This window comes from Nycticebus coucang, chromosome 15 (assembly GCF_027406575.1).
Source record: "Nycticebus coucang isolate mNycCou1 chromosome 15, mNycCou1.pri, whole genome shotgun sequence".
In the NCBI taxonomy this organism is placed as follows: Eukaryota; Metazoa; Chordata; class Mammalia; order Primates; family Lorisidae; genus Nycticebus; species Nycticebus coucang.
In genome coordinates this window covers 63501868-63646046 of record NC_069794.1, presented here as the reverse complement: position 1 = coordinate 63646046, position 144179 = coordinate 63501868, and the positions used below count along the sequence as shown (strand labels likewise).

Below are 144179 nucleotides of genomic sequence, written 5' to 3'. Positions count from 1 at the left end.
TTTTTTCCTATTTCAAAGGCAGCTGTTAACGATATTCTTGTATATGTCTAAAATTGCACATAAGTAAATAATTTTAGGGCTTATTACTGAGAGTGGAATTGCTGACTTGGAGGTTATATAAATGTTCGATGTTAAAAGATAATGTCAAATTATTTTCTGAAGTCATAATAGTTGACATTCCTTTCATCATTAACCGTCAATAATAATTAATACTTATGGAACATGTGTCATGTGCCAGGTAGCCACCCACTGATAGAGTTTAATATTATCCCACCCTTGCATTCCTACAATAAATGCTACTTGAGCATGGTGTACTTTATTTGTAATTATACTGTTGGATTCAGATGGTTAATATTTTATATAGATTTGTACATCCTTGCTCATAAGTGCAAAAAGCCCATAATTCCCTTTTTCTTGTTCTTATTCCTTGTCTGGGTTAGATATCTGAGTCCTACCAGCCTAAAGAAATGGAGCTATCCTTCACTTTTTATTTTCTGGAATGATTTGCACATGAAATAGTTAGAGTCTTTTCCTTGAAAATTGTCAAGGGCGGTGCCTGTGGCTCAGTGGGTAGGGCGCCGGCCCCATATACGGAGGGTGGTGAGTTTGAACCCTGCTCCGGCCAAACTGCAGCAAAAAAATAACTGGGTGTTCTGGTGGGCGCCTGTAGTCCCAGCTACTTGGGAGGCTGAGGCAAGAGAATCGCTTAAGCCCAGGAATTGGAGGTTGCTGTGAGCTGTGATACCATGGCACTCTACCAAGGGTGACAAAGTGATACTCTGTCTCTAAAAAAAAGAAAGAAAGAAAGAAAGAAAATTGTCAAAACTCAACATTAAAAAAAAACCCAAAACAAAACAAAACAAAAAAACCCACTTGGAGCAGAGCCCCTCTTTTGTTGGTGGCAAGTTGGGGATGACTTGATAATCATGTCAAGTGTTTTTTTTTTTTTTTTTTTGAGATAGAGTCTCACTATGTCACCCTCAGTAGAGTGCTATGGCGTCACAGTTCATAGCAACCTCAAACTCTTGGGCTTAAGCGATTCTCTTGCTTCAGCCTCCCAAGTAGCTGGGACTATAGGGCGCCTCCACAATGCCTGGCTATTTTTTGTTGTTGCTATTGTTGCAGTTGTCATTGTTGTTTAGCTGGCCTGGGTGGGGTTTGAACTTGCCACCCTCAGTGCATGTGGCTGGCACTGTAACCACTGTGCTACGGGGGCAAAGCCTCATGTCAAATTTTTAAAAGATGATTAGTCTTTTCCTTCTTGTATTAATTTTGGCATTTTATGGGGTTATTCTCCAGAAATTTACTTCTTTTGTGTAGGTTGTCAAATAGTTACTCATTTTATTATTTTATTGTCTTAAACTCTTGTGTTGGTATGGTTGTTTTCTTTATTTCTATGATTTAATTGCTTGTTCCCTATTTTCTTGATTAGTTTTGTGAGTTTTTTTATCTTTATTATTTACTTATTTATTTTTTTGAGACAGAGTCTCACTCTGTCACCTTGGATAGAGCGCTATGGTGTCATAGCTCACAGCAACCTCAAACTCTTAGGCTCAAGTGATATCCCTGCCTCAGCCTCCCAACTAGCTGGGACTATAGGTGCTCGTCACAATGCCCTGCTAGTCTGTATTTATTAGAGATGGAGTCTCACTCCTGCTCAGGCTGGCCTCAGATCTTCTGAGCTCAGGCAATCCACCTGCCTTGCCTTGGCCTTCCAGAGTGCTAGGATTACATGTGTGAGCCACTGAGCCTGGCCTAGTTTTTTTTTTATGTTAAGAAACAGCTTTAGTGTCATTAATGTTCTCTATTGTGTAATTATTATTGACATTCTCCCTAATTTTTGCCTATTTCTTCTTTCTTCTGGTTTATTTGGGTGTGATCTGTTCCTTGTTTTTTATTTAAATTCATTTGTTTTTAGCATCTGATTTTTGCTTCTTTCTTTGTTTTCTTACTTTTCTGCTTGGAATTATTTTCTCCCAAACAGCTCCACAAAGCTTCTTCTCCTCCTTCCAGATGTCATTTAAATGATACTTTCTCAGTCCAGCTCTCCCTGACCAGTTTGTTTGTTTGTTTGTTTGTTTATTTTTGAGACAGAGTCTCACTATGTCACCCTGGGTAGAGTACTGTGGCATCACAGCTCACAGCAACCTCAAACTCTTGGGCTTAAGCAATTCTCTTGCCTTAACCTCCCAAGTAGCTGGGACTACAGGCACCTACCACAATGCCTGGCTGTTTTTTTTTTTGTTGTAGTTGTCATTGTTGTTTTTAGTAGGCCTGGGCCCGGGTTTGAACCCGCTAGTCCCAGTGCATGTGGCCGGTGCCCTAACCACTGAGCTTACAGGTGCCAAGCCATCCCAGACCAGGTTAAACTTGCCGCTCCTCCTTCCTCTCCATGCCTTTCTCCTGCTTTATTTTCACTGTAGCATTTATGACCAGCAAACATACTATGCATTTTACATCTTTATTATTACCTGTGCCTCCCTAGCAATGTAGAATATAGAATATACAATATACTTCTATTAGAATGTAGGCTTTTTAAAATTTTAGTAAGTTCATAGAGTTATTCAATTATGATCTGATTTTCTCTGGGGAAGTTTGGGCTAGGAGATGGAGCCACCTTTTATTTATTTATTTATTTTTTCTTTATTGTTGGGGATACACCGAGGGTACAATAAGCCAGGTTACACTGATTGCAATTGTTAGGTAAAGTCCCTCTTGCAATCATGTCTTGCCCCCAGAAAGTGTGACACGATGGAGCCACCTTTTAAATGTCCATCTCTTTGCTTCAGCTAGAGCCTGCATGTTCATGTCCTCCCAAATCCACATCTTGAAACTCTATTCCCAACATGATGGTATTTGGAGATGAAGTCTGTGAGAGGTGATTTTTAGGTCATGACATTGGAGCCATCAGGATGGTTTTAGTACCTTCTGAGAAAAGATACAGGAGAGCTTGTCACTCTCTCTCTACTCTCCACCACAGGAGGAGTCAGCGAGAAGACGGTCACGGGCAGGTCAGCAAGCGAGCCCTCCTGAGACACTGGACCTGCTAATCCCTTGATCTTGGACTTCCCACCCTCCTGAACAGTGAGAAATAAATATTTGCTGTTTAAGCCATCTAGTCTGTGGTATTTTTGTTATAGCAGCCCAAAGTAAACCAGCTAGCTTGAGTTGGGTTCTTGTTATTTTCAGCCACAGAGTCTAAGATAACATGTCAATAATTATCCTATGATGATTAAATTGTGTATTTCACGAGGATAAACTGTGGGTTTTTTTTTTTGTTTGTTTTTAGTTTTTGGCCGGGGCTGGGTTTGAACCCGCCACCTCCGGCATATGGGGCTGGTGTCTTACTCCGTTGAGCCACAGGCACCGCCCAATAAACTGTGTTTTTTTTTTTTTTTTTGATAAACTGTGTTTTTTAGAAAAGGATCCTCTTTAGAAATGCATAAAATACCATAATGAGGATGCAGTCATCAAATCTGTAAGGTGGGAGACTGTATAGGACAAATGTTCCAGTTAAAAAAAAAAAATTGCATAAAAAGAGGGAGAAGGAACCTGCAGATTAAAAGAGACTTAGGGTGGCGCCTGTGCCTCAGTGGGTAGGTGCCAGCCCCATATACTGAGGGTGGCAGTTTCGAACCCGGCCCCGGCCAAACTGCAACAACAACAACAAAAAGAGAGAGACTTAGAAGCTATACGTGTATGGACCAAATACTATAATTTAAAAAAACTAAAAATGTTTGTGAACCAATAGAGGAAATTTGAACATTGACTAGATAGTTGATGATGTTAAGGAATTAATATTTATTTATTCATTTATCTTTTTGGCTAGATGAACACAATTTGCAAAGGAACTAATTTTTAAAACATGTGTCAATGGCATTATGGTTATATATTTAAAAAGAGAATTATCTTTTAGAAACGAAAATTTCAGATGAAATGATCTTGTGTCTGCCATATGTATGCTTGAAAGGCGTCAGGGTGGGGGAGTAGGTGGGCGTACAGATGAGGGAAGGATGGCCATGAATTGATAAGTGTTGAATCTGGGTGATAAGTACACAGATATTTATTACACTATTCCTCCTGCTTCATGTTTAAATTTTTCCACAATAAAAATCTCCCCAACATATTTCTTCTTTATAATTACTGGCTTGGAGATTTAAGAAAAACAAGGAAGAAAAGAAAGCTGCAAAAATCTGTTCATGTAAAGATTATACTAATTACTGTCATTGTCTAGTAGGGGAGAAAAGTAAGTAAATATGCAATTATAGCACAATGCAATGAACAGGGTAGTATGTGTGTAGGCAAGGGTTACCCAGCCCAGTCGGGATTATTTGGGAAGGAGAAAGGCTTTTGAGGATAGCATTCTGCCAATGTTGAAATGAAATACAGCTCTATTTGGGTTCCATGGTGGCTGAGACCCAAGAATATCTCCTCCTAGTATTGTTAGCCTCTGTTTTTTTGTTTTTTTCTAAATACAGTGTCTCACTGTTGCCCTAGGTAGAGTTCCGTGGCATCATTATAGCTCACAGCAACCTCAATCTCTTGAGTTCAGGAGATTCTCTGACCTCAGCCTCCTGAGCAGCTGAGACTATAGGTGCCCACTATAATGCCCAGTTATTTATTTATTTTTTTGTAGAGACAGAGTCTCACTTTATGGCCATCGGTAGAGTGCCATGGCATCACACAGCTCACAGCAACCTCCAACTCCTGGGCTTAAGCGATTCTCTTGCTTCAGCCTCCCGAGTAGCTGGGACTACAGGCACCCGCCACAACGCCCAGCTATTTTTTGGTTGCAGTTCAGCCGGGGCTGGGTTTGAACCCACCACCCTTGGTATATTGGGCCGGCGCCCTACCGACTGAGCCACAGGCACTGCCCCATTTATTTATTTATTTATTTATTTTGAGACAGAGTCTCACTATGTCATCCTCGCTAGAGTGCCATGGCATCACAGCTTACGGCAACCTCAAACTCTTGGGCTTAAGCGAGTCTCTTGCCTCAGCCTCCCAAGTAGCTGGTACTACAGGCGCCCACCACAATGCCCAGCTATTTTTTTGTTGCAGTTGTCATTGTCATTTAGCTGGCCCGTTTAGCTGTTTCGAACCCACCAGCCTTGGTGTAGATGGCTGGCGCCATAGCCACTGTGCTACGGGAGCCATGCCTAGTTTTTTTATTTTTAGTTGAGATGGGGTCTCACTCTTGTTCAGGCTTGTCTGGAACTCAAGCAATTCACCTGCCTCAGCCTCCCAGAGTGCTAGGATTACAGGTGTGAGCCCCCGCCCCTGCCCCTGCCCCTGTTAGCCATCATTTTAATCTTTCTTTTTATGTCCCCCAAGATGCCTGTTCATTGGAAAACATAGTCTCTTAGTCTATACCCTCTGTCCCTCCTTGCCTCCTCTGGAGATACACCTCCCTGATGGCCCTCCCCTGTACAGGCTGTGCAGTCCCCACACCTAACTCCATGTGGCACGCAGGAGGTAGGCTTTCTCCTTCCTCTAGATGCTACCCCTTCCTGGCTCCTTAGACACCCTGCTCCTCTTTCTCCTCTTATGCCCTCAGCCTCTCCTCTCTGTTAGTGCTTTCTTGTATAAAGTTCAAGTTTTTCATTTTTTTTTAATTTTTTTGCGGTTTTTGGCCAGGGCTGGTTTTGAACCTGCCACCTCCGGCATATGGGGCCGGCGCCCTACCCCTTTGAGCCACAGGTGCCGCCCCAAGTTTTTCATTTTAAAAACAGGTGCCCTGACTCTTTGTGGGGTATACCTTGATTTAGTGATCACCTGTTTCTTTTCTTTCATAGCCCATCTTCTTCAAAGAATGTAACATGGATGAAATGGACAATGAAGTATGCTCGCCTCTATTCCTTCTTGAGTCAGTTTCTGTAGTTCCCATGTTTCTAGGAATTTGTCCATTTCATCTAAATCATTTAATTGGTTGACACAGAATTGTTCACAGTATACTCTTATAATCCTTTTAGAAATCTAGATGGTCAGGACATTGCTACTTTTTCACTTCTGATTCTACTAATTTGAATATTCTCTTTTATTCTTGATCAGTTAGCTAAAGGTTTGTCCATTTTACGGATCTTTTTAAAGATTCAACTCTTGGTTTCATTGATTTCTCTCTTTCTCCCTCTTTTTTTTTGAGGCAGAGTCTCACTGTGTCGCCCTTGGTAGAGTGCCATGGCATCACAGCTCACAGCAATCTCAAAATCTTGGGCTTAAGCGATTCTCTTGCCTCAGCTTCCCAAGCAACTGGGACTACAGGTGCCCGCCACAACTCCCAACTATTTTTAGAGATAGGGTCTTGTTCTGGCTCAGGCTTGTCTCAAACTCATGAGCTCGGGCAATCCACCCACCTCAACCTCTCAGAGTGCTAGGATTACAGGTGTGAGCCCCCACGCCAGCTGCTTCTTTATTGTTTTCTATTTTATCATTTCTGTATAATCTTTGTTAAAGTTGACCTTTGAACAACATGGGTTTGAAATGCATAGGTACACTTATAGGTGAACTTTTTTCATTTTATATATTAAATTTTTTTTTTAGAGATTTGCAACATTAAAAAAACTTTCAGACAAACTGCATAGCCTAGAATATGGAAATAAATAAGAAAAATGTAGGTGTGTCATGAATGCATAAGATGTATGTGGACACTAGTCTGGGTATAAACTATGTTATTGGTAAGGCTTCTAGGCAACAGCAGGTTATGAGTAGTCAACTTTTTTGTAGGTCATAAGTTATATGTGGACTTGTGACTGCTGAATGGGGGTGCGTGGAATCAGTGCACTTAAACTCTGGATTGTTTAAGGGTCCACTGTATTTCCTCTTTCTGTTTGCTTTAGGTTTATTTTCTCCTTGTTTTCCTCACATCATGAGGTGAAATCTTAGGTTATCAGGTTTCTTCTTTTAAAAAGTGTTTACAGCTATAAATTTCCCTCTGAGCAAAGCTCAAATTTGTGTTTTTGTTTTCATTTGTCTCAAAGATTTTCCTCATTTCTCTGTGATTTCTTTGTGCTAAAAGTCATGCTGCAATTTCCAAATACCGTGGACCTATATGTTCCAGAAACTCAGTATAGCCTTTGATGCCGTGATCACTTTCTCCTTAAAAGTCTCTTTCCTCCCAAAGCTTAAAAAAAAATTTTAACGGCTCGGCGCCCATAGCTCAGCAGTCAGGGCACCAGCCACATACACTGAGGCTGGTGGGTTTGAACCTGGCCCGGGCCTGCCAAACAACTACAACCAAAAAATAGCCAGGCATTGCGGCAGGCGCCTGTAGTCCCAGCTACTTGGGAGGCTGAGGGAGGAGAATCTCTTGGGCCAGGAGTTTGAGGTTGCTGTGAGCCGTGACCGCACAGCACTCTACCGAGTGCAACACAGTGTGACTCTGTCTCAAAAAAAAAAAAAAAAAATAGGGTGGCACCTGTGGCTCAGTTGGTAAGGCGCCGGCCCCACATACCGAGGGTGGCGGCTTCAAACCCGGCCCCGGCTGAACTGCAACCAAAAAATAGCCGGGCGTTGTGGCGGGCGCCTGTGGTCCCAGCTACTTGGGAGGCTGAGGCGAGAGAATCGCTTAAGCCCAGGAGTTGGAGGTTGCTGTGAGATGTGTGATGCCACGGCACTCTAACCAAGGGCCATAAAGTGAGACTCTGTCTCTACAAAAAAAAAAAAAATAATAATAATAAAATAAAATAATTTTGACTGCTTTCCTCTAGCTGTTTTTGCTTATTTCATGGTTTTATGAGCTCCTCTTCTTTCACTTACTCGCTGAACGTTAATGTTCTCTGTCATTCCTCTGCAGGACACAAACAGAGCCGAGTCCCAGGAATCAGGTGAAATTGAAGATGTCCACCTTGGTTTCACTCTGCTGTGAAGGGATGTGGATGTGGTCCAGACACAGTCTAGGCTCGCGGCAAGGCAATGACCCTCGTGGCAAGCAGGGAGGCGGAGACCCAGGTCCAGGCCCAGCTGGACCTCTAGCCTCTGTGGGGAAGCGTAAGGGGCTTCCAGTGCCGCGCTTCTTCCAGAAAGAGGTGGAACAGGTCAGCATGACAAGGGGTGAGGGCGTAATGAGGAGAGGAAGGAGTGTGAGAGAGTGGAGACCAAAATCACTTGTTTGGTTCAAAATAGCAACTAAACTTTACGAGGACTTGGGATCTACTGTTGTCAGAACCACATGAGGCTCTTGGCCTGGGCCCAGTTGCTCATCACACAAAGATCCAATTGTCAAGGTAATGAGGACTGCCAAGGAGGAAAGGAAATTTTAATGCCATAGACATCTTCTCAGGAGATAGTAGAAGCTGCCTCAAATTCACCTATGACCAAGGGAGATTGTGGGCTTTTAAAGGAAGGGCCATGTGGCTTGGGGTGGGTCATGGTATAACTGACAAGGGGCTACTGCACTGGGGACAGGTAGTGGGAACAGTGAATATTGGTATCAGAAAGTCTGCCTGACAGTCTGCAGACTCTCACCTCCTTTGTCTTGCAGAAAATCCACCATTTCTAGGAAACAACTCAAAAGCTCAAATAGTTAAGGATTTTAGAGGGGCCATTGAAATTAGTTTAGTGGGGGCTGGTTGCACAACACAGATGTAATTCACATTTGTGACAACAACTGCAGGGACTTTTTTGGCTCTTCCTACTTCTTTATCTGCCTAGTCATTTCAACTTAGTCACCACTGAAAACTCCTGTGGTTTCTTGCCTCCATTTTTTCTCTTAATTTCCATAGTGAAGAGAAGTGGCTGGCCATGGTCTGCAGACTCAAGATGTAAGTGATACCGGAGTTTCAATCGAGGGACCACAGGATCAGTGGTAAGTCAGGATTTATTTACAGAAACCAAAAATTACAACAACTACAAAAAACAAACCCCCTGGCAGAGAGAACCCAGGAGGGGAACAAGTTCTACTGCTCCCTCTTCAGAGGTCTCTCCTCCCATATAGTGGCAGGGGAGTTGTTCTGCTAGGGCATGGGTCTTGCCAGTTACAGCCAGCTGTCCAGTGAACTCTCAGGCCTTAGAAACTGACATGAAATCCACAAGTCAGAAGTGCAGGTGGAGGAGACAGCAAGCCCCGCAGGTGTCCGGCCCTTCCAGTAAGCTGGTTCCTCCTTCCCCAGGAGCGTCAACACCTCCAGGGCTAAGGCAGCAGGTCCTGGTGCTGCCCTGTCCTGCATCACAAGTATGAAAATTTGGCAGTTTCCACAGGGAGTCTTTTAGGATATTTGGATGCAAATTTTTAAAAAAATTTAAAAAAATCGTCTCACATTTCCAAAACTCATTTGGAGGGTCTGACTCCCAACATCAGATATTGATGGTCACTTATGCGTCAGATAGAAATGTTATTATTGACACTGCCTCTTGTCCTAGAAAGTTCTCTTGAGAAAAGAGAGGTGTCAGGAATATGAGTCACCTGATCACAACAGTGCAGCATCTGTCAGTCATGTTGTAAGCACCAGGTTCATGGGCAGGAAGGCATTCTGAAAGTACATGGGGTGCCCTTCTTTCTACTTGGCACATATTCATTGGTGTTAGCCTCTGTGTTGGCATATTTGACCTACACACCAAGGGAAATTTGTAATGAATACACCCAAGATTACTAGTACACTCCCTTCTCTGTTACTTTTATTCTAAAATAGCCAAGGGAAGACATTATAGAATTCTCTAGATCTTGGTTCACTGCTACCTTCTGTAGTATCTGTCAAATTTTGAAACTTTCTTCCCAATTTCCTTGAGTATTGACACTAAAGTTCCCCATAATTACTGAAAAAATAGTGAATTGGGGTCTTACGACTCGACTTTTCTAGTCATTGTGAGAGAGGATACCTAGAAAAAGTAAGGTCTATGGTGGCACCCGTGGCTCAGTGGGTAGGGCACTGGCCCCATATACCGAGGGTGGCGGGTTCAAACCCGGCCCCGGCCAAACTGCAACAAAAAAATAGCTGGACGTTGTGGCAGGCACCTATAGTCTGGCTACTCAGGAGGCTGAGGCAAGAGAATCACCTAAGCCCGGGAGTTGGAGGTTGCTTTGAGCTGTGTGAGGCCACAGCATTCTACCGAGGGCGATACAGTGAACTGCTGTCTCTACAAAAAAAAAAAAAAAAAAAAAAGGTCTAAAAAGCTAAAGTTTTCATGAGCACAAGGACACTCCTCCAACGTCCTTCTCCTGGAAAGAACAGAGGTAGATGGGGAGCTTAGGCCATTCTTGGACTTTATCTGCTGTGGCTCTGCCAGATGAAATACAGCCCTTCCTCTTTTTTTTTTTTTTTTTTTGAGACAGAGCCTCAAGCTGTTGCCCTGGGTAGAGTGCTGTAGCATCACAGCTTACAGGAACCTCCGACTCCTGGGCTCAAGCGATTCTCCTGCCTCTGCCTCCCAAGTAGCTGGGACTACAGGTGCCTGCCACAATTCCCAGCTATTTTTTGGTTGCAGCCATCATTGTTGTTTTTTGGCAGGCCTGGGCTGGATTCAAACCCGCCAGCTCAGGTGTATGTGGCTGGTGCCTTAGCCACTTGAGCCACAGGTGCCAAGCCAGAGCCCTTCCTCTTTAAACACAGATGTTCAGGTGCTTTTTTTTCCTCCATTGGGCCTTCTTTTCCTGCAACATTTTTTTTTTAAATATCACAGCAGGCCGGGCTCGGTGGCTCATGCCTGTAATTCTAGCACTCTGGGAGTCTGAGGTGGGTGGATTGCTTCAGCTCACAAGTTCAACGAGACCAGCTGGAGCAAAAGTGAGACCCTGTCTCTACTAAAAATAGAAAAACTGAGGCAAGAGGATCGCTTGAGCCTGATTTGGAGGTTTCTGTGACCTATGATGCCATAGCACTCTACCCAGGGCAATAGCTTGAGACTCTGTCGCAAAAAAAAGAAGGAAAAGAAAAGAGGCTCCGAGCCCATAGCACAGTGGTTCCGGTTCCAGCCGCATACACTGAGGCTGGCAGGTTTGAACCCAGCCCAGGCCAGCTAAACAACAATGACAACTGCAACAAAAAAGTAGCTGGGCATTGTGGTGGGGGCCTATAGTCCCAGCTACTTGGGAGGCTGAGGCAGGAGAATCGCTTAAGCCCAAGAGTTTGAGGTTGCTGTGAGCTGTGATGCCACGGCACTCTACCGAGGGTGACATAGTGAGACTCTCTCTCAAAGAAAGAAAGAAAGGAAGGAAGGAAGGAAGGAAGGAAGGAAGGAAGGAAGGAAGGAAGGAAGGAAGGAAGGAAGGAAGGAAGGAAGGAAGGAAGGAAGGAAGAAAGAAAGAAAGAAAGAAATCACAGCAAAATAAATTGATAAACGCTTGAGGACAAAAAATTACGATGAGAAGCCTATGCATGAAAGTGGCTGGGCGTCAATAACCAACCATCTAGAAATATTGAGTGAGTGCCTATGTCCCAAGTTCTGACAGAAAAGATGCCCCATGCACAGAGCATAGCCCCTGCTTTTGGATGGCATATGACCCAGAGACGAAAGAGCACACGTGCCTGTGGGAAGAAGTATGTAAGATAGTTCCCGAGCTACCCAGCCCCTGTTGGATACACACCTTCTCCCAGTTAGTAAACCACACAATAATCTAGGCACTGCGGAGAAAGGATTTTGAAGGTGTAATCAGGGTCCTAAATTAGTTGACTTTAGGATAGAAGAGATTTTATCCAGATCTCTTAGGGTCGGACATAATCACATGAGCCCTTTAAATTTGAATCAAGAGATCAGAGACAGGAGAAGTCAAAGCTTGAAAATGTGAGTAGGATTTAATGTGAGGAAAATTCTTCACTGAAGCTAGAGAGCCCACGTGGCCAGATTGGCAGAAAGCAGATTTAAAGAAAAAGATCAATAATTCAGTTTTAGATGTAAATATCTGGATATGCCCATGAAATATTTAAAAGGAGATATCAGCTGGAAATTAGGTTTCTGATTTTGGAACTCAGAAAATAGATTTAGGCTAAATAGTTACATTTTAATCTGCTTGTATTTCAATAACAATTTACTAAAATTATAGCTGTGTAGAAACTGAAAAAAATCACTGGTTGGTATTGACAAATTAATCACCAAATTTTGAGCCCATTCTAACCAGGGGAAAAATACCTGAGTGTGCCTTTAATTTAGTCCTATTTTCCTTAAAAAGAAAGAAAGCTTATTCTTGTGATTAGTGCTTCTTAAAGCTCCTGGGAGTCCCAGCTGGCAGCATGTGGTAGCTGTTCTAAAGCCAAAGAGGAAAAGTGTTTGTGTCTGCTTAAAAACGGAGTAATTAATGTTGTGGGAAAATATTTTTCCATTATTTCCTTCTCAGGGTGAAGGAATGTTAGAGTTGAACATGAATACTATACATGAAGCTTACAATGTCTGTGTTGTATAAAGAATGTCCAGATGTTTAGCAGGCGCGCTGCAAAAATCAAGATGGCATTTAGGAAATGACATCCACAAGGAGCTTTGGGCATCCAAGAGTTGGCAAACTGAGGTTGTTGCAAAAGAATGTAGTTGGACAAGTTCTTCTGGTAACAAAATGCAAGTGGGACTATTTTTTTTGACGGATGTTAGCGCTAGCAATACTGGAAATGAGTACTGAAGAGAGACGTGACTTCTTGGTCCACGTTATTCAAAAGGTTACTTCATAATCATCCTTGAGACCTCAGCTTAAACGCCAGGAAGCCTAACCTGACTACCTGCCATTTTCTTTTCTCCCAAGTTTGGGTCCTCATTATAGGATCTCATGAACACACATCACTTTCCCAGTGTATACCATTGCAATGAAATCATTACCTATGTATTGGAATAGGGATCTCCATCCACACTTTGGGTGAGTAAGACATATCATAATTTATATACTTCAAGATTTCATTCAACCTTTGTGGCAGAAACACAGGTTAGTCAGTTTGGGATTCCAAAGCGACTGAAGCTCCATGGCTGAGGGGAGGAAGGAAGAATGGGAGGCAGTGGGAGCGCTCACCATCTCTTCACTGTTTTTGTCTGTTGAGATAACCCAAAGTCCCACTGGGGTTCGGCATCTGTAACTCAGTGGTTAGGGCGCTGGCCACATGCACCCAGGATGGCAGGTTCCAAGCTGACCCAGGCCTGCTAAACAACAATGACAAGTACAACAAAAAAATAGCCGGGCATTGTGGTGGGCGCTTGTGGTCCCAGCTCCTTGGGAGGCTCAGCCAAGAGAATCTCTAAGGCAAGAGAAACCCCAAGAGTTTGAGGTTACTGTGATGCTATAGCACTATAGAGGGCGACATAGTGAGACTCTGTCTCAAAAAAAAATAAAAAAAAGTCCCACTTGGTTCTATTTCCTTAAGTACTTAGGGTATTGGATGACCATTGGGTGGTGTGTGTGTGTGTGTGTGTGAACATGTCCTCATTATTTAAATGAGGAGAGGCCAGGGAGAGAAAAGGAAATAGATGAGAGAAAAAACACTGGTTAATATTTTTAACATAATCGTTCAAACATACATTTACCCTATCTGAGAATGTACGCTTAAAGCTATGTGAAGAGAATAATATGCCAGTCTTTACTGGCTCTGTAAGTCTAGTGTGGAAGTTTAAACGCCTTAAAAAGAACAAATAATTTAAAAGTATTATCCAAAATGTGGAAGCAACCAAAGTGTCCATTGAATGGATAAACAAAATATGATACACACACACACAAAATGGGATATTACTCAGTCTTAAAGAGGAAGGATCTTGGGACACAAGGTAGACGTACAACACGGATGAACCTTGAGGATATTATGTTAAAGTGAAACAAGCCAGCTGCAAAAAGACAAATACCATTTGATTCCTCTTACATGAGGTACCTGTCAAAATCGTAGACAGCAAAGAATGATGGTTGCTGGTGGGTGGAGGGAGAGGGAAATGAAGACTTATTTTTTTAGTGGACATAGGGTTTCAGTTTTGCAGGATGAAAAGAGTTCTGTAGATGGATAGTGGTGATAGTAGCACAGTGCTATGAATCACTTAAGGCCACTGAACCATACCCTTAAAAATGGTTAAGGTGATAAATTTTACATGTGTATTTTGCCACAACCCAAACAGTATTATCCCAAAACACATGTAATTAGTTGTTTAATGTGTTTCTCTTCTGCTAGTTAAGTTCTGTGAGAATAGGGTCTTGTCCATCTTGTTCACTACCATATGCCAACATCTATATGGTGCCTCGCACACACAGTCACACAGCGATCCCTCCACAGATGTGTGTCAAATGAATACATAGTCCTAGGAGTGGGAGTGGGGGCAGAGTCTGCTCCAGGAAGGCAGTATCTCATGTCATGAATCACCTGGGAAACACTGGCAGGGGATTGCAGTTTTCTACTGACAATAGTCAGTTGCCATAGTGCTTTGAAGTATATCTTGAGTAAACATAGAAAGGAGAAAAGTGGTGTCAAGTTACACAGATAGTCACATTCTTAATTATAGAAGAAAGTTTCTTTGTTTTAGCCTTTTAGAATAATGGAGATTTTTTAATTTTCTGGTATGTATTGTAACTTCTCATATTAGCATAATAACTTATATTTTAACCTATGAGATTAGATTTAAAAGGAACATTTCAGCCTTTTAATTACTGAAAATAGAAGAGAGAAAGGATATGGCAGGAAAGTGGGGAAGGAGTAGAATTATAGGGAACTAGGGAGAAAAAAGGATGACCAAAGGAAGTAAGCAATTGTTATTGAAGATAATATTTGTTAAAATTAAAAATTCATATGCCTCTTGACTCAGCAAGCTTATGCCTGGGAATCTGTCCTGCAGAGATAAAACCACTAGTTCACACAGGCATTTGTATATGGATGCTATTGCAACATTATTCATTGTCATAAAAAGCAGAAAGCAAAGCCCATGGCTGAAGAATTTATGGCATATGTGTGTATCAGCATCATGCATTATTATTTTGTCATTAAAAAGAATGAATTAAATCTAAATCAGATGATTTGGAGAGATGGCCGCATGGTATTGCGAAGTGAGAAGAGAAGGATGCAGAAAACTATATGTATGTTCTCACTTTTACAAAGCAAAAATGACACCCTCCCCCAAATCTCTATACGTGGTTTGTAAACACAGAGAAACATGTGGGAGAATGCATAGTTGGTTGGTGATCTGGCTTGGGTGTGTTGGTGGAGCAATGGCTGGTATTAGAGGGGAGGAAGATGAGGAAAGTAAGGAGGGAAAAAAGAAAAGAAAAATGAAAAGGGTTGCATGGAAATAGCAAAAGCATATATGATATGCCTTTATGCAAAATTATATGTGAAACAGAAAAACATGCAAGTAAAAATTATGTAAACAAGTTAACTATTTGTTTCCTCAGATTAAAGGGCTATTCTTTGGCTTTGAGTCTATCATCTCTAAAAGATTAACAGCAGACAGATGGGACAGCCTTAAGTGATATTAAGTCTTGGGAAATTAGGACTCTTGATCATGGTCAGCTTTCTCCCGATGTCCTGGGGTGGGATGGGGGGCTGCTGACTGGCATGTCGGTAACCAAATTACTTATTCACCATAATAAGAAATAAAGCCGGGCATGGTGGCTCATGTCTGTAATCCTAGTACTCTGGGGGCTGAGGTGGGTGGATTGCTTGAGTTCACAAGTTTGAAACCAACCTGAGCAAGAGCAAGGCCCTGTCTCTTAAAAAAAAAAAAAAAGAAAGAGGGCGGCGCCTGTGGCTCAGTGAGTAGGGCGCTGGCCCCCTATACTGAGGGTGGCGGGTTCAAACACAGCCCCGGCCAAACTGCAACAAAAAAATAGCTGGGCGTTGTGGCGGGCGCCTATAGTCCCAGCTGCTCAGGAGGCTGAGGCAGGAGAATCGCGTAAGCCCAAGAGCTGGAGGTTGCTGTGAGCCATGTGACGCCACGGCACTCTACCAAGGGCAGTAAAGTGAGACTCTGTCTCTACAAAAAAAAAAAAAAGGAAGAAAATAGCCAGGTGTTGTGGTAGATGCCTGTAGTCCCAGCTACTAGGGAGGCTGAAGCAAGAGAAGCCCTTGAGCCCAAGAATTTGAGGTTGCTATGAGCTATGATGTCATGGCACTCTACTTAGGGTGACAGAGTCAGACTCTGTCTTCAATAAATAAATAAATATGGGCAGCACCTGTGGCTCAGTGGGTAAGGCGCTAGCCCCATATACTGAGGGTGGTGGGTTCGAACCTGACCTTGGCCAAACTGAAACAAAAAATAGCCAGGCGTTGTGGCAGGCATCTGTTGTCTCAGCTACTCAGGAGACTGAGGCAAGAGAATCACCTAAACCCAGGAGTTGGAGGTTGCTGTGAGCTGTGATCCTACGGCACTCTACTGAGGGTGATAAAATGAGACTCTGTCTCTAAAAATAAATAAAGAAAGAAAGAAAAATAAAATGTCTGCTGGGCGCCTGTGGCTCAAGCAGCTAAGGCGCTAGCCACATACACCTGAGTTGGCGGGTTTGAATCCAGCCTGGGCCCGCCAAACAACAATGACAGCTGCAACCAAAAAAATAGCCAGGCATTGTGGCAGGTGCCTGTGGTCCCAGCTACTTGGCAGGCAGAGGCAGGAGAATCTCTTGAGCCCAGGAGTTGGAGATTGCTGTGAGCTGTGATGCCATGGCACTCTACCCAGGACAACAGCTTGAGGCTCTGTCTCAAAATAAATGAATAAATAAATAAATAAATAAAAATAAATAAAATGTCTATGGGGGCTATAAAAAAAATTAAAGTGGTCTTGATGACCTAAATGAGAGACTTTCAAAGGCAAAAACATATATGACAATTTAGTGTAAAAGGAAAAGTATAGAGAAAAGTTCTTGGAGGGTATCATATTTACTCACTCTAGGATCTAGTTCAGATCCAGGAAGTGAGCCTCACCTTCATCAAAGTGGTCTACCCTATGATGTGTGACACATAAGATGTATGACAGAGTGTGTTACTGCCCATGTGGGTCCCTTATCCACTGCCTGGAGAAAAGCCAATATACTGAGACAGCAGGAGTTGCAGCAGAGAAAGAGTTTAATATCACAAGGCATCAGGTAAGAAGATGGAAGTCATTTCTCAAATCCATCTCCTTGAGAATTTGAGGCCAAGATTTCTAAAGGAGAATTGATTAATGAAGGGCTAGGGGGTGGTGCCTGTGGCTCAAAGGAGTTGGGCACCAGCCTCATATACTGGAGGTGTCGGGTTCAAACCCAGCCCCAACCAAAAAGTGCAAAAAAAAAAAAGGGCTAGGGAATTGGGTCTGCTGATTGGCTGGGATAAACTTATAGGATTGAGAAACAGAAATTATCTTCTTGGTAAACAGGAGCTCCTGGGGCACAGGACTTGTTGGGATCAATTTACTGGTCTGGTTGATGTCAGTTGGTCCCCCTCAACACCCACAAAAGCAGAGTCTGGAAGACATCTCAAAGACCAGTCTTAGGCTTTACAACAGCATTGTTATCTATAGAAGCAGTTGGGAAAGTCACAAATCTTGCATCTGTCTAGGATATGTGACACTAAGCATTGAGCATTTATAGTAGTTGGGAAGTTAGGGAACAATGGCTGGTTAACTTCTAGCTATAGCTATATGTCTATAGAAATGAGACTTTTATCACTATTTGGGTCTTTTAGCCTTACATTATTTTAATATATGCAATTTCAAGAACTGGTAATGGAGTGGAAAATAGTGTTGATTCAGGCTTTGAAGTGGTCCTGGGATCCAATCCGCATTTGCTGGGTATAGGTTGCTTTCATAAGAGACTCAACACAATGGCTGAAACAGAAAAGCAGTGTAATTCTTTCTCAGGTTAACAATCCAAATAATGAGTGGGAAACTATTCTGGTGGCTAAATGGTGGTGGACACCCAGGCTCCTATTGTTCCTCCACTGTCCCTTCTCTTCACGGAGTCAACATTATTTGCCTTCAGGCTGTTGGAGGAAGAAAGAGAAAAGAGGAGGGCATGCTCCTCCAGTTGGCCGACTCCAGTCATGAGGCCACAGCCTTTGTGCAAGGCAGGCTGGGAAATGGGGTTTCTGGCAGGCAAGTATCCAGGCAAAACTTATTACTACAGAAGATGGGGAGTTAGACATTAACCCCGAAATGACACAAAAATCACACACGGTCATCCTTATGCAACTAAGAAGGAATGGTAGAATGAAGCCTGAACACATGTAACAGACCTGGGGTGGGCAGGGGAGGTTCAGAGAATTGACTTTTTCCTGAGGAAATAATTTTAAGCAGAGATCTGAAAGAGTTAATGAGATGAAACAAGGAAGAGGGTTCTAGGAGAGGGAACAGTGTGCTAAACCCCCCAAATGGGAGGGACAAGGCATGTTTGAGGAATTGAAAAAAGGTTTAATTTAAGGAAAAAAATCCATAAATCAGTTCTCTTCCCTAGGAACTGAAGCTGGTTAGTGAAAGATGTGCATAAACTCTAAAAGACACGGTTTATTTTCTGTGGCTTAGAAATATCCCCAGTGGTTTATCTGTAGTCCAGAGAAAGTTGACATTGGCTTGAGAAGGTCTGATGATTTGGGACGTCTCTTGCAAGACCTGGGTAAATGAGTAAAGTCTTTGTGTGAGTGGCTGCTTAGACAAATTTGGTAAAGTTGTATGTTACTTTTGATTTTATGTAGCCTCCAGAAAGAGTCCTATCATTTTTGTCTATAGCTTACTGAAATAAGGTGGCTTTGGAAATCATTTGCTGTTTGGCATTAAGGGAACAGATTGGCACTAGGGTAACGGATCTGCCCTGAGATGTGGGAGGGCAACAGTAATTGTTGACTCACGGAGACTCATTTCCATATGTGTGGTAACACGTGGAAATCGGTTTCGTTACTTTATAGTTTCACTTCTTATTAAAGCCCTGTGAGGTGTGAGTCATAGGAAACTGGAGGTACTAGAATTCGAGGGAGCCCACTATAAGGAATTCATGAAATTTTTCTGCGCCACTGACTCTACTTTTTCTTATTGCAACTGGGTAATCGGTTTTTAAATTTTAATGTGCTTCTTTCCTTTGCTTTCCCAAGGACACAACCTTTACCTTAGTTGCTCAAGGCGTCCGTCTGTTTGCAAGAGATGAAAATTTGTTATGGAAGGAAAGTCGAGGAAGAGATTGGGTAATTTCCAATTTTTGGCACTCAGAACCAACCCCAGGCAGCCAGTCCTCCGTCTGATTGCAAGAGATAAAAATTTGTTATGGAAGGAAAGTCGAGGAAAAGATTGGGTAATTTCCAGTTTTTGGCACTCAGAACCAACCCCAGGCAGCCAATTATCATTATGTTTCGGCATCTTCAGGCTATGAAAACCCAGGTCCTAGCCCTGCACAGACCTTACGCCGTGTGGTGCTGAGTAGCATAGGACAGGATGCCTTGTTAAATTTGAATTTCAGATAAGCAATGAATAATTTTTGAGTATAAGTATGTTCCAAATATTCCATAGGACATACTTAATACTTGAAAAACTTGCTGTTTGTCTGTGATTGAAGTGTGACTGGGCATCTTGTATTTTTATTGTTTTATCTGCCAATCCCACTCCAGGTCTAGGACAGATAGGCAAATACCACTTTATAGTGAGAGACTAAGACAGGAGGGAAGTGTAGACACTTTGAAATCCCTTTTCGCTATTTTTTTTTTGAATTTCAGGTAAATGTGAAGGTACAAACAACAATATTTGCATTTGTTAGGTAGAGTCCCTCTTGCAGGTGTGCCATATACTCTTACCTTAAGTGGGAGCGCACCAACCCCCTTCCTCTCCTCCTCTCCCTTCTCCCTTATTCCCCCTTCCCCCACCTTGAATTGAATTGAGTTTTTGAAAATATGGAATGTTTATAGCCAGGCGTTGTGGCGGGCGCCTGTAGTCCCAGCTACTTGGGAGGCTGAGGCAGGAGAATCGCCTAAGCCCAGGAGTTGGAGGTTGCTGTGAGCTGTGTGATGCCATGGCACTCTACCGAGGGCAATAAAGTGGAACTCTGTCTCTACAAAAAAAAAGGAAATATGGAATGTTTCACGAATTTGCATGCCATTCTTGCACAGAGGCCATGCTAATCTTTTTTTCTATGTGAATAGAGACTGCCCCCACTATGGAGTCAGAAAGTACCAGATCCTTTCTCTGCCTCCCTTGAACAAAAGTGAGGGCACACGTCTGTCAGATTCATCTTCCACAGCCTGGACTAAAAAATAGGTGTTTGGAAGAAGCAGGTGCAGTGTAGCGCCCATTCTTGTGACAGCAGTGACCTTGGCTGCCTCCAGAGTCTGGTGTTGTCCTTGGCAGAACCTGTGGGTTCCGGAGCCCATAGCAACAGCAGAGATTCTAAGGCTTTCTTGTGAACAATGTTCCTGGCTGCAGAGCCTGGCTCTGACCCTCTCAGGGTCTCTGCAAGCCATCTGATACCCTTCTGATGAATTCCTCTGCTGCTTAACTCCAACAGAATCAGTTCTGTTCCTTGCACCTAAAATTGCGAGTGATAAATGAAATATAAGCCTTCTCAGGTGTGAGAAATTGTGGAAAGAAGAACAAGAGGAGTGAAGTAGGGGAACAGAATGGGCAGAGGGTGGAGGTGACCTACAGCGAGCAGGCGGACTTTGGAGGCCTTCTTGGAGGACATTCTGGGAGGCTGCAGCAGTTTTGATTACCTGATGGGGTTCCTAAGGACCAGTTTGCACCCTGGTAGCATGATGCTGTGGCCTGCTGGCTTTTAAGCATTTTGACTCATTCCTGGGTGCACCCATTTCCTCTTGGTTTGGAAGAAGGAGACTCTGAGGGTTAGCTCTCCAAAGCCCCCCTTGACTTTGGTGTGGTACAGGCAAAATTTAGAGTTTAGCAGTGGAGCTTGACATGCTGGGGGAGTGGGAGTTCCACTGCAAAGATCTGTGTGGGGAAGAGCACCCAAGCCAGGGCAGATGAGGAGGCACAGACATACCTCACAGCGTTAAGGGGCCTAGTGAAGCTTCATGGCCTGAATAGCGCCACTGGGCCATGTCAGACAAAGCTAGACTAGGCCCATGGATTTTGGGCCCCCAATGTTGGTGTGGGTAGCAGCACCCCAAAGGAAAGAGATGCTGGCCCAGATTCTTGAAATCTCAACCTGGTCATCATGAGGCTGTAAAACCCATAATCCTTACTGTTCCCTCAGGGAGAGAAGCAGGGAGCAAGATGGGCTACCTGAGAGATACCTCGTGGATGAAGATTACCTACATGGTAGTCAGATTGCTGTATTAGATACTTAGACACGGCTATTACTGGTAAAGGTGTGGGCAGGGGCAGAGAAGGAAGGCTAGACAGCAACTGATAGGCTAAATGCAATAATCGGTTTCCTTGGTGCCTGTAGTTCAGTCGGCAGGGCGCCGGCAACCTAGGGTGGTGGATTCGGCCCTGGCATGCTAAGCAACAATGACAACTGCAACCAAAAAATAGCTGGGCATTGTGGTGGGCACCTGTAGTCTCAGCTACTTGGGAGGCTGAGGCAAGAGAATCACGTAAGCCCAACAGTTTGAGGTTGAGGTTGCTGTGAGCTGTGATGCCACAGCACTCTACCAAGGATGACAGCTTGAGACTCTGTCTCAATAAATAACTGGTTTCGTCCTGCACACAATGGGAGTTAACTTCTGTGACCTTGCCCTCTTTCTCCACTTTCTAGCCCACAATCTTGTGCTCCAGCCACATAGAGCTTCTCACCACTCCCCAGCCCCTGCACACAGCACCTCTCAGGCTCCAGAATCCCATGCTCTCATGGGGAGTCCTGAGCAATGGCTCAGCTGTTGCTGCTCATGTCCTGGAGAAATCAATGGTTTCCAAGGTAGCTATGTGCTGTTCGTTCTGTTCCCTCAGTCTGGAACTCTCCCTTCTACACTTGAAAAAAAACACTAGCCCCTCAAGAGCTAGACAGAATGTCATGACTAGGAAATTTCTTGAGACCTGTGCTTCATTCTGCATTCTGTCTCGGCAGAATTAATCACAGTGCTCTTCCCTGGACCTTTGTGTTTGAAGGTCGTATGTCTGTCTGTCTGCCTTGCTGGGTCAGGAGCATACAGAAGATGCAGGCTGCATGGTTTTCATTGTCATTCTCTAGCTCCCGACATAGACCTTGGCAAAGAACCCTAACAAATGTTATTTATCTGTCCCAGTCTCACATCTAACTGGTCTTTAATTGTATTTATCTTTGATCTAAGTGTTAGTAATTATTCATTCCTATCTGTTCTTTACAGCATTTAGTGCAATGGTTTGCATATCAAACGTGTGCACATGGAGGTTAATTTGATTGGTTTAATGCCTCCACTCACAGCAAATCAGAGTTTGAAGAGAACTCAGAGGCATCTTATGCAACTCCTCACCTGGTGTATATGTTAGTGAGGTCTGTATATTAGGGGGGTTACATCACACACGCAGGATGTCTCTAAGTTACTACCTGTTCAATTCTAAGGGGTTCTTCCAGCCCACTGGCTCTAAGTTACTACTTGGCCAGTTCTCTTTACTCAGTTACCAGCAGCATCTGGTATGTGGATTTTTTTTTTTTTTTTTTGAGACAGAGTGTCCCAGGTAGAGTGCTGGGACGTCATTGCTCATAGCAACCTCAAACTTTTGGGCTCAGGCTCAAGCAATCCTCTTGCCTCAGCCTCCCGAGTAGCTGGGACTATAGGCGCCTGCTTGGCTGTTCCCCCTCCCCACCCTTTTATTTTTAGTAAAGACAGTGTCTGGCTCTTGCTCAGGCTGGTCTCAAACTCCTGAGCTCAAGTAACCCACCTGCCTCAGCCTCCCAGAGTTCTGGACTTACAGGTGTGAGCCACCTTAGTATATGCTGTCTGATGTTGATGGTGGTGAGGGTGATGGAAGGTATTAGTTGCTGAGGCATTTATCTGCTATCCCCTTGATAACAGTATTAATACCTAACACTTAGTAAATACCTGCTGTTGTTGAGACTTTTGCTGGGCACTGGAGGGACAAAAATATAAGAACAATAAGTGAATAGTGTTTGTGTTCAAAGGAACTAGAAAGTCTAAGAGGGGAAATCAACCAGTCCAATGACTATATGGTACAGAAAGAAAATTGCGGGATAAGAGTATGTAGAAAACACGAGGAAAGCCAGGCCTGTGATGGGTGGTGGCAAAGAGGAAGTGGAGACCATGGATGGGGAATCTGTTTACCTAATGAGTACACTGGGAAAGCAGTTCCAGAAAGAAGGAATGGGAGATGCCAAGTAGGGAGGTGTGAGAGGAACCATACTTGGGGCCATCCCATTGGCCCAGTATTGTCACCACAGCTTGAGGGAGGCAGAGGTTAGGGAGGTGGGGAGAAAATGGATGCAGCTAGAGATGGAGGTGCTGGAGACAGGTCATAAGGGGCCTTTCTTGTTATGCAAAGGAACTGGTTTGCATTGTGTTAGCCTTCATGATGTGTGGGATCTGTGTGATAGATTGGTTTGCACACTAGAAAGACCTCACTGGTATCATTACAGTTGAGGCTCAAGGAGGATGGAGACTGGAAAGAAGGTGGTTTTCATATTTTAAGAGAGAAAGGATGGCTAGGGTTATGGTGGAGGGGATAGAGGAAACGAGATGAGGAACAGGAAGAGGAGATGCTCAGATGTCCACATGACGGGTAGTGGGCACGTGGGTCAGAGAGATGAAAGGCCAGAAAGATGGCTTCCAGTGCTGTGGCTGGAACTCCAGGTGGGTGCAGGGGAGCAGCTGAGAATGAGGAGCCTCAGGGCCATCTGGGTTGAGAAGGTTAATTGCCGTTTTTTATCCATTGCTGTGGTGTCCAGAGGGAAAGTTTGGTTAAAGATACAGACATGCCACTGACAGTCCCCAGAGCCATGAGGAGCAGGTTAAGGACCTACAGGGACACCCAGAGGTAAGGAACAGGCAATGAGGGAAGGCCAGCCAAGGAGACAGAGAGGAAAAGCTGGAGAATGGAAGAACAGGAGAAAGTCGTGGGGGAGGAATTTTAAAAGGGAGAAAGTGATCAAGAGTGTTAGATGCTCCTGAGAGAAGAAGGACTGGGACCTTGGAAAGGCCACTTATTTTAGCAATTTTGGGGGCCACCAGGAGAGCAACTGCAGTGGAGGGAGGAAGGCGGACTCCTCTGTGAGGGGCCCACACAGGGGTAAGTGTCAGGTACAAGTGATTTGACTTTGTGCTCTGCCTTTTAACCACACAGGTGTCTGAAACACACCACAAAGCAGCTCCCAAGCCAAACAGGCACGAACGCCTTTGAAACTGGCTGCCCAGGGGATGTGATGCACACAAGGAAAAAAGAAAAAAAGTGGGATAAAGAGAATGACCCGAATTTGCAGAACACTTGTATGACATTGGCATAGAGAAAATGTCCTTCAAAATGAAAAAAAGGCTAGTTCACATCTCACTTACTGGAAGCACAAATCCAAATTCTGACGGGTTCTGGTAAAGGAGACGATTGATAAATGGGCCCTTTATTCAAGGACTTGCCTGAGCATTAAAGCTGGTGGGGCAGATAACGTATTATGTATTGTCTAGGACACACACACAGACATACATATAGCAGACTGCCCTGCATGCCAAGGTGATTAGCTTGTGGTTGCTGAATGAATGACTGATTAGGTGATGACCATGGTGGTATGGTTAAGAAGGTAAGGGAGAAAGATTTGGGGGATTCCTTAGAAATTAGTCTAACAGAGGAAGTCCCATGAGAAAGCATTTTCCTAACATTTCAAAGCATTGCCAGTAACCAGAATTTACTTAAATTTGTGTGTAAAGCAATTGACATCACTTGACCATATTAACTAAGCTAACTGTCCTTCTAATAGCTATAGCTCCACCAGCTTCTAGATGGAGATGGCCCAGCTGGTTTAAATGGGTCTCCATGGTTACACTCATGCTCTGGTTTCCATGGTTACATTTCCTAGTCCCTCAGAGGAGTTAGATATATATTTGAAATTTAAAAGGATTTTTTTTCTTTCTTGCCCACCTACATAGGAATCTAGGTTTAGAGGTCCGGGATAAAAGTTTTAGTGACCTCTTGGAGATTTTCAAGGGGAAAACAATAATGATATTAGTGACAGTTGTAATCTACCACAGAATGTGGAAGAGAAGGCCCAGTTGGGAAATATCCTGGCAGTAGAATAATAACCCAATATTTTGCTTAATTAGAGGAGGGGAGACTAGGAGCGATAGGAAGCAATGTGCTACCATTTGGGTGCATGGCTGCTGGGGCAGGGGTGGGATGCTGTCCAGGAGGGACAGGGGGAATTCTTCTATATTGGAGTCCCTTTAAAATGATCATTCTTTTCTTTGCTATAACAGAGCGTGGCCTCCTTGCGTTAATGTCTCCCACAGTCCTCATTTCAAATCATCTTTCTTGGCTTGCTCTGCTCACCCAAGCATCTGTTACAAGGTACCAGCCCCGGTCAAGACTCTTAATTGGATTTGGCTTGTCTTGGCAGAGGGAACCATGTGGAATTCTAGCACCTCCTTGTGGTATCTCTAACATTCCAGCTCTGCATCTTTTAGAAAAGAACTAAAGTTCCTGCTGCTAGTATTTAAGAAGCAAAATAATCTTTCCCCATTTATTAATGTATCTCTCCCTCCCACAGACTTTATTGAATATCTATTATATTACATCTGGTCCCTATAAACAATACTAATTAAAAAGGTTAACATATATCCATCACAAACTTCATAATATGTTGTAAAACAAGTAAACATCTTATAATGGTCCCAGAGCTAATGGGAAAATAACAAAGTGGGTGACCCACTGGCTGAGGAAGCTATGTAAGCTATTGAGCTAGAGGAAGTTTTTAAGCTGGGTGTTCAAAGATTCTATCCCTCAAGGTTGAAAGACGAAATAATGACAGTGTTTTGGCTCGGCTCCCATAGCTCACTGGTTAGGGTGCTGGCCACATACACTGGGGCTGGTGGGTTTGAACCCAGCCCGGGCCTGCTAAACAACATGACAACTGTTACAAAAATTTAGCCAGGCGTTGTGGCAGGTGCCTGTCCTCTCAGCTACTTGGGAGGCTGAGGCAAGAGAATCACTTAAATCCAAGAGCTGGAGGTTGCTGGAGCTGTGATGCCACGGCACTCTACAGAGGGCGACATAGTGAGACTGTCTCAAAAAAAAAAAAAAGAAAAAGAAATAATGACAGCGTTTCATCAATAATGGATTCTGTCATCAAAACGAAAAAGAGGATAAAATGTGGCAATGCCTGTATTTGCTTAGGCTCACATCCTCGCTACCTTCAAAATAGCTCTGTAGTCAGAAGCAGGTGCAAGGACTGTGTTGCTGGTGAAACACCAGAGAAGCAGCTATCATCACCAGACTAAAGGGAGCACAGCGTCTTCGGCTGACGTTTGTGGGCATGTGGAGCAGAGATGGAAGGCATCTCCTAGAAGGAACAGGCACCCTGGGCAGAGGGAGGGGAGGAGTGTGAGAATAGTAGAAATAGAGGCTAGGATGGGGGCAGAGAGGCAGAGACACCCACCTCCCCAGTTGGGAGGGTTTTGTGAGCTAGTTGGAAGAGATGGCACTTTAATCTGAGGGATAGGGAGTCCTTAAAAGATTTCAAGTAGGGTATTAGGTCAATCTCCTATGTAATCAAATTTGCATTTTACAAAGGTCTTTTGTATGGCATTGCATTCATAACCAAGTTTAAGAATGAGTCCCGGGCTCCAAGAGACTTCATTGTTTGGGGTTCCCATTCAAAGGGAATATTGTGAGGGGATATTGGAATGTGGAAGCTACTCTTACCAGTTTCTTGTGCTCTCCTCTAGAAGTATTCAAAATACTTGTGCCTCTATGGGCACATTTTGATTTAAAACAAATATTGAATTCTCTCTCTCTTTTTTTTTCTTTGAGACAAAGTCTCACTTTATAGCCTTCAGTAGAGTGCTGTGGCATCACAGTTCGCAGCAACCTCAAATTCTTGGGCTTAAGCGATTATCTTGCCTCAGCTTCCCAAGTAGCTGGAATGACAGGCACCCATCACAATGCCTGGCTATTTTTAGAGATGAGGTCTCGCTCTGGCTCAGGCTGGTCTCGAACCTGTGAGCTCAGGCAATCCACCCACCTCGGCCTCCCAAGTGCTGAGATTACAGGTGTGAGCCACTGCGCCCGGCTGAATTCTCTTTTGGTTATGTTGTGTTTGAAGTACCTGGGGAACACCCGAGTGGAGAGGGCAGGAAGCAGGACCTCCTTCGCTTTATTTATTTATCTTGGTAATACATTTTCCTGCACGTCAGTGTTCTCGCTGTATGTTGGAGGTGCATATAGAGAATGGACTCTTCCTTTTAAACAGTAGTGTAGTATTCCACAGAAAGAAATGATAGGCTGTTTAACTAGTCGCTCACTGATGGAAAGAGAGGCCAGGCCAATGTGCTTCATACTCTACCATACTCCTACCAGCACCTTCATACTCCTTCATACGCCTACCAGCACCGTGTGACAGAACCTATTCCCATTCACCCTTTCCAGCACAGGGTGTTCCAACATTTTTTTTTGTTTTTGTTTCTGCTAATCTACTAGGTAAACAATGATTTCTCATTGTAGTTTTAATTTGCATTTCTTTTTTATGAGTAAGATTGAGGTCCTTTTCATAATATGAATAAAGAACCCTTTTGCTTCTGTGAATTGTATGTTCATATCCTGTTTATCTATTGGCTTGCTAGCATCTTTCTTGTTGAATTTTTCTTGACTTTCATCAGCTATTCAAATGCTAAACAAATTAGGTTTTGTCTGTGATGTGAGTTGCTAATAATCATTTGTCTTTTGACTATGCTTTCTATGCAGATTTTTTTTTCTTTTTTGACATTGGGTCTCACTCTGTTGCCCAGGATAGAGTGCAGAGGTATGATCATAGCTCATAACAACCTCCAACTCCTGGCCTTAAGGAATCCTCCCACCCCAGGCTCCAGTGCGAGGCACTGTGCCTGGCCCTAAAATTTCAGGTGTGAGGCATTGTTCCAGGCCCTGTTGTTGTGTGAATTGGTGCCGCAGAGGAAAAGTCTGTACTGAAATGTCTGTAAGAGGGAAGACTGCTGCTCGCTCAGGCAGACAGCCCCTAATTTTATTTCTTGCAGGCTTATATACTCTTAACAACACTAAAGTTCTGCACATATACATTCTTTTTTTTTTTTGAGACAGAGCCTCAAGCTGTCACTCTGGGTAGAGTGCTGTGGTATCACAGCTCACAGCAACCTCCAACTCCTGGGCTCAAATGATTCTTTTGCCTCCGCCTCCCAAGTAGCTGGGACTACAGGTGCCTGCCACAGTGCCTGGCTATTGTTTGGTTGCAGCCGTCATTGTTGTTTGGTGGGTCCCGGCTGGATTCGAACCCGCCAGCTCAGGTATATGTGGCTGGAGCCTCAGCCTCTTGAGCCACAGGCACCGATTCGTACACATTCTAATAATAAAACTTATTGGCAGCCAATGGTTTATATGATAAGAGTACAAAGAAATCATACAGAACAACCACAAAAGCTTATTCAGCCATTTGAGAAAACAGGTGTAAATGTAACTGAGATGCACATTAACTTATCTTGTTTTTCACTTCCGAGGTCCCTTCCACGAAGTCTGTGATATTCCACAGACAGCCAGACTGCCTGCAGAGTCTGCCTTCTGTATGACTAGCTTGCTAATAAGTTCAGAGGGTTTTAAAGGAACACCCCTTCATATGGACTCTGAGAAAGCTTCTTTAAACATAAATCAATGGCACTTGAAGTTACATTGAGGCTACACCCTGTTCCAGTAGCTCATAGCAACCTCAAACTCTTGGACTTGCAAGCGATTCTCTTGCCTCAGTCTCCCAAGTAGCTGGGACTACAGGCACCTGCCACAATGCCCTGCTATTTTTTTGTTGCAGTTGTCATTGTTGTTTAGTTGGCCTGGGCTGGGTTTGAACCCACCACCCTCGGTGTATGTGGCTGGTGCTGTAACCATTGTGCTACGGGTGCCAAGCCTAGAATTTTTCTTTAGTAAAGACCAAGTTACCGGTTTTTTTTAGGGCTTCTGGGTGTTACATTATCCTTAGAAAGTCCTTGAGCATTTTAATATGACAAAGATAATTTCATTTTATATTAAAACATATAAAAATAAATAAAAAATCAGTTCTTCCATGTTTTCTTCCAAAACTTTTATGTTTTTCACTTTTTACATTTAAAAATATTTAATCTCTCTGGAATTTATTTATTTATTTATATTTTTGAGACAGAGTCTCACTCCGTCACCCTGGAATTGAGTGGCATGGTATCATAGTAACTCACAGCAACCTCAAACTCTTGGGGTCAAGTCCTCCTGCCTCAGCTTCCTGAGGAGCTGGGACTACAGGTGCCTGCCAAAATGCCCAGCTAATTTCTTTCTTCTTCTTCTTCTTCTTTTTTTTTTTTTTTTTTTAGTAGTGATGGTGTCTCAATCTTGCTCAGGCTTGTTCAGGCTATTCTCAAATTCCTGAGCTCAAACAATTCACCGGCCTTGGCCTCCCAGAGGGTCAGGATTACAGCCTGCGCCACCCCTCCAGGTCTCTGGAAATTATTTTGATCTACTCTGAGTATTAGAGTAGCAACCAATTTTTTTCCCCACATCTACCTGGTTGTCTTGATACCATTTGGTGAGCAATCTATTTTTCTTCCCACTGATTTGAAATGTCACCGTTGTATTTGTGCCTGTTTCAAAACTTTCTATGACAGATGAACTTCGATTCCATCTCCGACCTTGTCCTTGGAGGAAGGTTCATTGTGACTGTTGTTTTGGTTTTGAACAGGAGAGAGACATGAGTATATTTGTATGTGGAGGGGAAAGAGTAAATGTCCAAGGAGAGGCTCAGAGAAGGCGGTGAAGGACAGATGGCTGATGGCAGTTAGTGACAGCTCCGCAGAGCGAGTGAGCTGGTGTGCCTACTTCAGCAAGGAAGTGTGCACTCTGCATTTTTCAAGTGGCTTTTGCATAGTATCTCTCTCCCAGTTTGTTAGTTCCCTCCTGGCCTGTTTCCCTACCTTTCCAGTCTGGAAATATCCTATTAATCACTTACATGTTTCCTCGTGGGAATTCTACTACTCTTACCGCCCAGCTTGGATCAATACTGCAATTCACCGTGGTTCATTTGTGCCCCTGGATGTCTCACACTGTGGTTTCCAACCTAGGCGGCACCGTTAGCCCTGCATGCTGCTTGTCTGGGTTAAGGCCCCTCTCAGTTGGCCTTCGGTGTCTGTCTCAAACCTTCAAGCCCCTGATCCCTTTCTTCACTGTCAGCAAATGACTGGTCTTAGCTGGGTAGAATGTAGGTTTTCTACTTGGTGTCTGTAGTTAGGGTCCAGCTGGTAGGGAAAATGAAACTAGGTGTAAAAACTTGAAGGCTGGGCATTATGGCTCACACCTGTAATCCCAGCCTCTAGGAGGCCGAGGCGGTTGGATTGCCTGAGCTTACAGGATCAAGACTAGCCTGAGCCAGAGCAAGACCCCTGGCTTTAAAACTAGCTGGGGATTGTGGCAGGCACCTGTAGTCCCAGCTACTTGGGAGGCTAAGGCAAGAGAATTTCTTGACCCCAAGAGTTTGAGATTGCTGTGAGCTATGAGGCAATGGCACTCTATTGAGGGAGACAAAGTAAGACTCTGTCTCAAGGACAGAGTTTTCCCTGCACTTTCTTCGAGTATTTTTATAGTTTCATGTCTTAAGTTTAAATTTTTTATCCAGTGAGAGTCTATCTTAGTTAATGGTGAAAGGTGTGGGTCCAGTATCAGTCTTTTACAGATCACCAGCCAGTTCACCCAGCACCATTTGTTAAATAGGGAATCTTTTCCCCACTGAATGTTTTTACTTGTCTTGTCAAATATCAAGTAACGGTAAGTAGCTGAATTCATCTCTTGGTTCTCTATTCTGTTCCAGACATCTACTTCTCTGTTTTTGTGCCAGTATCATGCTGTTTTGATCACTATCGATTTATAGTACAGTCTCAGGTCTGGTAGTATGATTCCTCCTGCTTTGTTTTTATTGCTGAGTAATGTTTTGGCTATTCAAGGTTTTTTTCTGATTTCATATAAAATGAAGTATTATTTTTTTAAGATCTTTAAAGTATGACAATGGAGCTTTGATAGGAATTGCATTAAAATTATATATTGCTTTGGGTAGTATAGACATTTTAACAATGTTGATTCTTCCCAGCCATGAGCATGGTATGTTTTTCCATCTGTTAACATCTTCAGCTATTTCTTTTCTTAAAATTTCATAGTTCTCTTTATAGAGATCTTTCATGTCCTTTGTTAGATAAACTCCCAAATATTTAATCTTCTTTGGCACTACTGTGAATGGAATAGAGTACTGGACTGTTTGTTTGGCTTGGTTATTGTTGGTATATATAAAGGCTACAGATTTATGGGTGTTGATTTTGTAGCCTGAGACATTGCTGTATTCCTTCATCACTTCTAAAAGTTTTGTAGTAGAATCACTAGTGTTTTCCAGATATACCATTATATCATCTGCGAACAGTGAAAGTTTGATCTCTTCTGACCCTATGTGGATACCCTTGATCGCCTTTTCTTCCCTAATTGTGATGACTAAAACTTCCATTACAATGTTAAAGAGCAATGGAGACAATGGGCAACCTTACCTGGTTCCTGATCTAAGTGGAAATGATTTCAATTTAACTCCATTCAATACGATATTGGCTGTGGGTTTGCTGTAGATGGCCTTTATTAGTTTAAGAAATGTCCCTTCTATACTAATTTTCTTAAGTGTTCTGATCATACAGCGATCCTGGATATTATCAAAAGCTTTTTCTGTATCAATTGAAAGAATCATAGGGTCCTTATTTTTTAGTTTGTTTATGTGCTGAATTACATTTATAGATTTACGTATATTGAACCAGCCTTGAGACCCTGGGATAAATCCTACTTGGTCACGGTGTGTAATTTTTTTGATGTGTTGTTGGATTCTGTTTGTTATGATCCTATTGAGTATTTTTGCATCAATATTCATTAGTGATATTGGTTTATAATTTTCTTTTCTTGTTGGGTCTTTCCCTGGTTTGGGGATCAAGGTGATGTTTGCTTTGTAGAATGTGTTGGGTAATATTCCTTCTTTTTCTATATTTTGGAAGAAATCGACCAATACCTGGAAGTACGCCACCTACCAAGACTTAGCCAGAATGAAGTGGAAATGTTGAACAGGCCTATATCAAGTTCTGAAATAGCATCAACTATACAAAATCTCCCTAAAAAGAAAAGCCCAGGAACAGATGGCTTTACATCAGAATTCTACCAAACCTTTACAGAAGAACTAGTAGCTACATTACTAAACCTCTTCCAAAATAAGTCTCAGTAGGTTGGCCAAAGGTTTATCTATTTTATTGATCTTTTGAAAAAAAAAAAACTTTTGGATTTATTGATCTGTTGCATAATTCTTTTGTTTTCAATTTCATTTAATTCTGCTTTGATTTTGGTTATTTCTTTTCTTCTGCTGGGTTTGGGGTTGGAATGTTCTTCCCTCTCCAGTTGCTTGAGATGTCCCATTAAGTTATTAACTTCCTCTCCTTCCAGTCTCTTGAGGAAGGCTTGCAGTGCTATAAATTTCCCTCTTAGGACTGCTTTTGCAGTATCCCAGAGGTTCTGATAATTCATATCTTCATTGTTGTTTTGTTCCAAAAATTTGGTGATTTCTTTCTTAATCTCGTCTATAACCCCTCTATTCTTCAGCATAAGGTTATTTAGCTTCCATGTTTTTGTATGAATATGCAGATTCCTGTTGTTATTGAGTTCAACTTTTATTCCATGATGGTCTGAGAAGATGCAAGGGATAATTTCTATTTTTCTAAAGTTGCTGAGGTTAGATTTGTGGCCCAGGATGTGGTCAATTTTGGAATACGTTCCGTGGGGTGATGAGATGAGTGTGTATTCAGTTTTGTTGGGATGAAATGTTCTTCAGATGTCTGTTAAGTCCAGATGTTGAATCGTTAAGTTTAAATCTAAGATTTCTTTGCTTAGCTTCTTTTTGGAGGATCTATCCAGCACTGCTAAAGATATCATAAAGTTAAAACTACTATGGAACTGGAGGAAATCAAGTTGTTCATGTCTCTTAAGAGTTTCTCTTATAAATTGCGGTGCATTCTGGTTGGGTGCATAAATATTAATAATTGAAATCTCATCGTATTGTGTATTACCTTTAACAAATATGAAGTGTCCATCCTTATTTTGGTTGGTTTAAAGGCTATTGCATCTGCGAATAGGATAGCAACGCCTGCTTTTTTTCTGCTTTCCATTTGCCTGGAGTATAGATGACCATCCCTTCACCTTGAGTCTATATTTGTCTTTTAATGTAAGATGCGATTCTTGTACACAGCAGATATCTGGCTTGAGTTTTTGTATCCAGTCAGCCAACCTGTGCCTCTTTAGAGGACAATTCAAACCATTCACATTAGTTGAGAATATTGATAAGCCTTTTGAGAGTCCGGTGGACATTTTTAATCCTTTTGCGACTGTGGAAGTTAGAATTTGATCAAAATTTTCTGGGTGGGTTTACTTTTGTGGTGGAGGATCATGCTGGTCTTTATGGAGGATAGGTCTGAGAACATCGTGGAGAGCTGGTTTAGTTGTGGCAAATGTCTATAGCATGTGAATGTCATTGAAGTATTTAATTTCTCCATCAGAAATGAAACTCAGTTTATCTGGGTACAGGATCCTGAGTTGAAAGTTATTTTGTTTTAGGAGATTAAAAGTCAATGACTATCCTCTTCTAGCTTGAAAGTTTCACCAGAGAGATCTGCAGTTATTCTAATATTCTTCCCCTTGTAGGTGATGGTTTTCTTTTTTTTTATTTTTATTTTTATTTTTTATTTTTATTTTTTTTTTTGTAGAGACAGAGTCTCACTGTACCGCCCTCGGGTAGAGTGCCGTGGCGTCACACGGCTCACAGCAACCTCTAACTCCTGGGCTTACGCGATTCTCTTGCCTCAGCCTCCCGAGCAGCTGGGACAACAGGCGCCCGCCACAACGCCCGGCTATTTTTTTGTTGCAGTTTGGCCGGGGCTGGGTTTGAACCCACCACCCTCGGTATATGGGGCCGGCACCCTACTCACTGAGCCACAGGCGCCGCCCAGGTGATGGTTTTCTTTCATCTGGTTGCTTTCAGAAATTTCTCCTTCATATTAACTTTAGTGAAATTGATTATGATGTGTCTGGGGGATGTCTTATTTGGGTTGAGTTGTGCTGGAGTTCTGAAACTATCTGCTATCTGAATTTCAGAATCTCTTGTCATGTCTGGAAAATTCTCCTTCATAATCTCATGGAGAAGAGACTCTGTGCCTTGTGAAGCCACTTCGTCACTTTCGGGTATCCCTATAAGACGAGTATTAGTTTTCTTCAAATTATCCCAGAGTTTTCTGAGAGAGTGATCTGCTTTTGTCCTCCATTTCTCTTCCTCTTTGAGAGTTTGGGAGCATTCGAAAGCCTTGTCTTCAATGTCATAAATCCTTTCTTCTGCTTGCTCCATTCTGTTACTGAGGAAATCTACTGTGTTTCTCAGATCTTTGAGGGCTGCAACTTCTTGTCTCAATGTGTCAAAATCTTTGGTCATTTGGTCTTTGAATTCGTTGAATTCTTGAGACATCTTTTGGGGTACTGCTTGGAGTTCTAATTTGATCTTATTTGCTATCCAGATTCTGAATTCGATTTCTGACATCTCAGCTATTTGTTTGTGCATGGGATCTTGTGCTGTGTCTGCCTCATTGATCCTTGGGGGAGTTGATCTACTTTGATTATTATTCATATTGCCAAAGTATTTCCTTTGATTTCATCTAGTGATTGTTTTTCACCATTGCCTCTGGCCGTCCTCAGAGTTGGGGTCGTGTCTCTCCAAGATTAGACCGGGGGGATCACTCTATTGTTACTGGATCTTTGTAGGGAGTGACCCTGTGTAGCTCATCTGAGGCTGCCCCAGCCAGGGAGTTCTGGTTGTGGGAGCAGCTCCAGAGTGTGACACCCCTGGATCCAGCAACAGGGCTGGGGGTGGTGCACATGGTTCTGGAAGTGCCTGGTGGCCCAGTGACTTTGGCACAGAGCACCCAAGGCTCCAGCAGTCTCTGGCCAGGAGAAGGGTTCTGCGCAGAGGCAGGGTGGAGGTGGGAAGGGTACAGAAGGAGGGGTTGCATGCCTCCCCGAGTTCCTGGTCAGGGTGTGGGGAGGCCCAGCGGGCGGGGTAGCGGGTCCTGGCGCAGCTCTTACTGGGCCGGGAGGGTGCCGATTCGGGTCCTGGCGCAGCTCTTCTGGAGGTTCAGGAGGGTGCGGATCACGGGTCCTGGCGCAGCTCTTCACTGCTTGAGGCCAGGAGCCAAGGTTGAAGGGGACATCTGGTGATGACCTTCTTGCTGGTGAGGACTTTCTGCAGAGTCCTCCTTCTCCTCCTCCTTGTCTCTACCTCCTGGCCACCTCGCTGCCCAACTGGAGATGCACTCTTTTTTTTTTTTTTTAATTAAGTCAGTTTCAGTTTGGTTTCTGTTGCTTGCTGCCAAGAGTTCTGACAGAGGAAATTTCTAAGGTCATGAGAAATTGTTGCCAAACCACAGGTCTTCTGGCCTGTCGCCCAAGCCAATCAACAGAGAAGTGGATGTGAGATCAACAGTTTCACTTTTATTTACAGAAAAGCCAGCAAGTCCAGAGAATAGCAAGGATATCTCCTGGAAGATCTGTTCTGCCCTCCTCTTTCCCTTTGTTACTTTTTATTCTCACAATGAAAGTAAACATCAGCAATGCTTTTATTCATCATAACAGATTTCCCCCTCACAGGTTACAAGGTTACACAGTATCTTCCTATCTTAAAATAGTTATATCTTCGAAGCACTTTAACTCTGTATTTCTAGTTAATGGACACTTTATTTGGTGCACATACCCTGGTCTTTGACTGGTACCAAGGAGTCCAATTTCCTGACTTATCTATGACAGCAGCTGTTGGAGGTGAATAAACAACCTCTAGATGTCAGGACACAGGCTCATCTGGCCTTGTTAGGGCCTGACTGGCAGCGCCCTGCATGAAATGGCCATTCAGGTTAACAGTAGCCGGTAACAAAATGAGTGTTGTCTACTAAAGTTGTCTGAGTGGGTCTGTTATCCAAGTGACTACAATAATAACAACTATCATCTATTACTAGATTTTGTGCTGTTTAAATATGCCTTCTCATCTGTCCTGTCCAAAAACACCAAGAAAAACAAATCAATGCCATCTCATGTAACCCTCATAACATCTTATGTCCCATTTAAAACATAAGCAATGGTTGAGATGGGTTAAGAAACATTCTCAAATTTACATAGCTAGTGGCAGGAGTAAGTTTTTTTTTTTTTTGAGACAGAGCACTGGGTAGAGTGCTGTGGCATTGCAGCTCACAGCAACCTCCAACTCCTGGGCTCAAGCAAGTCTCCTGCCTCCGCCTCCCAAGTAGCTGGGATTACAGTTGCCTGCCACAACGCCTGGCTATTTTTTGGTTGCAGCCATCATTGTTGTTTGGCGGACCGGGCTGGATTTGAACCCTTGAGCTCAGGTATATGTGGCTGGAGCCTTAAGACACTTGAGCCACAGGCGCTGAGCCAGGAGTAAGATTTGATTCCAGGCTGCTGTCACCAAAGTTTATTCTTAACTAGCATGGTATAACTCCCTATGTTCATCGGACCTCTTAGTTGCAAAGAAACTACTACTACTAATAAACTAATGATACTCGTTTGGTTAAACTCTGGTTAGTTTAAGCAGTTCCAAAATCACACGGAGCATAAGCAGTTATGTGTCCACCACTACACTGCAGTGCTGCTCTCATAAAGCCCAGTGTCACCACCATTCACACCACACCCAAGTCTCAGACACAGCAGTTGGCAACATTGACACTGGGGATTGGGGGCCTGAAGTGCCAACTCTGCTGCTGGGGAAGTTCTGGCCACCTCCACCAACCCGCCCCTCAGAGGATGATTCTGGGAATGTTTATTTCTTTCTTTTCCTCCCCTAAGGATACTAACACCACGGTGGTGCATCTGACTAGCAAAGCCCAGGCTTTCTATCTGTGCTCTAGCAGCAAGGGAGCCTGGGAAAGTTACTTTTTTCTTTTAGATTTTGAATCAAGAGGCTCAAGGGCCACAACCTGACAACAATCTGACATCTTTGATTCTAGACATCTTTTTTTTTTTGAGATAGACTCTCACTCAGTTACCCTTAGGCCTGGGGTTGAGTGCCATGGCATCTATTTTTAGCTCTCAGGGGATTCTGATGACGTCAAAGTTTGAAAAATATTGATTTAGAGGTTTCTTTAGATTAAACTCATCCACACCATTTGTGCCCAACTATCGTCTCTCATGCCCCTAAACTTAGGCGTTACTCAGTTCTGGTAATGCTGAACAAAGCTGCAGCCCTACTAGGTGTTGCCATATGTCACTGGAAAGATAAAAATGTGATTTTTAAAAAGCTCTTTGTGATTTGCTGATAGAAACACTCTGAATTAATCTTTTCATGTCATGTACTTCCAGGTGACACTATAATGGATTGACTAAAGTCTTCTAAATGGACAGGCTGTGAGTTTTAATTTTGTCTTTATTTATTTATTTATTTTGTAGAGACAGAGTTTCACTTTATCACCCTCGGTAGAGTACCATGGCATCACACAGCTCACAGCAACCTCCAACTCCTGGGCTTAGGCGATTCTCTTGCCTCAGCTTCCTGAGTAGCTGGGACTACAGGCGCCCGCCACAAGGCCTGGCTATTTTTTTGTTGCAGTTTGGCCGGGGCTGGGTTTGAACCTGCCACCCTCCATGTATGGGGCCGACACCCTACCCACTGAGCCACAGGTGCTGCCCTAATTTTGTCTTTATTTATAAACTACGGTTTGACTGCAAACATTTTAAACTCTAAGAATCCCAGTTCTCAAATATGACAATTTTATTAACCAATATACAAGGCTATTGGGGGGGTAAAAGTAATTTAAAGACTATAAAAAATTCAGCTCAAATGAAGACTAAAGAATGGTTACAATTTCTGGATTTCCTTGCTTGCCAATATCAAATTAATTACATTTGTACCTGCTGTAAAATGCAGTAATAAATTGCCTTTGTTAAGTGTGTAGTGTGAATTAGGTATTATAGTTTATCTATCCTCAGGTGAGCACAATGTGTTGCTTTCGGCTGTTACCCAAAAGAAAAATTATCATGTTATATATATTCTTCTTTTATACCAAGTGATAAAAGGAGCAAGTGTATTTTCATCCCAGAGGTCTGATTATATGTACATTAAACATTAAGACTAAATAATACAGGGCTGGGCGCGGTGGCTCATACCTGTAATCCTAGCACTCTGGGAGGCCAAGGAGGGTGGATTGCCTGAGCTCATGGGCTGAGAACAGCCTGAGCAAGAGCAAGATCTTGTCTCTAAAAATAGGCGGGTGTTGTGGCCTGTGCCTGTAGTCCCAGCTACTTGGGAGGCTGAGGCAAGTGAATCGCTTGAGCCCAGGGGTTTGAGGTTGCTGAATTACGATGCCACAGCACTCTACCAGGGTGACAAAGTGAAACTCTGTCTAAAAAAAAAGGAAAAGACTAAACAATACTGTATCATACAGCGTGTTTGGCCAACATTACCCTAACTTAAGGAAACCTAATAGAAGTTCTGTAAAGGACAGGGCAGTGGTAAGTAACCAGAGATTTGAAAATGAACTCTGAGGGCAGTGCCTGTGACTCAGTGATTAGGGTACCTTTGGAGGGGGAGGGTTCAAACTTGGCCCTGGCCAAACTGCAACAAAAAATAGCCAGCGTTGTGGTGGTTGCCTGTAGTCACAGCTACTCGGGAGGGTGAGGCAAGAGAATCACCTAAGCCCAAAAGCTGGAAGTTGCTGTGAGCTGTGATGCCATAGCACTCTACCAAGGGTGACAAAGTGAGACTCTATCTCTAAAAAAAAAAAAAAAAGAAGAAAAGAAAATGAACTTTGAAATGCTTCTTTTCAATATTTTTGAATAGGTACTTTAATTATTCCCGATCTCAAAACACATCATTGTTGCTTTTTAACATTTTTTTTTTTTTTTTGAGAGAAAGTCTCATTTTGTTGCCCTGGGTAGAGTGCCATGGTGTAATAGCTCACAGCAACCTCAACTCCTGGGCTCAAGCTATCTCCTTGCCTCGGCCTCCCTAGTAGCTGGCCACAGGCACCCACCACAATGCCCAGCTAGTTTTTCTATTCTTAGTGGAGAGAGGGTCTCACTCTTGCTCAGGCTGGTCTCAACTCCTGAGTTTAAGCAATCCACCTACCTTGGCTTCCCAGAATGCTGGGATTACAGGTGTGAACCACCATGCTCAGCCACTTTTTAATATTCTTTTACTTTCCTTTAGGTCAGCAAATGCAGAGACTGGTGTCTAAAAGTAAAGCTGATTGCTTTTGAAGTTAATACTTTAGCTTCAAAGCACCATTATCTCAGACCTGCAAGTATTGTAACATTAACAGATTAGTTCCCCTTTGGAGTAACTGCCTTTTGCTTCCTTACCTTGTCAATGTTCTGTACTTATATGGTGTTCAGTCATTTTATATGGTCCCACATCAGCCAGGGACCAGGACCTTATACTCTAACTATTCCTCTTAGGGACTATTCTATTTGAAAAGGTGCTGAAGGGAAGGCAAAGTCCAATGAAACTGAATTATCATTGGCAGGATAATCTTGAGCACTGTAGCAGCTGGTTGGTAGAGGTTTAATGAATGAGGGATTTTAGGGATTAATTCACTCAACAGAAGTGACAATCCACTCTTCAAGCGGCATGTACTGTTAGTACTGGTGACTGCAGCTATGCAACATAAAATGATCACATATTTAGGAGTATATAAAAGAAAAGCAGAATATGTAACAAGAGAGAAAGAAGGGTTTGCTTATAGGAACATATATAATTGCAGTGGTTATCAAACTCTTACTGAAAGTTCAGCACTTGTTCCGGAGGTAACATCAGAAGAATGAGGACAAGTGATTTAAGAAGAGAAGTTTACTGATTTGCGAACAAAGGAGGAGGCTGTCAGACTCCTATCTGAAAGCACCAGCATCCTGCTCCTGAGCAGCAGAAAGAGCTACATAGCTCATTCAGGTTAGTTTGAGGGTACAAAGAAATATGTTACAAAGTTTGCATTTGTTAAAGGGATGGCTCTGGTTAATCCCATCTTCAACTAACACCATATTGCAACCTCTGCTGGCTTCATCCTATATTCAGTTGGCACAAAGAACAAAGGGCACTCCCCTGACCCTCTTGATTGCTGGTCTGAGGCAGGGATGCAGATTTTAGTTTCCTCAAAGGAGTGGGGGATGTTTAGAGACAGAAAACATTTATGCCATTTTCCCCCCAGGTCATTCTGTCTGGTACAGAACTTGAGTCTACAAAAGAATGACCTGGGGGGCCGGGCGCAGTGGCTCATGCCTATAATCCTAGCACTCTGGGAGGCCCAGGTGAGTGGACTGCCTGAGCTCATGGGTTTGAGACTAGCCTGAGCCAGAGCAAAACCCCATCTCTAAAAATAGCTGGGGGTTGTGGTGGGCACCTGTAGTCTCAGCTACTTGGGAGGCTGAGGCAAGAGAATCGCTTGAACCCAATAGTTTGAGATTGCTGTGAGCTATGACAGTAGGGCACTCTACTGAGGGCAACAAAATGAGACTCTATCTTAAAAAAAAAAAAAAAAGAATGGGACAGCACCCGTAGCTCAGTGGATAGGGTGCCAGCCACATATACCCAAGCTGGAGGGTTCAAACCTGGCCCGGGCCAGCTAATCAATGACAACTGCAACAACAATAAAAAAACAGCTGGGCATTGTGGCAGGTACCTATAGTCCCAGCTACTCAGGAGGCTGAGGCAAGAGGATTGCTTTCGCCCAAGAGTTTGAGGTTGCTGTGAGCTGTGACACCATAGCACTCTACCAAGGGTGACGAAGTGAGACTCTGTCTCAAAAATGACCTGGGGTAATTGTTTAAAATGGAGATTCTCTGACCCCAAAGATTCCCACCTCAGTAGTGGTGGGCCGGGTAATCTGCATTTAAACAAGCTCCCAGGTGATTCTGATAAAGGTGGTTCAAAGATTACATATTAAAAAACAGACTGATCTGTTGTATTTTCTAGTCCCTAAATTAAAAAATGCTATGTCTTGGAATTCTAAAGATTACTCAACTGATAATAGTCAAGTTACTCAACTGCTAACTGTGGAGTTCATTTGGTGCTACAGAGCTCTCTTCTTTTTTATTTCAGGTTAATTTGAGGGTACAAAGAAATAGGTTACAATGTTTACATTTGTTAGGTAGAGTCCCTCTTATAATTGTGTTATTTAGCTCTTAAAAAGAATATAAATATGGCTCATGACTATAATCTGAGCACTTTGGGAGGCTGAGGCAGGAGGATTGCTTGAGGCTAGGAGTTGGAGACCAGCCTAGGCAATTAAAGTGAGATCCTGTCTCTTAAAAATAAAAATTAAATAGCCACGTGTGGTAGTCCACATCTGTAGTCTCAGTTACTTGGATGGCTCAGGCTTGATCCCAGGAGTTTGAGGTGGTTGAAGTGAGCTATGATCCAGCTACTGTACTCCACCCTGGGTGACGGAGCAAGACCCCCATGTCTGAATTAAAAACAAAATACAACAAAACAGAAATGTAAATAACCTTCAATAATTGATCCACTGAGGATAAATGCCTCAGTGCATGCTAGGTGAATAATTTAAGTGAATTAAATTATTAAGTGAATAATTTAAGTGAATAATTTAAAACAACTTGTGGAAAAACAGCTATCCTTTAATTATGGTTTTAGTGATAAAGTATAATCTCAATTTCAGTTCAATGTATTAATATTCTGATAACTGATGACAAATATTAGTAGAGTTATATACAGGAGGTTTTTGGAAGGCCTAAGGGTCTTAGGTCTAGGGTGTGAATTCAGACATATTTGGGAAATTATGGAAGGCAAGGTGTGGCACCAACACCATCTGGCCAACTCCTTTGTGACGTTTATTAACTTGGTTCGGATGTATTCTCCCCTGTAAGGCTTCATTCACTTCCCAGGACTGGGTCACATGTCTTTATGCTGGCTTCATAGTATCAGTAGAAAGGCCCAACTCTGAGCCACAATATTTCTTACTGTACCACATTGGTACAGTTCTCCAGACACCACAGAAATAATGCTTCAGGGCCTTACATATGTGGTCAGTTACTTTCTATGCTAGCTTCTTTTTCACTTTTTAGGTTTCAGCTTAAATGACATTTGTTTGAAACTTTTCTAATCACCCTACCTAAATAGGATTCCCATCCTCAATTACTTGTTCTCGTCTCTCATTATCCTGTTTTCTTTCTAACACCTATCGCAATTTGTAATTACCAGATCCTTTTTACTCAAATCATTTTCTTCTTTCCCACTAGAATATAAAATCATGGGACAAGGAATCTGCTTGACTTACTTGTGACTACCCCATTATGACAGCCCAGAATCTCCTTTCAAGGAGGAGGACTATGCCTGTCTGGTTCATCATTGTATTTTTAGCACCTAGCATGCACTGAGGCATTTAATAAATGTTTACTGAATAAATGAACTAACATGAGGTCCTAATAAATACACAGTATATGGAAATGATCTGAGAAATCAAGGGCTCTTTCTTTGACATGTACATGTAAATGTACAGATTCCTATCACTCAATTCTTAACTTTCATATTGCAAAGTCTTTTGGTCACTTCTAATTTGGGAAGTAGAGACCCAGCAAAAAGCAAATAATCCAGAAAAACCCACCTACAACGTGTTCTGTGATAAGATAACAATGGAATCTTGGTGCAATCCTTTTGGTGCCATAGTGCTAAAGGGCATTTCTAGTTTGTCTGTCTTGTGTTTATAAATAGATATTACTTGTAGTTATATTGGGATAATAAAAACCTGGTGTGAAAGACTATTTTTTCCACAATAGCCCACAATGATCTGGTTGGCTGCAATAAATCTTTACAGATTATTCTCTTTACCAATATTGCCTCCTTCAGAAAAGCTAATGTTAAAACAAAAATAAAAGCCACAGCTTATTAGATATAGATGAAACTTTTATTTATACATTAAAAAGTACACTTCAGGAATTCTCTTTTCTAAAAACAGTCTTTTAATTGGTAAAGTTCAAAATGAAAAAATTGAAAGGGACAATAAATACTTTTTTTTGTACACACCATGGTTATAGTTAAGCAATTTTTTAAGCAGCCCCGAAATATAACTCTTTTACAGTAGCATGAACTTTTTAACTGCAGACTTAAATCTCATGACAGCATTAAAAGCCAGAACAAAATAAATTAATATTCTGAAATAGAAGACTTGGCTGTTGATGTTATAAATTCTTCCACTTAGGAATAACTCAACAGGAATTTTTTTTGAGACAGAGTCTCACCCTGTCGCCTTTAGTAGAGTGCCGTGGAGTCACAGCTCACAGCAACCTCAAACTCTAGGGCTTAAGCAATTCTCAGCCTCCCAAGTAGCTGGGACTATAGGCACCAGCCACAACACCCAGCTATGTTTTGGCTGTAGTTGTCGTTGTTTGGCGGGCCTGGGCTGGGTTTGAACCCGCCAGCTCTGGTGTACATGGCTGGTGCCCTAGCTGCTTGAGCTACAGGCACTAAGCCAGGAATTTTTATTTTCTAATAATACCTATCATTGCTGTGGAAAAAACTGAAAAGAGAATAATGGCCTAATGTAATTACAGTAATTTAAAAACTCTCTCCCATGATTCTATATTTCAGAATAATAATATTAACATTATCCACCCTACATAAGAAATATAAAAATGTCACGATGTTTTGGGATCAAAGTACTTATACAATAACCATTTACGTATTACAGAGGATGTAGTCCTCAGCACTATGCAAATCTTAACCTTGCTTCTAAAAAAATCATTGACATAATCACTACATGTTAAAGTGATAAATTATCAAGGGGTTGCTACTTCAAAATAAGATTAAAAACTCTCAGGAAGACCATGGCTTTTTTCTTTTTCTTTGAAAGCAGGGCTTAATTTTGCCCAGTACAAAAAAGATTTAGTTCATCAGATAAGGCAGTCTTATTATGGGGGTAGTCACCATCACTTACCTTTTATTCTCCTTCCTATTTCCCCACTTCTAACCCTAATAACCCATCGTTTACTTACCAGTAATATGGTTACTATTTTAAGCATCTAAATCTATCTGAGATGCTGACTTAGAGAGCTAGACAAAATCATCATAATTTCAGGAACAATGAATTCAGTGTCACTTTCAAAGGTAAGAATGTTAAAGTACCTCCTCCACTTTATGAATTTAGTGTTGCTTTTTTTCCTTCATTTTTAAATTTAGAGAAGGTCATATTCCTATAAAACTTGGGCAAGAAATGTAGGAAATTAAAAAGTCCCTTTTAGAAAACCATCAACAGGGCGGCACCTGTGGCTCAAGGAGTAGGGTGCCGGCCTCATATACCGGAGGTAGTGGGTTCAAATCCAGCCCCACCCAAAAACTGAACAAAAGAAAAAAAAAAAAAGGAAGAAAAAAAAGAAAACCATCAACAATCTCAGCTTTCTGCCATAGGGATAGGAGACATGACTCAGCTAGGCCTTGGGCAGCTAAAAGAGGGAAGGGGCAGAAATGAAGAGCACCTCTCCGTTCTGCGTGGGCATCTACTTTGCTCTTTTGTTGTCAATGTTGTTTTATTGGGATTATTCTTTCCACAGTGCAAAAAAACTTGGGGCTGGCCTTACATTTTGTTAAAATTGTCTTCAGGGTGGCAAGAAAGATCATTAGCTCTAAGGTAGTAGCTTCTGGAAGTGTTAGGCAGAAAGGAGAGGTCATGGTGACATAAAGGTGAGGGAAGAAATGGTAAATACGTAATACAGAAATATCCCTACCCTTTTTAGATGAGAAAATTAAAGCAAAAATAAGTATCCAATCATGACATTTTTACTTTAAAAAAATACCAATTTTTAAAAAATATATGTTAGGAATTTATATAAGGATGAAGAATTAGAAAAAATTTTTCCTTTCATTGGAGAAAAATTTATAGCAAAATTAAATGAACACAAGGGAGATACTCTTTTTTTTTTTTTTTTGTAGAGACAGAGTCTCACTGTACCGCCCTCGGGTAGAGTGCCGTGGTGTCACACGGCTCACAGCAACCTCTTAAGTCTTGGGCTTACGCTATTCTCTTGCCTCAGCCTCCCGAGCAGCTGGGACTACAGGCGCCTGCCACAACGCCCGGCTATTTTTTTTTGTTGTTGTTGTTGTTGCAGTTTGGCCGGGGCTGGGTTTGAACCCGCCACCCTCGGCATATGGGGCCGGCGCCCTACTCACTGAGCTACAGGTGCCGCCGGGAGATACTCTTATACAAAGTTTTGTGTTTAGAAAATATTACCCATTAAAAGTGACATCTTGGCCAGGCGAGGTGGCTCATGCCTGTAATCCTAGCACTCTGGGAGGCTGAGGTGGGTGGACTGCTCTTACCAGTTCAAGATCAGCCTGAGCCAGAGCGAGACCTCGTCTCTAAAAAAATAGCTAGGTGTTGTGGCAGGCGCCTACAGTCTCAGCTACTTGGGAGGCTGAGGCAAGAGGATCACTTGAGCCCAAGAGTTTGAAGTTGCTGTGAGTTATGATCACTTGAGCCCAAGAGTTTGAAGTTGCTGTGAGTTATGATGCAGCAACACTCTACCAGGGGCAAGAAAGTGAGACTGTGTCAAAAAAAAAAAAAAAAAAAAAAAGAAAGAAAGAAAGAAAATAATAAAAGTGACACCTTTAGTTAAAAGGTAGCTATGTTCAATTCTGTTTAGATAAGAAGCTTTTCAATTTGCTTAAGATAATTATTTATCTTTTTTTTTTTTTTTTCTCTAAGAGACAGAGTCTCACTTAACTGTTGCCCTGGGTAGAGTGCCGTGGCGTCTTAGCTCATAGCAACCTCCAGCTCTTGGGCTTAGGCGATTCTCTTGCCTCAGCCTCCCAAGTAGCTGGGACCACAGGCACCCACCACAATGCCTGGCTATTTTTTTTTTTTGTTGTTGTTGCAGTTTGGCTGGGGCTGGGTTCAAACTTGCCACCCTTGGTATATGGGGCTGGTGCCCTACTCACTGAGCCACAGGTGCCACCCAATTATTTATCTTTTTAATAGCAACCCTTCTTCAGTAGGCTATTGTTTACACTGATGTCATAAAAAAATATATTGTTCTGCTATTATATTAATAAAAAGAGAACAATTTGTACCATCTTGGATTGGGTTACTCATTTTCATAAAGCTTATATGAACTGGGAATCAGAATGTTATTCCATTAAAACCTTATGCTTCATCAAAGTTAGAACAAAGAATTAGTGTAACACTTGAGATTAATCTGCTAGAAAATATAATTTACAGAATCTACGTTTAGGCTTTATTTAACAACAGTTTAATAGTTTAAATAAAAGTTTCTATTTAACATCTTAAGAGGCAGAGCTTAAAGAATTACAAACATAATACTCAATTAGAGTGGTTATGATGACAGATTTCCTATTTGTGTTTTTGTATTCAAGGATTTATTAGTTTGATTTTTTTTATAAAAGGCTGTTCATGATTGATATAAAAGATTTGACCCCAATAAATTAGCTACAAACTACTAATTACAGTATATAACTGGGTAAAGTAAGACCATCCCAAAGCCAAGTTCTGGGACTCAGAAAGCTTTGGTTGAGATCATAGAGACGGAGTTTTAAAGATTTTGCTCACAGTTACTGCTATCCTGTCTCTCAGATTGCTTCTCTTAGAAATACTTCTTATATAAAGTTGGAAAAATCAAAAGCTTTTCCTTAACATATGAGACAACCTAGAGAGCTCTCTGACTTAAAAAAAAAAACAAACAAAAACCTAAAACCCAATAATCTAAACAAACAAAAAGCCCTGAGTGCTAAAACAAGCAGACTAATAACAAAACAGACAAAACCCTATACCCTCTATTTTCAAGTAAATTTGTATTCACTGGATGCAATTTGGAGGGAAAAAACAACCAATTTCAAATTTTTGGATCTACTGCTAGACTTGACAATGGACCCTGGGGCAGGTTAAGTATATTGGACAAGGAGGTCCAGGCTGCAGTAGAGTTAGTGGATTTTAGAGGGTACTTGTGAGATTCCACAAAAATCAAAGGGACCCTCAAAATAATTATTTTAAGGAAAGACTATACCTCCTCAGAAGCCAAAGGCACATAAAAATATTCTATTCTACATGACAGAACATCAATTTTGTATTTCCACATGACCTTTAAAGACACACAAAGCAAGGTAAATTTGTATGGCTTTTAAGATTAAAGTAATCTCTAATCTTAAGAAGCCCAAAAGAAAGGAATAAAGGTGGACAGACAGACAAAAGAGTATTCTTCAATAACTTTTCTTCATTGCACAGGGAAATCCCCCTGAGGTAAGAATAAGAAAATTCAGTTAAGTTAGAAAATATTTCTAAATTTAACTATATTTTCCTTTAAAATCATATTTGAATTTTGGTATAGGTTTCATACAATTAAAAATCTTAAAGATTTTAAGAAGCAACCTCAGATCTTATGTAATTCCTTAATCACCATTACAAACCCTTCTCAGCCTGGTCTATGAATCAACGATGGAATAGTTCTGAACCCTAACTTATTGGGGACCTTTCTAAGCAATGAACATTTTAAAATTGTGATCCTGCTTAACATAAAAATTACCAGTAAGCCTCCTTTCTTCATCTTTAATAAAGCATGCATATATCACTCAAAGCTTCAAATCACACTTTCCTTTGCCATTTCTTGTAACATGAATTTTTATTTTAGCATTTGCAATAACATCATTTTGTTAGGTTATTAAGAAGGCAAGACTATTTTTCCAGTAAACCATCCATATTTTTTATCTCACAGGCTGACTTTACAAAAATCCCAGTTTACTTATAAAAAAATCATAGGTTTATAATGTATTATATAAAAGGAAATAGATTTTAGCATATAATTATTAAAAACAAAGAGTATTTAGAAAAGTTCAAACTGATTAGTATGAAAATATACCCCACTGAAGTATACTTACTTATAAAAACATACTGCCTTTGCCATGTGAAAATCTGGTGTTTAGTTCTCTAGATTTCTTTATTAGGGCTTTTTTCTGAGCTTCATCAAAACGATTGACCTTGAGATCCTTATCACGGTCAAATGGTATTCTTTCTTGAGGTTTATTTTTATCTTCAGCAGCCTTACTCTTTAATTTTTTATGATGAATGTCCATAAGAGATTCTGATCTTTTTGATTCCTGGGGAGAGCAGCAAAGCAGAAATAAAAACCTTAGCTTGTTTAGATTATTGACAGAAAATGATCATGAAACAGAATAATTTAGTAGTAGCTGTACAAATTATGAAGAGTGATTTATAAGCCCCAGTATATTTTTCCTATCCCAAAATAGTATCTATGAAGAAAATATGTATCAGAGGCAACTGGGTTCAAAGGACTCACTCAAGCTGAATATCTACTAATTACATGCTGCATGCCGCACAATAAAAAAGACACAGAGGAAACAAATATTTAAATAATCATAATGGTCATTATGTGTATGGTCATTCATATACTAAAAATTAGAGTACAAACCAAGAACACAGGTGTGAAAGGAAGAGCAATTATATCACTACTTCATGCACACGCTGGTCCTTGAAGCCTAAATGGGTAAATAGGAAGGGAAGGCACTGCCAGGCTGAAGCAAAAACAAAAGTGAAACAGAAAAACATGAGCACAGAAGTGGCAAAATTTAAGCTGTGTGGATTATTTTGGCACGTTCCATTGTCTAAGAGAATTTTTTTTTTTTTTTGTAGAGACAGGGTCTCACTTTATGGCCCTCGGTAGAGTGCCGTGGCGTCACACAGCTCACAGCAACCTCCAACTCTTGGGCTTAAGCGATTCTCTTGCCTCAGCCTCCCGAGTAGCTGGGACTACAGGCGCCCGCCACAACGCCCGGCTATTTTTTGGTTGCAGTTTGGCTGGGGCCGGGTTTGAACCCGTCACCCTCAATATATGGGGCCGGCGCCTTACCGACTGAGCCACAGGCGCCGCCCCTAAGAGAATTTTTGTTTGTTTCAGTTTTCTGTTCTCTTTTCCCCTTACCTCCCTCATTTTTTCCTTTCTTAGCTAGGGGAGGTGTTCATATTTTTAGATACATCGAGTGAGACAAGGTCTGGTTTAATAAATTAGAGATTCATTACAGAGCTCTAACTAAAAGACAGAATGGCTCTGGATTGCAGGAGCAGGGAGGGGATGGAGGAGCAGACGCAGACAGGACGGACCAGAAGCCTTCAAGGTGGAGAGTATGTATTCCTGGGGTATGAGGGATGGGGCAATTTTAAGGTTACCTCAACTTCTTCATGTAGTCTTTCTGAAGATTATTGATTTATAATACATCTCATGAAGCTGCCTCCCCTTTCATTTTAGCCCTTTCCCATTTAACAAAAGAGACTACAGAATATTGTCCAGGAGAGCAAAAGTCTTTGGGGTGCCAAAACCAACCAACCAGTCTGAAAAACTGCGATGAACGAAACTTCCCTTAATGAAGAAACTACAAACCCAGAAAACTTTGTGTCCTTCTGTATCTTAAAACGCATTTCTTGTAAGAGTGTAGTATCCTTTAGAAATGGGTATTTTGACTGTTAGAATGTTATGAATTCAGATATGCTGAAGTATGAGCAATGAAACAAAGGATAGTTTTTGCTTAACAACCACATCTTTTCCAGGTCCTGCCTACTGCCAAAGAATATGTTTGAGAGCAAAGTGAAGAAAGCTCAGTAAAAGCAAAATAACAAAGGCACTAGTATAAAATGTTGAAGGTGACAGCATCTTACTTCATCCAGAAGACAAACTCATGGTACTTACCCACCTACATTAGAATTCAGAAGTGTCATATAAATGATCATTAACATTTAGTTGACATAGAGTATATTTCAACTAAAAAATGAAGTCAGACTTACTGACAGAAAGTGAGTCTAACTTGCTTGATTTGACAAGACATATTGGTCAATTGAGTTACACAGTAGACAATCCTTGTAAATTAAATGAGCTGCATCTGGAGCTATAAGGTTTTAGCAGAATGTATGAAAGATACTACATCAGTCAATATGTATTTAAATTAGCACCATTTCCTTTTTCCCATCACTGCTCAATATACTGAGTTAAACAAAGTACCTCTTAGTCATTTCATAAATCTTGGTAAGTCTTACAGAAACAAACTGATTCGCAAAATCAAGTGCTTTCCAATTCTTTATTTTCAATGAATTAAAGGAGATAAGAAAATAATCAAATATTGCTAAAGAAGATTATAGATTATAGTCAACAAAAATAGGCTAACAATACATCATGGGTAAACAGTTAAGAACTTAAGACCCAACTTCAGAAAAATCAGGGTTGCAATGATGGTCCTGCTGCTTTCAATACTGGTAATCCTGGGCAAATAATTTGTCTTATTTCCTCATGTGTAAAATGGTAGTAGTCATAGTACTAATTTCTAGGTATTTGAATGAGGGAGGAGTTAAATGATCTAATGAGTACAAAGGGTTTAGTACAGTGTTGGGTATTGAAGAAATACTCAATAAATCCTAAGTGTTAGATTTATTGAGCATTTACTGTATTGTAATCATCATAATCTTTTTTTTTTAAATGGATAAAGGACTCTATAGACACTTCTTCAAAGAACATATACCAATGGATAGTAAGTCCACAAAATAATCTTTGCAAATTAAATGCTGTTATTCCCGTTACATAGTTTTGTAAAGAATGAGAAACATTTTTTCTTTGAGACTAAGTCTCACTCTGTTGCCCAGGCTTCGAATGCTAAGGTGTCGGTATCGCTAACAGCAACCTCCAACTGGGTTCAAATGATCCTCACTCTCCCAAGTAGCTGGGGCTACACGCATCTACCACTAGGCCTACCTAATTTTTTTACCTTTAGTAGAGACGAGGTTTTGCTCTTGCTCAGCTGGTCTTGAACTCCTGAGCTCAACGGCGCCTCCCACCTTAACCTCCCAGGCTGGTAGGATTATAGGCATGAGCCACCTTGCCTGGCTGAGAACAAATATTAATAGGACCAAAACCAAATAAACAAATAAAATCAGAGATCCTAATGAATTGGCAGTTGAGAGATCATTAGTAATAATTTTTGTTAACAGATCAATAAGGTTTAAGAAAACTCGAATTGTTCAAAGATGGAAATACATATTCAGGGCAACTTGAATCTATGCTATCAGGGTAAAAAAAGAAAAAAAATTGCTCGAAGAATGGAATGACATCATTATAATGAAATGTGAAGATGCCTCCCCTATTATCATTTACTTCTGTATGTAAACTTGATTTCTTAACAGACTTATAACATTAAACAAACAAAAGAATACACCAATGCTAAAATCTGCCTTATTTAGGGAATAAGTAATATTCATCCAAAGGCTAGGAATTTTTATGTGCTTAATAATTATTTACTAATTATTATGTGCTAAATAATTATGTGGCTCAAGGAGTAGGGTGCTGGCCCCATATACCGGAGGTGGTGGGTTCAAACCTGGCCCCTGCCAAAAACTGCAAAAAAAAAAAAAAAATTATTTACTAGGCTGGAAGTGGTGGGTCATGCACTCTAGGAGGCTGACATGGGTGAATTGCCTGAGCTGAGGAGTTTTGAGACCAGCCTGAGCAAGAGCAAGATCCCATCTCTAAAAAAATAGCCGGGCATTGTGGCAGGCGCCTGCAGTCCCAGCTACTCAGGAGTCTGAGGCAAGAGAATTGCTTGAGTCCAAGAGTTTAAGGTTGCTGTGAGCTATGATGCCATAGTACTCAACCCTAGGGCAACTGAGAGAGACTCTGTCTCAAAACAAACAAACAAAAAAATTATTTACCAAATTTTACAACATATTTTCATTATTTTGATCGATTAAAATTACAACTTGGTCCAGAAAAAATGTTAACATTGAAAGAAAAAGACATAAGAAATTAAAACTATCAATTTCAATTTATGTGCATATTTTTGTGACAGTGAAATATGATTTATCAACATAATCACAAAAGACTTTCAAGTATAAAAGTCAATTCCATTAGGGTAAGATTCTGTATTAGAAGATAAAATTATGAATTCAAGGAGAAAAAAAGATGAAATGAAATTTCCAACTGTTAAGGAAGCGCTTCATAAGGCCAGGCAGTGGCTCACTCCTGTAATCCTGGCATGCTGAGAGGCCAAGGCGGGTGGATTGCCTGAGCTCACAAGATGGAGACACAGCCTGAGCAAGAATGAGACCCTGTCTCTAAAAATAGCTGGGTATTATGGTGGGTTGATTTGAGAATTTGAGGTTGCTGTGGGTTGTGATGGCATGGCACTCTACTGAGGGTGACAAAGTGAGACTCTGTCTCAAAAACAAACACCCCCCCAAACCAGCCCCCCTAAAATCCCCCCAGAGAAATAAAGATGGGAATTTTCAATTTACTGATTCTTTACATTAATAAATTAAACATCCATAGAGACGGGGATACATTAAATCACTGGACTATTACAATTAATTCAAACAATTCAAGGGCTCAAATTTATGGCATAAAAGAAATAAACTTTTTTTTGCAGTTTTTGGCAGGGGCTGGGTTTGAACCCGCCACCTCTGACATATGGGGCTGGCGCCCTACTCCTTTGAGCCACAGACACCGCCCTAAAAGAAATAAACTTTTATATCAATTGTTTCAGTGTACTGCTGTTGGTATGATTTAGTATAGTTTGCACACTGTGACACAAAGGACCAAACTAGGGCTAAACTATAAAAAATAATAAGAACATCTAGAAGCAGTCAATTCATGGAAAATCATAAGCTGAAAGCTAATCCATCCAGAACAATTTGCCGAATGACCAATTTGCTAGTTTTTCATATTTAATCATTGAACAAAAATGTTTGCATTTTCTAAGTCTGTACAATTAAAGGCAATTTATTTTGATGAGATGGTTTTAGCTTTTGAAAACTCATGCTAAGTTTCTAGTTGATTAGTTTTTGTCTTGTCTTTCTTTTTCTCAAGAATTGCATAAGTTTTGTTGTTTTTTCACTCTATTGCCCAGGCTGGAGTACAGTGGTGCTTAGTGCAACTTGTAACTCCCAGTCTCAAGCAACCTTCCTGGCTCAGCCTCTAGAGTAGGAGGGATTATAGGGATGTACCAGCACCCCTGACTAAGTTTTACTTTTTACTTTGTTTGTTTGTTTACTTACTTATTTAGAGACAGAGCCTCACACTGTTGCCATGGTAGAGTGCTGTAGTGTAATAGTTCATAGCAATCTCCAACTCTTGGGCTCAAGAGTTCCTCTTGCATCAGCTTTCTGAGTAGCTGGGACTACAGGCACCTGCCACCATGACTGGCTAGTTTTTTCTATTTTTTTTTTTTTTTTAAGTAGAAATGGGGTCTCACTCTTGCTCAGGCTGGTCTTGAACTCTTGAGCTCAAGTAATCCACTCACCTCAGCCTCCTAAAGTGCTAGGATTATAGGCATGTGCCACCCATGCCTAGCTTACCCCTGGCTAATTAAAAAAATATATATTTTTTTGTATAGCTGGGAGTCTCATTAGGTTGCTCAGGCTAGTCTTGAATTCCTAGCCTCAAGTAAACCTTTAGCCTCAGCCTCCCAAAGTGCTAGGATAACAGGCATGAGTCACTGCACCTGGCTTTCTTTGTCCTTATTGTAGTTTTTTTTTTTTCCTTTGGGTTTTTTTTTTGGCTTTTTTATTTTATTTCGTTGCTTATTTTTTATTTCTTTACTTTTTGTTGTTGTTGTTGTTGAGACAGGGTCTCACCCTGTGTCTCTGAGCAGAGTGCAGTGGGCCTGGTAGCTCACCGCAACCTCAGACTCGGGCTGCGGGCACCCCGCTGCCTCAGCCTCGGGAAGCTGCTGGGATTACAGGTGCTTGCCGCAGTGCCTGGCTGGATTTTTCCATTTTTTTCATGAGTCGGGGTCTCACTGTTGCTCAGGCCAGGCGCGGTGGCTCACGCCTGTAATCCCAGCACTGTGGAAGGCTGAGGAGGGAGAATTGCTTGAGCTCAGGAGTTCGAGACTTACTGTAGTTTTTTAAAGAGTATTCAATTTATCAAAAGCTAAGGATTATAAAGAGGTTTGCTCTTGAGATTGTATTAATATTTAAAAGTAAATTTCACAGAAGTAACCAAAATTTCAGCATAGGATTAGAACCCTAATTTTTTTGATGCAGTTTAAAGTAAACTATAGATATCGCTACACGTCCACTTAATCAGAACGTATTTCTTTTTTATTTTTTTTAGAGACCTTCTCACTTTGTCACCCTTGGTTGAATGTCATGGCATCACAGCTCACAGCAACCTCACAGAGATTCTCTTGCCTCAGCCTCCCAAGCAGCTGGGACTACAGGCGCCCACCACAACGCCCAGCTATTTTTTGTTGCAGTTTGGCCAGGCTGGGTTCAAACCCGCCACCCTCATATATGGGGCCGGAGCCATAGTCACTGACCTACAGGCACCGCCCAATCAGAATGTATTTCATTAACTACAGTTCAATACTTATTTGTGATTTTTTAAAGATAAATTCACATACAATGAAATACACAAATATTAAGTGTACATTCACTAAACTTTGTAATTCAAGCTCTAATCAAGATCTGGAATATTTCCATCATCCCAGAAAACTCTGTATGCCATTTTTTCATCAAACCCCACATCCTGTCCCAATAATTGCCATTCTGACATTCTTCCCCACCACAGATTCATTTTGCTTATCATAGAGCTCCATATAAACTGAATAACAGATATGTACTTGCTTGGGTGAGACTTCTTTCACTTGGCATAATCACTTTGAGATTCATCCGTGTTGCTGTATTTATTTGTAATTTATTTCTTTTTTATTGGTGAATAGTGTTTCATTTTATGCCACAATTTTATTTTCTCTAATTCATAAACACCTGGACTGTTTATAATATTTAGCTTTTATAAATATTAATATTCTTATATATGTCTTTTTGAGGCTATAATAAATAAAGTATGTTACAGTATTATTTCAAGGTAAAAGGCTTATCTTATTAATTTTCAACCATTTTTTAATATATATAATTCGTTATGAATATAAATTTTGCCTCTAAGTACCACTTCATATGATATCCCATACATTTTGATACGTTATATTTTTATCATTCAGGTCAAAGTATTTTCTAACTTCCATTATTATTTGTTTTTTGATGCTAAATTAAATTTTGAGTTTTTCTATTTCCAGTTGTATAAGGTTTTAAGGTTTTTCTGAATTTCGAATTCCTTCTGGTCAGAGAATATAGTTTGAATGATAATGAGCCTTTCAGTTTTCTAGATTCTTGAGTTTTGAGTTTGTTAGCTTTCATGAATGTTCCGCCTGGGTTGAATTTTCAGGTCAGTTTCCAAAAATGTTTCATGTATGCTTTACTGTTTGTGGTATTTAACGTATGTCCAATAAATCAAGCTAATTGTCATTTATTGTTGGAAATTTTCACTAACTAATGCACTGGGAATAGGGAGTAATTTCCCCAAACACCTTTCAGGGGCCAATGAGTTCAGAAATTTATATGCATTCTTTGAACTGGAATATTTACCAGTTTTTCTTTTCCTTCTTTCTTTACTTTTTTTTTTTTTGTTTAGATAGGTATCATCCTACATTTGCCAGTCATTTTTTTAAGAGTAAGAGAGAGAGAGAATATAACAAAAATATGCCAAATGAATACTTACCTGTTTTGTTTGTTAATTAACAAACTAAATTAATTAATTTTTTTTTGAGACAGAGTCTCAGTCTGTCACTCTGTGTAGAGTGCCGTGGAATCATCATAGCTCACAGCAACCTTAGTTTCTTGAGCTTAAGAGATCCTCTTGCCTCAGCCTGCTAAGGAGCTGGGACTACAGGTGCTTGCCACGATGCCCAGCTAGTTTTTCTATTTTTTTAGTAGAGATGGAGTCTTGCGCTTGCTGAGGCTGGTCTTGAACTCATGAGCTCAAGCAATCTACCCACCTCAGCCTTCCAGAGTGCTAGGATTATAAGTGTGAGCCACTGAATCTGGCCTAGGTTTTTTTTTTTTTTTTTTTTGAGACAGTCTCACTTTGTCACCCTCGGTGGAGTGCTGTTGCGTCAAAGCTCAGAGCAACCTCCAGCTCCTGGTTTTAGGTGATTCTCTTGCTTCAGCCTCCCAAGTAGCTGGGACTACAGGTGCCTGCCACAACGCCCGGCTATTTTTTGTTGCAGTTTGGCCAGGGTTGGGTTTGAACCCGCCACCCTCGGTATATGGGGCCCGTGCCTAGGCGGCCGGTGCCACTGAGCCACAGGTGCCACCAACCTGACCTAGTTTGTTAGTTTAGATTAAAATATGTTTTTGACTCAGCACCCGTATCTTAGTGGCTAGGGCACTGGCTACATACACCCAGGCTGGCGGGTTCAAACCCTGCCTGGCCAGCTAAATAACAATGACAACTGCAACAAAAATATAGCCAGGTGCTGTGGTGCCTGTAGTCCCAGCTACTTGGGAGGCTGAGGCAAGAAAATATGTTTAAAAAACATTTTTCTCCCATATTTACATCTTTACATTGAATATTCCAAATCTGCTTATAATTTAAAATCTCATAAAATAAGGATCTCCATGTGTTAGCCAAGTTCCTGCTTTATCAACTGCTAGTTTTAGTAATTAAACTTCTAATAACAAGTATAATACAAATTGAAAACATTACTTAAAAGACTTTACGTAAATATGTTATCTATTTATTTCCAACAGAGCCGAGTATTTTTCAGGACAGATGTATAAAGAAAAGTCTGAGGTACAAGAAAAAGAGAATAAATGAGAAGAAAACTGAAAGATGAAAAAAAGGCTACATATTTTATTTTCTTACTTACATTATACGAGGATACCTGCTCAGCCAATCTCTTATCTCTTCCTGACAATATGTGTTCTTCATCCTTCTTATTGAATGACTTCCTTGCTTCTTGTGTTTCCTAAGGAATGAACACAGATAAAACATCACTAAACCATATAATTAAGATAAAGCAAAAAATACTACTATTTTTACCTAGATTAAGTAATAAGAGACTAAACTAACCAGCCTTGTTGAATCCCTTCTAGTCAGAAATATTAACTTCTTTGATAGGGAATTTTAATGATTTATTCTATGATTTTTCCAAACACAAGAAAAAAAAACAACCCTACCAATCAACCAACTGGAAGAAATCACCCATTTATTGAACTCTAGATAAATCTGAATAATGAGGACAAAATGTAGGAGTGAAAATAAGGCTTAAAAAGAAATTCCATTTTATCTATTTTCAGAATTAATAAAATCACTTGAGGGGAAAAAGGAGAAAAAAAGTGTATATTTTGAAAAAATAAATAAAACTGCCTATCTCCCCAGATCATGTGACTATATAGAAAACCCTGAATAACCTACCAAAATACTCCTGGAACTAATGAGTAAGTACACAAAGCTGCAGGATACAAATATGCCAGCACGATTGGAATGTGAAACAAAACAAGGCAAAAATACCATGGAAAATGAAGTGCTTAGGTAAATGTCTAACAAATTTTAGTTACAAAAAAACATAATGATATTCCAGGGAATATCCTCCTGACTAGGAACAAGGAAGCCCCAAAACTACTGAAAACTACTGGTCTCAACTACTGTTGTTATTTGCTTCGGAAAACCAAGGAGGCCTTCATATAATTTTTACCTTAATAAAGTACATCAGAAACCTAGAATAGCTCATTTCTTATTTTTCTATAAAAATTTCCCCAGAGAACAGATGATTTTAACTGAAAGTATTAAGAGAAAAATGATGTTACATTAAAATGGAGCTAAAAATCTAAGCATTTAATATTAAAAGGTAGTAGATCATGTCAAGACTGGGAGGTGAGGACATAACGGATCTCATTCAATTAATTTATGCAAAACACTTTTATTTCTTACTAAAGAGTATTCTTACTTCTTCTAGGCCACATTGATTGCATGAATGTGAGAACATCAGAGGTAAGAGAGATGGATATTGGGAAATCAAATATAAAAAGATGAAGGGAGTGGAGAGAAGGAAATTTGGCTAAGATCTGTTGTAAATCTTAGTCAAGAACTTTACACAGAATTGAAGACATGAGAAAAGGAACAGCTTTGTGATACTACATAATTTGTGACATAACAAATTAAGACATAGGAATTAAAAAGTTCAATCTATACTGCCTGATTTCCATTTGGTCCATTTTTCTATGATATTTTCCTCTGATGTAGACTCCCTACATACCTGACTGTAGACTAGACATCTATTTATCTACAATGAGGAATAGAAGGATAAAAAAGAAAACAAGTAAATGACGTGTAGGTGAGCAAGGGTATTAGTTGTCTTTTTGGATATAATTTTAAAGGTTAAATTATAAAAATGCAAATGTATTTAAAAAAACGCTAAGAAAGAATGTATAGGCATTCCAGCCCTGGCTTTCAAGGTCTGTGGCTCACTGACAGGCCACATCCTTTCGTAGCTCTTCTGCTGCTGCATGTGTATGTTTTTCTCACTTTTCTACAATGACTCAGATTTCCTTTGATCTTAGAACAAAAGAGAACTTACAGTATTGCCAAATACACAGGTAGGGTGCTGAAATGTGGAGACTTCAATACATTATCCACATTTTAAGAGTAACACTTCATTTTGTAATCAATTTTCCACTAAAATGAGAACTGCTTAAGGAGCTTTTTCAGCTTTCTTTCTTTCTTTTTCTTTTAATTTTTCTTTCTTTCTTTTTTTTTTTTAATGTGAGGGTACAAACAACCAAATCATAATATTTGACTGTGTTAGAATCCCTCTTGTGTCCATTCAGTGGGAGCACCCCAAACCCCCCACCTTGCTCCTTCTCCACCCAACTTGAATTGAAATGAGTTGTTCATCTATGTGGGTGTGCATTAGGTCATCTACTAGCTTCGTATTAGTATTGAGTACATTGGATATTTGTTTTTCCATTTTTGTCTTTCAGCTTTTTATCATCTGCAATTAAACCCAATGCCTGGACTGGCAGAGACAAGATGGTGGACTGAACCCAGCTTTCAACAGAGGCTCCCGTCCAGAAGGAGAGTTAAGGGACAGGAATTTAGTAAGTATCCTGGTGGACTTGAGCCTCACCAAGAGAGAAGGTTGAAGAACGCACATCAACACCGCTGAGGCAAGCTGTGATCACAAGGACGCAAACAAAAGGTACAAAATCCACCACCAAGCGGACGGGAGTCCCCCTCCCCCATGGGACCGGCTCAAGAGCCCCACAATTAAACAAGCGGGCAGAAATTAAAGGCCTTCCCACTACACTCCATGGGAGAGACCTTCTAAAAACTGGACCTACCTCCCCTACTGGGGTGCCGTGGCGTTCTCCTGCCGAGCATAAAACTGAATAAAACTTTGGGAATCCTTTGCCGGCAACCCTGAATCCCCAACACTCCCCTCCCGCCCACTGAGGTCTGGAGGCCAGTCCCCCAGGAGTTCGGATCCTTGAGTGATTTCTCAAGGGGAGTGGACAGTCCCCGAGTTGCGACTGGTCAGCATTGACTCTGAGGCATGCGAGTGAGGAGAGGGCACCGGGCTGAGGGGGAGTCACGCCTCGGCGGCACATCCCTGTGGTGCGGTGCAACAGCCCTCCCCGTGCATCAATACAGCCAGACATAAAACTGAATGAAACTCTAGCTTCCCCCACCACTCTCACTCGGGATCTGGGGACCTGTCCCCCAGGAGTTCGGATCCTTGGGTGATTTCTCGAGGGGAGTGCACAGTGCCTGAGCCATGACTGGTCAGCGCTGACTCTGAGACATGCGGGCGAGGAGAAAGCACTCTACTGAGGGGGAGTCACGCCTCAGCGGCACTTCCCTGTGTGGATTAGGTGCAGCAGCCCTCCCTGGGCAACATTACGGGGCCGGGCACAAAACTGAATAAAACTCTAGCTTCCCCGCTGAGAGCTGAGAGCCCCTACTCTCACTCGGGGTCTGGAGGCCTATCCCCCAGGAGTTCGGATCCTTGGGTGATTTCTCGAGGGGAGTGCACAGTGCCTGAGCTGCGTCAGGTCAGCACTGACTCTGAGACACGTGAGCAAGGAGAGGGCACTCTGCTGAGGGGAAATCAAGCCTTGGTGGCACTTCCCTGTGGTGCGGTGCAACAGCCCTCCCTGGGCGGGCGTAAAACTGAATGAAACTCTAGCTTCTCCCCCACTCACAATCGGGGTCTGGGGGCCTATCCCCCAAGAGTTCGGATTCTTGGGGGATCTCTTGAGGGGTGTGGACCCAGCATAAACTGCGGCCGCTCAGTGCTGACTCTGGGGCGCGAGACAGAGGAGAAAAGGGTCGGCTGAGTGCCCACACCAGAGCAGCAGTTCCCTGGAGGTAGATCAACAGCCGTTTTTTCTTTAACGGAAGAACGCTCACTTCTGGATATTCTGAGGCCACACCCCTTGTCTCCCTGGGCAACCAAAGGAGGCCACCGGTAAGCGGGGGATTTCCTGACACTGCTCACAAACCCGGGAAGCTTCCAGGGCGTGGCCGACCCAGAAAGGTGATTGGCAAACCTCCAGTAGCAAAGAGGACACAAACCTCCAGCAGCAAAGACGTTTGAACTCAGAACAGCTCGTCTTCTGTAGGCGATTTCGGCAGGAACAGAGACAGAACCCCGCAAAGTTGTCTGTTCTGTTCTGTTCTGTTCTGTTAGCAGCATCCATCAGGGACGGGGCTAAGCCTGAGTGAACACCTCCTTCCCATCACCTGCATCAAGCACTCAAAGATGTCAGGCCCCATCTCCTCCTGCTAGATAGCGGCAGTCTGCGGGGGCCTGGCAGACTTCCTTGCGATTCAGGCAGGTGCAAACCTCTGGAGTGTCTGTTCACTGCAGGCAACTGGGTTAGCCATCTGCAGAGATACCAGTGACTGGGTCCAACGGAGGGGCAAAGTGGGGAAGGAGACGTCAACCTTCCCAGACTGCTCTGTTTGCTGGGTGGCTCCTCCTGACTCTACGCTGCACTGGGGTGAGCCGTGTCAGAGGAGTCACCAGGCTCCTGTGATCCAGTTCCCAGAGACCTCTTGAACTCTCCCACCCAAGACAGGTGCCGATTGAGACAGTTGATTTGGACCTTTTGAACTGGGCTAATAGACTGAAGACTTTTCAGGCGGTGCCCTGGGTGTGCGGTTGTAGGAAGGTTTGATTCTCCTTTTCCAACTGGGGCCAGAGGTGGGTGGGCGGGGTGACTTAATTGCTGATTTTTCCACACAGCTGAGACTTCAAGCCAGAGTAGAAGTTGCAATAGGATCGAACAGAAACCAGCTGAAAACAAGACAGAACCACTTTGCTCCACCACACCAGAGAGGGCCCCAGTTTCTCAGGCCACAACACTGTACAGCCCCTCGATAAAGCCCCAGGGGAAAAACCAAAGGGAGTAAAATAACCATGGGGCGGAATCAGTGGAAAAACTCTGGTAACATGAATAACCAGAATAGATCAACCCCCCCAAGAAAAGATACGGCAGATGTGATTGAAGATCCCATTCATAGATACGGCAGATGTGATTGAAGATCCCATTCATAAACAACTGGCTGAGATGTCAGAAATCGAATTCAGAATTTGGATTGCAGACAAGATTAATAAAATGGAATTAGGAATTCAAGGAGAAATTCAAAAGTTGTCTCAAGAATTTAACGAATTTAAAGACAAAACCACCAAAGACTTAGACACACTGAAGCAAGAATTTACAGCCCTCAAAGATATGAAAAATACAGTAGAATCCCTCAGCAACAGAATGGAGCAAGCAGAAGAAAGGATTTCTGACATTGAAGATAAAGTCTTCGAACGCTCCCAATCTCTCAAAGAGGAAGAGAAATGGAGAGCAAAAACGGATCACTCACTCAGAGAGCTCTCAGATAATTCAAAAAAAAGCAATATAAGAATTATAGGGATTTCTGAGAACGATGAAGTGGCCCCCAGGGCCCTTCTGCATGAAATTATGAAAATTTTCCAGACATGCCTAGAGAATCTGAAATTCAGATAGCAGACAGCTTCAGAACCCCAGCACAATTCAACCCCAATAAGTCATCCCCCAGACATATCATAATTAGCTTCACTAAAGTTAACATGAAAGAGAAGATTCTCAAAGCAGTCCGGCGAAAGAAAACTATTACGTACAAAGGTAAGAATATTAGAATAACTGCAAATCTCTCTGCTGAAACTTTTCAAGCCAGAAGAGGGTGGTCATCAACTTTTAATCTCCTAAAGCAAAATAACTTTCAACCCAGGATCTTGTATCCAGCCAAACTGAGTTTCATCTATGATGGAGAAATTAAATAGTTCAATGACATTCATATGTTGAAAAAATTTGCCATAAGTAAACCAGCTCTTCAGGATATTCTCAGACCTATCCTCCACAATGACCAACCCAATCCTATACCACAAAAGTAAACTCACTCAGAAACTTCGGATCAAACTCCAACTTCCACACTGGCGAAAGGATTAAAAATGTCCACTGGACCTTTGAAAAACTCGATACTCAAAATTCCACCAGACTTACCAATACTCTCCATCAATGTGAATGGCTTAAACTGTCCTCTAAAGAGGCATAGGTTAGCTGACCGGATACAAAAACTCAAGCCAGATATTTGTTGCATACAAGAGTCACATCTCAACTTAAAAGACAAATACAGACTCAGGGTGAAAGGATGGTCATCCATATGTCAGGCAAATGGTAATCAGAAAAAAGCAGGTGTTGCAATTTTATTTGTAGATACAGTAGGCTTTAAACCATCAAAAGTAAGGAAGGACAAGAATGGTCACTTCATATTTGTTAATGGTAATACTCAATATGACGAGATCTCAATTATTAATATCTATGCACCCAACCAGAATGCACCTCAATTTATAAGAGAAACTCTAACAGACATGAGTAACTTGATTTCCTCCAGCTCCATAATCGTCGGAGATTTCAACACTCCTTTGGCAGTGTTGGATCGATCCTCCAGCAAGAAGCTGAGCAAAGAAATCTTAGATTTAAACCTAACCATCCAATATTTAGATTTAGCAGACATCTACAGAACATTTCATCCCAACAAAACTGAATACACATACTTCTCACCAGCCCACGGAACTTACTCCAAAATTGACCACATTTTAGGTCACAAGTCTAACCTCAGTAAATTTAAAGGAATAGAAATTATTCCATGCATCTTCTCGGACCATCATGGAATAAAACTTGAATTGAGTAACAACAGGAATCTGCATACTCATACAAAAACATGGAAGTTAAATAACCTTATGCTGAATGATAGCTGGGTCAGAGATGAGATTAAGAAAGAAATCGCCAATTTTTTGGAACAAAACGACAATGAAGACACAAACTATCAGAACCTCCGGGACACCGCAAAGGCAGTTCTAAGAGGGAAATTTATAGCACTGCAAGCCTTCCTCAAGAGAACGGAAAGAGAGGAAGTTAACAACTTAATGGGACATCTCAAGCAACTGGAAAAGGAAGAACATTCCAACCCCAAACCCAGTAGAAGAAAAGAAATAACCAAAATTAGAGCAGAATTAAATGAAATTGAAAACAAAAGAATAATACAGCAGATCAATAAATCAAAAAGTTGGTTTTTTGAAAAGGTCAATAAAATAGATAAACCTCTGGCCAACCTAATCAGGAAGAAAAGAGTAAAATCTCTAATCTCATCAATCAGAAACAACAAAGACGAAATAACAACAGACTCATCAGAAATCCAAAAAATCATTAATGAATATTACAAGAAACTTTATTCTCAGAAATATGAAAATCTGAAGGAAATTGACCGATACTTGGAAGCACGCCACCTTCCAAGACTTAACCAGAATCAAGTGGAAATGTTGAACAGACCCATATCAAGTTCAGAAATAGCATCAACTATTCAAAACCTCCCTAAAAAGAAAAGCCCGGGACCAGATGGTTTCACGTCAGAATTCTACCAAACCTTTAAAGAGGAATTAGTACCTATATTACTCAACCTGTTCCAAAATGTAGAAAAAGAAGGAAGACTACCCAACACGTTCTATGAAGCAAACATCACCCTGATCCCCAAACCAGGAAAAGACCCAACAAGAAAAGAAAATTATAGACCAATATCACTAATGAATATAGATGAAAAATATTCAACAAGATCCTAACAAACAGAATCCAGCAACACATCAAACAAATTATACAACATGACCAAGTTGGTTTTATCCCAGGGTCTCAAGGCTGGTTCAATATACGTAAATCTATAAATGTAATTCAGCACATAAACAAATTAAAAAACAAAGACCATATGATTCTCTCAATTGATGCAGAAAAAGCTTTTGATAATATCCAGCATCCCTTCATGATCAGAACACTCAAGAAAATTGGTCTAGAAGGGACTTTCCTTAAACTGATAGAGGCCATCTACAGCAAACCCACAGCCAATATCATATTGAATGGAGTTAAATTGGAATCATTTCCACTCAGATCAGACAAGGCTGCCCATTGTCTCCATTGCTTTTCAACATTGTAATGGAAGTTTTAGCCACCGCAATTAGGGAAGAAAAGGCGATCAAGGGTATCCATATAGGGTCAGAAGAGATCAAACTTTCGCTCTTCGCAGATGATATGATTGTGTATCTGGAAAACACTAGGGACTCTACTACAAAACTCCTAGAAGTGATCAAGGAATACAGCAGCGTCTCAGGTTACAAAATCAACATCCATAAATCGGTAGCCTTTATATACCACAACAACAGTCAAGTTGAAAAAGCAGTTAAGGACTCTATCCCATTCACTGTAGTGCCAAAGAAGATGAAATATTTGGGAATTTACCTAACAAAAGACGTGAAAGATCTCTATAAAGATAACTATGAAACTCTAAGAAAAGAAATAGCTGAAAATGTTAACAAATGGAAAAACATACCATGCTCATGGCTAGGAAGAATCAACATTATCAAAATGTCCATACTACCCAAAGCAATATATAATTTCAACGCACTCCCTATTAAAGCTCCACTGTCATATTTTAAAGATCTTGAAAAAACATTACTTCGTTTTATATGGAATCAGAAAAAACCTCCAATAGCCAAGACATTACTCAGAAATAAAAACAAAACAGGAGGAATCACATTACCAGACCTCAGACTTTACTACAAATCGATAGTGATCAAAACAGCATGGTATTGGCACAAAAACAGAGAAGTAGATATCTGGAACAGAATAGAGAAACAAGAGATGAATCCAGCTACTTACCGCTATTTGATTTTTGACAAGCCAATTAAAAACATTCAGTGGGGAAAAGATTCCCTATTTAACAAATGGTGCTGGGTGAACTGGCTGGCAACCTGCAGAAGACTGAAATTGGACCCACACCTTTCACCATTAACTAAGATAGACTCTCATTGGATTAAAGATTTAAACTTAAAACATGAAACTATAAAAATACTAGAGGAGAATGCAGGGAAAACCCTTGAAGAAATTGGTCTGGGTGAGTATTTCATGAGGAGAACTCCCCGGGCAATTGAAGCAGCTTCAAAAATACACTACTGGGACTTGATCAAACTAAAAAGCTTCTGCACAGCTAAGAACACAGTAAGCAAAGCAAGCAGACAGTCCTCAGAATGGGAGAAGATATTTGCAGGGTATATCTCTGACAAAGGTTTAATAACCAGAATCCACAGAGAACTCAAACGCATCAGCAAGAAAAAAACAAGGGATCCCATTGCAGGCTGGGCAAGGGATTTGAAGAGAAACTTCTCTGAAGAAGACAGGCGCACGGCCTTCAGACATATGAAAAAATGCTCATCATCTTTAATCATCAGAGAAATGCAAATCAAAACTACTTTGAGATATCATCTAACTCCAATAAGACTAGCCTATATCACAAAATCTCAAGACCAGAGATGTTGGCGTGGATGCGGAGAAAAGGGAACACTTCTGCACTGCTGGTGGGAATGCAAATTAATACATTCCTTTTGGAAAGATATATGGAGAACACTCAGAGATCTAAAAATAGATCTGCCATTCAATCCTGTAATTTCTCTGCTGGGCATATACCCTGAAGACCAAAAATCACAACATAACAAAGATATTTGTACCAGAATGTTTATTGCAGCCCAATTCATAATAGCTAAGTCATGGAAAAAGCCCAAGTGCCCATCGATCCACGAATGGATTAATAAATTGTGGTATATGTATACCATGGAATACTATGCAGCCTTAAAGAAAGATGGAGACTTTACCTCTTTCATGTTTACATGGATGGAGCTGGAACATATTCTTCTTAGTAAAGTATTTCAAGAATGGAAGAAAAAGTACCCAATGTACTCAGCCTTACTATGAAACTAATTTGGGGCTCTCACATGAAAGCTATAACCCAGTTACAACTTAACAATAGGGGGAAGTGGGAAAGGGGGGGGGTGGGTAGAGGGAGGGATCGGTGGGATCACACCTGTGGTGCATCTTACAGGGGTATTTGCGAAACTTGGTAAATGTAGAATGTAAAGGTTTTGGCACAGTAACTGAGACAACGCCGGAAAGGCTATGTTAACCACTGTGATCAAAATGTGTCAAATGGTCTATGAAGCGAGTGTATGATGCCCCATGATCATATTAATGTATACAGTTGTGATTTAATAAAAAAAAAAAAGTCACTGGCAAACAAAGAAATAAAATAATTTGTTATTTTTCAAAAAAATAAAAAAATAAAAAATAAACCCAATGCCTGGCAGAACAGGTATTCAATTTATAGTTACAGAATGAAAATAGAAATCCTGATAATTCTAGGTATTGATGAATGAGATAAACAGCTATGAATGTTGAAAGAATTAAGTGCGTAAGTATTTAAGTCAGAACTGATGTATTTATAATAAGATAATTAGTAAAGATGGGACATCTTATGGAAATTAAAACCTTTATATGGAATAAATTTAAGGAGTAGTGCTTAAGTCATTGGTTCAGTTCCTAACATGCAATGAAATACTTCATAATAAATAAAGATTCAAGAAGAGAAAATTAAAAAATGGATTTTTTTTTTTTTTTTTTGAGATAAGAGTCTCGCTGTGTTGCCCTTGGTATTGTGCCGTGGAATCACAGCTTAGAGCAACCTCAAACTCTTGGACTTAAGCAATTCTCTTGCCTCAGCCTCCCAAGTAGCTGGGACTACAGGTGTCTGCCACGATGCCTGGCTATTTTTTTGTTGCAGTTGTCATTGTCGTTTAGCTGGCCCAGGCCAGGTTAGAACCCGCCAGCCTTGGTACATATGGCCGGCGCTGTAACCACTGTGCCCAGTCGGATTTTTTTTTTTTTTTTTAGACAGAGTCTTACTTTGTTGCCCTTAGTAGAGTGCCCTGACATCACAGCTCACAGCAACCTCAAACTCTGGGTCTCAAGTGATTCTCTTGCCTCAGCCTCCCAAGTAGCTGGTACTAACAAGACACCTGCTACAACGCTCAGCTATTTTTAGAGACGAGGTCTTGCTCTGGCTCAGGCTGGTCTCGAACCAGGGAGCTCAGGCAATCCACTCGCCTTGGCCTCCCAAGTGCTAGGATTATAGGTGTGAGCCACCGTGCCCAGCCTTAAAAAATGCATTTTATGCATTATTTTTGGTAATTTATTTAATGTATTAATGAAGGGTATACTTACCTGTCTTGATCAGTAACATGAAGCTTCATATACCTGAGATATGGTTACTTTGAGAGAGATTATCTAGGTTATCATTTAATTTGCTAGGTTAACCTACAGGTTTTTTTTTTTTTATTTCAAAATGTTTTAAAAGATATATTTTTATAAAGATACTATGATATTGTTTTTCTTTTCTTATCTTTTTTTTTTTTTTTTTTGAGACAGAGTCTCACTATGTCACCCTAGTAGAGTATCGTGGAGTCACAGCTCACGGCAATCTCAAACTCCTGGTCTTAAGCGATTCTCAGCCTCCCAAGCAGCTGGGACTAACAGGCACCTGCCACAATGCCCAGCTATTTTTTTGTTGCAGTTGTTTAGTTGGCCCAGGACGGGTTCGAACCTGCCACCCTTGGTGTATGTGGCTGGCGCCACAACCACTGTGCTATAGGTACCGGGCCAAGATAGTATGATATTGTAAAAATGACTAAGGATTTTGGAGCTACAAAGGTCTTTTTCATCACTTACTAGCTTTGTGACCCTAGAAAAGTTGACCACATAGAAGTTAGTGCCCTCCTTGATAAAATGCGGTCAATAAACCTGTGTCTCAGGGTTTTCTTGAGGTTTAAATGAGAAAGTTTACTAGGAAATAGTAAGGCAATAACAAGCAATTGTTGTCACTTTCTTTCCTCATAACCTTCCTTCTAGAGAAAATTTATATTTTTTCTTTTGAATCTAAATTTTTAAGAATAGTACCTGTAAATAATTTTGCCTTATGTCTTTTCCAAATTGAGCCAACATGGACAGAAATATAAAAAAAAAGAAAATCTCTCACCTTAGCTTTCCTTTCCCTGTCAGCTGGAGTATCTGTCCAGATCGATCGATCTCCAGATTTGTCATCGGCTTTTCTCTTAAAAGTTCTTGGCCCAAGACCAAAGTCTTTCATTTCTGGAGGAAGCTCTGTCATCCATGACTCTCTTACAATTGGTTTAGACGAATCCTTCAAGAGAAATAAGTTTAAAACAACTGTATATTGTTTCTCAATTGAGGTTTTAAAGTTACTTAACAGACTATAATAGAAAAAAACTGATATTTTAGTCACATATGTTCCAAATATTTTCATCCAATTTGTTTTCTTTTGACTTTATGCTCTCTTTTGCTGTACAGAATATTTTTAGTATAGAAATTTGCCAATCTTTTCCTTTAGAATTTCTGGGTTATCTCACTCCTAAATTTTCTTTATATATGTGACATATAAAAAGCATATAATAGAAGATATATATATTTTAATGTTTGTTTCTAAAATTTGGATTTCTAATCTAGTTTATTTCTTAAAGTGTCTTTAAAACTTACATCATTTCCTTTAGTCAGTTTTTCTTTCATTCTCTGGGCCCTTTTTTCAAACTCTGTTGTTACACAATAGTTAACTGGTCCTTTTGCAGGCATTGGTCCAATGATGTCCTCATCTTCACTATCTGTTTCCTTTTAAAATAAGACATTACCTTTAAACCAAGAGTAGAGCTATAGGAATTAGAAAATAATCCTAAATTACTTGAATTTAGCTGAAACTTATAATTCATAGAAAAGAAAACAAAAATGTAAACCACATAGCACAGGCTCATCAATGAACAATGAGGACATTTTCTTCCTCAAGTGCCCGGTAAGTCTATGGCATGTGGACATCCCACCTCTCCTCCTATGTCCATGGTGGACTTCACTGTCTTCTTAATGGACAGAGATGTGGCCTCAGAGTTCTTCTCAACATAGTATTCAAGGCATTTATTACCTACCATTGGTGAGAGATGATACAGTTCAAACTAATTTCATTCCTAGTACATAAAAAGCTCTTTGGATTAAGATGTACATAAGATTCCTGGGAACTACATCAGCCTTTATGATTTAGTAGAGTCCACTGAGATAGAAGTGCTGTGCAGTAAGTCACAAAACACTGACTCAAATGAGCTAATTCAGTTCCCAAAGTACCTTCCTTCCTCCAAAGACAAAAGAGTACTGTAATAATTGAATTCAATTTGTCCTTATTATTTTGGTAAACCACCTCCACGTATGATTCTGCGTTAGGTGCTATATGTGCTATGTGCATTAGCTGCTAGGGTTTAAAGGTAGACCCTGTCCTCTGGAGAAGATTTATTTAGATGAATATTTATTTAGATGAATAACATATTTGTTCTCCTGCTCTGACAGGCAGCTTCTTCTCTTGTTTTTCCAAACAAGCAGGATCAGTAGTTCATCTGTATTGCTTTTATTTCCCCCCTCTAACCACCCAATAGTATCTGTGGTTTCTTCTTTGAATCTTTATAGCATTACTATTTGTACAAATAATTAGACAATTATATATTGGCTTGTGGCTTAGTTTAAATCACACACACACATACACACAGCAATTATGAACTTTGGCACTCAATACTTCATTTGATTCTTGTAACAAAACCTTGAAATGGCATTATTCCTGTGGGTTTTTTTTTTTTTTTTTTTTAAGGAAGCCTATCTTAGAGAAGTATATTTAGAAAAGATAAACAACTTGTCTGATTTTATAAAATTAGTATCTAAGAATTAAATATTCTGAGATCAAGGACAATATTTTTTCTATTTATATGATAGCAGCCCTCCTATTATTTTATTTCAACTACTAGTGACTTAACTTTAAGTGTTTATAGCTTATTTCTATCATAGTAAGCTCTCTGATATAACAGACATTATCTTAAGTGTATGCATAACTTCCTGCAGACATAAATGCTTGGTGACCCAAAAGATACAATGAACATTTAAAACATGGAGACATGGCACCAATGTAGCATTAGTATTTAAGATGATGGCATAAGCTAACGGTATTTTTACTTCAACCTAATAAGAAATGGCTTTATGAAGGCAGAATTTCAGCAAGTCTTGCAAAGATGAGGCACTTATGATGTTGGTAGACACAAACTAAGCAGGGTGGGGGTGGGAGATAGAGAACGAAAGAAACAGAAAATTAGGCCAAACACGCTAAATCGAAAATCAGAAACAGAATCATCAATCTAAATCCCATCTGGGTGTTAAAATCAATTTAGTGTTCTAGATGAATTACTTCTTTGAATTTTCTTAAAAATATGCATTATTTTATTCAGAATTACAACAGAAATTATGTACCCATATGGCTTACAGTTTGAGCTGCAGAATTACACATAGTTTAAGGCCTCATTTGCCACTAGAATAGCCCTGTGACCTAAGGCATATTACTTAAACTTTCTAAGTCTTGGTTTTCTGGTCTTTTAGATGGGGATTATAACAGTTCCTATCAATAACTACTCTTTTGCCAAGAGAACCCTGCATTTTGTTCATCCTTTTTGGAGCCATACCCTTCTATGTCTGAACATTGCCAACTGCTTGTTAATCTTAGAACTCTGGCAGGCTTCTTGGTATGATGAAGGTAGTCAACCTAAAAGGAATGAACATACTGTGGATGATAGAGTGGAAAGACAGAGAAAACTGGAGCCCTTGATATCATTAGGGTGTTGAATTAACCAACCCCAGAATAATCTTACCTCTAGACCTCTTGTTATGTATGAAATACATTTTCCTTATTTTGAGACTACAAGAATATATACTACCGAGGAAATTACATAAACAACCCATTTGCTATAAGACAAAGTTCCATTTTGAGTTGGATTTTCTGTTATTTGCGGCTGAAAGTTTTCAGCTGATAGTCTACTTCCCTGGATTGTCGTCCAGATTAGATGGAGTTTATGCTGGTACTGTGCTTTGCAGTGTGTGGCTTGTGGTGAACACTTGGCAAATGCTAACCATCAGTGTTATTGTGCCTGTCTTAATTTGGGGATATATGCCGCAATGAGACACTAAGATAAGGCCCTCTTGAGAAAACGAAAATCCAAAAACTGAAAAAGAAGTATCTTTTGAAAAAAATTTAGTTAAAGGGAAAGTATAAAGCAAACAAACAGAGCCAAGAGTACCTTAAACAGGTACCATGGTATAACCCCTGTCCCAACCCTTACCCTCACCTTTTGCTAAGAAAAGGTAGAGAATGCAGAATGTATACCACCTAGGCAATTATATAGGTTACCCACCTGCTAACTGGATTAAGACAAAATTCCAAGTGTGAATAAAGCCAAATTATTCTACCTTTTTGAAAATTTTTCTTTAGCCTTTTACTTTGAAAAACTTTAAACATACAGAAAAGTGCTAAGATGAGTATATATTAAACATACATACATACATCCTCACTCAGATTTATCTTTTTTTTTCTTTTGGGAGGCAAGGTTTTGCTCTGTCACCCTGGTAGAGTGCAGTAGCATCATCATAGATCACTGCAAGCTCAAACTCCTAGGCTCAAATCTCCCTAGCAGCTGGGACTATAGGCACATGCCACTAGGCCTGGCTAATTTTTCTGTTTTTTTTTTTCCTTTTTTTTTTGCAGTCTCTGGCTGGGGCTGGGTTTGAACCCACCACCTCCGGCATATGGGGCCAGTGCCCTACTCCTTTGAGCCACAGGTGCCTGCCCTAATTTTTCTGTTTTTTGTAGAGACTGGGTCTCGCTCTTGCTCAGGCTGGTCTTGAACTCCTGACTTCAAGATCTCAAGCCATCTTCCTGCTTTGGCCTCCCGGAGTGCTAGAATTACAGGGATGAGCCACCCAGTGTGGTGGTGCAACCATGGCTCATTGTAACCTCAAATTCCTGGGCTCAAGAAACCTCCCAGTCTCAGCCTCTTGAGTAGCTAGGACTAAAGGCATGTGCTACTATACTCAATTAATAAAAGAAAGGAAATTTTTTTTGGTGAAGAGTCTTGCTAAGTTACCCAAGCTAGTCTTGAGCTTTTAGCCTCAAGTAATCCTCTTGCCTCAGCCTCCTAAGGTGCCAGGATTATAGGTGTGAGCTATAACATCCAGCTTTTTCTTTTTTTTGAGACAGAGTCTCACTTTATTGCCTTTGGTAGACTGCCATGGTGTCACAGCTCACAGCAACCTCCAGCTCCTGGGCTTAGGCGATTCTCTTGCCTCAGCCTCCCGAGTAGCTGGGACTACAGGTGCCCACCACAACGCCTGGCTATTTTTTTGTTGCAGTTTGTCTGGGGCCAAAGGTTGGAACCCGCCACCCTCGGTATATGGGGCCAGCGCCCTACCCACTGAGCCACAGGTGCGACCCACACCTGGCCTTTTTGTTTTCTACTTCCCCACTCCCTCCATGAGACAGACAGATATACTTTTTTCCTGAAACATTTGAAAGTAGTTTACAGGCAGTATGACGAGATTCCACATTGAAGCAAACTTCTTTGCCACTTTCCAAAGAACAGTGGGTTACACTTCTCTGGTCCTTTGGTCCTGTTTTTTTTTTTTTGTTTGTTTTTCAGAGACAGAAAGTGTGGGTTTTATGCAGGGAGCTCAATTCAATCTCCTTAGGTTGAGAGAACCATAAGCTAAGGCTCCTGTCCCTAGACCCAAATCCTCTAGGGTTTATGACTGGGTTCTCTAAAACTATTGTGGTCACCTGCTCTATAAACTTGTGCTTGGCTTTGAATTCTTTCAACGTTATTACACCTGTGGATTTTCCCTTTCTTTCTTTTGAGCTTAGCTATAACTTGGTTGCTGATTTTTTTCCCCAGTACTTTTTTTTCTTTTGAATTTTACTTTCAATTGCCTTAGTTTGAAGTTTTGTTTTTTAATTTTCTTTTTTCCCCCTACTATTTATTTATTTTTATTGAGACAGAGTCTCACTTTGTGGCCCTTGGTAGAGTGCCGTGACATCACAGCTCATAACAACCTCCAACTCTTGGGCTTAAGTGATTCTCTTGCCTCAGTCTCCCAAATAGCTAGGATTACAGGCGCCCGCCACAACATCTGGCTTTTTTTTGTAGAGACAGGGTCTCACTCTGGCTCAGGCTGACTCTTGAACTTCTGAGCTCAGGGCAATCCATCCGCCTCGGCCTCCCAGGGTGCTAGGATTACAGGTGTGAGCCACCATTACCAGCCTTTCCTCAGTATTCTTTTGTGTCTGTGGTAGGAAGAGCCGAGCCTGGCAATAACCTTGTTATTTTTCTAAGAGGATCTCAGGTTTATGAACAGCTTTGGATTTCACTTACTTATGACAATCTTAAATCAATCAGTAATTGAGTCTTACATTACATTTGAGTCAAATGACTGTAGTTACTACATACATAAAGTTTGGAGTTTGCTGCATCTTATTGTTTAAATGAAAACTTTTCAGACTTTAGACTTGAAATGTGATACCTGTTGTCCTGGATCATCTCTGCCCTTGTCACTTTTCTGTGTGGATTTTATGAAACCAGGAGGCAATGCAGGACCTATTAGAGGCCTGAAAAAGAAAATGTAACTTTATCATTCTCTTTGACTTTAAAAAGCCATTTCAGAATAAAAGTTCACAAAGATAAGCCAGATAGCAACAAATATTAAAAATAAGACTTTTATTTAACACATTATTTTTACAGAATTGCTTAGTATTTTTCTTTTAATTTATCTTTTTTTTTTTAATAGATTTTATTTTATTTATTTATTTTTGTGTGTGTGTCTGTGTGTGGTTTTTGGCTGGGGCTGGGTTTGAACCCGCCACCTCTGGCATATGGGTCGGGTGCCCTTCCCCTTTGAGCCACAGGCGCTGCCCTGCTTAGTATTTTTCTACTAGGTATCTTTAAAAAACCTAATTTTTGCATTCTAACTTTTTACTCGTTAATCAGTAATTAGATACCAAGCCAAGGATTCTCAATCTTTGTGACATTAGCATATGCCCAGTTCCTAAAAAGAATATTAAATAATTAAGATGTTTGTAAAAAATTATTTTTGGGGCGGTGCCTGTGGCTCAAGGGGTAAGGTGCCGGTCACATATGCCGGAGGTGGTGGGTTCAAACCCAGCCCTGGCCAAAGACCAAAAAAAAAAAAAAAAATTATTTTTGATACACTAAATCTGTGAAGTTTTTTTTTTTCTATATTATGCCTTTCCACATTTTGATTAGGTTGTTTCCACATTTTGGTGATTGTAAATTGAGCTGCAATAAATGGTCTAGTGCAAATGTCCTTATGAGAAAAGGATTTTTTTCTTTTATATAGATGCCTAATAATAGGACTATAGGATCAAACGGGATATTTTATTTTATTTCTAAGACAGAGTCTCACTTTGTTGCTCTAGGTAGAATACCATGGCATCATAGCTCATGGCAATCTCAAACTCTTGGGGTCAAGCGATCCTCCTGCCTCAGCCTCCTGAATAGCTGGGACTATAGGCACCTGCTACAAAGTCAGGCTAGTTTTTCTATTTTTAGTAGAGATGGAGTCTTGCTCTGGTGTAGGCTGGTCTCAATCTCCTGAGCTGAAGCGATCCACCTGCCTCAGCCTCCCAGAGTGCAAAGATTACAGGCATGAGCTAATGTTCCACCCAGCCTACCACAAAACACTTTTATGAGTAAGAGATGTGGACATTTTTTATGAACTATAAAAGCCCTTTTCCCTATGCATGATCCATTTCAAATGTAATATATGTTAAAAAACAATTTCAGACAACTGTTTAATGAATTAACAGATACTAGTCGAAATATCTAGAAAAAAATGGCCAGAAATATTATATATCATTACCTTGGAGGAGAATCATCCTGCTTTTTAAATCCAGGAGGAAGGGCTGGTCCAAAAAACCCATCATCGTCGTCATCCTGGTTTCTCCTCTGCTTCCTGAAAACATAGTAGTATAACTTTATCTATGCATATGTCAAAATTTTTTTCACAAAGAGAAATTTTAATTTTTAAAAGAAGCATTAACTTCAACTAATTGTGTAGAACACTGAAACAATAAATTAATCTTACCAAATAAGAATAAATGGACACCACAAAAGTTCTTAACTTTGTTTTTTTCTTTTTTTTGAGACAAAGTCTCACTATGTCACCCTTGGTAGAGTGCAGTGAAATCACAGCTCACAACAACCTCAAACTCTTGGGCTCAAGCGATTCTCTTGCCTCAGCCTCCCTAGTGCTGGGACTACAGGCGCCCGCCACAATGCCCAGCTATTTTTAGAGATGAGTTCTCACTTTGGCTGGTCTGGATCCCATTTTAGACTCTCAGAGTGGTAGGATTATTTAACTCTTCTTGGAACTTATTTTTAGCTTAAAATTGTTAGAGATCAGTTACTTTATTTATAGCAGTAACATATCTTTATGATTTATTTAGGGTATTTAGTCACGTCAATAACATCTCAGGGAAAAATCCTTCATATAAGAATTTTATTAAAATACTAGACTGCCACAGTTACCGACTACTAGAATACTTTTTCCTTTTTTTTTGCAATTTTTGGCTGGGGCCAGGTTTGAACCTGCCACCTTGGTATATGGGGCCGGCACCCTACTCCTCTGAGCCACAGGTGCCGCCCACTAGAATACTTTTTAAAAAAATTTTTATTTAAATATTAAATAAAATTTTTTTTAAAAAGTATTCTAGTGGGCGGTTGCAGTATTGTGCTTCTTGTCAATGACAATAATAAAACCCTTTTGGTGGTAAAAAATAAAAAAAATTTTTATTTGTGAGAGTCTCACTCTATCACCTAGCATGAGTGCTCTGGCTGTCATAGCTCACAGCAACCGCAAACTCATGGGCTCAAGTCATCCTCTTGCCTCAGCCTCCCGAGTAGCAGAGACTACAGGTGCCTACCACAAATGCCTGGCCAGTTTTTCTATTTTTAGTAGAGATGGGGTCTCACTCTTGCTCCAGCTGGTCTTGAACTCCTGAGCTCGGGTGATCCACCTGCCTCAGCTTCCCAAAGTGCTACAATTATAGGCGTTATCCATTGCGCCTGGCCTAGAATACATTTTTTATAAAAAGTATAGCTCATGATAAAATGGCACATGAAATAATTTCTTCCAGTGCTATATAAATGTGAGTATGATATCCCCTCATTAGCTATCTGTTCCAGCCAACTTATATTAGGTTTGAAGCTTGGTTTCTTATTTAATTGACTGACCTTGCAGTTGGACCAGTGTCATCTTCTTCAGATTCTTCATTTCCTTCTTCATACAAAGAACTACTGTCTTCATCACTGTCTGATGAGTCTGAGCTACTACTTCTATAATTAGGGGGCAGAGCTGGTCCTGCAACTAAAGACAATTTGTTATGTACATCAGAACTAGCCGCAACTGTTTGAATGAACCCTCCTAGCTGAGATTTTTTACTTTCTTTTCTGAAATTCACAATACTGGCCGTGTATCATTTATTGTGGACTTTAATCTTACTTGCTCTTGCTTTGTGTACAGTGGTTTTGTCTTTCAACTTCAGGAAAGCAGAAATCATGTCTTATATAGTCTTTTTTATGAGATCCACAAACACTTTGTTACTACCCAAACTTATAAATATAACAACAGCACATAATTTCCCTGATAATATGCAATTTTTACATTTGTTGGTGTCTAAAAATTTGACAGATTTTTCAACATTTTCCTATACATCATTAAATAAATTTTAGAAAGTAAATGCTGAACTTGTAACAAAAGCACGCTTTAGGAAAGAACAATTAAGTAGCAAAAAGAAGAAAACATTAAGAATTAAGGACTAGTTTCATATATCCAATTCCTGTTTACGATTTATTAAAAAATGGTCAATGTCTTAGCATGTAAATGTTCCCAAAATATAAATAGAGATTATATCTGACCTCTAACATCAATGAATAATGCGACCTCAGAGGAGATTACATTTTACTCTCGGAGTGAGTGGTTTTTTCCATCTTCTTGATTCTAAGTATTACAGAGGGAAGATTTTTTTCTCTTTTCTTTCTTTCTCTTCCTGTATGTGACCACCATCAATATAATTTATCCACTGGATGCTATCAGCTAATTTTGGATTGATTTATATCAAGATTTAATTATTCTTTTATACAGTTCAGATGAAGGTTAATGTGGTTTAAATATGTGCTGTTCTTGGTACTATAACAAATAGATAAATTTTCTTTGAATTTTAATGCTATAAGATTGTAAAAGAGAATAAGCAGATGAAGACTCATCTAGGAAGAACATATTGCAATTTCAATTTATATTTGGATTATATTAAAAGAAATAACTATTATATAATGAAATGACAGAGATACTGATATAAAAAAGAAAAAGAAGAATATTAAAAGTTATTATAAGCCAAACTACAGGCTTCCTAATAAAATTAAGGAAACGCCTGGCTTCACTTTTTTATAGATATCCTCTTCTGAATTATATATATTGTCTGAAAAAATTACTTTAGGCACTTGTAATGAACTATTCCACATCTTTGCTAAAGCAGTGAAGTTTACCGTTATTAAGGAAGCTCTCCCACTGCAATGGTAATTTTACAAACAGATCGTATAAATTTAATGAGAACTGGGGGCATGCCTCACATTTCATTATATTTTGCTTATAATATCTATCACATAAAGTTATGCTTACAGAAATATGAACTTAGTATAGTACATTAAAGCTCATTATATATTAGCATTACCAGATGAACACCTGCAATTTATTTTGATGTCTGGGAACACTAACTTTGAACCCCAAATTAAATGAAATATTACCTCCCAAAAAAGCAATTAATTCTCATTAGTAGGCCTGTACTACAGAATACTGCACTCTATCATATTAAGTTTTGAATTTCAACAGTAGAAATTTATAAAAATTTATCTTCTCTCTTGTTACTATACTTTCATAATAATCTTGATTTTTGCCTGTTGGCCTATAAAGCCTAAAATACAGTTGTCTGTGTCCACAGGGGATTGGTTCCAGGAGCCTTGTGTATATAAAAATGTACAGATATAGGCCTGGGTTCCACAACCTACATATATTATTATTTTCCATCCTCAGTTGTTTGAGTCTGTAGATGTGGTACCAACGGACACTGAGGGGCTACCATCTTCACACTATCTGGCCCATTACAGGAAAAATTTGCTGACACCATGACATAGTTAAGTCATGGAAATATAAAAGAGCACCCAGCCCAGCGTCCTGCTGGCAGTAGGAAGTGATGCCAGGGAATGTTTTTTAGAAAAAATGATGCTAGGCAATCAGTGTAACCTGGCTTATTGTACCCTCAATGAATCCCCAACAATTAAAAAAAAAAATAATGACGCTAGAAAGCAAAGCATGTGCAAAGGCCTGAAACAACACAGCACCTTTGGAAAACTGAAAGGTGTTTAAAAGGGGATAGAAAACAGGGACTGAAAGAGGGCTCAGTGGGGTCAAACGTTGCTAAGAGGACAAGCAAGAGCAAGACTGGAGAGAGTACCTTGAATTGGTTCGGGCAGCTTCACTGGGCCAGTGAGAACAAAAGGCCAGGATGCAGGAAATGAAGGAGAAAACGGATCAGAGATAGTGAGAGAGAAAGAAAAGTAGTGAGAGGGGCATACAAAGCAGAATTTTCTTAGAAGATGGGAAGATTTGAATGTTTCAGTTAAATGTTAAAGGCAAGCAGCCCCAGAGCAAGTAAGGGAAAGGATTCAGAGTAAACAGGAATTATTTAATTTATTTTTTTGAGGCAGAGTCTTACTTTGCCACCCTCCGTCGAGTGCCCTGGCATGATCATAGCTCACGGCAACCTCAAACTCCTGGGCTCAAGTGATCCTCTTGCCTCAGCCTCCTGAGTAGCTGGGACTACAGGTGCCCACTCATAATTTTTAGAGACAGGGGGCGCGTTGTTGCTCAGGCTGGTCTTCAATTCCTGTGCTCAAGCAATCTGCCTGTCTCAGCCTCCCAGTGTGCTAGGATTACAGGCATGAGCCACTGCACCTGGCCCAAGAAGAGTAATTTTAGAAGGAAGTATTAATGGATACCTCTTCACTGTTATCAGAGGGAAGACAAAAAAGCTCGGCATACATTCAGGGAAGTTTTTAGATATAGTAACAGGAAATTGAGTATGTTCCTTTATGATGAGACTTACTTTCTTTCTTTTCTTTTTTTTTTTTTTGAGACTTACTTGGTCACCCTCGGTAGAGTGCTGTGGTGTCTTAACTCATAGCAACCTCAAACTCTTGGGTTCAAGTGATCCTGTTGCCTCAGCCTCCCGAGCAAGCAGCTGGGATTACAAGAGCCCGCCACAATGCCCGGCCTTTTTAGAAATAAGGTCTCACTCTGGTTCAGGCTGGTCTTGAACCTGTGAGCTCAGAGAATCCATCTGCTGCCTCCCCTGCTGGGATTATTTATAGGCGTGAGCCAGCCCAGGGACCTACTTTTTCAATGAAGTAGAGGGAGAGATGAAAGTTTAAGAAAGAAAGAGAAGGTTTTAGAAAGTCATGGTTGTTCACTGGGAAACAGAGCTGTGAGCTGTGAGAATTACTAGGACACAGCTAAGCACCCAGTCAGGGAGGAAGGAGGCTATGCTTTTTTAAAAATTTTTTAAATTTTGGGCCGGGTTTGAACCCGTCAGCCTCGGTGTATGTGGCTGGCACCATAACCACTGTGCTACGGGTGCCAAGCTAGGAGGCTATGATTTTTAGCAACGTTAGCTTGTGGAGGTGTGAAGTTTCTTCTTGCAGCACTGGGCAGCCTGGCTATAGGCTCAGAAGAGGGAAATATTTGGATTGATTTGTGACTAGGCTTTTATCTGATGGATTTAACAGAATACCCAATGGATGGGATAAGACAGTTGGGAACACTGATAAGAAGAGAATAAATGAATGGATGGACTGTTAAGTCTAAGTTGGAAATAATTGAAGGAAGGAGGGCAAAAAGGACAGACAAGGCAGAGACTGGATGGCTCAAGGAGGTTAAAAAACAAGTGAAATGGGAGTAACTGAGTGATGATGGATGAATTAAAGGTTTTTGTTGAGAATGGAATTTAAATTTAAGTCTTCCAAAGAAGAGTAGGGTTGAGTGTGTGACTACAAACGTAGCTGAAATTAGTGGAGGTGCAGGTTACTGCAGATGAGGAGCCAGGAGTTAAGAGTCAAAGTGGCCAACCTCCACTCGGCTTCCACAAAGCAGCAACTAGAGGGTGTAGATTAGTTCTGAGAAAACGTTTGTACCTCAGTGTTTCTGGTGACATGATTTCAAGGCCATTTCCCAGCAATCAATTTTAAGAGTATTCAAATGAAGTTGACATATTTTGCTTCAGACGTGTGCTACCTCCCTCCTCTGAACTCTGGTTGTGCTTGTCAGTGATCTCCTTCTGAGGCAGCAGAATATGAACACAGGGCAGGTATCAGACTGGAGTCAGGAATCCCCACTTGAAGGAAATTTTGATACCTGCTATAACATGGATGAACTTTGAGGATGTTTTATCAAGTGAAATAAGCCAGTCATGCAAAGACAAATACTGTGTGACTCCACTTATATGAGGTACCTAGAGTAGTCAAATTTATAGACAGGCAGGAGAATCTGACTGTCAGGGGGTGCAGGGGCATGGGTATAGGGTTTTAGTTTTATAATGAAAGAGATATGGAGAAGGATGGTGGTGAGGGTGGTCAACAGTGTGAACTAATTTCATGCCACTCAACTGTACCTTTAAAGACGGTTAAGAGGTTGTCATGTGTTATTGCAATTTTTAAAAACTGGAAAAAAAGAAAAGAATCCACACCCCCAGCCAGCCATCAGGTTCCTTCTCAGACTTCATACAATGGCCTTTGGTCAACTGCTTGCCCCTTCCCCCTATGAATCCTGGACCCCTCTTAAATATTTTTTACTCTCTCTTCTACTCAGCTAAATGGAATTCATTGATCATCTACTTTGGGCTGGGTATCCTGACAGTGTCAGGAATTACAGAAGGCTCAGGGCACAGTTTCTTAGGGAACTCACAGTTTGATGGGGACAAACCAGCAAATAGTTTGGTGCAATAACTGCAGACAGAGAAAGCCAAGTGCCCATCCCCTACCACTCAAGCTGTGGTCCTGGCACCAGTAGGACCTACAGTAGTAGGAGCAGTGGGAGCTTGTTAGACAGGCAGACTCAGACCTTACTCAGATCTACTGGATTAGAGCCTGCATTTTAACATGATCTATGGGTAATGCATGTACGTATTGAAGTTTGAGGTGTAAAAAAAAAAAAAAATGCTACAGAAGACAAAAATAGGATGATCAACTCTGTTGGTTTGCCCGGGCTTAAGGGGCTTCCTGGGATGTAGGAATTTTAGTGCTAAAATTGAGACAGTCCCAGGGACTGAGAAGTTAATTCAGTGTTTGTTTCCGAACCTGGAAGATGCTTTTGCAATACATTAAAATCCTGAAAAGGGAGGAAAGAGATGGAGAGAGAGGGGATAGGATACTGAACGATTTTTTATGTGCCAGGCAGACTAGGATAATACTCCTTCGGGATAGAGGGGAAGACATATCACACAAGTACAGTGTTAAGTGCTGGGATAGGACGAGAATGCATACACAAAAGAAACAAAGAGCAGACAAAGAAAGGAGTACCCAGAGTAAATGCTAGTAGAATGATGGAAGCAAATCACAATAGAAGTAGCTATTGGGGGGATGGTGTTTGCTTATCTGCTAATCTTGTCTTGGTTTAAAATCAGGGAATATGGTGAACGAGAAATAACAATTGTATTAACAATACTTTTCTTCAACCTGAGTTAAATGGAACGAGAAATAACAATTGTATTAACAATACTTTTCTTCAACCTGAGTTAAATGGAACCTTCCTTGCTAAAACAAAAGCACGGCTTTTTAAAGGCTATATAAGAAATGAGACTGGAAGGAAATCTATAGTAGAAACATGGCCTCTCAGGCAGGGGTCCTTAAACTTTTTAAACAGGGGGCCAATTCACTGTCCCTCAGACCGTTGGAGGGCCGGACTACAGTTTAAGAAAAAAACTATGAACAAATTCCTATGCACGCTGCACATATCTTATTTTGAAGTAAAAAAACAAAACAATCACACCACCTCATGTGGCCCGTGGGCCACAGTTTGAGAACCCCTGCCTAGGGAGTCAAAGGAGGAAAATCAGATTCAGAAATGGTAGGATTACTCGTTCAGCTTTACCATTGTCCAACTGTAATGCTAGTACCAGTCGATAAATTAGAACAAACATTAAAAGAGAGGGATATATGTATATGGAAGAATCTGCAAAACATTTGTTTGGTATACACAAAGTGCTTACTATGTGTTAGGGTAGAGGACCACAATACAATGGAATGCTGACAAATTATTCAAATACAGTGTATTAAACACGAAATGTAATTAAGTGGAAAAAATCCGAGGGTAAAAAGAAAGGCGTGGCAATCCTTGGGAGAGTTTGTAGAGGTTTCTTTGAGGTGACATTTAAGTTCAGCCTTGAAGGATGTATAAGTTTGTCAGTTATGCCTAAAAATCCTAGACTAGAAGAAGCCTAGAGCATTGAGGAACTGCAGAGAAACCCTGGTTGCGGACAGGTTTGAGTCTGTGCTGTACGACAGAATGAGAGGGCAGGAAGGTAGGTCAGGGGCTGGAGAGCATAGGGTGTGCAGGGGTCTTTGTACATCACAGGCAATATAGCCCAGTGGTTAGGAGACTGGCTTTGTTTTCATTCGGATCCACCACTTACTGAATATGTATCTTTCAATCAGCCCAGCGTTCGGCTCATATTAGGGGCTATATGAGAATGTACTGTCATTACAATGATTCCCAGTCCCAAACACGGTTTCTGCGAAGCTCTCAACGGCCTCCTTCCCATTCCTGCGGCTTGGGAAGAAAAGTTAGCTCGGGCTAGGACCCGCTCACTCCCCACGGCACCGCCCTCCCAGGCCTCAGACCCTTCTTCAGAGAGCAGGGTCGTGACAGGAGGTGGACAGGTCTGCAGGCGGGGGACATGCCGCCGCTTACCCGGGCTGGGGTCCCGCTCCTCGTCTTCTGCTGCCCTGCGCGCGCTGAAGCCAGGCGGCAGCGCCGGTCCGATGAGGTCCCTTGCCATCCGCGGTGGCGGACACTGGTCACAGATAAAAGTCTGTCCGCGAACGTCAAATCTACCCTAGAAGCATCCCGCGACCCACCGCGAAGGCTGGAAGTTTTTCCGGCGTCTACCAATGACGTATTAGCCTGTGGTTGGCTGAGCGTAGTTCGCGGTAGAGGAAGTGACGCCTAAGGCTTGCTCCACAGTCGCATGGTTGTCTCCGGACCTGGCGGGTGGCATGGCTGAGCCCGCTAGTGGTTTCGTGAGTCCTACGGGGTGGCTTCCAGCTCCCGAGTTGACTCCTGCGTTAGGGCCCCTAAGCAGCACTGCTCAGCGGCTGGACAACTGGATGCCTTGGGCTATGCTGCCACCACCGCCACCGCCCACTTCGTCGTCTACCGCCTCCGTATCAGAGCCTTCCTCGGAGTCGCAACCCGCCGTGGATGCCCAGACTCTCCCAGGAGCGCCACCTCCCTTCGACGCTCAGATTCTTCCCGGGGCACAGCCCCCCTTCGTCGCCCAATCTCCTGTGGATTCTCAGGCTCAACTCAATGGGCAGCCTTCCTGGAATTTCCAGACTTCGACATCATGGTATTGGGGACAGTCTCCCGGTGTTTTCCCTCAGCATCAGATGTCCTACAACCTTCCCGGTAGGCTATTGTTCCTCGTTCTTCCCTCTCTCATTTCTCCTTTTCCTCTCTGCACTCTGCCTTTCTTCAAGTTTGGCCATTAATGCCTTAAAATGTTTTTTTTTTTTTTTCCGTCTGTTGATTCAATTAAGCAGTTATTAATATTTACTGAATTCCAACTACGTACCAGGAACTGGGAATGTAATGAACACACCGTACCAAAATCTTTATCTTTATGGAGCCCAAATACCTCTGTAGTGAGGATGACAGACAGTAAGTGAAATAAAACCTTGCATAATAGAAGGTAATGAGTGCTGTGGATAGAGAACAGAGAAGAATGAATGCTAGCAATAGTTCTAAATGTCATTGCTAGTCACAAGGAAAGTGACCTTTGAGCAGAGACTTTAGGGAGGTGACGGGGCAGACCTATGCATACATCTAGGAGAATAGGGATAAAGAAAGAGGGAACAGCAGGCACAAAGGCCTTGAGGCAGGAGCTGTACATCAGAACTAGAACTAGTGTGGCTAGAGAGAACTGAACCTGGGATACAGTGGTAGAAGAATGGGGAAGAGGTAAACCTTTCAGGTCCCTGTAAGTCATGGAACTTTGACTATTACTGTTGTGAGATGAATATGGTATAAGAGAGTGGCATGATCTGTTTTATGAGGATTAAGAAGATTAATGTAGCTGCCAATAGTAATAGGTAGAAAGGGAGACCAATTAGGAAGCTATTGCATTTGGCTATGTGAGAAATACTGGGGACATGGACCAGGACAGAACCAAGGGGATGATGGGAAATAGCTAGATTCTATTAATAGAAGAAGCTGGAGATATTGTGGGTTTGATTCCAGAAAAGCAAGTCACACATTTTTTTGTTGCCCATTGCATGTAAAAGTTTATACTGTAGTCTAATAAGTGTAGTCTATAACATGTCTACAAAATGTATATACCTTGACTAAAATATGCTTCATTGCTAAAAAATGGTAATGGTCATCTGGGCCTTCAGAAAATGGTAATCTTTTTGCTGGTGGATAGTCTTGCCTCTGTGTTGATGGCTGCTAATTGATCAGGGGGATGGTTGCCAAAGGTTGAGGTAGCTGTGGCACTTTCTTAGACAACAATGAATTTTGGCTCATTGGTTGATTCTTCCTTTCACAGAAGATTTCTCTATAGCATGTGATGCTGTTTAATAACATTTTACTCACAGTAGAACGAACTTCTTTCTTTTACAACTGAAGTCAGTCCTCTCCAACATTGCTTTATCAACTAAGTTCTGGCACATTCTAATGTCAGCTAAATTTATGGAATATTCTAAATCCTTTGTTGTCATTTCGACAATATTTACAGAATCTTCACCAGGATTAGATTCCTTCTCAAGAAATCATTCTCTTTTCTTATCTATAACAAACAACTGCACATCCATTTAAGAGTTATTGTGAGATTACAGCATTTCAGTCGTATCTTTAGACATCAATTCTAATTATAGTTTTTTTGCCATTTCCACCACATCTTTAATTACTTCCTTCACTGAAGTCTTAAACCCCTCAAAATCATAAGTCTTGGAATCAACTTTTTTCAAACTCCTGTTAATGTTGATATTTTGAAAACTCCTTCCATTATTCATGAATGTTTTTAATGGCATCTAGAAAGTTGTTTTATTTTATTTTTTTTTAAATTTGAGACAGAGCGTTAAGCTGTTGCCCTGGGCAGAGTGATGTGACATCACAGCTCCAATTCCACAGCAATCTCCAACTCCTGGGCTCAAGCCATTCTCCTGCCTCCGCCTTCCAAGTAGCTGGGACTACAGGCGCCCGCCACAACGCCTGGCTGTTTTTTGGTTGCAGCGGTCATTGTTTGGCGGCCCGGGCTGGATTTGAACCCGCCAGCTCAGGTGTATGTGGCTGGCACCTTAGCTACTTGAGCCACAGGTGCCGAGCCCATCTAGAAAGTTTTTAATTGATTTTGCCCAAATCTATCAGAGGAATGACTGTCTATGGCACTTGTGGCCTCAGAAAGTCTATTTCTTTCATAATGAGACTTGAAAGTCAAAATTGCTCCTTGATCCATGGGCTACAAAATGTTTTAGCCATCATGAAAACATTTATCTTCTTGTACATTTCCATCAGAGCTTTTAGGTGACCAGGTGCATTGTCAACGAATAGTGGTATTTTGAAAAACAACTTTTTTTCTGAACAGTAGGTCTCAATAGTGGGCTTAAAATAATCAGTGAACCATGTCATCCAAACTTTGTTTGTTTCATTTATAGAGTATAGGCAGAGTATATTTAGCCTTATTCTTAAGGGCCCTACTTAAGGAGCTTTGGCTTCAACTTAAGTCACCAGGATCACTAGCCCCTGATAAAAGAGTCAGCCTTTCCTTTGTCAAGCCAGGCATTGACTTCTCTTCTGTAGCTATGAAAGTCCTGGATGGCATCTTCTTCTAATAGAAGACTGTTTCATCTACATTCAAAATCTGTTCAGTGTAATCACCTTTATCATTATCTTAGCTAGATCTTCTAGATAACATGCTGCAGCTTCTTAGGCACTTGTTGATTAAACTTGCATTTTTATGTTGTGGGGGATGGCTTCTTTTCTTAAACCTAAAGAGCCAACCTCTGCTAACTTGTTTCTTTTTCTTTTTTTATTTTTAGAGGTGGGCTCTCACTTTGTTGCTCAGGCTGGAGTCCAGGAGCATGATTATAGCTCCCTGTAACCTCAAACTCTTGGGTGCTATGGATCCTCCCACCTCAGCATCATAAGTTGCTGAGACCTCAGCTGTGAGCCACCACTCCCAGCTAATCTGCTAGTTTTCTAACTTTTCTTCTGCAGTTTTCACACCTCTTTCAGCCTTTATAGAATTGAACAGAGTTAGGGCCTTCATAGAATTGAACAGAGTTAGGGCCTTGCTCTGAATTAGGCTTTGGCTTATCAGCAAAATCTTTCTTACGGTTTGTGTATTCAGTGGAGCAGTGCTTTTCATTTGCTTTAAGAATGTTTCTTTTGCCTTCACAACTTTGCTAACTTTGGCACAAGAGGCCTATTTGTGGATTGTTTCAGCTTTCAACATACATTCTTCACTAATCATTCCCACCTTTGATTTAATATGAGATATACATGACTCTTTCTTTTACCAGAATGCTCAGAATCCATTTTAGGGATATAATTGGCCTGATTTCAATATTGTGTCTCAGGGAGTAGGGAGGCCAGAGGAGAGGGAGAGAAATGGGAGAATGACTGGTTGGTGGAGCAGTCAGAAAACAGTCAACATTTATCAGGTAAGTTCACCATTTTATAAAGTGTGGTTTGTGGCATCGCAGAACATACAGTGGTAGCATCAGAAATCACTGATCACAACTCACCACAGTACATAACAGTAACCATGAAAAAGGTTGAAATACTGTAAGAATTACCAAAGTGTGACATAGAGACAAAATGAGCACATGCTGTTGGAAAAATTATGCCAACAGACATGCTTCCCACAGCGTTGCCACACCTTCAGTTTGTAACAAGTGCAATAAAATGAACATGGCCTGGCACGGAGGCTCACGCCTGTGATCCTAGCACTCTGGGAGGCCAAGGTGGTGGATCACCTAAGCTCAGGAGTTCAAGACCAGCCTGAGCAACAGTGAGAGACCTCTAAAAATTGCCAGGCATTGTGGTGAGTAACTGTAGTCCAACTACTGGAGAGGCTGAGGACAGAGGATTGCTTGAGCCCAAGAGTTTGAGGTTGCTATGAGCTATGATGATGCCACAGCGCTCTACCCAGAGCGACAAACTGAGACTCTTGTCTCAAAAAAAAGAAAAAAAAAGAAACATAATGAAATGAGGTATGCTAATGTATTTTAAAGGTAGGGCCAATGTGATTTGCTGAAAGATGAGAAATGGGATTGAAATAAAGAGAAGAGGAGGAGAACTTGAAGTGGTTTGCTAAACAACTGAAAGGATGGAGTTACTGTTAACTGAGTTAGGGAAAAAATGTGGATGGAGCAAATTTGGAAGAAAGACCAGGAGCTGACTTTGGAATATGTTTGTGTCAAGTAGAAATACTGAATAGGCTTTTTGCTGTTAGCCTGTACTTTCAGGGGTGATTTATGGCTAGAACTGTAAATTTAGGTATCATTAGAGTATACAGATCATATTTATAGCACGAGATCGTTCATTTAAATCTATTCTCCTGGAGGGAGGTTAGGGTGGAGGGAGGGTAATGGGTGGGGCCACACCTACTGTGCATCTTAGAATGGGTACAGGCGAAACTCACTAAATGCAGAATACTAATGTCTACATACAATAACCAAGAAAATGCCATGAAGGCTACGTTGAACAGTTTGATGAGAATATTTCAGATTGTATATGAAACCAGCACATTGTACCCCTTGATTGCACTAATGTACACAGCTATGATTTAATAAAAAGTAAATAAATAAATAAAAAATAAATCTATTCTCCAAGTCTGCCTAAGATTCAGTTTACGTTAAATTGAATGAAAACTATCAGCATTTACTGTGCACCTGATGCTGGGACTATCAACATCCACTAAGTCAGGTGAGGTACCCTCATAAGTATGAATCACAATACAGTGTGACTGGTGGTGAAGGCATATAAAAGGTAATTTCAGAGTGCAGAGAGAATTGGGAAAGGCCTTTGGAAGATGTGTAGGATTTGGGAAGAGATACTTTTTAGGTAGAGGCAAAGAGGTGCTGGTAGAAGGTAAGTTCTGGAGATTGCATTGTTTTGTGTGACTGAAGCAGAGTATATGGAAGGTGTGGAGAAGGGTAGGGTAAGAAAATAAACTGGAATCTCATGAAAGGATTCTAGGAAGCTTAGTCTGTTTTGTGCTTCTGTGACAATACCATTTAATAAGAAATTAGTAAGAAACAGGAATTTATTCAATACCTGGTTTTGGAGGTTGGCAAGTCCTAGATTGAGAGGCCACATGTGGGGAGGACATTCTTGCTGGAAGACATCACTAGGTGAAAGAGTAAGAGAAGGGGCCAGATTAGTCCTTTTATGAAAAATCTATTCCTGAGATAATCACTCCCACTCTCTAAGAGTGCCATTAATCCATTCGTGACCTAATCATCTCAGCACTGCTGCTTTGGGTTTTTGGTTTCCCACACATGAACTTTGGGGGACACATTCAAACCATAGCAGCAGCCATTTGAAGATTTTTGAGTCAAGTTGTGACATGATTGGAGAATTATTTCTGTGTATCAGGTTCGTTGGAGGAGGGGGCTTAGGGACCAGAAGACAATTTGAGAGGCTGGCAAAGATCAGCCAGATCAGGAACTCTAAATTGGGCCCTGGCAATAAGAATGGAAAGGGGCAGGGGGATTTGAGAGGAGATGTATTCCACAAGGTTCTGTTTTCCTGGTGTAAAATTCTAGCCAAAGGAGTGGTATTAGGAATTTTACTTATTACATTTCTAATGTTTGAAATAACTGAAGGAATTTCATCAAGTTCGATTATCTATTCCTGCACTTAGATGCCTAAAGCGTCTGTGGACATGTAATCTCAACAGTCTTTTCTTCATTTGGAAAGTATTTATTGGGGCCAAGTGTGGTGGTTAATGCATGTAATCCCAGTGCTTTAGAGGCTGAGACTGGAAGATCGGAGTTCCACATTAGCTTGGGTAACATAGTGAGACCCTGTCACTGTGAAAAAAAAGAAAAGAAAAATTAGCCAGCTGTGGTGGTGCGGACCTCAGTCCTAGCTCCTCTGGAGGCTGAGGCTGTCATCATGCAACTGCACTCCAGCCTGGGGGATAGATAAAGACCTGTCTCAAAAAAAAATTAAAATATTTGGTAGACTAGTCTTAGTCTTGGTTAACTTGTTTGTGCTACTACTATTCTTCCTGTAAGGAGTAGTTTACCAGAGTAAATATTTGCGGTATGTTATGGTAAATAAAATTTAAGATAATTGTATAGTTGCAAACATTCATGGATCTCTTTTTGTTTTTTAGTTAAACATTCTTATTTTCCACGAAAATGTGAGGCAAAGTTCACTGACTTCAACTCACCTCCTTGTAGAAAACAGAAAAAGAAGGTATTTTTAAGATGTTCTTGAATTTGACACTTTGGTCCCTATGTCATTGTTCTTTTTTTATTTTTATTTTATTTTATTTATTTTTCCTAAGTCACTGTTTCTTATCTTGCATTTCTCTCTTAACTGACCCAGTGTTTTGTGTCCATTATTGACCCAGGAGCCTTGCTAGAAATAGAATTTTTAAAGGATCCTACCTGTAAGTACAAACTTCAAGCAAAATCTTTTTTGAGAAATGGAAAAATTATGGAAAAAGACAACATTGAATCCGTTTCAATACAGTATCAGAAGTGATAATAATCGAGAATTATGATTACAGATAAATGTCAATGTTATTAAACCTCGATATAGTAGAAAAAATAATATTACTAGCAGGATTGGGAGGGGAGGGAAGGATGGAATTTAGGGAGAAAAATAAAAGTCCAAACCTTTTCTCTTACAAGGCTGAAAGCACGAAATTAAGGACAAACTTTTCCATTTTCATAATCTTTTGGGAAGAGATATTTCTGTAAAAGATCAGTTCCTGAGAACATTTTCTATATGGTCTATTGCTGTAATAATCCTTTTTGTTCTGTGGTTAAGTGTGAACATAGCAAATTAGAAAAAATAAAAAATCTTTAAATGATTCTCCCCCCCAATGTAATGTAATATATATGTATATATACACATGTAAGCACACACACATATATGTTTCCTAAAAGAGTAAATGCTATTTTTACTCTTTATTTTTATATATATTTTTATATTATTCTTTTTTTATTTTTAGAGTAAATCTAAATATTTATTTTTAGATTATCTTGACATATGTGATCCTAAGTCTTAATTATATTTCCAATTTGAAATCTACTCATAGTTTATACTAGCTTTACTTAGTTAAAAAATCTTTTAAATTGGGTGGTGCCTGTGGCTCAGTGGGTAGGGCGCTGGCCTCATATACTGAGGGTGGCAGGTACGAACCCAGCCTCGGCCAAACTGCAACAAAAAAATAGCCGGGTGTTGTGGCAGATGCCTGTAGTCCCAGCTACTCGGGAGGCTGAGGCAAGCGAATCGTCCTAAGCCCAGGAGTTGGAGGTTGCTGTGAGCTGTGACGACATGGCACTCTACTGAGGGTGATAAAGTGAGACTCTGTCTCTAAAAAAAAAAGAAAAAGAAAAAATCTTTTCAATCATGGCTGGCTTCTGCTAATAATATTTGCTAAAAATAAAATAAACAATCATAAAAATATATTCAGAATTTTGTTTCACATATAAGGGTAATGTGAAAAATTGAGGTATATATTACTAGAAGGATAGCTATATTTTTATTATTGAGTAGCGATTTTTCACCAAAAGCCTAATGCCTCTTTGTTTTTGTTTGCAGAAAAGAAAGGAACCGGTTTTTCACTTTTTTTGTGATACCTGTGATCGTGGTTTTAAAAATCAAGAAAAGTATGACAAACACATGTCTGAACATACAAAAGTAGGTTCTCTTGGTTGAAAAGAGAATTTGAGATTTATTTAGGAAAACAGCCTTCTATTTGTAGATTTGGTAAAAATTTCAAGCTTGCTTTCCTTAAAAATGTGTGCTTTTCATAGAAATAGTTTGATAACTTGACAAATGGAGACAATAACCCTGGGATTTGTAGTTTGAGGGTAGAGAACCCACTGCTTTCAGAATAGGTAAGGTGGCAGCGAAGACAGGAGATTAGGCAGATCTGTCTGTATGCACCTCCACTGCTTGGTAGGAGGCTGGGTCCCCTCCAGTTGCCCTGTGCACGCTTGTTAGTTATTTTCCCATCAAGGCTGCCTGGAACCTTTAAACTACACTGTGTCATTTGGCCATGCCTATCACCCTCTAAGGATGGTGCAGACCTTATTAAGTACTTTTAAAAAGAATTTAACTAGAATGTTTAAAAAGTTAAAGTCATTGAGGTGTGGAAAAGGTCTCTTTGTGTTCATTCTCATAAAATTAAGAACAATAAATGCTTTCAATCAAGTGGAGAAGTAAATGATACGTATTACTATACCGAGTACTTTGAGAGTGTCATCCTTTTTAAATGCAGCTCTCTTTTGGAATGATCTTGTTTTGTTACTGTTATAAGTATGTAGTGATAATGCCACATAGATGGGATAACTATGTAATATGGCCAGAATATGTTCTGTGTATAGTCGGATAAATTTAATATGGAAAAATGAGTCTTTTTTTTAAAACTCTTACAGTGTCCTGAAGTAGATTGCTCTTTTAGTGCACATGAGAAGATTGTCCAGTTCCATTGGAAAAATGTAAGTGTTTTTATAAACCCTACCTTTTTTTGGTTATGTCCTTTTTCTATTTTATTGATCTGTTATTTTCATAGCTCTTCATTTATATGGATAATAATAAGTGACATTTGTGTGATACTTTGTAAAGGATTTTTAAATCTCTTATTCAATTTTATTGTCATGAACAACTATGTGAAGTAAGTAAACACTGTCCCCATTTAACAGATTTTAAAAAAATATCTTGCCTGAAGACTTGGGGCCAATTCTTGCACTTGAGTTTCTTGACTCCAAATTCTATTCTGTTTTACTATACCACGCTGCTTCAAATTGTCATATCTACTCATTTCTTATAGCTACCTCCCTTAGTTTTGATTAGTAAGTCATTCATTTGGGTATTTAATGTCATTTGAGAAAATGGGTAACATGACTACTTTGGATCCAAAATTATGTTACTTCTCCCCTCTGCTCATCAATAACATTAGTCAAAATACATGAGAAGTTATTCTCATAATTTCCTTTAAAGGAAAAGTCAGAAGATACATGAATAAAACCTGTATAGTTTTAAAATTGTATCCAGCATTAAATTTACTGGTCACAACAAAGTCTCCAAATTACTCAAAGACAAATGATGTGCTTCCTGATGTTTAGCAGGCTTTTTCCCCATAGATGCATGCTCCTGGGATGAAGAAGATCAAGTTAGACACTCCAGAGGAGATTGCAAGATGGAGGGAAGAAAGAAGGAAGTGAGTAAAGAGTTCAGAACCTGTGAAATAATACTTTCTAGTGGCAAGGCTTATCAGTGTAGTTAAATTCATTGAATTCCTCTATAATGTTGGACCTAGGGAAAGGGACTGTAAGCTGTATTATATGAGACTATCATTGAATGTAGTTTTGGGGAGACTTTATGGGAACTCTTGATTTAAATAACAAATGTGTTACAATGGGACTGTACACTGCTCTTTGAACAGAGCTGTTACATGTCACCTGTTAGACATTCAGTGGCTGAAGCAAGAATGGGTGAGTGCTCTTTTTTTTGTTTTTGAGACAGCGTCTCAAGCTGTCACCCTGGGTAGAATGCTATGGCATCAGAGCTCACAGCAAGCTCCAACTCTTGGGCTTAAGTGATTCTCTTGCCTCAGCCTCACAAGTAGCTGGGACTACAGGTGCTCACCACAGTGCCCGGCTGTTTTTGGTTGTAGTTGTCATTGTTTGACAGGCCTGGGCTGGATTTGAACCCTCCAGCTCCAGTGTATGTGGCTGGCACCCTAGTCGCTTGAGCTACAGGCGCCGTGGGTGGGCTCTCTTATTGAAAAATATACTACTGTATACTTTGCTGCTTTTGTTCTTCTGATTGTTGTTCTCAACAAAAAATTTTTAACTGATTGTTATATGTTAGGCAAAGGGGGTACAGTGTGAACAATCTACATACATATTTGTCCTTTAAGAAATTTGAGCATTTTACCACATGACTTGTGATTTTAGATTTATCAGGCAAGAACGTCTAGTTGATGTCTAGCTATACTACACTTAAGAAAAATCCCTCTAGGGCACTATTTTACTGTCTTCTCAGAAAGGACTAGGATACTTTATCCTGGAACGGAAGACTAAGGCAGAACTATCAGAATAATGAGATGTACTATTGAAGTCTACTGTTCTATCAGAATAATGAGATGTACTATTGAAGTCTACTGTTCTTTTAGAATTGAAAAGTAAGATGAGCCTGAGCTAAAAAAAGAATTATCCTTAAAAGTCAAAAAGAGTCTTAAAACTCTGTTGACTAGTAGGTTGCATTTGCCCTTTGTTCAACTTAGTTTAAGTTTTGAGTTTAAATCTACTTACATAGGGAGTGATATGCCAGATGTACCGTTCTGTGAACAAGTTAGGTGCCACTCTTCAAAGCTTTAGAGGTAATTCTGAGGGAGACCAATAGAAATATGAATATTCAGAACCAACAGAGAACAATTAGAATTCAGTAAAAGTGTATGTAAATATCAGATATTAATACTGTGTACAAAGCAAAATAATTGGGTTAAACAAGTAGAGTCAAACCATCAACATAGATGTGGTGGATGTAATAGAATTTCAGGAGCGTCTTTGGCTAACAAATGAAGGAATCTAGGCTCCCTGGAGTAAAATATACTAAAATGCTTTTCCCTTTATTTCTTTGGCAAAACCTTTTTTTTTTTAAGACAGAATCTCACTTTGTCACCTTTGGTAGATGCTGTGGTGTCATAGCTCATAGTAACCTCAAATTCTTGGGCTCAACTGATCTTCTTGCCTCAGCCTCCCAAGTAGCTGGGACTACAGGTGCGCAACACAACATCCAGCTATTTTTAGAGACAGGTCTCACTCTTGCTTAGGCTGGTATCAACTATTGAGTTCAGGCAGTCCATCTGCTTCAGCCTCCCAGAGTGCTGGGATTATAGGTGTGATCCACTGCGCCTAGCTCTTTGGCAAAATCTTAATCTTGTACACCTAAAGAGCTCCTGATTTGTCACTCTCTTCTTATTCTTCATTTCCTTTTATTGATGCCATCAGAGTGCCTGGTGCCTGTCTGTAACATAATAAGGAGCTTATACTAGTATGTCATTAGTATATTCCTTTCTTCCTTCATTGAGAAGTTTTTTTTTTTTTTAGAGAGAGAGTCTCACTTTATCACTCTCGGTAGAGTGCTGTAGCATCATAGCTCACAGCAACCTCCAGCTCTTGGGCTTAGGCGATTCTCTTGCCTCGGCCTCCCGAGTAGCTGGGACTACAGGCACCCGCCACAACGCCTGGCTATTTTTTCTTTGTTATTGTTGCAGTTTGTCTGAGGCTGGGTTCAAACCTGCCACCCTTGGTATATGGGGCTGATGCCTTACTCACTGGAGCCACAGGCATCACCCCATTGAGAAAGTTTTGTTAAGGAAAAAGACGTCAGCTAAACTAACATGCTTAGTGGCAGTTAATTTATGCTCTGATGTAAGTGTGTGGATTGGTTGCAAATTCTGAACCAAACTACCCTAAAGCATTATTTATTATGTCTTTGCAAATGCATAGGTTGATAATACAACCACAGTAGTATTTGTCACATTACATTATCCTTGGCCCTAGTCTTTGACATCTTTGATTCTACTGTGCTTTGCACAGTGCCCGGAATTTAGTATGTGAAGAATAAATATTTGTTGGCTGAATTACGGTTCAGTGATGTGATATGAGAAGACTCAGCCTTGGCAGTGATAGGGGAGCCATAGGCAATTGCTAGGTCAAACTTAGAAATTGAAGAAGTTGAGACCCTGTTGTTTGAATGTGTCCCTCACAAGTTCATGTTTTAGAAATTTGGTCCCTAAATGCAGCAATGTTGAGAGGTGGAACCTTTAGGAGGTGATTGAGTCATGAAGGCTTTGCCCTTGTGCCTGAGCTAATCTATTCATAGACAACTGGATTAATAGGTTGTCTAGAGCATGGGTTAGTTTTCACAAAAGTAAGTCTATCGTAAAAGCCATTTTGCCTATCTCTGATGAGCCCCCTTGCCATGTGATGCCTTGTGCTACCTCAGGACTCTGCAGAGAGTCCCCTTTAGGAAGAAGGGCCTTGCCAGATGTCGCCCCTCAATTTTGGATTTCCCAGCCTCCAGAACTGTAAGGAATAAATTTCTTTGCTTTATAAATTATCTGGTCTCAGGTATTCAGTTACAGCAACATAAACAGACTAAGATAGACCATGAACTAATTGGCCTTAGTGAAGAATTTACCAGTTGGTTGTATCTTTTTCTCATTTTTTTGTACAGAAGAATAAAGAAGAAGAGTTAACTCCACTTCCTGTCTGATAGATACATAGGTTTATTTTTTATTTTATTTTATTTTTTGAAACAGAGTCTCACTTTGTCACCCTGGGTAGGGTGCTGTGGCATCATAGCTCACAGCAACCACAAACTCTTGGGCTTATGCTGTAATTCTCTTGCCTCAGTCTCCCAAGTAGCTGGGACTACAGTCACCGGCCACAATACCTGGCTATTTTTAGAGACAGGGTCTCTTTCTTGCTCAGGCTGGTCTTGAACCCGTGAGCTCAGGCAATCCACTCACATCGGCCTCCCAGAGTGTTAAGATTACCAGTGTGAGCCACTGTGCCCTGCCTAGTTATGTAGGTTTAAAAGAACTAAAATGGTATTGCTGAAGACTGTATCTTGCTAAGATGGAATGGAAGTAGCATTACTATTAAGACACTAGGGATTTTTCTCCAACTAGTCCTGATTTTCATCAATTATAGGTTAGTACAGTTCAGTGGTGCCAGCCCCTTTTATAAACATTTAATTCTCTTGAGGGGAATGACAGTAGTTACAAGTTACTAATAATTAATAAAGCAACTGAGAATTTAAGAAAGCTAACTGTTGTTGAATCTCTGAAGTTTTGAGTTGACTTCAGGATCTAGGAAAGGTCTGAAATGACTTCCTGATTTGCCAACTTTGGTCATTTTATTTCTAGCTGTATAAATTAAATTATTGTATAAGTGGAAAAAATAGGGAACTACTATTAAAATTAGTGTAATAACTTAAGCATACTCTGTTCTTCTCCATCTGTAGCTATTTCACTCTCCAACACTGCTCTACTCTTCTCTCCCTCTCAGCGTGTAAGTACAAAGGACGTTGTCTAGTCTGGTAGAGATTAGTGTTCCATGCTATAAGGAGGTTGAGATAAACTCAGAACTAACTAGGGAAAAATAAGCGGAGGGAGGGATTAGTGGTCCCACAGAAGTTAGCATGTTCGAGGAACTGTGAGTATAGGTAAGAGATGACAGAAGCTTTAAAAAGACGACAGATGGAGAGAACTGGGTGCATATAGAACATTTGAGAGATGAAAACGAACAGTATTTGGTGATGATTATGAGGTTGAGGAGGGGAGAGGTTTTGAGGAGGACCCAATTTTCTAGTGTGAACACTTCTGTGAAAAGTGGTGCCTGTTGCTGAGATGGGGAACACAGAGGACAGGGTTTGGAGGTATTGATTTTGGACGTAGTTGAATGTAAAGAGATTTGGGACATCTATTTGAAGATATTTAGCAGACAGTTGGGACGTTGGTGATACTTTTTTTTTTTTTTTTTTGAGTTCAGAAACTAAATGTAGAAGATATTCCCCACAGAAAGCGGGTGGAGTGAAAAGAGATGGTAGCCTAGCATCGAACTTTGAGCCTTCCAACATTTAAAGGTCTTACGTACAGAGAGTAAAGGCCAGCAAGACTGCCCCGTAGGAGCCGGAGAAGTAGAAGAAAACTGAAACTGGTATGTCAGGGAAGCCAGTGAAGGGGAGAATTTCAAGAAGGAAGATATGGTTAGCAGTGCAGATTGCAAAGGAAAGGGCACTCAAAACAAGAACAAAAAATGGGGCGGCGCCTGTGGCTCAGTGAGTAGGGCCCCGGCCCCATATACCAAGGGTGACGGGTTCAAACCCAGCCCCGGCCAAACTGCAACCAAAAAATAGCCGGGCGTTGTGGCGGGCACTTGTAGTCCCAGCTACTTGGGAGGCTGAGGCAAGAGAATCACTTAAGCCCAGGAGTTGGAGGTTGCTGTGAGCTGTGTGAGGCCACGGCACTCTACCGAGGGCCATAAAGTGAGACCCTATCTCTACAAAAAAAAAAAAGAACAAAAAATGACTGATTTTTGTGACACATGTAGGGTTTCTTTGATGATGATTCCAGATGATTCCTTTCTCCTTTGAGCTTTCTGCCAAATGTCTCTAGCTCTCTCCCATTCTAACACCTCCTCAGTGGTTGTCTTTCGTACCCACTCTTGGCATGTTAGATGCTGCAATGGAAATGTGTATACTTTGAATTCATTTAACACCTTTTTATTGACATATTTCTGGTGTCCTTCACCTCATGCAGTTTCAGCCACTTGCTTTCATGGCCATATTGGATTTTGCAGTGGGATGAACTCCTCTTTGAGCATCACTTCCCAACCATCTAGGTCGCTGTTGCCTCTTTCTGGGATTAGGCTAGTAGAGACTTCCCATCCCTTAACTCCCTTACTTTTTTCCGTCTTTCCCCTCTGCCTTCTTCTCTACCCAGCCTAGCTCTCTTCACCCACTCTTGTTAGAATCTCAGCTCCTTTATTCCATTGTCCTGTCTCATACCTGCCTGGTAAAATCCCACCACCAACTGAGTTGATAAATTCTGTTCAAGAACACCATATTTTTTTTTTTTTATTTTTATTGTTGGGGATTCAAGAAACCAGGTTACACTGATTGCATTTGTTAGGTAAAGTCCCTCTTAGAATCCTGTCTTGCCCTCAAAAGGTATGGCACATACCAAGGCGCCACCCCCCTCCCTCCTTCCCTCTCTCTGCTCTTCCTTTCCCACCCCTCCCTCCTTCTTTCTCTCTCTGCTCTCCCCTACCCCCACCCCTACCATGCCCTTAATTGTCATTAATTGTCCTCATATCAAAACTGAGTACATAGGATTCATGCTTCTCCATTCTTAATGATGCTTTACTAAGAATAATGTGTTCCGCTTCCATCCAGTTAATACAAAGGCTGTAAAGTCTCCATTTTTTTTAATGGCTGAATAGTATTCCATGGTGTACATATACCACAGCTTGTTAATCCATTCTTGGGTTGGTGGGGATTTAGGCACATTTTGGAGATTGTAAATTGAGCTGTGATAAACAGTCTTGTGGCGAGTGTCTTTATTATAAAAGGATTTTTTTCCTTCTGGGTAGATGCCCAGTAATGGGATTGCAGGATCAAATGGGAGGTCTATTTTTTTTTTTTTAGAGACAGAGTCTCACTTTGTCACCCTTGGTAGAGTGCTGTGGCGTCACAGCTCACAGCAACCTCCAACTCCTGGGCATAGGCGATTTTCTTGCCTTAGCCTCCCAAGTAACTGGGACTACAGGCACCTGCCACAATGCCCGGCTGTTTTTTTTTTTTTTTTTCAGTTTTGGCAGGGGCTGGGTTTGAACCCGCCACCTCCAGCATATGGGGCCGGCATCCTACTCCTTTGAGCCACAGGCGCCACCCAGCCCAGCTGTTCTTTGTTGCAGTTTGGCTGGGGCTGGGTTTGAACCCAACACCCTCAGTTATATGGGGCCGGTGCCCTACCCACTGAGCCATAGGTACCACCCCAAATGGGAGGTCTAGCTTGAGTTCTTTTAGGGTTCTCCATACTTCCTTCCAAAAAGGTTGTATTAGTTTGCAGTCCCACCAGCAGTGTAAAAGTGTTCCCTTCTCTCCACATCATGCCAGCATCTGCAATTTTCAGATTTTGTGGTGTGGGCCATTCTCGCTGGGGTTAGATGGTATCTCAGGGTAGTTTTGATTTGCATTTCTCTAATATATAGGGATGATGAGCATTTTTTCATATGTTTGTTAGCTATTCGTCTGTCTTCTTTAGAGAAGGTTCTATTCATGTCTCTTGCCCATTGATATATGCGATAACAATCGCTTTTTTCATGTGGATTAATTTGAGTTCTCTATAGATCCTATTTATCAAGCTTTTGTCTGATTCAGAATATGCAAATATCCTTTCCCATTGTGTAGGTTGTCTCTTTGCTTTGGTTGTCTCCTTTTCCCATTGTGTAGGTTGTCTATTTGCTTTAGTTGTTGTCTCCTTAGCTGTATAGAAGCTTTTCAGTTTAATTAAGTCCCATTTGTTTATTTTTGTTGTTGTTGCAATTGCCATGGCAGTCTTCTTCATGAAGTCTTTCCCCAGGCCAATATCTCCCAGTGTTTTTCCTATGCTTTCTTTGAGGATTTTTATTGTTTCATGCCTTAATTAAGTCCTTTATCCATCTTGAATCAATTATTATGAGTGGAGAAAGATGTGGATATCCGGTTCTTCCAGCACCATTTATTGAATAGGGAGTCTTTCCCCCCAACGTATGTTCTTGTTTGGTTTGTCAAAGATTAGGTGGTTGTGAGATGTTAGTTTCATTTCCTGGTTTTGTATTAGATTCCAAATGTTTATGTATTTATTTTTGCTGTCTTGACCACCATGGCCTTGTAGTACAGCCTAAAATCTGGCATGCTGATGCCCCCAGCTTTGTTTTTATTATTAAGAACTGCCTTAGCTATATGGGTTTTTCCCTGGTTCCATACAAAATGCAGAATTCTTTTTTCCACATCTTGAAAGTACGATGTTGGTATTTTAATAGAGATGGCATTGAATTCGTAGATTGTTTTGGGAAGTATAGACATTTTAACAATATTGATTCTTCCCAGCCATGAGCATGATATATTCTTCCATTTGTTAATATCCTCTGCTATTTCCTTTCTTAGGATTTCATAGTTTTCTTTATAGAGGTCCTTCACCTCCTTTGTTAGGTATATTCCTAGGTATTTCATTTTCTTTGAAGCTATGGTGAAGGGAGTTGTGTCCTTAATTAGCTTCTCATCTTGACTGTTATTGGTGTATACAAAGGCTACTGACTTGTGGACATTGATTTTGTATCCTGAGACATTACTGTATTTTTTGATGACTTCTAGGAGTCTTATGGTTGAGTCTTTGGGGATCTCTAAGTATAAGATCATGTCGTCAGCAAAGAGGGAGAGTTTGACCTCCTCTGCTCCCATTTAGATTCCCTTTATTTCCTTGTCTTGCCTAATTGTATTGGCTAGAACTTCCAGCACTACGTTGAATAGTAAAGGTGACAGAGGACAACCTTGTCTGGTTCCAGTTCTAAGAGAAAAAGCTTTCAGTTTTACTCCATTCAGTAAAATATTGGCTGTGGGTTTGTCTAGATAGCTTCAATCAGTTTTAGAAATGTGCCACCTATGTCTATACTCTTCAGTGTTCTAATTAGAAAAGGATGCTGGATTTTATCAAATGCTTTTTCTGCATCTATTGAGAGGATCATGTGATCTTTATTTTTGCCTCTGTTAATATGGTGGATAATGTTTATAGACTTGCGTATGTTAAACCAGCCTTGCATCCCTGGAATGAAACCTACTTGATCATGATGTATGACTTTTTTGATGATAAGCTGTGATTTATTGGCTAGGATTTTGTTAAGAATTTTTGCATCTATATTCATGAGTGAGATTGGTCTGAAATTTTCCTTTTTAGTTGGTTCTTTTCCTGGTTTTGGTATTAGGGTGATGTTTGCTTCGTAGAACATGTTCGGGAAGATTCCTTCCTCCTCAATTTTTTGGAATCATTTCTACAGTACGGGAATAAGCTCTTCCTTGAAGGTTTGATAGAATTCTGGTATGAAGCCATCTGGACCAGGGCATTTTTTTCTTCGAAGCTTTTTTATTGTCTCTTTAATCTCAGTGCTTGAAATTGGTCTCTTCAGGAGCTCTATTTCTTCCTGGCTAAGTCTAGGGGAGAGGGTGTGATTCCAAATACTGATCCATTTCCTTCACAATGTCAAATTTCTGGGCATAGAGTTTCTGGTACTATTCAGAGATGATCTCTTAGATCTCTGTGGCATCAGTTGTTATTTCCCTTTTATCATTTCTGATTGAGGTTACTAGAGATTTTACTTTTCTATTTCTAGTTAATCTGGCCAAAGGTTTATCTATTTTATTTATTTTTTCAAAAAACCAACTCCTTGCTTTATTAATTTTCTGAATGATTCTTTTGTTTTCAATTTCATTGATCTCTGATTTAATTTTGGATATTTCTTTTTTTCTACTGGGTTTAGGCTTAAATTGTTCTTCTTCTTCCAATTCCATATGATGGCTTGTGAGTTTGTAGATGCCCTCTCTTTCTTTTTTTCGAATGTAGGCATCTAAAGCAATAGATTTTCCTCCCAGAACTGCTTTTGCAGTATCCTACAGGTTTTGGTAGCTTGTGTCTTCATTGTTGTTGTGCTCAAGGAAGTTAATGATTTCCTGTTTTATTTCTTCCTGCACCCAACTCTCATTCAACAGAAGGTTGTTTAATTTCCATGCCTTTGTGTGGGGTTGAATGTTTTTTGTCATAGTTGAGTTCTACCTTTAGTGTCTTATAGTCTGAGAAGATACAAGGTAAAAGTTCAGTTCTTTTGATTCTGTTGAGGTTTGTTTTGTGGCCTAGGATGTGATTAATTTTGGAGACTGTTCCTTGGGGCGATGAGAAGAATGTATATTCTTCATCTTTGGGATGGAGTATTCTATATGCGTCTATCAAGCACAGTTGTTCTAGGATCTTATTTAAGTCCTTTATATCTTTGTTTAATTTCTGTTTAGAGGATCTGTCCAGCTCTGTAAGAGGAGTGTTAAAGTCCCCTGTCATTATGGTATTATCCGATATTATATTGCTCAGACTGAGTAAGGTCTGTTTCAAGAATCTGGGAGCATTTAAATTGGGTACATACATATTTAGAATTAAAATGTCTTCTTGTTATATTTTTCCCTTGACCAATATAAAGTGACCATCTTTGTCTTTTTTGACTTTAGTTGCTTTAAATGCACATGTATCTGAAAATAAGATTGCAACTCCTCTTTTTTTCTGAATTCCGTTTGCCTGAAAAATTATCTTCCAACCCTTCACTCGGAGTTTTAATTTATCTTTTGAAGCTAGGTATATTTCCTACAGATGGCAAATGGATGGCTTGTGTTTTTTAATCCAGTCAGCCAATCTATGTCTCTTCAGTGGGGAATTCAGGCCATTAATATTTATTGAGATAATTGGTAAGTGTGGTAGTGTTCTGTTCATCTTATTTTGTGAGAGTCCATTGCTTAGTTTTATCTTTTGCATCAGTTTGGAAGTTAGGTTCTGTCCTTTAATTTCTGAGTTCTTTCTTTGCTGTTGATCCATTGTAATGGACAGTGTGTAGAACAGGTTGAAGTATTTCCTGTAGATCTGGTCTTGTTGTGGTGAATTTCCTCAATGTTTGCATATCAGTAAATGATACGATTTCTCTGTCAATTTTAAAGCTTGGCTTAACAGGATATAGAATTCTGTCTAGGCTAGAAATTGTTCTGTTTAAGTAGATTAAAGGTAGATGACCATTGTCTTGTTGCTTGAAAAGTTTCATTAGAGAAGTCTGCAGTCACCCTGATGGATTTACCCCTGTAGGTCAACTGGCGCTTACTCCTGGCAGCTTGAAGAATCTTTTCTTTTGTTTTGACTTTGGACAGGTTCATCACAAGGTGTCTTGGAGAACCTCGGTTAGAGTTGAGGCCACCTGGGGTCTGATATCCCTCTGAAAGGAGTATGTTAGAATTTTTGGTGATATTTGGGAAGTTTTCATTTATAACATTCTCTGGTATGGCTTCCATTTCCCTAGGGCATTCTTCTTCCCCTTCTGGGATTCCTATGACTTGTATGTTTGAATGCTTCATAAAGTCCCATAATTCTGTCAGTGAACATTCTGCTCTCTTCTTTTCTGCCTCTTTAACTGAGTTATCTCAAGAGCTTTGTCCTCTACCTCTGAGATTCTTTCTTCTGCATGATCTAATCTGTTGTTGATACTTTCCATTGCATCTTTAAGTTCCCTAAATGACAGCTTCAGTTCCTTCAGCTCTGCTATATCCTTTCTATATTCTTCATATAGTTCATGTCTTACTTGATTCTGTTTTTGGATTTCCTTTTGGTTATTTTCCACTTTATCAGAAGTTTCCTTCATTGCGTCCATCATTTCCTTCTTTGTTTTCATCATATGTATTCTAAGTTCCCTTTCTGTCATTCCTAACATTTTTTTATAGGTGGAATCCTCTGCAGTAGCTACCTCATAGTCCCTTGGGGGCGGGGCGGTTGTTCTGGACTGGTTTTTCATGTTGCCAGGATTTTTCTGCTGATTCTTCCTCACAAGTGATTTCTTTTATCAGTTTCCTTGCCCTAATTTTCCTTTCACTTCCTCTTGCCCTTTAAGTTGCCATACCTCTGGACTAGGGTTTCGGTGAGTCCTTTTGGTACAGTACCAGAAGCATGAGAAGATTGAAGAGCAAGAAGGGGAAAAGAAAGAAAGAAAAGAAAAGAAAAAAGACAAAGGAGAGGGGGTGGGTAAAGGGAATATTGACAAAAAGAAGAGAGGCACAGAAAGAGGGCGACAGAAGCAATATAGGTATACAGGAGGGTACTTTGACCCAACCTTAAAAACCCCCAACCTCTGGTGGTGCCACATTGGGTGGTTCCCTTGAGATCAGCAGCTCTTTACTAGCCTGTTTGAACACAGTACTCCACTTCCACCAAGTAGAGAGGAAAGACAAAAATGCTATAAATCCGGGCAGCGCCTGTGGCTCAATGGGGTAGGGCGCTGGCTCCATATGCTGGAGGTGGTGTGTTCAAACCCAGCCGCAGCCAAAAAAAAAAAAAAAAAGAAAAAGAAAAACTGCAAAAAAAAAAAAATGCTATAAATCCAACCAAAACAAGCAATCAGAAAACTTCACGGGATAAAATTTGGGGAAAAACCAAGTAATAGGGGTATAAACACTAGCAAAAATGAAGTTCTAATTGTTAAAAAAAGGCAACAATGGAAAATTATATTTAAATTATAAAAATGAAGAAAGAAAAGAAAAATCAATTGGGAAAATGTTGAAATTAAAAAGAAACAAAAACGGGTGGCACCTGTAATTCAGTGGGTAGGGTGCCAACCCCGTATACCAAGGGTGGCGGGTTCAAACCCAGCCCAGGCCAAACTGCAACAAAAAAATAGCTGGGTGTTGTGGCGGACGCCTGTAGTCCCAGCTACTTGGAAGGCTGAGGAAAGAGAATCGCCTAAGCCCAGGCACTGGAGGTCACTGTGAGCTGTGTGACCAAGAGTGATAGAGTGAGACTCTGTCTCTACAAAAAAAAAAAAAAGACAAAAAACCCCAGAAAGCAGTATATATATCTTGCTGAATATTGTGTAGGCAACAGGTGATCTTCTGGGGTATGAGATGTTAATCACAATGCTGATACGCCTGTATGAGATGGAGCCTGGAGGCCTCTGCTGATTTCTCAAACCCTGCAGTGGGTAGAGCCTAAATCTCTCCTTAGGCCTCTTAAAAGGCACTTTAAACTGCTAACCTTGGCTAAGCAGAAGCATTCCCAGGAAAGTACTTGTTGCTGGGATCACTCCCTATGTGGCTATCTGCTTGCCCATTGTGCCAAAACCAGTCTCACTCTATATGCCCCTGAGGGCCAAGGCTGTAAGACATCTCAGTCCCTATGTTTAGGATGCTCAGTCACTAGATTACTTGTCCAAGGTCTCATGCCCGATCCTTGCTCTGTGACCCTGAGGGCAGACCTTGCCGGGGCAGTTCTCCCACAATGGCTCTGCACAGCCCACATCCGAACACTATTAGCTCCATCTGGCTCAGCGGCTCAGTCTGGGGCCCTAGACAATGCTTATGGTCCTCCCCACTCTTGCCCAAGTTCTCCCAAGGTAATTCAACTGAGTGCCAAGTCCAAAAAAACCAAAACAGCTCACAGGTAAGGCCTTTCCAGTTTGCAGTCTCACTGCTGCTGTACCTACTGCTGCCGGCAGGATTAGACCAAACGAATGTATGGAACCACTGCTTTTGTCCTCATGGGGTCCAGAAGTCTCTCGCTGATTCCCTGTGTCCCCAAAGGGATGTTTCTGGGCAGATCCCACCAGCCAGAGATGCCTGGAGTCTTCTCTCCCCCCATACTTTTTTTTTGAGACAGAGTCTCTCACTCAGTCTCCTTGGGTTGAAGTGCTATGGCATCACAGCTCACAGCAACCTCAAATTCTTGGTTCAAGCGATTTTCTTGCCTTAGCCTCCCAAGTAACTGGGATGAGAGGCGCCTGCTACAACTCTGGCTATTTCTCGTTTTTTTTTGGATATGGGGTCTTGCTCTTGCTCTGGCATACTTTTTTAAAACATTGAAATGTACTTTGTGGGTGAATACTCCGAAGTGCTATCTGACTTGAGGAACTGACTTGACTACTGAGTAGGATTTTTTTGTATTTATTCTTTTGTAGTGCGAAATTAGATGTTCAATATACCTATGTTTCTTAGTTGTGTAGGTAACTGTGTAGGATAAAATTTAATAGTTGATTAACCTGATTTAATTTTTTAATTTTTAATATTTTATTTTTGAGACAGAGCCTCAAGTTTTCGCCCTGGGTAGAGAGCTGTGGCATCACAGCTCATAACAACCTCCAACCCCTGGGCTTAAGTGATTTTCTTGGCTCAGCCTCCCAAGTAGCTAGGACTACAGGTACCCGCCACAATGCCTGGCTATCTCTTTTTTTGGTTGTAGTTGTCATTGTTGTTTGGCAAGCCTGGGCTGGATTTGAACCCGCCACTACTAGTGTATGTGGCTGGTGCCTTAGCTGCTTGAGCTACGGGTGCTGAGCCAACTGATTTTATTTCAATCAGCTAAAATGCCAATGAAAAGAAAACTCCTTAGAGTTGGCTTGGTGTCTGCAGCTCAGCAGCTAGGGCGCCAGCCATATACACTGGGGATGGCTGATTTGATCCCAGCCCAGGCCTGCCAAACAACAGTGACAACTGCAACACAAAAATAGCTGGGCATTATGGTGGGCACCTGTAGTCCCAGCTCCTTGGGAGACAGAGGCAAGAGGATCACTTAAACCCAAGAGATTGAGGTTGCTGTGAGCTGTGACACCATGGCACTCTACCGATGGCAACATAGTGAGACTCTGTCTCAAAAATGTAAAAAATAAAAAAAAACTTCTTAGAGATGGCAGTCAGGATTCTATAATTTAGGTTTAACTTGCCTTTTCTGGTTGTTTCCACACTATTTGCTTATGGGAGCTTTTTATCTCACGGAGACTTGTTATTTATCATATCTTATAAAGGATTTGTGTCCTTTTTGCCCTCTTAGTTTTGCTCTTGCTGCTGCTTCTTGAAAATCTGACTGTCTCTATCTTTGAAGTTCTGCTCATTGCTCCTTAGCCCAGCTAAAATCCTGCCCCTCTGGGGATATTGTTCTTCATCACCCTAGAGGAATGTCTTGCCTTTCTTTGAATGCTATATCCCCACTCTGCCTCATTAGGATCACCTCCTTTATTACAGCCCGAGTGAACTTCTTTACATTAGTATCTTTTATTCTTGAATTAAGTGTAAGCTTTAGAAATGTAAGAGCCCTCTTTTATATGGTTGTTTATATGCCATGGGCCAAAGATACAGGTATAGGGGATCCTTATAAATGCTAATATACATAAATGGGGTTTTAAAATATTTTTATTATGGGTATAATTTTGTTTTGTTCCACATAAGTAAGTGGTTGGAGAAATCTTGCCGAAACTTATGTTTTGAAGTCATCTTTTGAACTGTACCTTTGTTTTTAGAGAAATTGGGTAGAAGTGTGTTGATCTGATTATTAATTATGGCTAGAAACTGGCTGGTTAGCTCAGTTGGTTAGTGCATGATGCTAATAATTAAGGCTGGCAATCAGGAGTGTACATAATAATACTTAAACTGCTATGGTTTTGAATACCAGATTCTTACCACACAGGGCAGACCATCATCAAGACAAACCACATTGATCTGTTTGAATGCTTTACTTCTTAAATTAGCTTTTCCCTCTAGAAATGTGAACTATGCCCCCTTGTGGTTCTGTGCAACAAGTGATTAAAGGAAAAATTAGCACTAGTTAGAGGAACTTGAAGTATGTTAATATTTGAAGATGAAAACTAGCTTGTGTGTATTTGTAGAAAGTCTTTGACAGAAGACAAGTTTAATTTTCTTTTTTTTTTTTTTTTGCAATTTTTTTTTTTTTTTTTTATTGTTGGGGATTCATTGAGGGTACAATAAGCCAGTTACACTGATTGCAGTTGTTAGGTAAAGTCCCTCTTGCAATCATGTCTTGCCCCCATAAAGTGTGACACACACTAAGGCCCCACCCCCCTCCCTCCATCCCTCTTTCTGTCCCCCCCCATAACCTTAATTGTCATTAATTGTCCTCATATCAAGATTGAGTACATAGGATTCATGCTTCTCCATTCTTGTGATGCTTTACTAAGAATAATGTCTTCCACTTCCATCCAGGTTAATACGAAGGATGTAAAGTCTCCATTTTTTTTAATGGCTGAATAGTATTCCATGGTATACATATACCACAGCTTGTTAATCCATTCCTGGGTTGGTGGGCATTTAGGCTGTTTCCACATTTTGGCGATTGTAAATTGAGCTGCAATAAACAGTCTAGTACAAGTGTCCTTATGATAAAAGGATTTTTTTCCTTCTGGATAGATGCCCAGTAATGGGATTGCAGGATCGAATGGGAGGTCTAGGTGACAAGTTTAATTTTCTAATATTAGCAAATAATCTTAGCAGCCTTTGAATATACGTTAGTGGACATAATGATACCTTTGAATACCTTATTGGCAATAGTTTAGTTTGAAATTTAGTGGTAAGCATTCTGTATTTGAAAAGGCAAAGATTTTGCTAAATGTGGCTGATATCTCAAAAAAAGAGAAGAGTGAACTCTTGCCATTAAGACTCTCGCTATAGTGTGAGATGTATTTTAAATATACATGAGGTGACCATAAGACCACAGGCATCTGATAATTTTAGCCATGTAGGGATAATGTTAACATATTTATAGTCAAGGGGTACTTGGAATCTTTGGCAGGCAGGGTCATCAATTTGTTTTATAAGCCTTCCTGTAAGAGGTGAAATATCCCCTCCCCATTGATTTTAAGGTATATTATACATATAGTAGAATTTACCCCTTCTAATGGATAGTTCTGACAAATATATACAATCCTATAAATACCACCATAATCAAGATACAGAACAATGTTTCATCAAGCCCCAAAATTCCCTTATGCACTTCAGCTTCTCCCTGAACCCCCTAGTAATTACTAGTCTGTTTCTGTTCCTATATTCATTCTTTTGCAGACTATCACATAAATGGAGTCATACAGTCTGTGGCTTTTTAAGTCTGAGTCTTTCACTTGTCATAAGGCATTTGGTATTCATCCATGTCATTGCATATAGCACTTGTTTGTTTTTTATGGCTAAATTTTGTTTCTCCATTTCCCAATTGAGGGTTGTTTCTAGTGTTCTGCCTTTATAAAGTCTTCACAAACATTCATGTATAGGCTTTTGTTTTGAATATGTGTTTTTAATTTTTTTGGATAAATACCTGGGGGGGGGAGACTGGTTGGCTATATGGAAGTCATACGTTTAACTTTATAAGAAATTGCCAACCCTGGCCGGGTGCAGTGGCTCATGCCTGTAATCCTAGCACTCTGGGAGGCCGAGGTGGATAGCTTGAGCTCATGAGTTTGAGGCCAGCATGAGTAAAAAGCGAGACCATGTCTGTACTAAAAATAGAAAGACTGAGGCAAAAGGATCACTTGAGCCCAAGAGTTGGAGGTCGCTATGAGCTATGATGCCATGGCATTCTACCCAGGGCGACAGCTTGAGACTCTGTCTCAAAAAAAAAAAAAAATTGCCAACCCTTTTAGGATGAGACTTTTTAAATCGAAATATGCCTGTCTGAACATTGAAAGTATCCAGATTAAAGAGGATGGCTGGGTGCAGTGGTGCTTGCATCAGTTAGGCTCCTACTCCAGGAAATGGAACAGCAACCTTACTACTGTGGCTTAGCACAAAGAAACCTCTTTTCCCCAAATTAGAATAATCCAGGGCTGCAGTTGCTCTTTGACAGTATTATCGGGTATAGGCTCAGTGGGTGGTTTTCATCTTGCCAGAAGGTTCCTGGTTGTGCAGATATTAAGCCCACATTCTAAGCAGAAAGAAGAGAAAAAGGTGAAAGGCACATGTAACCTCTCATTGGGAGAACAGCAGATTTGCTTTTAGCTCCAACCCAGAAATTCTCATATGGATCTCACTGGCTAAAAGTTGGTTGCTTGACCACCCTCGTGGCAGAGAAGTTGATAGAATCATCCCCAAGTGAAATTGCTAAGAAGAGAGGGAGACTAGGCATTTAGCAGTGTTTGCCTCAGTGCTTGGTGGCACAGTTTAAAGCTTGTCAAATTTCAAAACTGTAAGTAGAACTTGGAGGCAGTTCTGTCCTTCTGAATAAAGGATTGACTTGGCAAAGTGTTTAATGTGCTTATTGGTGATTCTTTGTGTGCAGGTGGGTAGGGGTGGAGGGGAAGGAGAGTCTAGATCTAGCTTCTAGAGGGCAGGCTAAAGGTATACTACGGTAGTGGTCAGAAGTGTCTTGGAAGAGGAGTGGGAAAAATCTGTTGAGTGCATAAAGTTACAGATTTGTAAAATGTGTAAGTGTTTAAATCAAATAAAGAAAATGGGTGAGGATGGCACTTCTGGATGAAGTTGATTTGGACCCGTGATGTTGCTTTATTAATAAGTGCTCCGAAATTATCTTTTGGTACTTGCTGAGTTCTTCTGAGGTTCTTCCATGTCTTTTTTCTCAAGTTCTTGCTCTTTAACATATTCTGAAGTGTTCATGCGTTTTTTTTGTTTGTTTGTTTTTGTTTTGTAGAGACAGAGTCTCACTGTACCGCCCTTGGTAGAGTGCCGTGGCGTCACACGGCTCACAGCAACCTCTAACTCTTGGGCTTACGCGATTCTCTTGCCTCAGCCTCCCGTGCAGCTGGGATGCAGGTGCCCGCCACAACGCCCGGCTATTTTTCTGTTGCAGTTTGGCCGGGGCTGGGTCCGAACCCGCCACCCTCGGCATATGGGGCCGGCGCCCTACTCACTGAGCCACAGGCGCCGCCCATGGTTTTTTTTTTTAAATATTTATATAGATATATAAGAGGGCTGTCCAGAGAATATTCAGCCATTGTTAATACTTTTCATAGTACATGGCTGGATACTTTTTGAGCCGCCCTCTTTATTTTACTATTAGAAGATATGGGAAATACTGCTGTTTTAGTACATTTGATAGATTCCTCAAAAATACACTAATACTCTCTCCACTAGTGTTTTTTTAAAAACCTATTCTGAAAATATATTTACTTTCTAAATTTCTATCATTCTCAATTTTTAAAAAATATTACTTAAACTCCAGAAAAAGTAATTCCATATTGGTATGGCAAATTTTTTTCTTATTTCTTAAATTTTATCTTTCTTACGAGAGCTGCATTCTTTCTGAGGAAGCCACTGTGTTCTTTGACATGCAGGAAAAATAAAGTCTTTGTATAATTGCTGTGTTAGAAAATCCTTTTGAAAGATTTCACGGAGTAATAATATTAAAGCTAAGAGAAAACTCTATAAAGATTTTCTTGGCATATATTGTTCCTTTATCTTTCAAAAAAGTACATCTTTGTCTTTATCACTTTTTTTTTCCAAGTTAGAAACTTCAAGGTTTTCTACTAATAACTTACCCTCAACCCCTTAGAAAACACCAAAAAAAAAAAAAAAATTTTTTTTTCCTGACCTAGGAGGTACAAACGTATGATTTGGCATTAGGGAAAGTGAGTGGTAAAGGTTCGTTTCCAGAACTTTGCTTTTAGAAAAAAATGGAACATTTTCACAGTAGATTGAGAGTCCACTAGGTGGAGTAGTTTTATAATATTTACTTCCATACGTAAGTGTGACTCTGAGCAAATCATTTTCTTTTCTTTCTTTTTTATTTCTAGAGCAAATTCTTTTTACTTGTGTCTCTAGTTCATTCAGAATTCCAAACAAAGGGAATCTGCTCCTAAAGAATGATGTGTCTTTTTGATGTTCAGAAAGAAAGAAAAACATAGTGGTATAGCTTGTGTTGAAGCTGTGAGTGGCTGTGTTTTATACAAAAGTCAATGTATGCGAAGTGATTTGCAGATAAGGAGAAATGTGGAGAGAATAATGTGGCTAGGGAAATGAGCTAAGACAATGGTTGGCACAGTTTTATGCATTTATTGGCTCTGTGGTGCTTAAAGATTGTCACTGGAAGCACAAGGTATAGGCAAGAGTAAAAGTGAAGCAGAGGTAAGGAATCTAAAAGGGGGAAGAGAGAAAGCTTGAAAAGAGCATATGGTTTCAGGACCATTTCTTCGTGGGGTATTGTGGGGAAGGTAGAAGGACAGGGTGAAAAGGGAAGTACAGAGAAACCACTGTGAAAGTGTCCCGTGTCACAGTCTATAAACTTCATAATATTCATTCTCTAACATGAGATATTAGACTAAGTTTTGTCTGTATGTAACTGTGCAGTGTAAGACATAATTTATGCCTTTTTCAGTAGTCATCAGACTTGTGATTGTAAGTGTACTTTAGGATATTGTCTCCTTCATCAAAGCTCTTTATTTTTTCTTATTTATGTGTCTCAGTTTTATGTTGGTGGAGAGGGGCTTCCTATTGTCGTTTTTGTCTATACCTAGATCTTGTGTTTCTGGTTTCCCTTTGGGGGGGAATAATTTGCTTTTTGGCACCCTTATTTTCCTTAGTTTCTAAGTCTCTGAGAGTTCTGTGTAAATAAGAATAAATTTTATTAGAAGATTTTATTTGAGTACTGAAAAATAGAATCTTATAACTTTGGAAAGGATATTGAAAATTCCTTACCTTAAGAAAATACAACCTGCCAGAAAGACAAAATGAGCTCTTTTTAAAGGCTTCCACCAAAGGAGTTTCCACACATCTTTGATGTCTCATTTAGGGAATTCTTTCTTACATCACACCTAAAATCCCTTTGCTGTAACAAATGTTTAAATTCTTTACTGTTGAAAAACACTTACCTAGCATCTGCTTACTTGTACATTGTATACTGTAGCACCAGATCTTGCTGTTTAACATGTGGCCAACATGTTAAAGGTCTGTAAAACTCAGAACAAAAATGTCGCAAAAACACAAGTAGTAAGACAAGAGGAAGTGGATTTGAGAGTTGTGGAGGATGTGAGTAGCTGTGAGATACACATCTAGCCAGTGTGGGGCCCGTGAATTCATCATCACCATTTTATCATTACTGCTTCTGCTTATTCTGACTTCAGCTTAAAAATGACTGGCTGTCATCCTCCCTGTAAACTATTTTATTGTCACTTCTGACCTTCTTTTAAAGGCTGTAATGGTTCCTCGCTTCTTTTTTTGGAGTTTTTATTTTTTTTATCCTATTAATCATCTTTGAGTCTCTTCTGAATTTCTTCCAAGTTTCATTTTTCCTCAGTGTTCCTTTTCAGTGTACAAGTATAAAACCAGATATAGTGCCCTAGAATATCTGACCACTTTTGAGTATCCTGGGAAGAAGATTTTACTCAACAGTCCTGCAAGTGCCAGAGTCCACTTCATATAACCTTATGTTATGTTTGCTTTCTAAAAATGTAGTCATATGTTGCACACTGGCTGTCAGATTTTTATCTCTTGTGACCTTGACCTTTTCCTCTTATATTTATTTATAGCTTGTACATTCATCATCTTTGATTTATGGAATTTATTTTTCTTGGCATGATATATTGCTTTGCACTGTCCTTATTGAAATTCATTGCTTTTTTCCCCTGATTACTTTACCACTTCATGTCATTTTCTATTCATGTCTTTCAACATAGCCGACCCATAGACTTCACACTGTCTGTGCTAGTCAAGTCAGTAATGCAAACTTTATCTATTTCTTTTTTTTTAAGATAGAGTCTCACTATGTTGCCCTCCATAGAGTGCTGTTGGCATCACAGCTCACTAAGTGATTCTCCTGCCTCAGCCTCCCAAGTAGCTGGGACTACAGGTGCCCACCTTAATGCCTGGATATTTTTTGACTGCAGTTGTCATTGCTGTTTGGTAGTCCAGTGTTTGTGGCCGGCGCCCTAGCTGCTTGAGCTACAGGCGCCGAGTCTGTTTTTTGTTTGTTTGTTTGTTTTTGTTTTTTGAGACAGAGTCTCACTTTGTTGTCTCACTTTGTTGCCCTCAGTAGAGTGCAATGGCATCATAGCACACGGCATCCTGAAAGTCTTGGGTTCAAGTGATCCTCTTGCCTCAGCCTCCCAAGTAGCTGGGACTACAGTGCCTGGCCCTGGGTAGGGTGCTGTGACATCATAGCTCACAGCAACCTCCAACTCTTGGGCTTAAGCGATTCTCTTGCCTCAGCCTCCCACATAGGTGGGATCACAGGTGCCTGCCATAATGCTCGGCTATTTTTTGGTTGTAGTTGTCATTGTTGTTTGGCAGGCCCAGGCTGGATTCGAACCTGCCAGCTCTGGTGTACATGGCTGGCGCCTTAGCCACTTGAGCTAAAGGTGCCGAGCCAGTGGCTATTTTTAGAGACCGAATCTGACTCTTGCTCAGGCTGGTCTTGAACTCCTCAGCTCAAGCATTCCACCCCACTGGGCCTCCCAGAGTACTAGGATTGCAGGCATGAGCTACCAGGCCTGGCCTAGTAATGCATACATTACAAAAAAAAAAGAAGATGGAGAGTGTCCTAGAAATAATGACAGAGCACAATTTGCTGATGTTTCTCAAAATTTACTCTGATGAGTGGCCAGGCTGAGTGGTAAAGAGGGGTCTGTGTTTCCCTCCCTCTGTGTTTATTATCCTCCTGGGGTTTACCCTCCACTCTCGGAGTTTGGTATCTGCCTCTCCACACGTGGGAAAGCAGTTTATCTTGCACACTGTTGTCAGATTTCACCTTAATCAATGCCTTGTGCATACCTCTCCTTGCTCATAACTTTCTGTGGCTCCCCAGCACCTGCTGAATTAAATGGAAATTTTTTTAGTATTCAAGGCACATTTTGGTGTCAGTCATCCTTCCAGTTTGATTGCTTGTAACTATATTATGTTTCGTATAAAATTAACCACTTGCCTGGATATCTCCTACACTTTCTCAGGCCTTGATTTATTTGCATTATTACTTTGAACACTGCAGTTTTTCCATCTAACTTCTGCTAGCATCATTTAAGTCTGATTTCTTTCATGTTCTTTTCTTTCTGGATTTCTTCAGTTCGATACTATCTTTCCTTTCCTTTTTTTTTTTTTTAAATTAAATCAAATATACATAGATCATGAATACATTCATGCATATGTGGGGTACAATGTGCTGATTTTTTTTTTTATACAATCTGATGTGGTTAGATCAAACCAATCAACATAGCTTTCACTTCATTTACTTGATTATTCTGCCAAAACATTTATGTTCTACACTTGACAGATCTGACTTGTACCCTTGTCATACTCTCCATAGGTGTGGTCCCGCCTTTTACCCTCTATCTTTCCTTTCCATCTCCTGAAGTTTTATACTCATTTGGGTACTTACTACACATGTATTCTGTCTTATGTTATAGCTAATTGTGTCTTTTCTTTTTTTTGAGACAGAGTCTCACTTTGTTGCCCTCAGTAAAGTGCTGTGGCATCATAGCTCACAGCAACCTCAAACTCTTGGGCACAGGCGATCCTCATGATCCTCTTACCTTAGCCTCCAAAGTAGCTGGGACTACAGGCACTGTCTATAACGCCTGGCTATTTTTAGAAATGGGGTCTCACTCTTGCTCAGGCTGGTCTCAGACTCCTAAGCTCAGGCAATCCACCTACCTTGGTCTCCCAGAGTGCTGGGATTATAGGTGTGAGCCACCACACCTGGCCTTGTGTGCTTTTCTTATCCTTCTTGATAGACTTTGTTTTTTAAAAACTATGTCTTCCTCATCTTAGTCACTTTAAGTGTACCTAGCATATATTTGTATAAGATTTAATAGACTTCAGTTTCTTCTTACAGTATTTATGGGTATGTGCCAAATAGATGAATTAGATCAGTTTGAGCACGTTGTATGATGTAATTGATTTAAATTCTAGTGTTAGCTCCTTATCTAGCTGCAGATTAGGAGCAGAGTTTGTGGACTAGCTGCAGATCTACAGTTTGAGGAACATTGTCGTGGTCTAACTTTTTTCCTCTTTAAAAAAATCTAAAAGTAGGGTGGCGCCTGTAGCTCACTGGGTAGGACATTGGCCCCATATACTGAGGGTGGCAGGTTTAAACCTGGCCCCTGTCAAACTACAACAACAACAACAAAAATAGCCGGGCATTGTGGCAGATGCCTGTAGTTGCAGCTGCTTGGGAGGCTAAGGCAGGAGAATGGCTTATGCCCAAGAGTTTGAGGTTGCTGTGAGCTGTGATGCTACGGCACTCTACCGGGGGTGGATAAAGTGAGACTCTGTCTCTAAAAAAAAAAAAAAAAAAATCTAAAAGCAGTTAAAGGTTCATAGTTCTTTACTGTATTAGTTGTTAACTTGATTGCTTATTTAAAGTTGTACTCTATAAGCCCTTATATAATTAATTTTTATTATTTTCTAGAAACTACCCAACTCTGGCCAATATTGAAAGGAAGAAAAAGTTAAAACTTGAAAAGGAAAAGAGTGGAGCAGTATTGATGACAACACAGTATGGGTAAGTTCCTTAAAATTGCTTGCATCCTCAGTGCTTGTTTTAAAAACGTATCAATAACTGTGGGATATAGTAAAAGCAGTAATAAGAGGACACAGTTCATAGCAGTAAGTCCCTACATCAAAAAGGCAGAAAAGTTGTTAAGCGTGGTGGCTCCTGTAATCTTAGTATTCTGGGAGGTGGAGGAGGGTGGATTGCTTAAGCTCCTGGGTTCAAGACCAACTAGAACCAGAGCGAGACCCCCACAATAGTGGCTGTAGTCCCCGTTACTTGGGAGGCTGAGGCAAGAGAATTGCTTAAGCCCAAGAGTTTGAGATTGCTATGAGCTGTGATGCCATGGCACTCTACCCAGGGCAACAGCTTGAGACTCTGTTTCAAAAAAAAAGAAAAACTGGGGCGGCGCCTGTGGCTCAAGGAGGAGGGCGCTGGTCCCATATGCCGGAGGTGGCGGGTTCAAACCCAGCCCCTGCCAAAAAAAAAAAAAAAGAAAAGCTTCAAATAAACATCCTAACAATACATCTCAAAGAACTAGAAAAATGAGCAAAGCACATCTAAAATTATTAGAAGAAAAGAAATAATAAACATCAGAGCAGAAATAAATGAAATTGAAATAAAAAAAATACAGAAGATCCATGAAATGAAAAATTGATGTTAAACAAATTGACACACCTTTAGCCAGACTAAGCAAGAGAAAAAAAGGAAAGACCCAAATAAAATAAAATAAAATTGGACATAAAAAGGAGACATTACAGGCGGTGCCTGTGGCTCAGTGAGTAGGGTGCTGGCCCCATATACTGAGGGTGGCGGGTTTGAACCCGGCCCCAGCCAAACTACAACAAAAAAATAGCCAGGCGTTATGGTAGGCGCCTGTAGTCCCAGCTACTTGGGAGGCTGAGGCAAGAGAATCGCCTAAGCCCAAGAGCTGGAGGTTGTTGTGAGCTGTGACGCTATGGCACTGTACCAAGGGCGACAAACTTGAGACTCTGTCTCAAAAAAAAAAAAAGAAAAGAAAAAGGAGACATTACATTTGATACTGCAGAAATCCATAGGATGATTAGAGATTGCTATGAATAGCTATGTGCTGATGAACTGGAAAACCATGAAGAAATGAGTAAATTCCTACGCACATACAACCGACCAAGATTGAACCAGGAAATAATCAACATTCTGCATAAACCAATAATAAGTTATGAGATAAAAGCAGTAATAAAAATATCTCCCATCAAAGAAAAGCCCAGGACCTGATGGCTTCACTGCTGAATTCTACCAAGTATTCAAAGAAGAATTAATACCAGTCTTACTTCAAATATACCAAAAAAAATCAAGGACGGAATACTTCTAAACTTATTGTATATAAGGCCTGTATTACCTTGATACCAAAACTGGACAAAGACACAAGAAAAGGAAACTATAAGCCGGTATCTCTGATGAACGCAGATGCAGAAATTCTCAACAAAATGCTAGCAAACTGAATTCAACAACATATTAAAAAGATTATTCATCATGAGCAAGTGGGTGTTATCCCAGGGAGGCAAGATGATTCACCATACACAAATCAATGTAACGATACATCATCTTAACAGAAAGAAGGACAAAAATCATATGATTATTTAAATTGATGCTTAAAAAATTCAGTAATATTGAACATCTCTTCATGATAAAAACTCTTAAAATACTGGGTATAAAAGGAACTTATCTCAACATGATAAAAAGACATACATGACAGACCCACAGAGAGTATCATACTGAACAGGAGAAAAAGCATCTTTGCTTTTTCTAGACGTTAAAGCCTTTCCTTTAACGTCTAGAACAAGACAAGGATTTCACTTTCACCATAGGAATGTTATTCAACGTAGTACTGGTAGTTCTAGCTAGAGCATTCAGACAAGAGAAAGAAAGAAAGGGCATCCACATTCAAAAGGAAGAAGTCACATTATCCTTGTTTGTGGACAACGTAATCTTAGTTATGTAGAAAAACCTAAAGACTCCACACATAGACACACATACACACACACAAAGTAACTACTGGAACAAGTAAACAAGTTCAGTAAAGTTTCAGGATGCAAAACCAATATAAAAAAATCAGTAGCATTTCTATATGCCAGCAGTAAACAATCTGAAAAAGAAACCAAGAAAGTAATCCCATTTACAATAGCTACAAATTAAATAAAATACCTAAGAATAAACTTAACCAAAGAATTGAAAGGTCTCTATAAGTAAAACAATAAAGCAGGGCTTGGTGCCTGTAGCTTCGCTGCTAGGGCACCAGCCACATACACCAGAGCTGGAGGTTCAAACCCAGCTCAGGCCTGCCAAATAGCAATGACAACTACAACAAAAAAATAGCCGGGCATTGTGGTTGGCACCTGTATATAGTCCCAGCTACTTGGGAGATGAGGCAAGAGAATCGCTTAAGCCCAAGAGTTGGAGGTTGCTGTGAGCTTTAACAACACGGCACTCTACTGAGGGTGACATAGTGAGACTCTGTCTCAAAAACAAAACAAAACTATAAAGCATTGGTGAAAAAAGTTAAAGAGGACACATAAAAATGACAAGTTGTTATTCCATGCTTGTGGATTAGAAGAATCAATTTTGTTAAAATGTTCATACTACCCAAAGCAATCTGTAGATTCAAAGTAACCTCCATCAAAGTGCCAATGACATTCTTTAAAGAAATAGAAAAAATAATGCTAAAATTTAAATAGAATCAGAAGACCCAGGATAGCCAAAGCCATCCTAAGCAAAAAGAACAAAACTGAAGGAATCATGCTACCTGACTTCAAATTACACTATAGAACTGTAGTAATCAAAATAGCATGGCACTGCAGTAAAAACAAACACATAGACCAGTGAATAGAATAGAGAACTCAGACATCCACTTTTTTTTTCTTGTTTTGAGACAGAGTCTCACTTTGTTGCCCTTGGTAGAGTGTTGTGGCATCACAGCTCACAGCAACCTCAAACTCTTGGGCTCAAGTGATCTTTTTGTCTTAGCCTCCCAAGTAGCTGGATGCCTGCCACAACACCAGTCTATTTTTAGAGAGCAGAGTCTTACTCTTGTACAGACTGGTCTCGAACTCCTGAGCTCTGGCAATCCACCCACCTCAGCCTCCCAGACTGCTAGAATTACAGGCATGAGCCACCATGCCCGGCCCAATCCACACATCTTCAGTGAACTTTTAGCGTGGACAAAGATGCCAACAACATACAGTGGGGAAAGAGCAATTTCTTCAACAGTGCTGGGACAACTGGTTATCTATATACAGAAGAATGAAATTGGACTTAACTCTCGCCATATACAAAAATCAAGTCAAAATGGATTAAAGACTCAAATCTACGACCTGAAACTATGAAACTACTAAAAGAAAACATTGGCAAAAGGCTTTAGAACATTGGTCTGGGTAAGGATTTCTTGGATAATACCCCCAAAGCACAGGCAACCAAAGCAAAATTGGACAAAAGGGATCACGTCAAGCTAGAAAACTTAAGCACAACAAAAGAAACAATAAAGGGAAGAGACAACCCACAGAATGGGGAAAATATTTGTAAACTACCCATCTAGCAAGGGACTAATAACTAGAATATATAAGGAGCTCCAATAACTCAGTAGGAAGAAAAATCAAATACACATTAAGAACGGGCAAAGGATCTGAATAGATGTTTCCTTTCTTTTTTTTTTGAGACAGAGTCACTATGTTGCCCTGGGTAGAGTGCTGTGGCATCACAGCTCACAGCAACCTCCCAATTCTCTTGCCTCAGCCTCCCAAGTAGCTGGGACTACAGGCACCTGCCACAACACCGGCTATGTTTTGGTTGCAGCTGTCGTTGTTTGGCGGGCCCAGGCTGGATTCGAACCCGCCAACTCAGGTGTATGTAGCTGGTGCCTTAGCTGCTTGAGCCACAGGCGCTGAGCCTTTTTTTTTTTGTAGAGACAGAGTTTCACTTTATCGCCCACTGTAGGGTGCTGTGGCGTCACACAGTTCACAACAACCTCCAACTCCTGGGGTTAGGCGATTCCCTTGCCTCAGCCTCCTGAGTAGCTGGGACTATAGGCACCCGCCACAATGCCTGGGTATTTTTTTTTGTTGTTGCAGTTGGGCTGGGGCCATCCCAGGTAAATGAGGCCAGTGCCCTGCCCACTGAGCCACAGGTGCCACCCTTTTTTTTTTTTTTTTTTTTTTTTGAGACAGACTACTCACTGTGTCACCCTCTGTAGAATGCTGCAGCCTCACAACTCACAGCAACCTCAAACTCTTGGGCTTAAGCGATTCTCTTGCCTCAGCCTCCCAAGTTGCTGGGACTACAGGTGCCTGCCACAAGACCCAGCTATTTTTTGGTTGTAGTTGTCATTGTTGTTTAGCAGGTGTGGGCCGGGCTCAAACCTGCTAGCCTTGGTGTATGTGGCGTAGTGCCCTACTCACTGAGCTATGGGCACCAAGCCAAATCTTGCATATTCTTATTCATATATGGGAGCTAAGTATTAAAAAGAATTGATCTCATAGATTCAGAGTAGAATGATGATTACGAGAACTTGGCAAGGGTAGTAGGGAGGGGTTGATAGAGTAGGGATGATTAGTGGGTGCAAAAATACAGATAGAATGAACAATATTTGATAGCACAATAAAGCGATTATAATCAATAATAAGAAATAATTTCTAACACAGATGTTCAATGCCTGAGGTGATCAATTACCCTGATTTGATTAATTCACATTATATGCCTCTGTCAAAACATCAAATGCACACTATAAAGATATACTATTATATACTCATATGATTAAAAATACATAAATACTTATTTATGAATGTCAAATAAGATACCATAATTGTAAATGTTTCAGAAACTTGAAGTCTTCTTAAAAGAATGAGTAAATGAGAGTTAATGTAAACTCTAAGAAACGCTTTTTTTTTGAGACAGAGTCTTCTCACTTTGTCACCCTTGGTAGGGTGCTGTGGTGTCATAGCCTACAGCAACCTCAAACTCTTGGGTTCAAGCAGTTCTCTTGGCTCAGCCTCCCAAGCATCTGGAACTAGAGGCGCCTGCCACAATACCTGGCTATTTTTAGATACCAGGTCTCACTTTGGCGCAGGCTGGTCTCCAACCTCTGAGCTCAGGCAGTCTATCCATGTCGGCCTCCCAGAGTGCTAGGATTACAGGCACGAGCCACCATGCCCAACCCTCTAAGAAACACTTTTATGTACAGCAGGGATGAAAGAATGCTGCCAATTAAGTTGACTAGCTGACGATTGTACAGTAGCATAATTTTTTTTGTTCTTTTTTTTTTTTTTACAATAGTGTAATTTCAAAGGGTAAAAATATGGGTGGAGATGCACAGCTTAGAATCAACAAGGTATAGTATATTGTGGTGTGTTTTCCTTTTAAAGTCCTCCTTTAGACTTACCTTGGAAGCCACTGAATTTCTGGTATTTTGGCCTGTTTAATGTATAAGGCTACAAGGGATTGATTTGACATCTAGGTTTCTTTTATATCTTTTTAAATTTTTTCCTGAAAGATCAGTGCCTTTTGTATTAAGAATTGTGTTGTTTTTTTTTTCCTCCAGCAAGATGAAGGGGATGTCTAGACATTCACAGATGGCAAAGATCCGAAGTCCTGGCAAACATCACAGATGGAAAAAGGATGGTGCTAGACAAAGAGCTATCATTGGAGCAGGGAATGGCTTGAGTGATTTCAAGCTCAAATGTCCACCTGAGGGAAATCCAGATCCTCTTGGTGTTTTGATAAACAGTGATTCTGGTAAGCTAAACCAGGAAAATAACATGTTTACAAGTGTATAGACAATGGTGCTGAAGTTAATTATTCACAGCCCTGTTTGTAGAAAGTTTAATGGCAAATATAGAGTGGACATAAAGTTCACGTACAATTTCAACTATGTTAAAAACATAGAATAATGTGGGTGGTGCCTGTGGCTCAGTGAGTAGGGTGCTGGCCCCATATACTGAGGGTGGCGGGTTTGAACCTGGCTCTGGCCAAACCGCAACAAAAAATAGCCGGGCGCTATGATGGGCACCTGTAATCCCAGCTACTCGGGAGGCTGAGGCAAGAGAATCACCTAAGACCAAGCCCAAGAGCTGGAGGTTGCTGTGAGCTGTGATGCTATGGCCCTCTACTGACTGCAACAAAGTGAGACTCTGTAAAAAAAAAAAATAGAATAATGCTTTTTTTCGTTTTTGTTTTTAGTAGGAATGTCTTATCTGAAACCTTATTTCAGAACATTTTTTCTGAATCTTAGGGTGCGTGGGGCAGGCAGGCTGTGGGAGCAGGACTATATTTGTTGGATAATTTCCATAGTATGATGTAATCTTGGAAATTTTCTTAAGATTGTTTTGAATGTATAATACTGTAGATTGAAATTTTCCCAATTATGTGGATGTTTTCTCACCTGTAAAGAAGAAATTCTAGGCTGGGGGTGGTAACTCATGCCTGTAATCCTAGCACTCTGGGAGGCAAAAGTGGGTGGATTGCCTGAGCTCACAGGTTCAAGACCAGCCTACTCAGCGTGAGACCTCATCTCTAAAAATAGTTGGGCATTGTGGCGGGCACCTGTAGTCCCAGCTACTCGGGAAGATGAGGCAAGAGAATTGCTCGAGCCCAAGAATTGGAGGTTGCTGTGAGCTGATTCCATGGCATTCTACCAAGGGTAACAAAGTGAAACTCTGTCTCAAAAAAAAAAAAGAAGAAGAAATTCTAACGGAAGTCAGTGTTATTTGTGCTAGTGAGCATGAACATGATATTGTTGGATAAATAATTTTAATTCATTATATTTGAATAATAATACCTTTCTTCTTTAGAGCATTGAATATATTTATATATATTTATACTTTATCCTTGAATTCTATCTAGAATTTATAGGGCAAATTGACTCTTGCTTATAAGTTGAAAAATTAAAGTACCAAAATGCTGCTACAGATAACATTCAACTGAGACTCCATTTCCTCCAGTAACATTGTGAGGCTTTACTTAATTGCGTGATCTCATTACTGCCAAAGGAGTATCCAAAGATTATCAGTGAGTAGGCTGATGTTACATTGTAGGTTTGATTGTAGGCTCTATTTAGGTTCTATGACAGTGCTTCTGTGATAATCAAATGCTTGTTTTTAAACTTCTGAATGGCAACAAATGGGAATATAACTAATTCATTAATTAAATTAGGATGGGAAAGGCTCTTGGCATAATGGAATGTTGGACTAAGTATAATAGATAACATTTAATAGGAATAATATGAATTATAACATCAACATCAGCTAACACTTATTTACAAGTGAGGTAGTTACTTTGCTCTATGTGCTATAGATAGTAACTCTTGTGCTCAGAACAACCTTTTGCATATGTACTGTTGCTACTCCTGACAAGAAGTGAGGAACATAGAAACTAAGTAGTTTACCTTAGTCATGTTTCTAGTTAGTAATAGAACCAGAATTTGAATTTAGGAGCCTGAATCCACTACTTCATCACATATCTAAAGAAAAATTTCAGTATGAATCAAGCTAGTAAAACATCAACTAGAAGATGATTGTCACCTTGTTTCTATTTAAGCCTGCATCTAAGTGCTCAACAGACACTGAATGTCTCCTAGACATGATAAGGACGGGATGAGTCCCTCTCATCCTCATTGATAGAATGAATTCAGTTGGATTCCCAGGAACAGTTGAACGAGAAATCTCCAATAATTCATTTTGGTTTAGATGTTGAAACCCTTACCTATATTGTGAGTTAAGAATGGAAATAGATCTGTTTTGAGGGTCAGAGACAAGAACATAAATATTTAATATAAAAATTATTCATTTAAGCTATAAATTTATAGTTTAAAATTTTTATATTTATTTTGTAACATTTATCTCGAAGGAAATGACAATAACAACGATCAAATTACAGTAGCTAATTTCATAGGAAAGATACCATTTAAATTCATATTATCCTTTATCTGGGAATTCCTCTGGATTTGGACATTTTCTAGATCTATGTTTTGGACCATAGTTTCTTCAGTTTTTCACTCCAGGTATAGCTGGAGTGAAAACCATGTATCATTTTTTTCATATGCCCTAAATAGTCTCAACAGCTCGGTTCTCCAGTATATGTCTTCTGCTTATTTGAAGGCAGCTTCTCTTACCTTGGGCCAGAGCCAGCCAACCTTAAGATCTAGTTACTCAAGTTCCCAATGGGTGAGCCAGCGTTGTGATAGCATGGGCCCACTGCTCTCATGTGGAAGCTGACTCTTTCCAGCACTAAGCTCACTTTAAGAATGAAGTTCTCCCACTTCCTTCCAATTTTTTACATTTTTCTGGCTCAGAACATAATTAAGACATGAGTACTCACACTTTAGACAAGCCAGTAGTAATTCTGGAGGATTTATAAGCATCAGATTATGCTTAGAAAATTGTTGCCTGAGCTTGTTTCTTTCTTTCTTTCTTTCTTTCTTTCTTTCTTTTTTTTTTTTTTTTGAGACAGAGCCTTGCTCTGTTGCCCTGGCTGGAGTAGAATGGCATGATCATAGCTCCAGCTCCTGGGCTCAAGTGATCCTCTTGCCTCAGCCTCCCAAGTAGCTGGGACTATAGGCGCACACCACCACACCCAGCTAGTTTTTCTTTTTTTTTTTTTGTAGAGACAGGGTCTTGCAGTGTTGTTTCTCAATTTATCAGTTTTGAGCATGACTTGTCACTATATTTCCTTACTGGTGCAATATTTTTTATTTCCTTGTATATTTTGCTGACTAACCTAGTAGACTAATTCAGGGAGGTTTTTGTTCTAATCTGTTTTCAATTTGGTATCTCATTAGTTAGGACCCCGTTTATCTTGTTGCTATTGTGTTTCAGCGTATATGCAATAAGCCCATAATCCTAGCAGTCTGGGAGGTGGAGGCAGGTAGATTTCTTAAGCTCACGGGTTGGAGATCAGCCTGAGCCAGAGCGAGACCCTGTCTTTAAAAATAGCTGGGCATGTGGCCAGTGCCTGTAGTCCTAGCTACTTGGGAGGCTAAGGCAAGACAATCACTTGAACCCAGGAGTTTGAGGTTGCTATGAGCTATGATGCCATGGTACTCTACGAAGGGTGACATAGTGAGACTCTGTCTCAAAAAAAAAAGACGTGAATAAAGGGAGGGGCTAATACCAGAGTGGGTAGCAGTCAGAGCAGATATATTACCACAGCCACCCCTGCCTTCAGCAACTACTACCCTGATGAGTCACAAGCCATCAACATCAAGGCAAGGCTCACCACCAGCTAAGAGATTATTGCTCATTGAAAGCTCAGATGATCATTATCGTTTTTTTAAAATATAAGATTTTTAAATTCATATGTGTATTGTTTTAGACATAATTTTATTCCACACTTACTAGGCTATGGTATAGTGTAAATGTAATGTTCATATGTACTGGGACACCATAAAGTTTGTGTGACTCACTTTATGGCAGTGGTCTGGAATCGAACTGTAGTATCTCTAAGATGCGCTTGTGTATCAGTAGCTGTTTGGTGTGTTGCTATAAAAGGAGCAAAGAAATAGAGCTATAGTTGGAAGACTTTAACATTATCGCTGATCTTAAAAGCACTTTGACAAGATGACTTTGTTTTCAGAAGACTGAATCTGAAGGAGGTATTCTTGCTCACTAGTCAAGAATTGGGATTTGGAGTCAGATAGCAAGGATTTAAATTTGATCCAACGATTTTATAGTTGCGTTTAAAGGAAAAATTACTCAAATTCTCTGAATTTTTATTTCATCACCTATAATTAATGTGCAAGTGGTAAGTAAGATACCTTGCAAGGATTGAATTGGATCATGCTTTTAAGGAGCATAACATTCAACCGTAACCATACTTTCTGGTACCTCTTTTTAGGTCTTAGAAAGAAATGCTACTACAGTTTGGTCTTTTGTCATTCAGACATTGGATAAAAAAATCTTCATACTAACCTTGTGGCAGATTTCTGCTTTATCTATTAGTAACCTACATACAGATACTGCATATTTCCTTTCCATTTATTAATCCAGGAAACAAGGTGATTAATTTAGCTTAAAATTGACAAGGAACAGTTTTGGGGGGTATGGGTGCTGGGTAGTATGGATGGATGGAGGAGAGAAGACTTAAACTCATCTAGCAGAAGGTGGTAGTTCAGTGTTCACATGAAAGGAAACTCCAATTTCCCCCTGGCATGTTTTGGTTTCTCCTAGACTGGCTTGGTGAACATGAGGTGCTCAGTCTTGAAATATTTCAAATTGGTTGCAGGCTGAGTTGGCTCATTAAATAACAAATTACTTGCTGTATTTAGTGAGGCTTTATTTTTATTGGCTGCCTAGAATAGAGTTAATACATTTTAGAGCTGCCAAAAAGAAATGTAATAGGTGATGTCCTGGTACAACTAGGCTTGCTGGACCCTGACCAAAAACAATTTTATCTTTGGCAGTCTCTTTAGTACTTGCTAAATTCTCCTGGCTGTCGTATTTATTTAAGTTTTTACAAGTTCTAAATAGTAAAAACTTTGGGAGAATACATTTCGGCATAACTCTTTGACCAAGCCTAAATTCAATCAGTGATTCTGACCTACTAAAGTTAAATAAATTTTTGGTCTTCTTACTGCCTGTAAATTAATAGTAGCAAAGAACTGTGTAATTAAATTAATTTCGAGAAGACCCAAATTCCATAACCTGTGAAGCATAGTAACTGAGCTGTGTATCACTTCCATTTGCCCCCCTCTCTCCTCTGGGGCAAATAACTTCTCTGCCCACGAAGATTGAATCCAATGGGAAAGTGTTTGGGTCTCCTGGAATTAGTTTTTTTGGGAAGATTAAGGAAATGGTCAGAAATTACTTTCTTTTCACTTAGAGATGAGAGAGGAGGGGATGATCAGCCTTCTTTTGTATGGTGGTAGCTGTTTGGAGGTATGCTATTTGAATTAGAGTTCTTTTCCCTTTTATTCCAGAGTCTGATAAAGAAGAGAAACCACAACGTACTGTCATACCCAAGGAAGTGACACCAGCCCTGTGCTCACTGATGAGCAGCTATGGCAATCTTTCAGGGTCAGAGAGTGAGCCAGAAGGTAGGTCACGATGTCCTTTGTTTCAATGGAGTGTGGTTCATTTAGTTGCTTTTTGCCTTTGGTGTATACTGTACATTAATAGCATCCAGGATGCACATTCTTTATTTGATCTTCAAGTTTCTTTTTCATTTGATGCAGAAGTAAAATTAACATGGGATAAAGGAAGGCTGGCTTAATGGAGAAATGTGTTGCTATTTTGGGAGAAAAAGGCAAAAGTGATATAATGAAAGAATAAGGAGAAAAATATCAAAGAAAATTCTAATAGTGAAAAGAAAGTTAATTTTTTCTCTTTGCTCTAAGAATACTTGCATAACATGTTTATAGTACCTTAGGTAGACGGAGAGAGGACCTTTATGATAAAGAAGAGCATAGTAAAAATTTTTTTAATGTATATAGGGTATTGCTCTTTATAGAGCACAATTACATAAATTATCTCATTTGGAAAACACAACAGCCCTATTCTTGCGGTTGTATTACCCTGTGTATTTTAAAAGTTAGAAGAAACAGAATGTTCTTAAGAGTCTTTCTGAGAAGTCATTTATGTCCAGGATTTATGCTTTTCCTTTAAAGATGATGTCACAGGTCCAGTGCTATATAGTTCTATAGTCCTAGGACTTTGGGAGGCTGAGATGGGAGGATTGCTTAAGACTAGGAGTTTGAGACCAGTCAGCCCATCATAGTGTGACCCTGTCTCTACCAAAAAAAAAAAATTAGCTGGGTGTAGTGTTACCGGCTATAGTCCCTGCTACTTAGAAGACTGAGGCTGAAGCAGGAGGATCTCTTAAGTCAAGGACTTTGAGGATGCAGTGAGCTATGATCCCACTATTGCACTGCAGCCTGGGTGGCAGAGCAAGATCCTGTCTCTAAAAAAATTTTTAAAAGATGTCTGGCTCTGCACCCATAGCATAATGGTTATAGCGCTAGCCACATGCACCGAGGCTGGCAGGTTCGAACCTGGCCCGGGTCTGCTAAACAACAATGACAACTGCAAAAAAAAAAAATATAGCTGGGTGTTGTGGTGGGTGCCTGTAGCCCCAGCTACTTGGGAGGCCGAGGCAAGAGAATCGCTTAAGCCCAAGAGTTTGAGGTTGCTGTGAGCAGTGATGCCATGGCACTGTACTGAGGGCAACATAGTGAGTCTCTTGTCTCAAAAAAAAAAAAGTCACAGATGATAATGCATGAGGCTTTATTATGAAATTTATTACAATAAACCAGTTTATCTTGTACAGCATCTCTTTTAGGCCCCCTAAAAGAGCCGTGGGTAGGTTGTTGATCTGATGCAATGTGGCAGTTCTTAATCCAAAGTTTATTTGGATAGTCCAGCATGTTTAGTGAATAAGCGAATGTCTTACTTTTATGAAAACCTGACTCTGCAGGGTAATTTTACTTAGGCTTTACCAACTGAGAATTCTTATGTATGTATCTTAGGACAAGATGTGTAATTAAAGTAGGAGCTATACTTAGGATAAGAATATGGCGTCTAAAAGTGTTTATATAATAGAATGAAGGGAAGATTTGAATGTAACTGGATAAAGATGCTAGCACTTTTAATATTGACTAGTCTAGAGATAATCAATGTTTGTGTAGTTGGATGTAGAATAAGGAAGAGTTGGGCTTTAATATGAAAGATGATGTTTATATCTACCTGTAACATGGGAATTTCCTTCTTTTTTTAACAGACCATAGCTTACTCTGATAGCTTAGTAAAAGCTACCTGGATTTTGAAACATAAACTACTTTGGCTTTATTGAAGTATTCCTTAACAGATGGTTACTGCTTATTTTCTTTTTAATTTTAAGAAAAACAGTATTTATTTCTTACTCTTGTTTCTAATATACTGATATGAAGATGGAGTTATTCTTTAAACACCTATTACATTTCCTACTTATCAGTTGTATTTATAACAAGTGATAACAAAGAAAACTGTTACCAGATTACTGAATCCATAAAAACAAGCTAGACACTGCATTCTTCTCTCTAAGGTGAAACATTGGATACTTCTATTTTCATTTCTTTATCCTGAGACTGCCACCGTTTTTAATTTTTAAGGAAGAAAGAAAACTGCAATGGATCTTTGAGATGTCACCCCTTTATTTTATAGACCCTTACACTTAGTGTAAGTCTGGTGAGCTGCCTACTAGCTCATCAAACTTAGCTTAGCTTAGGTTTGGGGACTTAAAAGTCTAAAGAAACTGACTATGTTGCCTTCCATTATAGTCTTTCTGTGTGTGATATTTGCCATCTGTCTTCCTACACAATAAATAAAAGCATAGCCTTTTCTTTTATAGATGACAGGATACTACCTATTAAAAGATATATTTGATTTTGTATGAATTCATTTTGACTAATGGTTTTAAAATGCCTTGTATTAAGGAGAAAGCCCCTGCACATTCCTAAGTCTTAAGAATTATTTTCTGTAGTTTGAATTCAGCTTATTAAGCCATCCAGGTCACTAGCAAATTTCTAGCTTTCTGTATTAACTGCACTGTTATTTATTTATTTATTTTTTTGAGACAGAGTCTCACATTGTCATCCTTGGTAGATAGGTAAGATAGGATATTGACACATAGGAAGTTAAGAATAAAATCAAGGAAATAAAGTGGGCCTTCTCTGAACCACAGAATAACATCTAGAAGGCTGCTCATTTAAGTGGATTCTACATAGGTAGGATCAGTCTAATTCTTACAAATTTTACCAATTGTGTCTTCATAATTAAGATCTATCTCGAATAAGGAATCAGTGTAAAAGTATATTGAGTGCATGCTTTGATTTCTCTTCGGATGTATAAATCTTTTGTCTTTTACTAAAGATTTCTGTGGAGAGAACAACAAAAATTAACGTAAAAGTGTGTAGGACCTGAACATAGTAGTGGTTTTTACTACATGAGTAGTATAATCTTAAACAAGGGAAGGGTCCCTCAAGTAGGACTGAAGCAAAGGAAGAGGTTATACTCAGATCTGGGGCTGTAAGAATCATTAAGACGTCAAAATTTGTGAGAAATCCTTCTAAATGGATTGGTTTGATATCAGTTCAAACCAAATGTTACCATTTCAGCATATTTTTTTTAACCATATTAGAATTTAAGCACAATTTTACAACTCCCTCAAATTATGTTTCTTTAAATGCAGACCTCCAAATTGGACTGTTTCAAAAGGCCACAAATCAAAAAGAGTAGTTTAAGTTTGAAAGAGCCAAATGGTTGGTGGGGCACAGTGGCTTACACTGTAATCCCAACACTGGGATGCCAAGATGAGGTGATCGGTTGAGCTTGGGTGTTTGAGACCAGCCTGGGCAACATAGACTCTGTCTCTATAAAAAACAAACAAAAATTTAGCAGGGTATGGTGTCATGTCCTGTAGTTTCAGGTAATTGCTGTGAACTATAATGATGCCACTATACCATAGGCCAAGCAACAGAGCAAGACCCTGTCTCAAAAAAAAAAAAAAAAAAAAAACAGAGAAGAGAAGAGAGGAGGGGAGGAGAGGAGAGAAAGGAAGTATTATATATGTACTATGTAAGTATTAGAACCACAGACTGTGGTGCCTGTTGGGTTTAAGTCTAAGTTTCATCACTTACTAGTGGTGTGTGTGACTTTGGGTCAGGCTACTTACGTAGGTAGGACTACAGGCACTCAACACCACACCAGCATATACTTCTCTTCAAATGTAATTCATTCCTATAAAATGTTTGAGTGTTCGGGGTTTTGCCACTCTTATGTGAATCCAGTTTTTTAGGTTCTAGATTACAACTCTTTTATATTAGAACACATTGATTCATGGTCAGTTGAAGTAGATAGAATAACCATTTGTGGGGAAAGGGCAGAGATTCCTATTTTAAAACATAAGAGTTTTCAACTGTTCAAAAGGTTTTTCTTCTTCATTAATATGGGGAAGTACATTGATTTTCAAGCATCAAACCAGCCGGTTTTCTTGGATAAAATCTTCCTGGTCATGGTGTCTATTACCTTTTTTGTCAATTACCTAATACATTGATGAACTTGATTTGCTAACATTTTATATCCATTTTGTCAATTACCTAATACATTGATGAACTTGATTTGCTAACATTTTATATGCACGTGTATGGGGATACTGGTCTGAGGTTTTGTTTTATTGTAATGGGTTTGGTAGGTATCTGTTTCCTGCTCTTCTTTTTTTTATTAATCTTTTTTTTTTTTTTTTTTGGCTGGGGCTGGGTTTGAACCTGCTACCTCCAGCATATGGGGCCAGTGCCCTACTCCTTGAGCCACAGGTGCCGCCCCCTGCTCTTCTTTTTTTTTAAGGGATTATATAGGGTTCCTACCATTTTTTCTTGTTTGTAGAATTCAGTGATTAAGCCATCTGAACCTGGCATTGGGGGGACAGTTTTAAATCACAAATTAAATTGTCTTACTAGGTGGAGAAGTTAATCAGATTATCTGTTTCTTCTTGAGTAAGTTTTAGTAATTTGTGTTTTTCAAAAGAATTTGTTTCATCAAGTTGTTGATTATTGTAGTTCGTAACATTCCATTTATTTGTAGGATCTATATGCTATCCTCCCTGTATTTCTCATATTATTGATTTCTTTTCAATCAGTCTTTCTAAGTATTAATTTCATTAATCTTTTCAAGGAACCAACTTCTGGCTTCATGTGTTTTTCTCTATTATTTGTCATTGATTTTTACTCTAATTGATTGATTTTCATTCTTTATATTTTCTTCTCAGTCTCATTACAGTAGAAGCTTAGATAGTTGATTTTAGACTTTTCTTCATTTCTCATCAAAGCTGCATATGTGCCTTCATGTACTGCTGCTTTAGCTGTATCCACAAATTTGACATATTCTTTTTTCGTTTTTATTTTTATTTATTTATTTTTTTGTAGAGACAGAGTCTCACTGTACCGCCCTCAGGTACAGTGCCATGACGTCACACGGCTCACAGCAATTTCTAACTCTTGGGCTTACGCGATTCTCTTGCTTCAGCCTCCCGAGCAGCTGGGACTACAGTTCATTTTTATTTATTTCAAAATATTTCTTAATCACTCTTGTGATTTTTTTTTTTTCTTTAATTCATGGGTTATTTAGAAGTATGTTGTTTAGTTTCCAAATATTTAGTGATTTTTCTAGCTAGTTTTCTGTTAATAATCATTTAATTTTGTTAAGGACAGAGAACATAGTCTGTATGCTTTCAGTTTTTTCAATTTATTGAAACTTGTTATGACCCAACACAAGGTGAATGTTCATGTGAACTTGACAAGAATGTGAATAGGTATTTGTCAATTTGAATTGTTTGTGATTTTTAGATCTTTTATATAGCTCATTTCCTGTCTAGTTTTTCTTCAATTACTGAGGTTAGAGTCTGTTCAAGACTCCAACCATAATAATGGATTTGTCTATTTCTCTTCTCATTTCCATCAGTTTTTACGGCCTGTATGTTGAAAATCTGTTAGGTGTTATTGTTTCGTCTTGCCAGAATTGACCCCTTTAGCTTTATAAACTGTATCTTTTATCCCTAATAATATTTACCCATTTGAAACTTTTTTTTTTATATTGATACAGCCATTCCAGCTTTTTTTTTTTTTTTTTTTTGAGATAGAGTCTCACTTTGTCACCCTTGGTAGGTGCTGTGGTGTCATAGCTCACAGCAATCTCAAACTCTTTGGCTCAAGTGATGCTCTTGCCCCAGCCTCCAGAGTAGCTGGGGCTATGGGCACCCACCACAACTCTGGGCTATTTTTTTTGGGGGGGGGGGGCTGGGGGAAAGGGTCTCACTCTTGCTCAGGCTGGTCTGGAACTCCTGAGCTCAAGCCATCTACCCGCCTTAGCCTCCCAAGTGCTAGGATTAAAAGCGTGAGCCACCGTGTCCAGCCATCATTCCAGGTTTCTTACGATTGGTGTTGGTAGGGTATGCTTTTCCATCCTTTTTTATACCATTAGCCTGTGACTTTATACAGGCAGTCATCACTTTGCATAGTTCCTTGGCAACTGAAATTTACTCTTGGTTCAAATCATGTAAACTCTAAAGTCAGGACTACCTGTGTTTAAAGTCAGTTAATCTTTTATAGACAGCATATAGTTGGCTCTTGTTCTTTTTCTGTTCTAACCATCTGTGCCTTTAAGTGGGATGTTTAGACTATTTATTAATATATGTAATATACTTATTGATATGGTTTGTTTCTATTTATCTCATCTATTTTTTGTCCCTTTTCCTTGCATTCTTTTGGATGAATACTATATTTTTTGGGCACTGCAAGTATTGGTTTATTAGCTAGCTATATCTCTTCATTGATTTTTTTTTTTTAGGAATTGGTCTAAAGTTAATAGTATGCAGCTTTAACTTATCACTTTAAATGGTTTTGTCTACTTCACATACAAATTTAAGAATTTTACAGTAACATGCTACTTAAATATTCCTCCTCCCTCCATTTGTGCCATTGTTATAGATTTTATTTCTATTATAGATTTTAGATGTTGCAGATTTCACATGTACTGTTATTATTTTTACTTAAAATAGTTACATTATCTTTAAAAATATTTTTCAAATGAAAAAAAGTCTTTTGTACTTATTTGCATATCTACTGTTTCTGGCACTCCCCATTCTTTTGTGTGGCGCCACATTTCCATCTGGTATCCTTTCCTGATGGGGATCACTTTCTCTGGCTCTTTGTGGTGGTCTCTAATTCTTGGCAGCTGTACCTCCCAGTGTGAAAAATATTAGAATACATTATAAATCTCTTATAAAATCTTTAATAGCTTTAAGTTATTATGTAGCCAATACTATAACTGGGGGGTAGTTACAGACGTTTTGCATGTTTTTGAAAGGTGTAATTGTGTTTTGTTTTTTATTTTCTTATTTTTGTGTTTTTCATCACATTCAGAAACTCCCATTAAGAAGGAAGCAGATATTCAGGCAGAAATCCAGATTCTTCATAGCAGTACTCCTCAGAGTCCAAGTCAAGATGTTAAAGCAACTGTTGGAAATTTCTCACAAGCCAAGTGTGAAAACCGAAAGAAAAGTTTTAAAAAGATGAACACTAAGAGGAAAAAAGATTATCACAACTATCAAACATTATTTGAACCAAGAACACACCATCCTAATCTCTTGGAAATGGTAAATTATTTTTTTTACATCAAATCTTTTTGCTCTGTCATTAACACCACTGGGTTTCATGTGCACACATGTGCGTGTTAAGGTTCCCAGAGACGTAGGGTCCTTGGAGACTTGTCTGTGTGTCTTAATTCCGAAACTACATTTGGCATATAACTTGTGTGGAATAGTATAGTTTCCAAAACTTCTTCATGTAAAAGAATATAGGTTTGACTTGTTGGTAAGAAGCTATGTATTGAAGTTTATTGACATTTTAAAATTTTTCATTGAAAGCACAGCTAAAAACACACTAGCAGGCTGAAGAAAAAAGGGTTTTTGGCTCAGTACCTGTGGCTCAAGTGGCTAAGGCGCCAGCCACATACACCGGAGCTGGTGGGTTCAAATCCAGCCTGGGCCCGCCAAACAACAATGACGGCTGTAACCAAAGAATAGCTGGGCATTGTGGCAGGCACCTGTAATCCCAGCTACTTGGGAGGTGGAGGCAGGAGAATTGCTTGAGCCCAGGAGTTGGAGGTTGCTGTGAGCTGTAATGCCATAGCACTCTACCCAGGGTGACAGCTTGAGGCTCTGTCTCAAAGAAAAGAAAAGAAAAAAAGGTTTTTAATATAAATATCTATTGTAAAACACAAAATAAAGGAAGAAAAGACCTAAGGTTTCCTGACCATTATTGTATCTTTGGGGACTGTCTTCACTTTTTCCATACCTTTATTTATTTGTATTAATTTTGCGCATTCTTGGCTTTATTCATAGCATTGTGTGCTCAAAAATCTAATTTCTTTTCTCAAATTATAAAGAGGAAGCATGCATCTTTTGATTCTTACGAACATGAAGCTTTTCAAAGATTTTGATGTCTTAAGAGTAATTCAGATCTACATTTTTTAGTGGCATTGTAAAACTTGACAGTCTGTGAAAAGTGTTTTTTGGGTTGTTTTGGGGTTTCTTTTTGAGACATAGTGTCACTGTGTCACCCTCAGTAGAGTGCTATGGTGTCACAGCTCACAGCACCCTTATAACCTCAGACTCTTGGGCTCAAGTGATTCTCTGACCTTAGCCTCCCACGTAACTGGGACTATAGTCAATAGTCACAGCACCCAGCTATTTTTTGTTGTTGTTGTTGTTGTTGTGGTGGTTGCCATTGTTGTTTGGCAGGCCCACGCTGGGTTCGAACCCACCAACCCTGGTGTGTATGGCTGGCACCCTAGCCGCTGAGCTACAGGCACTGAGCCCTGTGAAAAGTGTTTTTGACTTATCAGATAAGTCCTTATGCTTTAGCTAAAGTATTGTGTAGAGACGCTCTGACATGCTACATGTAAACACCATCGCTTATTAAGGTGGGTATGAAATATACTCTATTTTTTTCTTTTTTTAGAGACAGAGTCTCACTTTGTCACCCTTGGTAGAGTGCTGTGGCGTCACAGCTCACAGCAACCTCCAGCTTTTGGGCTTAGGCGATTCTCTAGCTGGGACTATAGACGCCCACCACACCGCCCAGCTATTGTTCAAACCCAGCACCCTTGGTATATGGGGCTGGCGCCCTACTCACTGAGCCACAGATGCCACCCAATTATACTCTATTTTGTAAATGTCAGTGTTATATATAATAAATTACAAGTGGTAAATTGAATCATCTTTCTACTAAAAGTTCGTTGTGATGTTTTCTGAACTATATTAATGACATCAGAAAGTAAAATAAATTCCTTTTTGCAGATTACATGTACTTCTTGGTTATGTAGTTATTCTAAAGCACAAAAATAAGAAGTTATGAAAGTCAAGTGATGTTGGGATTTTTTTACTGCCAGTTCCATTGTTACTATATGTGATATATCTATTTGTCAATTTTTAGATTAAAGAATCGCATGCTTTTAAACCTATTGTCTTGGCCTTTGCTAACTACTCCTAGAGAGGACCTCAAATGCCAACATTAGTTCTGTCTAAAAAGTTAGATAGTCTTGGTGTAAAGTGACAGATTTTTGCTTTGTTCTTTAGCAAAATAATTAGTAAATAAAAACACATCTCTTATTGTTCTGTGTTCTTTATATGTGGGAGGTACATACAATATTGCTTTCTGGATATATTTTATTTACCATTTTATTTGTTTATTTTTTAGCTGTTAGCTCCAGACATTCGGCATGAAAGAAATGTGATTTTGCAGTGTGTTCGGTATATCATCAAAAGAGATTTTTTTGGACTTGATACTAATTCTGTGAAAAGTAAAGAAGTAGCATCTGATGTTTCAGCACACATAACTGAAGCATGTAACACAGTACCGTCTGCAAGTTAGTGGAGGAAATCAGAAACTATTTCTTTTTTAAAAAACTGGATTGTTAAATTGTAAGCCTCAGAAGGTATTATGATGGATTCTCAAGTTTTTCCTTTGGTTCTATGCAAATAAATACACAACTTGATTTTTAAGACTGTGTCTGTATTGTTGGAATTGCATATAATACTTGCTAGAAAAATATTTGTTTATTTGTATTTATTTTTATGTATTGCTCTCATGTAAGGAAAACTGTTGGGCTTGTTAAGAATTGAAGACTGGTTTAGTAATAAAGAAGAAGGCTCTTAAGGTGTTTGATTCAGCTAAGCTAAATTAGGCAGAGAAATAGAGCCATTTTGTTTTTAATGCAAAAGAAGAGATGTTCTTTAATTGTAGCAAGGGGGAATATTTTTAAAATAAACCAGATCAAATTAATATAATCAGAAGGCCTTGAAATTTAAATTTTTCCTGTTTATTTAAAAGACATGTAAATTCACCTAGAGTATCACTAACATAGGTGTATTGAATGTTTGAAACATTAAAACAGATACGGCCTCTATAATTTAGCTGCAGTTATATATGTTCCCTGTATGTTTAGATACAAACAAAGTGCTTTGTGGTATAGTTCAGAATTGGACCTTTTTCCCCTAATGAAAAAGTATGTAAAATATAGTACTTGATGAGGTTCAACTCATTTGTCATAGTAGAAGCAGTGATTTGTGAGATAAAGTGAGTCATAATCTCCATTTTAAGGTTTAATTAAAATTTGACCTATGAAAGTAGTAGTCATTGAACCTTTTTAAATTTTTTTTTTTTTTTTGAGACAGAGTCTCACTGTATTGTCCTCGGTAGAGTGCTGTGGTGTCACAGCTCACAGCAACCTCCAACTCTTGGGCTTAAGCGATTCTCTTGCCTCAGCCTCCCAAGTATCTGGGACTATAGGCGCCGGCCACAATGCCCGGCTATTTTTGGTTACAGTTGCAACTGCTGTTTCAGCTGGCCGGGGCCATGACCCGCCACCCTCCGTATATGGGGCTGGCGCCCTACCCTCTGAGCCACAGGTGCCACCCCTTTTAAATTTTTTTAAGTAAATAAAAGCTACTGAGATCTTTTTGTCTTCTGTATCACCAGAGAATTTGATCTTGTGTTCTGGTTACTGTGCCTGCTATAGGCATAGCTCTGCCCTAAACCAGCTAAAAGAGGAGCATTTTAAACAAATCTATTGTTATTAGTTTAAAAATTAATTTTATCTGATAGTATAATTATTAAAGTTTATCCATCTTGCCTGCAAAGAAGAAAGGTAAAAAAAAAAAAAAACAGTAGCTGCTATCAGGAAAGATCTCTACAGAATCCTGGGACACCTGGCATATAAAATTAGTGACATCACAGACTTGAGATACAATTTTCCAGCCTTGTAACCACCACACAGACCTTTATATTCTGTTTCACTCTCCTGCTTCAATGAACTCCATGTTTTGGAAAATTATCAGCCCATTAACTAATTCGGTTCATATAACACTGTTAAGTTTTTACATGTCTTCACTGTGTTTGTATTGAAGGTGTAAAATTGGATAAGGCCAAGCTTGATCTTAGGGAACTCAGTTTAATTATTATATATTAAAAGATGTGGTTCCCAACCAGTTCATCAGTTGATATTCTAAAATAGATGCAGTCTGCACTTTTGTCACTGGTTAGCGTACAGATTCCATAGGCTTAAACTTCGTGAATGGATTCACAGGCTTCTGAACTACTTTCATGGATCACCGTATCTCCAGGGAAGTTGACATCAATCAGTGCCTTAGAGTGCATTGTATAAACGGTTTTATTTTTTAAGTTTTTGTTTTCTAATGAAATATTTAAGACTGAAAATACTCCTCTGAGTACTCCGTTGGCTATATCCAACAGTTTTTCGCTGTGTGACTATTGTTTATTTCTAATGGGTACTTTCAGATTCTGTTGCCTTTATATTTAACTTGGGGATTACTAAAAAAATATGTTTAAGTTTTCCAAGCTAATAGAACACAGCCTAAATGGTTTCTCTAATACTTTATGAAATTACACGGTCAATATTTATAAATACCGTATAAGTTTTAGAGGGTGGAGGAATGATTTGCCTGTTTTGGGATATAAAGTTTTCTGGATTTAGCTTTGTAATTGTTAAAACTTTCTACATTCCTATTTTATTACCCATTGAATCAATTGATTTCTGAAATGTGAAAATATTACGTGACTATTTCTTTGTCTCAATATCTTCCAAAATTCCTTTCTCCTTAACGTAGTCAAAACAGCTCTGGGAGATTAATCCATTCTTATTAATTGAAATTATTAAAATATTTGGACTACTCTTTGCCATCTTATTTTTGTTTCCATACATCATGCTTGCTTTTTACTTCACCATTTTCTTGGCTTATTTTTTCTCCTAGTTTAATTAGAGATAATTAAACCTGTTGCTCTTGCTTCAGTGGTCTCCCTTTTTCTTTTCTTTTTGAGACAGTCTCAAGCTGTCGCCCTGGGTAGAGTGCTCTGGCTTCACAGCTCACAGCAACCTCAAACTCTTGGGATTAAGCGATTCTCTTGCCTCAGCCTCCTAAGTGACTGGGACTACAGGCGCCTGCCACAAGGTCTGGCTATTTTTTGTTGCCATCATTATTTAGCTGGCCCGGGCCGGGCTCTCACTCGCCAAACTCAGTGTATGTGACTGGTGCCATAACCGCTGTGCTGCAGGCGCCAAGACCCCTTTTTCTTTATGTTTAGAGTTAGTAGCCATTATCCTCCCCCATTTCCCATGTAAGTCAGTATTTTAGGATTCTTTCCCTTCACCTGGTCCTTGTCTCCTGATGTAATCCGCTGTGATTTGAGTTGCAGGTTAATCTTTCTTTGTGTTTTTCAACACTTTGTGCAAGTAGTTATTAGACAACCATGAGATTTACTTTTTTCCTTCTGATTGATTTTTCTTGCAGCCCAGGATTAGTTTTCTGGTGTACTGCAGCAAGTCTTCAAGTAATTAAATGCTGAATACTCAGTTTAAGGGTTTTTTTTGAGTTACGTTTTTAGACTTAAAATCATTTCCTTCAGAATTTTGCTAATATCCAGTATTGCTGATTAAAGTCAGACACCAATCTACTTTTCTCTTTTTACTTATTGATAAATAGGCCATTTTTACCTCATGAAAAACTTACAGAATTTTCTTTTTGTGCTTGAAATCCTGAAATTTCACCAACTTAGTTGTAGGTCTGTGGAACATTTGTCATTGTGCTTACCTCACAGTCCTTTCATCCTCTGAAGAATTGTATCATTTTTAGACTAAGGGCCATTTTTAGAATGGTTTCTTTATTTTCTTTCCATTTTGTGTTTCATTTTTCTGGAACTTTTACTGAGTAGATATGAGACCTCCTAACTTATTCTCTGTTACTGTACTTTTTTTTGAGACAGTCTTCCTATGTTACCATCAGTAGAGTGCTATGATGTCACAGCTCACAGCAACCTCAAACTCTTGGGCTTAAGCATTTCTCTTGCTTTAGCCTCCCAAGTAGCTGGGACTACAGGTGCCTGCCATGATGCCCGGCTATTTTCTTTTTGTTGCAGTTGTCGTTGTTTAGCTGGCCTGCGCTGGGTTCGAATCCACTGGCCTGGTGTATGTGGCAAGCGCCCTACCCACTGAGCTACAGGTACCACCTTTTGTTGCTATACTTTTAATTTTGTCTTGTTTTTATTCTGAAAAATTTCTTTATACCTTCCAGACCACCGATTGATTCTTTAGAATCAATTTGTTTCAAGTTTAGTAACTTGTTTCTAAATATTCAAGATTGCATTCTTTTTCTAATTCTGTTTTTATAAATATAGTATAGTACCCTTCCATCTCAGAGCTTACCAATTAGATATTTCACATTATTTTCTATTTGTTTAATTATTTCCATTTTTCCCATTGTCACTTGTTCAGTTTGTTCAATTTACTAATTACTGCTGTCTGCTGTCCTTAAGTGTTCCCTAGGACCTTTCTCTAGGAAAGTGGGATTCACTTAATTTATATATAGGTAGTTGGTATACATTTTCCCCAAATTCATGTAAGCTGCCTTTCTTCAAAAGGCATTTACCTTCGCTGAGAAGGGGGCTTGTTACCTGGCCAATCATTCAGAGTACCCAGATGGGGAGTAGGCAGAAGATATAGGCTCTTGTCCCATCCTCACTGTCATCTTTTTGCCAAAATATGAAGCTTTATTCTGAGGTCAGAGCTCTTCTCTTCTTGGCAGAACTGTTCCCAGTCTCACCCCCAACTCGGTTTTGGAGGTGGGGAAGGTCAGGCCTTGATTGTCTCAGCTGCAAGTCTCCAGCTTTCTGTCACTTACTAAGTTTCGAGTATCCTAGGCTTGCTCTGAGTGTTGATCATTGTCTCTAGGGCCAGTTTGGGCCGAGGCTTTCCTCCTTGTTCTTGTCAGTTTGATTAGTTTCACAGTGGTTCTAGAAGGCTTGTTAAAACCCAGATGGCAGGGCCCCCCTCCTGAGGGGGGTCCAGGGGGGTTGGGGTGTGGCCTGAGGGTTTGCTTTTCTAACAAGTTTCCAGGTGAGGCTGATGCAGATCATTTTGGGGGCCACATTTTGAGAACCATTCTTTTAGGAACTTATGAAAAATGTATTGGGTGGCGCCTGTGGCTCAGTGGGTAGGGCATTGGCCCCATATACCGAGGGTGGCAGGTTTGAACCCGGCCTCGGCCAATGTGCAACAGAAAAACAGCCAGGCGTTGTGGTGGGCGCCTGTGGTCCCAGCTACTCCGGAGGCTGAGGCAAGAGAATCGCCTAAGCCCAGGAGTTGGAGGTTGCTGTGAGCTGTGATGCCACAGCACTTTACCAAGTGCGATAAAGTGAGACTCTGTCTCCATTGTATTTTTTTTTTTAACTTCTGTGGCACACTTATGTTGATCAAAAAAAGTGCTTGGAACTTCTTTTGAAAATTTAATTAGCAATCTTTAAAAATTTTCATGGCCTACTGGTTGAAAATCACTGCCCTGGATGGTGCCTGTGGCTCAGTGGTAGGAAGCCAGCCCCATATACTGAGGGTGGCGGGTTCGAATCCGACCCCAGCCAAACTGCAGCAAAAAAAATATAGCTGGGCACTGTGGTGGGTGCCTGTAGTCCCAGCTACTTGGGAGGCTGAGGCAAGAGAATCACCTAAGCCCAGGAGTTGGAGGTTGCTGCGAGCTGTGTGATGTCAGAGCACTCTACTGAGGGCAACAAGGTGAGACTCTGTCTCTTTAAAAAAGAAAAGAAAAATTTATCAAAATCACTGGTATTCTGATATTTCCCTTTCTTGTGTTCCTTGACCGTTGTGATTCTTTATCTCTTCTTAAGTATGTTACTTCAAGGAATTTGAAGCACAAGGAGAGACACAGTCAACTGTTTTAATCTTGAATTTTAGCTGAATCTTTTCATTGCTTATATTCCTCAGTTTTTATTATTATTTTTGTTTGTTTGTTTTTGAGACAGAGTCTTACTATGTCCCCCTCCGTAGAGTGCTATGGCATCACAGCTCACAGCAACCTAAAACTCTTGGGCTTACACGATTCTCTTGCCTCAGTCTCTCTTGTAGCTGGGACTACAGCCGCCCGCCACAATGCCCAGCTATTTTTTTTGTTTGTTTGTTTTTGTTTGTTTAGCAGGTTTGGGCTGGGTTCAAACCCACCAGCCCCTGTGCATGCGGCCAGCACCCTAACCACTGAGCTTTGGACACCAAGTCTGAACAAGCAACTTTTAAGTTTGTCTATCTTTGTAGCTTTATTTTATTTTATTTTATTTTTATTAAATCATAAACACATAGATCATGTATACATTAATGCATTTATGGGGTATAATATGCAGATTTCATATAGAATTAGGAATGCTTACATCATGCTGGTTAATATATACCTCGTCTCCTTTACTTAGTTATTGTGCTAAGACATTTATACTCTATACTAATAGATCCAACATGTACCCTTGTGTTATGCACCGTAAGTGTGATCCCACCATTCACCGTACCTCCATCTGACCTCCCCCCTCCCATTCCATCCTCCTCTCCTCTTTATAGCTTTTTAGAAAGGAATTTTATTTTGGAAAATATCAAACATGTGAAAGTATCAGAGTAATATTATGCCACCCCTCTTTCCAACTATCATGCAGCTTCAGCGTGTTATCCATCGGTGGCCAACCTTGTCTTCGTCTATAACTAGCCATTCCTCTCCACCCTCCCCACCCCACCTGAGACTATTTTGGCAGCAAATGCTCAACCATCATGTTATTTTATTCCTATGTACCATATTTTAGTATAAATAAATACTGTATTTTAATAAAAAGTATCTTTTAGTAAAAAAGATAGCCTTTAAAAAAACCTGCATTTTTAAGAATATTCCCTAAAAAAAAAAAAAAGAGAGAGAGTAATTCCCTAATATTAACTATCCAGTCCGACAAATTAAGCTCCTATAACTTTTTTCTTATGATGGTAGAACTTCATTGTTACTTTTCCTTAGAGAAAGCTAGAAACCTATCTTATATGAATTGATCAAATAATCTTGTCTCACATCTTGCATGTAGGCTTTATTAAACCAGCCAGGATTTTCTTCGTGATCTCTCTCAAAAGGATAAGAGGATACCATGCCCACACATTAGAATTTTCACTCTGTGAACACAGCAAGTAGGCAGGTATGAGAGAAACCTGATTTCAGTTCAGATGTTCCCATGAAAAGATGAATAAATTTGAAAGCACATGCTGTTAGTTTTTGTAGTATAGAATTCTGGTTTTGCTTTCTATCACCATCCCAATAGCACTGCACCCAGCCTCCTGTAACTTTCAAGATCATTCTGCAATATTCTATATTGTGCCTTGGATTGTGTATCAAAAGTGCTATATTGGAAAACAATATTTTGGACACATTTAAAAGCATAGTTCATTTATTGTATTTACTATTATCACTTTTTTTCATTAAAAAAGTAGACATTTAAATTACATAATGGTGTGAGAGGCTGAATGGTTTTGATTTAAATGTGAAAATGGTGGTGCCAAGTGCTGTGGAGTTTACTAGCTACAACTAGGTGGTCAGGAAGTTCTTGGTGGGAGAGAAAGGGAGGAAAATCCACACCAATGGAAGAGGTCAGGGCAGTTCTTTTGTGATGATCTTTGTACCTCCACAGCCCATACTTTCTATTAGCCTTTGAAAGTTACCCTCTCCATTTCTTTCATCCAATAATTATTTGCTTGGGCTGGGTGCAGTGGCTCACACCTGTAATCCTAGCACACTGGGAGGTCAAGGTGGGTGGTCTGGCTGAGCTCACAAGTTCAAGACCAGCCTAAGCAAGAGTGAGACCTTGTCTCTAAAAATAGCCAGGTGTTGTGGCAAATGCCTATAGTCACAGCTACTGGGGAGTCTGAGGCAAGAGAATCACTTGAGCCTAAGAGTTTGAGGTTGCTGTGAGCTATGATGCCATAGCACTCTACTGAGGGTGACAAAAGTGAGATTCTGTCTCCAAAAAAAAAAAAAAATTATTATTATTTGCT

At 40.1% G+C, this 144179-nt stretch overlaps 2 protein-coding genes, 1 non-coding gene and 1 pseudogene across 5 annotated transcripts; 2 read left to right on the top strand and 2 right to left on the bottom strand.

Moving 5' to 3' along the window:
* Positions 1–19892: 19892 nt before the first annotated feature.
* On the bottom strand, positions 19893–19991 carry LOC128567085 (uncharacterized; annotated as a pseudogene).
* A 22929-nt stretch (positions 19992–42920) lies between these two features.
* GPALPP1 (GPALPP motifs containing 1) lies at positions 42921–83409 on the bottom strand. Of its 3 annotated transcripts, none has more exons than XM_053563502.1 (9): positions 83205–83409; positions 76421–76553; positions 75048–75140; positions 73692–73776; positions 68805–68933; positions 68287–68451; positions 56714–56812; positions 47891–48109; positions 42921–44342 (listed from the first exon to the last, which is right to left on the bottom strand). In XM_053563502.1, the coding sequence occupies exons 1-8, from the start codon at positions 83290–83292 to the stop codon at positions 47891–47893; spliced, it is 1011 nt and encodes a 336-aa protein (XP_053419477.1). In that variant the 5' UTR covers positions 83293–83409; the 3' UTR covers positions 42921–44342. The 3 variants fall into 3 exon arrangements, 2 of the variants coding, with proteins under 2 accessions (XP_053419477.1, XP_053419476.1); XM_053563501.1 differs by lacking the exon at positions 42921–44342 and adding an exon at positions 45561–47250 and having other exon boundaries at positions 83205–83408; XR_008374597.1 differs by lacking the exon at positions 42921–44342 and adding an exon at positions 50780–50898 and having other exon boundaries at positions 48073–48109.
* A 67-nt stretch (positions 83410–83476) lies between these two features.
* Positions 83477–136809, top strand: NUFIP1 (nuclear FMR1 interacting protein 1). Its single transcript, XM_053563500.1, has 10 exons — positions 83477–83921; positions 89860–89942; positions 91299–91397; positions 92138–92200; positions 92846–92922; positions 116176–116268; positions 121826–122019; positions 127196–127312; positions 134168–134400; positions 136505–136809. Exons 1-10 carry the CDS (start codon positions 83510–83512, stop codon positions 136676–136678), a joined length of 1545 nt encoding a protein of 514 aa, XP_053419475.1. The 5' UTR covers positions 83477–83509; the 3' UTR covers positions 136679–136809.
* LOC128567170 (U5 spliceosomal RNA) lies at positions 130073–130187 on the top strand. The gene has a single exon (XR_008374807.1). It is a non-coding gene; the product is annotated as a U5 spliceosomal RNA (small nuclear RNA).
* Positions 136810–144179: the final 7370 nt, after the last annotated feature.

What these genes read in the sequence shown, in the direction of transcription:
- GPALPP1 (XM_053563502.1), bottom strand. Translation starts at nt 83,292, where the DNA reads ATGGCAAGGGACCTCATCGGACCGGCGCTGCCGCCTGGCTTCAGCGCG. An exon ending in GGAGCGGGACCCCAGCCCGG is followed by an intron (nt 76,554 to 83,204) that starts GTAAGCGGCGGC and finishes AATTGTCTTTAG; the next exon opens with TTGCAGGACCAGCTCTGCCC. An exon ending in AGCAGGTATCCTCGTATAAT is followed by an intron (nt 48,110 to 56,713) that starts GTAAGTAAGAAA and finishes TGCTCTCCCCAG; the next exon opens with GAATCAAAAAGATCAGAATC.
- NUFIP1 (XM_053563500.1), top strand. Translation starts at nt 83,510, where the DNA reads ATGGCTGAGCCCGCTAGTGGTTTCGTGAGTCCTACGGGGTGGCTTCCA. An exon ending in ACATGTCTGAACATACAAAA is followed by an intron (nt 91,398 to 92,137) that starts GTAGGTTCTCTT and finishes AAACTCTTACAG; the next exon opens with TGTCCTGAAGTAGATTGCTC. An exon ending in TTGATGACAACACAGTATGG is followed by an intron (nt 116,269 to 121,825) that starts GTAAGTTCCTTA and finishes TTTTTCCTCCAG; the next exon opens with CAAGATGAAGGGGATGTCTA.